The sequence below is a fragment of the Pygocentrus nattereri genome, chromosome 19, assembly GCF_015220715.1.
Source record: "Pygocentrus nattereri isolate fPygNat1 chromosome 19, fPygNat1.pri, whole genome shotgun sequence".
NCBI lineage: Eukaryota > Metazoa > Chordata > Actinopteri > Characiformes > Serrasalmidae > Pygocentrus > Pygocentrus nattereri.
This window is the reverse complement of record NC_051229.1, coordinates 38953099-39065598: the sequence shown is the minus strand read 5'-3', so window position 1 is coordinate 39065598 and position 112500 is coordinate 38953099. Positions and strand designations below refer to the sequence as shown.

The 112500-nt window shown below is 40.7% G+C and overlaps 7 protein-coding genes across 24 annotated transcripts in view; 4 read left to right on the top strand and 3 right to left on the bottom strand.

The window, feature by feature from the left end:
- brwd1 (bromodomain and WD repeat domain containing 1) overlaps positions 1-486 on the bottom strand; it is a 46944-nt gene extending 46458 nt beyond the window's left edge. Inside the window, exons 1-3 of the mRNA XM_017681571.2 lie at positions 299-486; positions 137-195; positions 2-31 (exon numbers count right to left, since the gene is read on the bottom strand). Of these exons, the coding sequence (XP_017537060.1) occupies positions 2-31; positions 137-195; positions 299-335 (126 nt within the window). The 5' untranslated portion in view covers positions 336-486. The remainder of the gene's footprint in view (position 1; positions 32-136; positions 196-298) is intronic.
- A 6514-nt stretch (positions 487-7000) lies between these two features.
- si:ch73-281n10.2 (uncharacterized protein LOC561719 homolog) lies at positions 7001-9851 on the bottom strand. The gene is made up of 6 exons (XM_017681591.2): positions 9719-9851; positions 8549-8575; positions 8402-8431; positions 8280-8315; positions 8043-8162; positions 7001-7583 (listed from the first exon to the last, which is right to left on the bottom strand). The coding sequence occupies exons 1-6, from the start codon at positions 9734-9736 to the stop codon at positions 7533-7535; spliced, it is 282 nt and encodes a 93-aa protein (XP_017537080.1). The 5' UTR covers positions 9737-9851; the 3' UTR covers positions 7001-7532.
- Positions 9852-16265: 6414 nt separating this feature from the next.
- get1 (guided entry of tail-anchored proteins factor 1) lies at positions 16266-22759 on the top strand. The gene is made up of 5 exons (XM_017681567.2): positions 16266-16422; positions 18305-18470; positions 19416-19483; positions 20722-20836; positions 22397-22759. The coding sequence occupies exons 1-5, from the start codon at positions 16333-16335 to the stop codon at positions 22468-22470; spliced, it is 513 nt and encodes a 170-aa protein (XP_017537056.1). The 5' UTR covers positions 16266-16332; the 3' UTR covers positions 22471-22759.
- A 997-nt stretch (positions 22760-23756) lies between these two features.
- On the bottom strand, positions 23757-36093 carry LOC108410481 (lebercilin-like protein). Of its 4 annotated transcripts, none has more exons than XM_017681569.2 (8): positions 35718-36093; positions 33869-34226; positions 33044-33555; positions 32122-32259; positions 28932-28998; positions 27470-27609; positions 25730-25892; positions 23757-24951 (listed from the first exon to the last, which is right to left on the bottom strand). In XM_017681569.2, the coding sequence occupies exons 2-8, from the start codon at positions 34158-34160 to the stop codon at positions 24521-24523; spliced, it is 1743 nt and encodes a 580-aa protein (XP_017537058.1). In that variant the 5' UTR covers positions 34161-34226; positions 35718-36093; the 3' UTR covers positions 23757-24520. The 4 variants fall into 4 exon arrangements, with proteins under 4 accessions (XP_017537058.1, XP_037386998.1, XP_017537059.1 ...); XM_037531101.1 differs by having other exon boundaries at positions 33869-34181; XM_017681570.2 differs by having other exon boundaries at positions 33869-34175.
- Positions 36094-37039: 946 nt separating this feature from the next.
- On the top strand, positions 37040-70950 carry sh3bgr (SH3 domain binding glutamate-rich protein). Of its 15 annotated transcripts, XM_017681575.2 has the most exons (14): positions 37041-37212; positions 40320-40505; positions 41979-42059; positions 43725-43796; positions 46576-46707; positions 47502-47531; positions 50926-50955; positions 51326-51352; positions 58508-58531; positions 58893-58919; positions 63554-63583; positions 63802-63828; positions 65077-65140; positions 70834-70950. In XM_017681575.2, exons 1-13 carry the CDS (start codon positions 37168-37170, stop codon positions 65107-65109), a joined length of 744 nt encoding a protein of 247 aa, XP_017537064.1. In that variant the 5' UTR covers positions 37041-37167; the 3' UTR covers positions 65110-65140; positions 70834-70950. The 15 variants fall into 15 exon arrangements, with proteins under 15 accessions (XP_017537067.1, XP_017537064.1, XP_017537069.1 ...); XM_017681580.2 differs by lacking the exon at positions 43725-43796 and having other exon boundaries at positions 37042-37212; XM_017681577.2 differs by lacking the exon at positions 51326-51352 and having other exon boundaries at positions 37043-37212.
- Positions 70951-72521: 1571 nt separating this feature from the next.
- igsf5b (immunoglobulin superfamily, member 5b) lies at positions 72522-96643 on the top strand. The gene is made up of 9 exons (XM_017681568.2): positions 72522-72645; positions 74632-74717; positions 77442-77762; positions 81931-82224; positions 84914-85024; positions 89307-89334; positions 90439-90521; positions 91266-91318; positions 95006-96643. The coding sequence occupies exons 2-9, from the start codon at positions 74666-74668 to the stop codon at positions 95120-95122; spliced, it is 1059 nt and encodes a 352-aa protein (XP_017537057.1). The 5' UTR covers positions 72522-72645; positions 74632-74665; the 3' UTR covers positions 95123-96643.
- Positions 96644-106802: 10159 nt separating this feature from the next.
- Positions 106803-112500, top strand: part of pcp4b (Purkinje cell protein 4b) — a 46367-nt gene continuing 40669 nt past the window's right edge. The window contains exon 1 of the mRNA XM_037547752.1: positions 106803-106946. Within this exon, the coding sequence (XP_037403649.1) occupies positions 106938-106946 (9 nt within the window). The 5' untranslated portion in view covers positions 106803-106937. The remainder of the gene's footprint in view (positions 106947-112500) is intronic.

Below are 112500 nucleotides of genomic sequence, written 5' to 3'. Positions count from 1 at the left end.
CCTGATGTTCCTCCAGTTCACCCACAAGAACCTGCAATGCAAAACAATAATAATAATAATAATAATAATTTATATCCAGTTTAATTTTGGAAGGGAAAGAACATTTTCCACAGTAAACACAAACAGCAGGTCTCACCTCCGCCGCTCTCCGACAGGGACCGGTGGTCAGAAAGCGAGAAATTAGGAAATAAAGCTCTGCAAGAAAAAGAAAATAAGAATAAAGAGTTTTTTTTTCTGAAACACATTAAAGCGCAAACAGGCACTAAAACCAGCTCTGAGCGCTTTAACCGAGCGTTACCGGATTCGAGGGGAGAAACAGTCCCGCTTCTGTCCATCGCGGCTCCGTCACTCTTATAATTCACAAACTAACTCCGAGCCCGATTTTACCCGCGGAGATATTTATTTAATGTCGATTTAATTCGGCTTTTCTGTTCGGACAGTTTTCTCTCGCCATTGGAAATCAGAGGCCTCGGCTTTACAGAGCAACTTCCGCTCGGGGAGCGGAAGCCGAAGGGGGGGGGGGCGTAGAAAAAAAAGTCTTTCAAACAAAGGAACAAATTTTATAAATATATATAAAATAATCCGCTTACAGAGAAATATAAAAACCCAGCTCTCGCTCTAACGAGGCGATGGGATAGAATAGTCGGCTAGGAGTGAATAAAATGAAAAATTACAAAATAAGTAATAAATAAATAAATAAAATAGCCCCTGTTTTTCACACAAGGTCGACGAGTTGGCCTGTGACGTCACCGGTCGAAACTGAAAAAGAAAAATAACGAAAATATAAACAAAACAAAAAAAAATACATTGTGTTGTTTCATTATGTTTATTTTTTTAATTATGTTTAATATGTGTGGTGTGAATTGTCTATACATATATATATATATATATATATATATATATATATATATATATATATATATACATGTAAATACCTACTTTAAAAAATCAACGATCGCTCTCGATGCTTAGCTCAGAGTAAATAAAAAAAAAACTGAATTAAACAAAATAAAGAACTTATGCTGGAGGTGTGACTAATAAATATTGCTTATTATGTTAAATATACGTGTTGACTTACTACATACCAAATACTACTTACTACATACTAAAATATTATATACTAATACTAAAACCTGCAACAACAAAAAAATTGTACATTTGTCTGTAAAGTTGTGGGGTTGTGTGTCAAATTCCATCCTGTGGAATGATTTTCTGAACTGAAAATAAGTTAACACACTTTGACACATTTTAATGCACAATTACTATTTGGTTGTGTTTCTTTAAGTTTACTTGGGGAAAAATTGAGTATTAAAGGGCGCAGAAGTTTGTTTTCTGTAGAGGATGTGTAACTTATTTACATTCAGAAGATACATTTGACCAGGAGCGTTCAAACTTTTGCACACAATATATAATATACAGCAAAAGTATGTAGACACCCCTCCTAGTTAGTGAGTTCAGGTGTTTCAGACACATCCATTGCTAACAGGTGTGTAAAATCAAGCACATAGCCATGCAATTTCCATAGATCATCACTGGCAGTGGAATGGTTTACACTGAAGAACTCACTGACTTTAAAAATAACTGTCTGTGTTTACATGCAAAGATTTTTGTGATTACAGATTCAGACTGAGATGTTTATGCTCACTCTACTGAACAATCTGATGAAAAATCTTCATTTACATGCTCAGTACAAGTAATCAGATCCAAAATGACGCACATGCATGGAGAACCGCTTAGAGTAAACGTTACCATGACAACCAGCATCCCGTGAGTCCAGTCAGAGTGAGATGAGCAGCAGTGAGCAGTGATTGTGTTTTTAACTGCTTTAAAATGACGTCAGACTCAGGAAAACGTCCTTCACACGTCCTTATTAAAGAAGGCCGAGAGGAAGACGTCGTGCTCTGAGACGCATAAGCTGGACGTCCGTCCCACCGCCGTCTTTTAAAGATCAGAGCATGAACTTCGTCTCCTCTGCAGACCAGTTTCTGCTCCGCCGTGTTGAACGGTATAAACTTTCCGATAGGGAATGTAATCGGATACAGGCATTTACATGGATATTATTCTTCTATTTAACAGATTATTTACAGGATTACCCACCTCGTTCAATTGGATATTAATTGTGTTCTGAATGGCTTCAATCTGACTAGACTATTCCGATTGAGGTGATTACTTGGACGTATTCTATTCCGATTGAGCTATTAGTCAGATTATTAACAGATTATCAGGCTGGTTAGGGTTAGGGTTAGGGTTGGGCTGGTTCAGCTCATCAGCTAATTAGCAAGACATTCACGCACTGAATTCAGGGGATTAGATGAGGTTAAACGTTAATCTATGCAGCACTTTGGCCTGGAAGGCCCCCAGTTTGACATAACTGCTACAGGCCAATATACAACATAGCTATAATAACAGATTATGAGGGTAGTTAACATATTTTGGTTAAAAAATACAAACCCAATTTGTTTGGAGCACTCGTAATATTAATTAATTCATTCTGAGCCGCTCCCAGGCCAACTTGGTGATATAATCCCTCCAGCAGGTCGTAGAATGACTCCAGGGTCTTGTCCCTGTAAGCCATGCCTGGTAAACCTCCAACAGGGGGCTGCCAGGGGCATCCTAATCAGATGCCCGAAGCACCTCAACTGGCTCCTCTGAATGTGGATGAGTAGCAGCTCTACTTAGAGCTCCTCCTGGATGACTGAGCTCCTCGCTCAAGAGAGGTGTAGCCTGCCACCTTACAAAGAAAGCTAATTTCTGCCGCTTGTATCCATCATCTCACTCTTTTAGTCATTACCCAAAGCTCATGACCATAGGTTGGGATGTAGACCGACTGGTAAACAGAGAGCTTTGCCTCTCAAGTTTAGGAGCTCCTCAAAGTGCTCCTTAAACCAACAGACAATTGATGTCAGAGTTTCTCCACCCCTGCCGCTCCAGCCACTCCTAAGTCACCAGACAGTTGTCCTGAACCTCCTTGAAGCCAACCGAAAGTCCTTGTCCATGGCCTCTTCAAACTTCTTGCTTTTGCCACACCTGCTGCTTTTCAGAATTCAGCGGGTTCATTAGGCTGTATTACGTCTGGTTAGCTCTCTGAATATCTGCTTTCCTGTTAGCTATGGTTTGTTAGAGACTTTTATAAAGTATTTTCAGTGTAAGCTCTGACTGTAACAAACAAAAAGAAGCACATGAAATAGAATTGATGCAACCAGTTGATTATCTCATGACATCAGAAAAGACTGCTTAGACACAGGGAACATATAGTTTTTTAAAATGCTCTTTTATTAAATTTAGCAGCAGCCATGACCTACCACTCAACACTCCCAAACGACTGGGATAGCAAGCAGGCCATCATTAGCCATATAACTTACCTTGACGGTAGGCACTAACACTGCTCTCCTACCACTACAACCCAGCACAGAATACCACAGACAACACATGTGCACATCCTCAACTCAGCAACACCAACTTATTTACATGTTTTAAGTCTCTCTTGCTGCAAATCCGGTACTTTCCAGGGTGCTCCATGCTTGGCCACACATCCTGTTCATCCACGCGTAGTAGCAGGTGATTACATGGCTCACCCATTCAAGGGAGCCATCCCAGTAACCCCCACAAAGTCTAGGCAAAGTCTAAGTAGAGTTGCTGGGATGGGTGGGGACATGCAGACTGGCAGTCTCTCCAAGCAGGTGGTATAAAAAGTCCTCTGTTCCAGTAATCACACCATGGACACGGGGCTCTTGGCCATGTGTGCCACCAATCACTCCCTGGGGTGGCGTCCTCTTATCCAGACAAGCTTGTGTAGGTGTGATGGTCAAGTGTCCACATGTTTGTGAGCAAATAGTGGAAATTCTCATCACTGTACCAAAGCTTTGGAATAGTTTGGCATGTAAGTAAGTGCTGTGTAAAAGTATTTGCTACTCACCCAATTTCCTCTATTTCTGCTCATTTTTAGATTAAATCATCTATTTAATTAATTAGTAACTAATATTTGAAAAAGACAAGTAGCTGCACCACAAAATGCAGCTTATACATGATTATTCACTTTATAAGATTTGAAAAAGTAATTGCTCCCTAAACCTAATAACTGACTGTTCCACCCTCGACAGCTGCAGTCAAACGTTTGCGACAAGTTGTGGTGAGTCTTTTACATCAGTGTGGAGGAATTCTCAGGACTTTAACTGGGCCACTACAAAACCTTAATTTGGTTTCTTTTGAGCTATTCAGAGATGGACCTGCTCATGTGCTTCAGATCATCTGCTGCTTAACCCAACTGCCCTTGAGTGTTAGGTTATGAACTTACAGGCGGACTTCAGGATTTTCAGATAGAGAACAGAATTCATGGGTCCATCATTTAGGACAAGTTGTCCAGGTCCTGCAGAAGCACAGCAGCCCCAGACCATCGCACTACCACCACCATCGTTCACTGTTGGTACGATATTATGGTGGAGTGTTGGCTTTACGCCAGATGTAACCGGATCGGTGTCTTCCAAAAAGTTATACCTTTAACTCATCAGTCCACAGAATATTATGCCCAAAAGTTTTGGGATCATCTAGATGTTTTTTTTTTACAAAGATGAGATGAACCTTTGTGTTCTTTTTGGTTTAGCAGTGGTTTGCACCTTGCAACTCTACCATGGATGCCATTTTCCCCCGTGTCTTTCTTATTGTGGAATCGTGTACTTTGACCTTAACTGAGGCGAATTGAGGCCTGCAGCTCTTTAAATGTTCGTCTGGGTCCTTTAGTGACCTCTTGTATGACTTGTCTATGCGGTCATGGTGAAATTTTGGTGGGCTGTCCACTGCTGGGAAGGTTCCAGGTCCAGGCCCATTCCAGGTTTTCTCCATTTGTGGATAAAGGCTCTCACTGTGGTTCTCCAGAATCTGAGCCTTCAATGACTTTCACATGTCTCTGAATCTCTTTAGATCTTGGCAGCATCTGCTGCTTTTTGAGACCTTCTAGCTGCTTTGCATTGCCAGACAGGTTCTATTTACATATTCAGATCCAGCAGGTCTGGCAGATACCATGCCTGGTTGTGGACAGTGAAACTGAACCTGATAGTCAAGTGAATCTGGTTAATTGGTTGATTTAGTAGCTCTGGGGTCATTTACTTTTCACACAGGACCAGAAACATTCTACCATCCACATGCTTAGCTGTAATGGGCAGGTCCTGTTCTGACCGGTCCTCTAGCACACACAGCAAGTTAGTACAGAAAGGCGTTGCAATGCTTCACTTGTGTTGAGTATGTTTTGTGCAAATTTGAGGTAATCTGGATATTAATTTTACTATGAATTAATTATAGATAGTAGCGTTAGTCGTTATGGAGTCACATCACCACATCAAACGTTTTGCAGCTTCCTTCAAACTAAACGCTACAAGGGTGGCATCATATTAGGACCATTTTCATGTGTATCTACAACAAAATTATTGTAAACTTTTCAGTAGCGCATGACAAAAAAAACCTGCAAAACTGAAAATCGCAGGAAATTTCACTGAAATTATTTTACTCTGTAGATTTCATGGGAAATGGCTACTATGACAGGGCCTTATGCTCTGGAGGGTCTTTCATCCTCCGGTTCTGAGACCTCCAGTACCAACGTTCTTGATTGCATGCTCAGAGTTGGAATCGAGCAAAGTTCACACCATCTGACGGGAAAAAATTCCTTAGTGAATTTTTGTGAAACACGGAGTTTAAAAGCATTGCAGACAGACCACAAAACAAAAACAACCAAACTGTTATTACAATTTTATTGATAACACCAATTACACAAAAAACAGCTACTGAAAAGAAATTCAAAACAAACAAGAGAAAAAAAGCAAATGTACATTTGTATTTAAAAGCTAAAACCCCTTAAGAACAATATCACTACTGCTGGTGTTAACAGTAAAGAAAAGTCATTGCTTATTGAAACCGGTGTTTAACACTGTAATGCAGTTTTAATCAACAGTTCCACTTAAACGTCCTTCCTATAAAGTCCAGTCACATACTGCATATAAAAATTACGAAAAACTTTATTCCACAGCAGCTTTTTGGAAAAAAAAGTGAAATCATCATCATCAAACAGCTATAAAACCCAGCGATGAAGCCCCAAGACCACGAGTGTTCTAGTGTTCAGGTGTGTGTTTGATTCTGAAGTGCACGAATCACAAAGTACAGCTAAATCGAAGAGCTGATCGACGCACCGCTCGGAAACAAACTCACACAGCACAGGCTGCGGAAACGTGAACTCTAAGGAATGTTTGAGTTTTATGTTAAACGTATTCCTATTTTAGAAGTTTGGTAGTCAGCCACGACTTCACCATGTGACAAGGAAGAGGAGCAACTGTGACGGCTCTCCAAACCAAAGTTTGGAGAGAAAGTTCTTGACGAAGGCAGCATCAGTGAGCCAACTAGCCAGCTTGGAAAACGTAACGGAAACCGATGTCCAAACGTACCAAACCTAGTAAACGATGTCTGGTTTAAGCCTCCTAACGTCACCTCGGGTAAACCAGTTCATGACTTCGCTTAAAGACTTGAGGCTTATCGAAGACTTAACAGTTGGCTGCTACGAGAAACCTTCATGTCTTCTCCTGTTGGAGCAAAACCGCTGGTTTTGGTCAGGCAAACATCTCATGTTGGGCATGACCTGATTTAAACAATCAGGTTTAGAATGAGGCTTGGCCACCCCAGTTCCATGGCTGGTAGCAAAATCAGTGGCAGTCACATATTTTTAGACATAAAGCAAGGTTTGATAGACCATAGTGAACCGTTAGTCTTAAAATAGGTCATTTATTTTCCAGATTACAGTCTAAATAATTTTGGGTTGGTTTTGCTCCACTAAAGCCGACTCGACTCACCTCACCACCAAACTAATACAGTAAGTGAACGATGGGAAGTAACGATGCCAAGTCAACGAGCAAACATCAAAAACATTTATTTCAACCAGGCTTGAGTTTAACCACATCTCACAAACCTGGTTCCTCAAAAAGGCCAAGGTGTTCTTATAAACCTGACTCACAGACAAAACTTAGGAATTTATCGGGCTGTTTATTTCATGTCCAATCAGAGCAGGGCAACACATTCTGAACACAAGAACATCTCCGAGAACCGTCGGTGCTCGTCAGTAGGATGTGAGTATTTGTAAAGCGTTGCACATTTTGATGCAAGAGCAGCTTTGATCTGAAGGTGATGTGTTACCATAGTAACTCATGCTGTAGTACCGTGATCTTTATGAACAGTCAGGTTTGTACCGGTTGAAGTTCTTCAGCCCGGCTCGAGGAACGAGGCCCTGCTTCATCCCTTCTTTCAAAAGTTTTTAAAAGCTTTTAAAAAAAAAAAAAAAAGTTTAAAAGTTGTTCCATAACTGCAGTTCCTCTTTAAGAGATATAAAAAGAAATACAGGACAGATTTTCTCCCCTAAGGCCTTTTTGAACCATTTTCTATACAATGTGTTTATAGAAGTTGACTACAAAACCAATTTTTTTCTCCCCCGACCGTTTTTTTTTTTTTTTTTATAAAATAGCTGATAAAAATATTCCTCTGGTTCGGTGAAAAAGGTCTTATTCAGCAGCTTTCTCATCCTTCTCATCTTCTGTCTCCTGAGTGGCTTCCTGAAAGGCAAAATAAAAGTTCCTTGCTTGATTCTAAACTAGTTAACATCCTTAACAGGGAACAAAATCAGACATGCAAGTTTGCTGCAACATACTAGATAAAAATAAACAATTATATTAGAATATTTACTGGCCACTTTTACTCCGTGAGTTAAATTCAGTAAATGTGCAGAATGTTCAATGTTGGCAACCCACGCCAGAAGGTTATGTAATATTTATCATATAAATTAATATTTATTCATGAATAGTTAATAATATTTTTATTAAGTAAAAGCTGCAGTGGACTGGGTGTATCGTTTGCTGTATTGTGGTCCGTTTAACCGGAACGTGCTGCTAAATGTTGCGTGTTTAAATGGTCCTCCAGATTGATAGAGAATGTACTGTATATGGTTATACAGTCATAAAGGGCGCTGCTATTCAAGCTTGTCTCAGTGCATTATATGACCCTATAATGCTGACCTCTTCAGCCTGGTCCTCTCCGTTTTCTGCTGCGTTCTGCTCAGCCTCAGCCTCCTTCGCCTTCTTCTCAGGCTTGGCTTTCTTATCTTCCTTCACCTTCCTGGGCTTTGCAGGTGCCTTCTGTTCAAATCATAAATAAAGCAATGTAAAGCTTTCAGGTGATGGTTAATCCACCATAATACAACGACAGAGCCAAAATATCTTTATATACACGTGTGTGTGTGTATATAGCGTTACCTTTGGTTTCGGTGCGGGCGGCTGCGTCTGTGGCTTCTGTAGAACAGAATCATGAATCAAGTCAGAAACAGCAATGGGCTACTTCGTTATTAATAATTACACAATCAGACAGTCAAACTTACAGCTTGAAGCCGCTCGGATCTCCTTTTTGGCTGTATGAGCAGCGGAAATAAGAAGCACAATAAGCACAAGTGGGTCTAAAACGTTTATTTTTTATCATAAATCAACACATGTTTTATTTATTTATTGCTGAAATGCTGAATACTGACCTCAGATGCTTCGGTTCCATTGTTTGCCTGTTTAAGATAAAAACACAACAAGTTAGAATCTATTAGCATTATGTTATTAAACTAAGTGCAGAATAATTAAAAAAATAAGAGCACATAACGATATCAGAATCAGCACTGGCAGGCAATTGACTTAAGTAATTTAATAGGCAATATCGATAACTATTGTTATTTTGCAGCGTTACCTAACTGAGGGCATTTTCACTATACATATGAAAAAGAATCATGTGTTTTGTGCACAGGAAAACAGTAAGAGAAGCTATTTTGGTCCTGATTTAAGCACAATAGCAATAAATATATATGCATCCTGATTAATATTGCAATAATCATTAGTAATCCTAATTTCTGCGTTTTTTTTTGCATGTTTATTATTATAAATACCGTCAGAAAATAATTGCATATCGGCACAGAAATCCCATATCGGCGCACCTCTGCGGAAAACGGGTGGGTTTTGCTGCCGTTCTTTCCACTTTTATTGGTACTTATATAAAACCCCAGATCACATGTGGGGGATGGGGGGAAATCGGGATGTTGTTTATAAAGACTAACACCAAGCAATGTATGGCTATTAAGGAACATATGGCTCTGTTTGTAAAACGTGAGGTTAAAGTTGTTCGAATTTTACGTTCCACCTTAACTTAAATAGCGCTGCAGAAAGTAACTGCTGATCAATTTAAGGTGGGACGGAAAATTCGAACAACCTGAGCCTTATAAGGTGACCGAGAACAATAACCACGTAATTCTACACGGTTCTCTCGGTGTTCTAGAGCAGCTGCATCAAATAAAACGTACATTAGCGTAAAACACGTAGGTTAGGATTCTCAGCTATTGTGAAGTGCTACCGGGCTGCACTTTAAACGGAGCCCTGTGCGGGGCAAGAAAAGGTTTAAAAACAGCACAGAAATCGTCAGAAACTGGGTAAAAATATTCCGATTTCAGTGCATTATTCACATCTCTTTACATCCTCACAGAAAGAGTTATAACCGCCGGTTAATACAAAACGTTTCGTAACGTCTCGCCGCGCTGAACGCTGCTAAGAAAAAAGGCGCCAGAAGCTCGAACTTAGCTAGCACTATCACTTACTGCCCTACTTTCACATTTTTAAATATTTACAGCCTCCTGGTCAAAATGAATAGATAAAAATCGACTTACTTTGCCTCTTTTCGGCATTGTGGCTCCTGGGGTAATTGACTTTCCAGGAAAGAAATGTTAAAATAGTGAAAAAACGGGAGCTGCGTCTCGTTACGTCCGTTCAACTCAACTCGCCTTCCAGTCTGCTGCTGTTCTAAGCTTGAACGCTATGTAGGTGCCGAGGCGAGCTGGAATCAGATTGGATCCCGCCTCTGTGTACGCTGGTCGACCAGCCAATCAGCTTCTCTCAGTTGCTCTCTGCACCACCTCTCACGACGGATTGGCTGACACGGCCTAGCAACAGAAATTTAAACCATAACAGACGTCCTAAGTGGATAAAGCGTGGTGTCAATCAAAGCTCCAGCGGCACTGTGTGAGGACGGATTTTAAACACAGACTACGAACTTAAACCGAGTTTTCTGTATTTAAAGCTCAACTTTTCCATGTTTATGTCTTTAACTGTGCTGTTAATGGAAATGCAACAGTTTTTTTTTTCAAATTCTCTGCATTAAATATGCATATTAAATATTTATGATATAAACGAGTCTGTTCAGAGTGTCTTATTTTCCGTTCCACCTTAAATGGTGCACAGCAGTAACCGCTGCGGGGTTTAAGGTGGAACGGGAGAGCTAATTTAAGTTACCCGCTATATTGCTCAGTTACCTGTTATATTACTCAGTTACCTGTAATACTAATCAATTATATAGTATAAAATTGAATCGTCCTTTGTCCTAATCAATTATCTGCTGTCCTAATCAGTTACGTATTACACTAACAAAACCTTATTTACTGAGTACAAATGGTTAGATTACTGGACATTAAAATGTATTTAAAAATGTATGCATAAAAAATAAATGTCTTTCTTGTTTACCTTCAGAAGAGCGAGCTTCTACAAGGACATAAACACAGAAACATCTCTGAAATAAATGTAGGATCATTCAGAAACCGTGTTTATTTGGTTTCGGAGGTGACGAGCATCTACATTTTTAAAATAGATGGTGCTTTAACGAATCATTAGTAAAGACAGTCAATTTATATAGACCTATGAATGCTCAGAAAGTTCTTCAGATTGATGGCGAATGTGCTCTATACGGTTCTATTCAGCACAAAGCGTTTCTCCATTGTTATGATGTCAAGCTTTAAAGCAATAATAGCACAACAAGTTTTGGTGCTGTTTATTGTATAGAAATAAACTTGCCTTTCCTTAAACATATTTTTAAAATCCATCCATAGTGGAGGGATACATGCAGGCAAAATAGTCCCCAAGGAAAATGTATTATTTCAGATTTTCCACTATTTTCCATCATCAACATTCCATATCAACTCAGAAGACTCGTGTAGGTTCTCTGGTGGTTCTGGATGGTAAATAAAATGTCTATATGTGTGTTGCAGTCAAGACGACACCTGGTTCCTATCACCTCCACTGTAAAGGCATCTGAACCATTTCACACCAAACCCCTCTGAATGACTCTGTTTACATCTCACACACTGGATTATGGAGAAATTTTGGTGGAGTTTCCCTTTAAGCAGCTTTTCTGGGGCACAACCTTCCTTTTCAAGCATACCACTTTCACATGCGGCCTACATCTTGCAATGTTAGGTGCAGTGGGCCGACTCAGGACATCAGATACATTCTCACAGCTAGCTGATGAAAAGGATCGGTAGGCACAGCTTGACATGTGACATCAGTTTTGATTAGTTTTGGTTTTGATTAGATCTGAGGACCCTGGGTGAGTGATCAGAGTTCACTCAACAGCACAGATAAAAAGAAGGAAACAAACTCAATCACTACAAGTTCAGCAGTTTTCATTTAATTTGACAAATATTAACACTTATTTGGTCAGGTGTTGGTTAACAGGCCATCTTGGCTAAAACAGAAGAATAAACTTTTATATTAAAAGGGAAATTCCACTCAGTGTGTGAGGTGTAATCAGAGGTTCAGAGTGGGTTTGGTGTGAAATGGTTCAGACGTCTTTACAGTGGTGGTGATGGGAACCAGACGTCGCCATTAATACAACACAGATATAGACACTTTATTTACTATCCAGAACCACCAGAGAACCTACACAAGTCGTCTGAGTTTATATGGAATGTTGATCATGGAAAATAGTGGAAAATCAGTTTTCTTTGGGGACTATTTTGCCGCACAGCACCCTACATGTATCCCTCCACCATGAATGGAGTTTAAGTTCTCTAAACTCTCAAAAAACAGCATCTCGGTTGCAGTTAACCAGTTTAATTAATCAGTGAATTAACTCAGAAGTTGCTCGTGCAGGGTCTGCCTGGTGACAAACGCTGGTATGACCAGAGGCCATTCACAGTTCCTCAGATAAAGGAAACATGATGATGATGACGAAGATTACAGTGATGATGAAGGTGGTAGCACTTCATCTAAAGAGACTCTCCATACAGATACATAATACTGTCTTTAATGGTTCCTCATTGCACACATATGCACTTCACTTTCCACACACATATACTTTTATTTTATTATATCCTCCTATTTTCAGTTTCAGATTTATTTACAACTTAGTTCCAAGTTTAAGTTGAATAAAAACTGGCTTTAAACTCAGGATCACAGATGAGCTCCTTTACTATGTTGATCTGTAGGCGTCTGTTCATAAACATAAACCAGCCCAAACTCATTTACTATAAAATGAACTGGTGTTTGTAGAAATTCAGAAAAAAGCCGCGTCAGTCTCGACTGCATATGTGGACATATTTCTATATTGAGCTCTATTTACACAAAGTTAGGTTAGTTCATCATTTATGTTGAACAGACTCTCCCAAAGTTTTACGCTGCTGCGCTGACGTTGAACCGCGTGCTGCACTGGGTCGGCATGACCAACAGGTCAAAACCAGCTCTAAACAAAGTGACCGCTGGGCCCTGATTGGTGCTCTGGCTTTGCGCTTCTTTCGTTTTGACATGTGACGTTTTTATACACACAGAAACCAAAAGGAACCACAGATTTCTCAAAATGTAGGAGGAAAAAGTCGATATTAGACTCTGAAATGTAGTGGAGTGAAAGGAGAAAGTCGCCCAGAAACAGAGAAACTTCAGTACAGATACACCAAAAATACTAAAGTACAGAAACTCATTACATTTACTCAGTTACTGTCCACCACTGGTGTTAGGTTCATAAAGAATGGACCAAAAGAACCGGCCCAAAATGACTTGGAAAAAAGTCTGGTTCCATTGACCTCCATTAAAAGTGAAGTATGTTTTTTTTCCTTCTCCTGTAAATTTACCGTTTTCAAGGTTTTGTTCCAACAGCAGGGATAAGCATTTCACTGGTGTGACCATTAAAGCTTGATTTGATTCAATTAACTCAATTAAATTGAATGATTGATGGTTGTGTGGCGTTGGTCTGCCCGGCTGGTACAGGAGCCCCTCGTCCTGGTCAGATCACCCAAAGCGCATGTTAATGGCAGGTGTGAAGAGGGTCTGTGTGTCGTCCTGCTGTTACCATTCCCTGCTGGGAAGGTGAGGAATTCAGGTGTGAATGGGATCTATTGTCTTGGAGATGAGCGGTGGTCTGACCACTCAGGCAGCTTTCAAAGGGACACAGGACCTGTGGTGTGAACAGGCAAGGATTCCAACACATATTGAAAATCGAATGTGGATTAGTGGATGTAAAGGTAAAGCTGAAACCACAGTCAACGAATAGCCTATCAGTGTAAAGCGGGTGGGGTTTATGCTACACATGCACCAGCACTACAATGACTGCACTGCAAAATATATCAAGCATAACATAACAACATGTCTGTATGTCTAATATTTGATGTTTATTACTTGTTTTAAGTCATTTTATTAAGTAAAATCTCACTATATTTGCAGATAATTTTGCTGGTTCCAATCTGGTTTCATAACCACTGCCCCACCTGTTTTTCCCTCTTTGTACTATAATATTTTATAGTAATTATGCTTGCTGTCCGCTGTCGACCAGAGGAAGATGGGTTCCCCTTGGTCTTGGTTCCTCTCAAGGTTTCTTCCTCCTGCTCTTAGGGAGTTTTCTTAAAGCTAAATTATCTACCTGTATAATGAGATCAATTTACTCAATAAAATGACTTTAAACAAGTACAAATGTCTTGAAACAAGTTAAATAATAAGTTAACAATGATCTCAGCATGAAATACATTAGATATTTGGACTACATTTTAGAGAGCAGGGCGGCAGAAACTGAAAGAGTTGATATTGAGATTTCCTATTTATCTTAATTCAACACCCTACTGCTACACATCCAACTGAATCTGGAAGCTAAAACTCATATCAGACCTCAAAGTGCATCGTCACCCCATGGTGCAAGCATTATAGGGGAATTCCACAGGTTTCTGCGATTCAGTGGTTCTGATGCCTGGTTCCTTTTCCCATCATTGTGAGCAATTCTGACTCTAGAACAAAGTATTTTACGCCAAACCTCTCTGAATGACTCTGCGTACACCTTAACTGTTTAATCAGGCAGGAAATTTGGAAAAATCAGTGGATTTACGCTGTAACATATTAACATCAACATATAAGCACAAGGCATATTTTATACCCGTTATATTTTATACCACTGAATCATATTAAATCATATTTTGAATCATTACAGCTGCTGTGAATCCTAAAGTGTCCCGAACATCATGAAATTAGATCACAAGCAAAAAGTCAGATCTTCACATCAGGCACAGCCTGCCACAAAACATGTAATCTATAAAATGCCTATATGTCACTGTATTATCACTCTCATCTTCATCCTCATCATCATGTTTCCCTTATCTGCGGAACTGTGAATGTTACCGCACTAGCGTTTGTCACCGGGCAGACCCTGCATGGGCAACTTCTGAGTTTATTCACTGATTAATTAAACTGGTTAATCGCAAAACTTTTGTCACCACTGAGATGTTAAGTTTTCCGTTGAACAAAGTCCTTTATCTCTATTTTTGTTATGAATTTACTGCCTGATGACTGAGACGCTGTTTTATGACAGTTTTGAGAAGATTGTGGCCTTAAACTCTCTATTCATGGGGGAGGGGTACATAATATGCAGGGCGCTGTGCGGCAAAATAGTCCCCAAAGAAAACTTATTATTCCAGATTTTCCACTATGTTCCATCATCAACATTCCATATAAGCTCAGAAGACTCGTGTAGGTTCTCTGGTGGTTCTGGATGGTAAATAAAGTGTCTATATCTGTTTTGTAGTCATGGCGACGCCTGGTTCCCATCACTACCACTGTAAAGACATTTGAACCATTTCACACCAAACCCTCTGAATCAGTCTGTTTACACCTCACACACTTAGTTATGGGGGGGAGGGGTGTGGATTTCCCCTTTGAAGAGTCATATGTCTTCATTTCACTGTTATAAAGTAGCTTTTATATATATATATATATATATATATATATATATATATATATATATATATATATATATATATGCTTATATATACATGTGTGTGTGTGTGTGTGTGTGTGTGTGTGTGTGTGTGTGTGTGTGTGTGTGTGTGAGACATGTGATATGTATTGTACCTGAGTGTATTTGTCCAGACAGCAATAATAACCATAATATATTTCTTTTTATACAAATTTCTGACTTATTCTAGGCAAATCAGCCTTGTTTTGTCTTCTTTAGGCTTTGCTGTGAGTTTAAATTGTCTGGATTTATAATGCATCATGGGAAGCAGGGTTGCCAGATTTATCATTTGACCACCTAGTTGGGCTAGTTTAAATGGCAAATGTGACAAATAATAAACAACAAGTAAACATTAACGTTTCAGGCTACTTTAAGTATTAAAGGTTTAAGACTTGGGCCACAATGGAAATCAGTTGCCTTTAAAATTCTTCATTGATTTATTTTTTTCACTAATTGGCAACCCAACAGGGAAACCTGTAGGCAGGTACAATGTTATTATTTTAAGGAGAAATACTTGTCTGGTTAATTTTAATCTAGATCTGGACACAGTGGACATTACATCAGAAGATGTTATTACTGGTTTGACTTGCTTCACTTCTGTAAACCTGATTGTGAATATGAAGTTTGACTGAAATGTGTTTTGCTATTTTGTTGCTGAATACTAATTTTTCTGATTAATCTTTAATAGACGTGTAATTCTGGTTTTGTATATCTGGCAAACGTGCAAAGCAATTCATGGAAAGAATTTTTTTTGAAGATTTGTAGTACATGTGTACTGCATGTTGACAGAGCACTTATTCTAATCGATATTCTAATTATCATGAACTGCGTATTTTGACTGCCAGTTTTCTTCGAAAAAAAAACACATTTTAGGCAGAATTTTTTAACAGACGGGGATTTGTTTTTCCTAACCTGGCAACTTCTCTGTCGTGCCTACACAAAGCGCCCTGTGAGTTGTTCAGCTATGCTCTGTATTAGAATTATTAAAGGGTATTAAACGTATTTTAAACCACTTTAATAAGGATCCACGACCTGTATAGATTCAGTTTTGCCCACATAAACACATGAGCTGCTCGATTACTAAACGATTATGAAAGATGAATTTGGCTTCTCATTCTAGTTTCCCGTTCCACCTTAAATGTGGCAGTAGTTCCATTCTGCCGCCTGTGGCGCTGCAACGGAACTGCGGCAACATTTAAGGTGGAACGGGAAAATCAAGTAAGGCGTTCATAAACAGAGAAAATGGCGGCCGGCTACAACTGGCTGCTGGTATTGAGCTCGGTGTTTCTCTGTAACCTTGTCAAGACATTCTTACCCTCCATCTCCTCGTTTGTAAGTACAATAATTTACTAAAAAACCACGAAATGTTGGCTTAAATGAGACAACTAGCACTGTGAGCGCTGCGCTGGGCGGAGCCAACAGCCTTTATCATTCACAGCTATAATCTTCATCATTCACACACACACACACACACACACACACACACACACATATATATATATATATATATATATATATATATATACACGGTTAATGAGCCTCAGTGCTGCTTAAAATGATGGCTGTGCGAGGGAGCTTTAGTAAAGGCAGGGTCCTAGTTAGAACCATGAGTTTATATAGAACCATTTCATACTTAAGTGGTTCTCTGCGTGGTGAAATGGTTCTGCCGATTGATGGAGAATGTGTTGTATGTGGTCTGTATAGCACCAGAAACAACAACAACACACACGTGTATATATATTATATATAAATAATGTGTGTTTGCATGTATTATATACACTGCTCAAAACAATAAAGGGAACACTCCAATAACTCATCCTAGATCTGAATGAGTGAAATATTCTCATTGAAGACTTTGTTCTGTACAAAGTTGAATGTGCTGACAACAAAATCACAAAAATCATGAATGGAAATCAAACTTATTAACCAATGGAGGCCTGGATTTGGATTCACACACAATTAAAGTGGAAAAACACACGACAGGCTGATCAACTTTGATGTGATGTCCTTAAAACAGGTCAAAATGAGGCTCAGTGTTGTGTCCGGCCTCCACGTGCCTGTATGACCTCCCTACAACGCCTGGGCAGCTCCTGATGAGGTGGCGGATGGTCTCCTGAGGGATCTCCTCCCAGACCTGGACTAAAGCATCCGCCAACTCCTGGACAGTCTGTGGTGCAATGTGGCGTTTGTGGATGGAGCGAGACATGATGTCCCAGATGTGCTCAGTCGGGTTCAGGTCTGGGGAACGGGCGGGCCGGTCCATAGCTTCAATGCCTTCATCTTGCAGGAACTGCTGACACACTCCAGCCACATGAGGTCTAGCATTGTCCTGCATTAGGAGGAACCCAGGGCCAACCACACCAGCATATGTTCTCACAAGGGTTCTGAGGATCTCATCTCGGTACCTAATGGCAGTCAGGCTACCTCTGGCGAGCGCATGGAGGGCTGTGCGGCCCTCCAAAGAAATGCCAACCCACACCATTACTGACCCACTGCCAAACCGGTCATGCTGGAGGTCATTTTGCAGGGCTCTGGCAGCTCCTCCTGTTCCTCCTTGCACAAAGGTGGAGGTAGCGGTCCTGCTGCTGGGTTGTTGCCCTCCTACGGCCTCCTCCACGTCTCCTGGTGTACTGGCCTGTCTCCTGGTAGCGCCTCCAGCCTCTGGACACTACGCTGACAGACACAGCAAACCTTCTTGCCACAGCTCACATTGATGTGCCATCCTGGATGAGCTGCACTACCTGAGCCACTTGTGTGGGTTGTAGAGTCCGTCTCCTGCCACCACGAGTGTGAAAGACCACCAACATTCAAAAGTGACCAAAACATCAGACAGAAAGCAGAAAGGTACTGAGAAGTGGTCTGTGGTCCCACCTGCAGAACCACTCCTTTATTGAGTGTGTCTTGGTAACAATAATTTCCACCTGTTGTCTGTTCCATTTGCACAACAGCTGTGAAACTGATGGTCAGTGTTGCTTCCTAAGTGGACAGTTTGATTTCACAGAAGTTTGATTTACTTGGAGTTACATTGTCTTGTTTAAGTGTTCCCTTTATTTTTTTGAGCAGTGTGTGTGTGTGTGTATATATATATATATATATGTATGTATGTATGTATGTGCGTGCGTGCGTACGTGTGTGTGTGTGTGTGTGTGTGTGTGTGTATAAAATGTATGAGTCTTAAAGGCATAGTAACTCTGCTATTTGTTTGCTGTCAAAGCTGTCGAAGGTCCTCCAAAAAGATGCAGAGCAGGAAATGGAGATGCGAACGGAAATCCAGAACATGAGGCTGGAGCTTTCCACCATAAGCATGATGGATGAGTTTGCCAGGTACGCCAGGCTGGAGCGCAAGATCAACAAAATGACAGACAAATTAAAGACTCATGGTAAGAGACATCTTATTATTAGGAAGAATTCCACAAATTCCAGAATCTTTTTGAATTCCCCCAAAACTCAGTGTGTGAGATATAAACAGTGATTCTGAGCGGTTTGGTGTGAAATGGTTCAGACGTCTTTATAGTGGTGGTGATGGGAACCAGGCGTCGCCATGACTACAACACAGATATAGACATTTTATTTACCATCCAGAACCACCAGAGAACCTACACGAGTCTTCTGAGTTTATATGGAATGTTGGTGATGGAAAATAGGGGAAAACCTGGAGTTGTAATTTTTCTTTGGGGACTGTTTTGTGTATCCTTCCACCATGAATGGATTTAAGGCAAAATCTTCATAAAACAGCATCTCAGTCATCAGGCAGTGAATTCATAACCATTCCATGTAGGAACTTTCTGAGAGGGAGCTTTTAGAAGTGGACGTCTGGTTCCTGCCACCACCACCGTGAACAGTTCTGACTCGGTAAGTTTCTCTACAGCTGAGCGTTTCACACCAGACCGCTCTGAACGCCTCTGTATAATTATGCCAAAATGTGTGGGTCTTACGTTTTAATCATGAATATGCTAAGTAGGAGAGAGACCATGGAAACTAGTATTATAAGTACTAGTTTAAAAGAGTGAGATTTTTGCAAAATCATAAAGTGAGTGGAGTGGTTAGTACAAGGTTGGCATCATCATAGAACCTTTAGGTGCATCAATCTGAAGAGCTGTTATACCGTGCATAGAACAATTTAAGCATGCACATGGCTCTTTGAGCATGCCTGGGTCTATACAGAACCACTGTCTTTTGAACCCTTGAAGAGAACCATCTTTTTCAAGAGTGTAGCTCAGTGTTGTTCAGCGCAGTTCACCATCTGCCGGCTTCAGTGGAAGCTGTAAAGTAAGCTATGACTGATGTTTCCAGGTGAGAACCCTCAAATGTCTTTTTCCTTACAGTAAAGTCGAGAACCGCTCAGCAGGCCAAAATGAAATGGATTGTCAACATAGTTTTCTACATTCTTCAGGTAAGTTCTGCGTCATGTTTTACTGTTTGTTTTTTCTTCTGAACTTCAAAGATACTTGTTGTTTTCATTAGTGGTGCGTTCAGTGCTGAGTGTCCTTATTTATAAGGTTGGAGAACTCAGATAAACCCAGTTTCCTCCACACCAAACCTCTCCAGATCTTCCTGGTTTGTGGATTTATAGGTACATTATAGATCATAGGCCTCTTTTTCCATAGTAGAACAGATACAATCACAGACAGGGTTATTATACACACACCAACCTTCTAAGCCGCTACTCCTTCTGGCGGTGCTGGAGCCTATCCCAGCTGAAAGGCAGGATATACCTCGGACAGGTCGCCAGTCCATCGCAGTTGCAGACAGACACATTCACTCACTCCTAGGGGCAGTTTACCATGTCCAAACGGCCTGTCTGCACGTCTTTAGACTGTGAGGGGAGCCGGAGAACCTGGAGGAAACCCATGAAGACTCCACACAGAAAGGACCTCTGGTCGCCAGGCCCTTCTTGTTGTGAGGCGACAGCGCTACCCACTGTGCTGCCCTGGATTATTATAGTTCATTTTTTTAATTTACACTTTTTATTTTCTCAGAAGTCTTAGTAAAAGTAATTGGGGGGTTATGCTTTTTATTTAGTTTAGTTTCAGATATTAATATTATAATGAGCACTATGATGGCAGGTGTTCGATAAGAGTAGAATAAAATGAACACAGCAGTGGACGGAGCTCAGCTCCAGACCCCAAGCACAAGAACATGCGTCTAAACTCTCATTCACACACTGTAAAAAATGAAAGTTTATTATTACTAATTGTATTTAGTTTGAGTTATTTTTTGAGTAGATGGTCTAGTTTTGATTTGTCATGTTAAAAAAAAAGATTTTCATTTTTGTTACAGTTAATGAGTATATTTTTAAATGTTAGTTTTAGTTGTAGTGATAGTTTTAGTGAACTGTACTAACCCTGATCACAGAGAGCTCAGACGTACAGTGCACATTAGAACAAAATTACGGTTCATTGGCTCAGAGTAGATCAGGGAGAAAAGGAAAAAAAAAGTAATACTGTGAAGTGCAAAGTGTAGTGCATATGTAAACATATATATATCAACATATATATCTGGACGCAGTTTCCTTGCTGCAGAATCGTTCTGGTGGTTTTAGTAGAGGTGGGCGATATAGACGAATGTAATATTGCGATACTTTTCAGTCAGTAGAACCTGCCTGAGCTTCTCTGTTTTTTCTGTTACCAGGCTGCTCTTATGATCTCACTCATATGGAAGTATTATGCTGACCCGGTCACTGTGGTGCCCAGTAAGTGGATCTCTCCGCTGGAGAGGCTCGTAGCGTTTCCCTCCGGAGTTGCAGGTACGATACTGGAGAAGTAAACTTGAGTGTTATATTAAACTTCCAGCAGAGCTGGAATGAAAAATATGAGATATGATAAGACACGGCATGAAAACTACCGATCAGTCCTATCTGAGAGCTATGTGGGCGTGGCTAACGAGCAGCTTGATTGACAGCTCTCTGTCCAACACTCCTAGCCATCTCTGCCCATCATACAGAACTAAATACATTAACTAGCCTTAATCAAATCAAATCATGTTTGTCACATCATATTTACACAGGTGGAAAGTGAGTGACAAACTTAGGTGCATAGCCCTAAGTGTGTGTGTGTATGTGTGTGTATATATATATATATATATATATATATATATATATATATATTGTGTATATATATGTATATATGTGTATGTATATATGTGTATATATATATTTATATATATATTATATATATATATTATATATATATATATATATATATTAAAACACACACAATATACACTAGTTTGCACTATTCTGATGTACAGTAATAAGTTCTGGAATAAATGTGCTGCTGTTCACATTCCGTATGTGCAGTCAGTCTGAGGGAGATAATAAATGAGATGCAGGTTCTCAGGGATAGAACGCTGGTAAAGAATCTTCCAGATTGTACAGGATATGGATAGAAGATTTACAAGATGTCAATCTATATGTGTAAGTACCGATTTGCTGGATTAAAGGTGCAGTAAGATCACAGTGAGTCTGTTGGTGTGGAGATCATCATGATGATGACTCAGAGGTGCAGTGAAGGCCTATAGACTGATACCCCAGCACTACTGGCTGTTCAGCAGCCTGACGGCCCGAGGAAAGAAGCTCCGAACCGGCTGGTTCTGGACTTTATGCTTCTGTGCCTCCTCGCGCTCGGCAGCTGTGAGAACAGACTTTATGTGATGCTAAGTGGAAGTTACAGACAAACTGATTGACACGCAGATGGATGAAGCAAACGGATGAACAGACAACGATCATGTTGGATAAATGAATGAACAGGCAGCTACAGACAGGTGGGCTAACTTGCAAGCTTGTGGTTCCTCTGGGTTCACTTTAGCCTAACTCTGAAACTGTTCTGTGTGGGCGGAGCTTAGAGATGCAGCCCTGTGATTGGTCAGGGGAATGCTTACTCAGGATTAGGACCCTGTTTACATTGAGAGGAGAGAAATATGGTGAAATGTGTTATTTTTGGTCAGTAGAACATTATTCAGAGGGTGAACTCCATACATGTTTACTGTTTACCTGCAAGAACAAGATTAACGTGATTAGAAAGAAAACAAAGATTTGATTCCCTGTTTTTTTAATTAATTAATTTATTTTCCAGCCCATCAGTGAAATAGTTTAACTGAATAAATGTGCTGTTTGGACACCTGTGTTATGTGTAAGAACATAAGAGTGGATTTAAGGCTTAGACTTTATCAATACTAATAAACCTAATCAATGCTGTTGCGATATGTTTACTGATACAGCGGTATTAACAATATATCACCCAGCACTGACGCATCATATTCTTTAATGTGAGGTTCTCCTGTTTGTGTTCTTCTCTGTTCGTTGTAGGTGGTGTTGGAATAACGTGCTGGTTGGTGGTCTGCAACAAAGTGGTGGCCATTGGACTTCATGCTGTTAGTTAATTCATATTTAATCCAGTATATTTCATTTAGTCACCAACAGGGTGTCAGGAAATGTGTACCTCTAATGTATTGTTATTGAACAGTTCTTAATTTATTTGTAATTTAAAAAAAAAAAGTTAAATTCAGCTCGGAACTTTTACAGAACTCACTGCAGCTGTGGCGCTGTGCTGATGTGTGATGTTTACCTGTGCGTGCCCTAATGAGGTCATTCCTGATCAAAACCACATTCATGAGAATAGTTGTGATTGTATTTTATTGCTTTTTAATTAAAACCCAACCTTAAAATCTGCTGCAGTTTTTTTTTTTACTCAGGTGCACAAATATTTGAAATAACATCATCAGTTCACGTTTCCCATAATTTAATCTTATGTCAAACAAAGGTTTGTTTAGATATTTGAGTTCTGACTGAACATGTTCATGTTTTAGAAGATATTTTTATTTTAATGCTGATACTTAAATGCTTAACAAATATAAATGAAGTTGATGACCTTTTTCAACCCTACTGGCAAAAAAGTTGGGATCCTGTGCAAAATGTAAATACAAACAGAATGCAGTGTTTTTTTTTTTTTCTTCTTCACTGCATCCACAAATTCAAGTTAAAACTCTAAAACACAAAGAAGAAACCAAATATAAACAGGATCCAAGAAATGCTGCCACCTTCTCTGGGCCCGAGCTCATTTAAAATGGACTGAGAGGAAGTGGAAAAGTGTCATGTGGTCCAACGAATCAACATTTGAAATAATTTTTGAAAATCATGGACACTGAGTCTAAAGACCACTCAGCTTGTTATCAGAGCACAGTTCACAAGCCAGTACTCATGATGGTTTAGGGGGCATTAGTGCTCATGGCCTGGGTGACGTGCTCATCTGTGAAGGTGCCATTAAAGCTGAATGATATAAACATGTTTTATCAACATCTGCTGCCGTCCAGACGACGTCTTTTTCAGGGAAGGCCTTGATTATTTCAGCGAGACGATGTCAAACCACATTCTGCATGTATTACAGCAGCACTGCTCCACATTAAAAGAGTCTGTGTGCTAAACTGACCTGCCTGCAGTCCAGACCGGTCACCACTGATAAAATTTCCTGCATAATGAAACAAAAAATATGTCAAAGGAGACCCTGTTGAGAACTGTTGAGCAGTTGAAATCTTATGATTTCAACTAAGAATGAGAAACATAATGGCCATTATTTATATATATATATATATATATATATATATATATATATATATATATATATATATATATATATATATATATAATTTACTTTATTTGATTTGTATATTGTTGCATTTTAATTTATTTACATTTTGCAGCATCCCAACTTTTAAGGAAATGGGGTTGTTCATTTTTGCTGATGCGGATACATAAACATTTATGAAACGGAACTAAATCTATGCGCATTAACATTACAGAGAACTCTTCAAATGCAGCGTCACCTGTATTCATTACTGTTACATTTACTGATTTTTACATTCATTTACATTCACAGGCACTGAAGGACCTACAGTAGAACCTCTTTTTGGTCTCTGTTTAATTCCCTGTATGTTATTTCATAGTTTGATGCCTTCATTCTACTTTGTAGACCTAGTCTGTAGCGCGTGGTCAATTAGCACAGAATACTCTTCATGTGTTGCCTACATTTACTAAAAAACAGCAAAGTCACCGACTTGAAACTCATAGCAGAAGCTCTGCATACATTCATTTACATCTATTACAGCATCACTGCTGCTTTCTGACTGTTTAAAACAGCAAAAAATGGAAAGAAAACTCTTCAAGCAGGTTTCCAAACCTTTTATCTACTGCTAGTGTAGATGTCTCTGTGGAATTCCCCTTTAGGTTGCCACATGAAAATATCTGAGTAGTTTAACATTGGAAGTGGCTCAAACATGATGTTTATAAAGCAGTTATAGTTTATTATGTATATTTTGTATAATTCATCGCAAAGAGGGGTCAGTTTGTGCACTGCTAAAAGAACTGGTCAGTATAAATGGAAAGCATTTCTTCTGAGGGATGTCTTAGCTTGCTTTGGAGATGATGAAAGGCTGTTCAGTTCTGCTCTGAGCTTTTTGGACCAATGTCTCCATTAACATCGGGCTTCTCCTCCACCACGTGGACCTCAAACAGCTCCTTCTCCAGGCTGGTGTTGTTTGGTGCTGGTGGAGTGAATGAAGGCTCATAAGCGCCGGTGTCCAGAAGAGCATATGAGCTCTTAGCTTTGTGGTGTCTGTGTTCATAAGCTGGTTTGCCGCAGTGCAGATTCAGGGTGGTCTCTTTAAATACGTAGTGGCGTCTGATTTTCTTGGGGGACTTGTTTGTTGAAGGTGATGGCGTAACAACTGACCTCTGGATGCTCTGATCTGCTGAGCCGAGCTGCTCCGAAGGCGAAGGTGAGCTCTGAGAGGGTGTAGCGGTCACCTCCTCCTGCTCTGTGTTAATCTCCAGCTTGGGTCCATCAGTTCCACCATCGCTTCCATCCTCTAAGAAGAAACAACACTCAGAATCAATACATCTTATTACTGAAAATCCAGTTCAAGTGCTGAATTGGCCACTTTATTGGAAACACTTGCCTTCTAGCTGCACTGTGTAGGTTTTCAGCCCCTCTACTCCATTCATCAATATAAAGAGACCATCACTTACACTAACATGATGCCACAAGAGCATTTATATGACTTGCAGTGTTAAAAAAAACAATTATAATCACTTATGGCTGTATTCAATCAAATTCAGGCTACTTCTAAATAAAATAAAAGAAAAATTGTTTGTGGTTGTTTTTAGTGTCTATATTCCATTAAATTAAAAATTTGAAGTCTTGGTCAGTGAAATCACAAACTAAGTCAAAATATGTAATATTCCTCATTATAAGATTGCTGTAAGAATATAAGATTATTAAACTTGTTTCTAGACTATTTTAATCACATTTTAACTAATTTTATCTAGTGGAAACTGAAATTATTCCATTGGAAACTAATTTTACTTTTTTTGATAAATAAAGTGTTAACTAGATAAAACATAAAACAAGTAAATAGTAAAAATTATTAATAATTCATCTTAGAACATTCTTACAACTCATAATGAGAATTGTGAGATATATTTTGAAGATTTAAGATGATTTCACTTGCTAATATATCCCATTTTTGCGGTGTCCTTTGGCCAGTCACATCAGTGCATTCAGTGCATTTCTAAAAGTAAAATAATATCCAAAACATTCTAATCAAATTGTGGTGAAATGTGAGATTTCATGATGCGCTGACTCACTGTGAGATTTACCATGACCATCACAGTCTGAGTGGTCAGAGCTGTGCTGTCTGCAGTCTGTCTGCAGTGTGTCTGTCCCAGTTGTTTCCTCTCCTTCATTCTCCATCTCTTCTTCTTTTTCTTCTCTCCTAAAACTGTCTGCACACTCACCAGCATAGAATTCCTACAGAAACAACTACAGTAAACAAACACTCACCCTCCCCCATTATACCCACTCCATTATACACCCCCCTGTTATACACCCCCGATTAAACATCCCCCATTATACCCACTCCATTATACACCCCCCTGTTATACACCCCCCATTAAACATCCCCCATTATACCCACTCCATTATACACCCCCCTGTTATACACCCCCCATTAAACATTCCCCATTATACCCACTCCATTATACACCCCCCTGTTATACACCCCCCATTTAAACATCCCCCATTATACCCACTCCATTATACACCCCCCTGTTATACACCCCCATTTAAACATCCCCCATTATACCCACTCCATTATACACCCCCCTGTTATACACCCCCCATTTAAACATCCCCCATTATACCCACTCCATTATACACCCCCCTGTTATACACCCCCCATTAAACATTCCCCATTATACCCACTCCATTATACACCCCCCTGTTATACACCCCCCATTAAACATCCCCCATTATACCCACTCCATTATACACCGCCCTGTTATACACCCCCCATTAAACATCCCCCATTATACCCACTTTGTTATACACCCCCCAGTTATACACCCCCCATTAAACATCCCCCATTATACCCACTCCATTATACACCCCCCTGTTATACACCCCCCATTAAACATCCCCCATTATACCCACTCCATTATACACCCCCCTGTTATACACCCCCCATTAAACATCCCCCATTATACCCACTCCATTATACACCCCCGTTATACACCCCCTATTAAACATCCCCCATTATACCCACTTTGTTATACACCCCCCTGTTATACACCCCCCATTAAACATCCCCCATTATACCCACTTTGTTATACACCCCCCAGTTATACACCCCCCATTAAACATCCCCCATTATACCCACTCCATTATACACCCCCCTGTTATACACCCCCCATTAAACATTCCCCATTATACCCACTCCATTATACACCCCCCTGTTATACACCCCCCATTAAACATTCCCCATTATACCCACTCCATTATACACCCCCCTGTTATACACCCCCCATTAAACATCCCCCATTATACCCACTCCATTATACACCCCCCTGTTATACACCCCCCATTAAACATCCCCCATTATACCCACTTTGTTATACACCCCCCAGTTATACACCCCCCATTAAACATCCCCCATTACACATTCCCTGATCATACCCCACCATTATACACACTCCTGCCATTATACAACTCCCTGTTACACACACCCCTCTTATACACCCCCTGCTATACACCACTCCATTTTACACCCCCATTACACAACTCACTATTATACACACACCCATTACACATCCCTCCATTTTATCCTCCCCATCGTACCCTATACACACCTCAATAATACCCCTCACTGCACCCCACTGACATTATACAATCCCTCATTGTACACTCTCCCATTAAACCCCCCCTCCAAAATATATACTCCCTTATCATACCCCATATTATACAACCCTCCATTATACACATCCCCATTATACCTCTCTCATAACACCCCCCACTGTCCATGACTACGTGCTGCGTAACATAAACTTCACCCAATAGTTCCTCAGCTGGTTCTGAGGTTCTGCTGGTGAATGCTCTTCAGGCAGGTACTCTATCTGCAGTGGACGAGTGGGAGCTTCAGCAGGTGAAGGAGATACAGAGAATGTTTGAACTGATTTGCTTTCTTTTGTTCCTAAAAAGCACATGAAAAAAATTAGGCTATTACTTAGTGCACATATTCTATTTATTTACATGAAAAAAAATATAAAACATAAAAAATACTGTTAAATTCAATAAACAATCTGTATCTCACATTCTGTTGTTTTCATTTTTATTTGATGTTCAACAAACTAATTCAAGTTAACTCAAAATACGCAGGGTAGTAAGTTGTAATACGTTGCCGAGCTTACTTCAAATTTTTTAATTAATCAGTAGAACCCGAGAGGGAGCGTGTTTTCACAAAATAACATCACAGCTGTGATCTGGTGGCCGTAGATCATCACAGCCGTGATGTTTTTGGCAACAACACACTCCTCAAGTGTTCTACTGCGCGGCGTTTAATATGTTTTAATGTTCAGCTCCTTCCTCCTAATTAAAGCTCCTTAACGAGCAGCTCGTTGCTACGTCAGAGTAACGAGCTCCGCCCACTCGCTGCTCAGCCGGCAGTTCGTTCTCCAGCTCCTTACACTAAATTCCCAAACTGTCGTCTCCACTGAGCAGCTTTTCAGTCGGCAGCTGAGACAGAAGATCAGCTGAACAACCTGGAATCAGCCAGAAATGAACCCAACACCATTCGCCAGACGTGTCTGATCTTCAGAGTCGGACCAAATCAGACTGAGCCATAAAACTGACCCCATATCAAGTTCAGCTGGTCAGTTTTTGCCAGATCAGTATTAATGTTGTTTTGTTCCAGCCGGTCTGTGAAGCTTCTTACAGCCAGTTTAGTTTGGCGAATGGTGTTGGGTTCATTTCTGGCTGATTTCAGGTTGTTCAGCTGTTCTTCTGTCACAGCTGCCGATGGAAAAGCTGCTCAGTGGCGACGACAGTTTGGGAATTTAGTGTCGTCTCATCTTCAGAGTCTGACCAGATCGGCTGTCGGTCAAATGTGATCTCAAAAGTGTCCGTTTTCTGTTTGTGGCAAAGTAAGAAGTAAAAACGTTCAAATGGCTTGAGCGTCTCCTACAGCTGTCAGAGTCGTTGCTTAGCAACAGCGTCTCAGTGGAGTGATGCAGCATTTGTGAAAAATGAAATGACATCACGGTGAGAACACTTCTCAGCCAATCGGCTTGTCGTATACATCAGCTGACTGTTGTATAGAGTGCAGGATCGTGCTGTAGAGGATGTGTTTGACCTTTTGTGTTTTTCCACCTACACAGTCAACACAACCTGCCATTTGACCAGGGGTGCACAAACTTTCACACAGGACTGTGTAATTTGCATTGCAGGGTCAGTGTGATTGTCCCGCTCTCTGCTTCTCGTTACTAAATGTCTAATGTTGGGAAAGAACATATTTACCTCCCTTTCGGCCTTTCAGGAATCTGAGCGAGTAGATATTGCGAATCTCCAGTTCTTTCTCTCGTCCCTGTATTGAATAATAAATACAGTCTTATTAATCAACAATAGATATAATAAAGTTCTGAAGGGCCTTAAAATAATGACTGTATATCCAAAAGCTGCGTTTGGTTACAGGAATGAGTCTGCAGCGCTACAGTCGATTAGCACAGACAGAGAACCTGTAAACTCAAAGCACGTTTATAGGGGGACTCAGTGGGCAGCTGCTGACCGTTTCTTCTATTGTAAGTGTATTTAGAGTCTACAGGTAATCTGTTCTTATACTACGTTCAGTATATTTTAAAATTATTGTCTGTGATAATCAGTCATATTCCACAGATGCAGATGCAACAGACAGAGATCAGGTGTAGAAACCTGGAGTATTCCTTTAAAGTGACACTCCAGCCAAAATAAAAATTTCATCATTCCTGCTTCTGTTATAAACATGCCAACTCTCCTTGTACAGCCTATTACCCCACTTACCTGCCATATTACCCCTCTTATCTGCCATATTACCCCTCTTATCTGCCATATTACCCCACTTACCTGCCATATTACTCCACATACCTGCCATATTACCCCACTTACCTGCCATATTACCCCTCTTATCTGCCATATTACCCCTCTTATCTGCCATATTACCCCACTTACCTGCCTTATTACCCCACTTATCTGCCTTATTACCCCACTTACCTGCCTTATTACCCCACTTACCTGCCTTATTACCCCACTTACCTGCCTGATTACCCCACTTACCTGCCATATTACCCCACATACCTGCCATATTACCCCACTTACCTGCCATATTACTCCACATACCTGCCTTATTACCCCACTTACCTGCCTTATTACCCCACTTACCTGCCATATTACTCTACATACTTGCCATATTACCCCACTTACCTGCCATATTACCCCACTTACCTGCCTTATTACCCCACTTACCTGCCATATTACCCCACATACCTGCCATATTACCCCACTTACCTGCCATATTACCCCATGTACCTGCCATATTACCCCACTTACCTGCCATATAACCTGACGTACGTCTGTCTGATACTGTGCTCTGTGAGCTCCTGTAACCAAAACCAAATTCCTTGTACAGTGGGGCAAAAAGAAAGATCCAAGGAAATCACATTGTAGGATTTTTAAAGAATTTATTTGTAAATTATGGAGGGAAAATAATTATTTGGTCAGTAACAAAAGTTCAACTCAATACTTTGTAACATAACCTTTGTTGGCAATGACAGAGGTCAAACGTTTGTCTTCACCAGGTTTGTACACTGTAGCTGGTATTTTGGCCCGTTCCTCCTGCAGATCTCCTCTAGAGCAGTGATGTTTTGGGGCTGTTGCTGGGCAACACGGACCTTCAACTCCCTCCACAAATTTTCTATGGGGTTGAGGTCTGGAGACTGGATAGGCCACTCCAGGACCTTGAAATGCTTTTACGGAGCCACTCCTTCATTGCCCGAGGGGTGTGTTTGGCATCATTGTCATGCTGGAAGACCCAGCCACGTCCATCTTCAATGTTCTCACTGATGGAAGAAGGTTTTGGCTTAAAATCTCACAATAAATGGTCCCGTTCATTCTTCCCTCAACACCGATCAGTCGTCCTGTCCCCTTTGCAGAAAAACAGCTCCAAAACCTGATGTTTCCACCCCCATGCTTCACAGCAGGTTTGGTGTTCTTGGGATGCAACTCATCATTCTTCTTCCTCCAAATACAATGAGTTGAGTTTTTACCAAAAAGTTCTATTTTGGTTTCATCTGACCACATGATATTCTCCCGATCCTCTTCTGGATCATCCGTATGCTCTCTGGCAAACTTCAGACGGGCCTGGACGTGTACTGGCTTAAGCAGGGGACACGCCTGGCACTGCAGGATTTGAGTCCCTCTTGGCGTCGTGTGTTACTGAGGGTAGCCTTTGTTACTTTGGTCCCAGCTCTCTGCAGGTCATTCATCAGGTCCCTCCGTGTAGTTCTGGGATTTCTGCTCACTGTTCTCATGATCATTTTGACCCCACGGGCTGAGATCTTGCATGGGCCCCTAGATTGAGGGAGATCAATGGTCTTATAAGTTTTCCATTTTCTTACAATTGCTCCCACAGTTGATTTATTCACACCAACCTGTTTGCCTATTGTAGATTGACTCTTCTCAGCCTGGTGCAGGGCTACAATTTTCTTCTTGGTGTCCTTCGACAGCTCTTTGGTCTTGGCCATGGTTGAGTCTGACTGTTTGAGGCTGTGGACAGGTGTCTTTTATACAGATAACGAGGTCAAACAGGTGCCATTAATACAGGTAACGAGTGGAGGACAGAAGAGCTTCTTAAAGAAGAAGTTACAGGTCTGTGAGAGCCAGAAATCTTGCTTGTTTGTGGGTGACCAAATAATTATTTTCCACCATAATTTACAAATAAATTCTTTAAAAATCCTACAATGTGATTTCCTGGATTTTTTTTCTCATTTTGTCTCTCATAGTTGACGTGTACCTATGATGAAAATTACAGACCTCTCTCATCTTTCTAAGTAGGAGAACTTGCACATGTCACGATTGGCCCCTCCCAGTCCTGTAGGTGTTTGTGTTTTGGTATAGGCCACGTGCTTCTTTGTTTTGGTATCCAGAGTCCTGCCCCTTGTTTTGTAACTCCGCCCCTGATTGTCTCCACCTGTTTTCCACCTGTCTCTCATTTTCCATGTGTATTTAAGCCCTGCGTTTGTCCCTCGTGTTTGCTGGTCGTTGTTTGATTGTATTGATCTCTATTGTTTGCTCGTCGTGTTTGTACCATTGCATCCTGTTTAGTGTTTATCTCGTCATGTCTGTCCCCCTTTTTTGCCCCACTGTATGTGTAAGCAAACCTGGCCAATAAAGCCTGATTCTGATTTTAATTTCATAGATAAAACATTGGATATTTCAATGATATATAGACTGCTGAATTGGAAGTGTCCCTAGAAATCGAGTCATCTTACTAAATGACGTGTCTGAGCAGTGATGCATGCTGGGAATTGTAGTGAGAGGACAGCGATAAATGAAAATGAAATTGTGGATTCTGTAAAACTGATGAGATTGAGGGATACAAACCTGCACAAGCTCTAGTTTTAGGCTGCTTTAAATCCTGACATCAAGCTGAGTAAATACTCAACAAAACTTGTACCTTGAGTTTTTGTGTTAGCCTTTTTATCTCCTCCTCCAGATGTCTGGCCAGCTCTCGAGCTTCCGCAGTCTTCCGCCTTTCAGCACTCAGCTGACGATTAAACGATGCATTACTCAGCGTGAGGTACTTTTCCAAATCCTGACATCAAGAAAAGACCAATTAGTACAACAGTGTGCTTTAATGCATAAAGGATGAGGAGGGCATGAGGAAGGTGCATTACTAAATAACAACTGTCTTAAGAAATAAAACCATCTTAAATGTGAGTTTCCTCTTAACTTTAGACTTAAACCGTCATTCTTCACAGTTTTTTTCTTAAAAATGATTCTAAAAGAGAGCTATTCTTAAAGACGTCTAGAACTTAAGCTCTTAGATATTAATCTTATTATGTCTCCACATGTGAAAGGTGCACAAGTGAACCTTTAAAATTGGTAGTGTCTAATAATTAATGGGAAAGTTCACCAATTTTCCAAAATAAGCCCAAAGTCGTTCAGAGTGGTTTGGTGTGAAACGCTCGGTTCTAGAGAAACTTACCGAGTCAGAATTGTTCACAGTGGTGGTGATAGGAACCAGACATCCACCTCTAAAAGCTCCTTCACAGAAAGTTCCTACATGAAATGGTTATGAATTCACTGCCTGATGACTGAGACACTGTTTTATGATAGTTTTGAGTTTTGGCCTTTAAATCCATTCATGGTGGAGGGTTACATAATATGCAGGGCACTGTGAGGCAAAATAGTCCCCAAAGAAAACTTATTATTCCAGATTTTCCACTATGTTCCATCATCAACATTCCATATAAGCTCAGAAGACTCGTGTAGGTTCACTGGTGGTTCTGGATGGTAAGTAAAATGTCTATATTTGTGTTGTAGTCATGGCGACGCCTGGTTCCCATCACCACTACCGTAAAGTCATCTATTCTGACCTGTATCCTGTGGTTTTGTATCTGCAGGCTGGTGGAGAGGGTGCTAAGACGCTGTGTCAGTGTCTCTCGTTCCTCCAGGCTCTGGTCCTGGCTGAGCTGCTGCAGCCTCCGTAGAGCATCACAGGTGTTCAGGAGCTCCGCCTCTGTGCCTCTCAGCCTGTGGGACAGGGTGCTGTTCCGGGTCCTGGCGCTACGCAGGAGCTCCTGCAGGGCACGCACTTCTCCGCTGTGCTGGAGAAGCATCTGAGGCAGGCTGGCCTGCATGTCCTGAACGCGCTGCAGTGCCACTGTGTGGCGGCTGTGCAAGTGACGCAGCAGCCGGTTCTCCTGTGAGGCGGTGCTCAACTGCTGCTGCAGATCCCTCACCTGGCTGCTCAGCTGCTTGATGTGCTGCTGCTGCGCTGATGCGATGCACTGCCGGGGGAAGTCCAGAGGGTGCAGCCTGATAGGGGGCAGGCGTGGGACCCTGCGAGTTCTGTTCCACTGATAGAAATGACCAGATCTATTGTGACCTACAAAGCAAAAAATTAACGATTAATTAAAGATTAATGTGAATATGTGAAAAATAAATGGACAAATATGGATGAAATGCTACTATTGTGATTATATTGCTACATTTACTGCATATATTTGCAATATGTAAAATTGGTTTGATATGATTTAGATTCTAATTAGAAATTGTTATTTTATGTCATGAAAAAATGTTCCTGGTTCTAATTCTGTTCTACTCAGGTCAGTTTGGCCCAGATAAATAAACACTTTCCCGTAAAACTGTTTCAGCCCCCAAAATATACCACAAACATTCATTCCAAAAGTTTGAAATACCTTTGGGCCTTTTCTGAATCAGCTTCTTGCAGGTGGCTGATGGGCTCGACAGCCGCAGCGCAGCACTAGACTTGTCCTTCTCTTTAGATGATGGTGAAGAACAGGATCTGTCAGAGCTTTTCTTTCTCCTCGTACTGGAGCTGTACCTGAGCCCTGTTCTGGAAGAGCTCGATTCATCTGAAGGACTGTGGAGCGTAAGCTCTTCATCCTGACCACAGTGTTCCTGTTCTTCATCTTCACTACTGCAAGCACTGTGTGGCTCCTCTTTCCGGATACCATGTCTCACAGGCATTTCCCAGATCACCCGCTGCAACTCTCAGAGACAAAGACGAAACTACCTGCGTTATTTCTGTAAAATCTGTGAATGGAGTAAGACACTTTTTACAGATACAGTTATTTAAAACAAGTAAAACAGTATAAAATCTGGCTAAACCATATTATAATATTCTTACATCAACCTCTTAATGAGAAATATTAGATATTAACTACATTCAAAATGTTTTCATTCACTAAGAGCTGATAGAAGATCCTCTGTAGTGGAGCAATGGTACATTACACTGAAGCACACCTGAATAAATGACACTGGACTGCAGTTGAGTAAATTACACTGGACTACAGTTGAGTAAATGACACTGGACTGCAGTTGAGTAAATGACACTGGACTGCAGTTGAGTAAATGACACTGGACTACAGTTGAGTAAATGACACTGAAGCACACCTGAATAAATGACACTGGACTACAGTTGAGTAAATTACACTGGACTGCAGTTGAGTAAATGACACTGGACTACAGTTGAGTAAATGACACTGGACTGCAGTTGAGTAAATGACACTGGACTGCAGTTGAGTAAATGACACTGGACTGCAGTTGAGTAAATGACACTGGACTGCAGTTGAGTAAATGACACTGGACTGCAGTTGAGTAAATGACACTGGACTACAGTTGAGTAAATGACACTGGACTGCAGTTGAGTAAATGACACTGGACTGCAGTTGAGTAAATGACACTGGACTGCAGTTGAGTAAATGACACTGGACTACAGTTGAGTAAATTACACTGAAGCACACCTGAATAAATGACACTGGACTACAGTTGAGTAAATTACACTGAAGCACACCTGAATAAATGACACTGGACTGCAGTTGAGTAAATGACACTGGACTGCAGTTGAGTAAATGACACTGGACTGCAGTTGAGTAAATGACACTGGACTACAGTTGAGTAAATTACACTGAAGCACACCTGAATAAATGACACTGGACTACAGTTGAGTAAATGACACTGGACTACAGTTGAGTAAATTACACTGAACTACAGTTGAGTAAATTACACTGAAGCACACCTGAATAAATGACACTGGACTGCAGTTGAGTAAATGACACTGGACTGCAGTTGAGTAAATGACACTGGACTACAGTTGAGTAAATGACACTGGACTACAGTTGAGTAAATGACACTGGACTGCAGTTGAGTAAATGACACTGGACTGCAGTTGAGTAAATGACACTGGACTACAGTTGAGTAAATTACACTGGACTGCAGTTGAGTAAATGACACTGGACTACACCTCAGGAAACTACACTGAACCACACCTGGGTAAATTACTATTGTTAGGCCTGTTTATATTATTATATGGGCAGCAACCAGAATCTGTAGTAACAAATGATCTACTGGTTCAACTACAAGCAGTACGTAATATTTTAGTAGAAGATATATATTCCATTAATTTAAAAAATATATTAAAATATACTATTTAAGGCAGCTATTAACCAGCACAGACATCTTCCAGCCCCTGACTGGAAGATTGCGTTGATTGTTAAATTATTTAGAAAAGATTAAGAATATCACTTTTCTAAAGCGTATGCGATGAACTGTAGTCCAGCGGTGTGTCCTGCCTTCCGCCCGAAGACTGCTGGGATAGGCTCCAGCACCCCCCCGCGACCCTGACGGAGAAGCGGCTTAGAAAATGGATGGATGGATTTTTCTAAAGCATTTCCTTCTACTGTGCTGCTCACGCGGTTCCAGTTGAAACTATCGTCGAGGTGGCGGCAGATTTTTAACAAAATCTTAGCTTGACTTAGCCTAGCTTAAGGCTCCTTGGTCTCCATGGGAACGAGAACCCCCTGCTGTTTGCGTTCAAAACGCAGGCTAACATTGAGCTGGAGTTTATGCAGATTATTCAAAATTTCGCACCATCTCGCCCCCATTATCAGCTTTATTTGAAACTCTGACACTTTTATAAATGTACATTTGACAGCAAAAAAGAAGAAATAGAGCTTTTTACGAGTGCTGGCGCATACGGACTACAAAATCTGCACGTCCCTTATAGCGGCGCAGGCACCAAGCACTGGGATTTGTAGTTTTATTTGTTGTTCGTATATTAACGCTTACAGTTACATTGCTCAACGAAATATTCAACAGTTTAATTGTTGTAGCTGCCGCTGTGTTTGTGTGGTCACAAAAAAATTTTCCAGCTTTAAATGATTTTTAAAAATCTGTTTTTAAAATTTCCTTATGGAGGAATTCCTTCAAAACCGCACAAATGTAAAAAATAGTCTGCTTCTGTGGCGACCTACATCAACCTTATATAGATGCTTTGCTAATTTTAGAAAAGACCGACGCTTTAATAATATAAATAAACAACTGAATGTCATAAAGAGATTCTTAAGTAATGTGTTTTATGTAGTATTTAGCCCCTAGTATTGTCTCTTTAAAATAAAAGGGTCCTCAAGGGTTCTTTAGTAAAGGCAAATGTTCTATATAAAGCCATGAACACTCAAAGAACCTTTTGCATGTTGACAGAAACAAACAAAAATGAAGAACTGGATTGTAAGCAGTCTAGACATGGCCAGCAGAGGGCGTTAGTTCTGCACATTTGCGCCGCACCAGAACAATTAAGTGAAGTGTTCAAATGCAAAAAGTAATACATAAATAGAGTTTAATAGATTGTACATATGATTAAGTGGATTGTGAGACATGATTCGAGGGAATGTGACCATAAAGACATGCCTGGCCTACAAATACACCGCAAAATACTGTTTTTTTCCAGCCTGGGTGGTGGCAGGCCTCTATTTCTGTCCCTAACCAAACAACTACTGCAGTTTAACTTAGTGCACTCAGAAACAGACAGCTGAAGTTGCCAATCACTCAGCCAAGGGACCCTCACAGCAAGACCCCCGCCTAAAGCTCCCTGTGACCGAGCTGTGGACAAAAATAGCCCTAGCTTCCACACAGCCAGTGCCCTCTGTGTGCTCCAGTCTCTGTACAGCCTTCACCTACTTCCATTTCCACATTAACCATGGTCATCAAAGTTTTTCTGGCATCTTCTTCGGGGTCCACAGCGGTAAGCACACGAGTGTTTTGTGTGTAAGCTCTTTTTTGCAGTCTCAAAATAGGCTAAATTGAATTTTCCCTGTTCCACCTTAAATGGTGCAGCAGTTACATGCTGCACCATTTAAGGTGGAATGGTACAAGTCGCACAAGAAGCCACCTTTAGCTTTGTCTAACATTTTAACTCTGCCTAGTTATGTAAAATTAGGATGCAAAGTGCAGTTGGGAACTTTTCCAGGCTCTTTAAGCAGAGACTGATCACCGTATATCAACATAATCTTTATTTTTGAACTACTTTAAGCAGCGAAGCTCTCAGGCCTCCCCCAGTTTCCTTATATATCTCTGCAGATCACATTCCAATCCTGCACCAGCACAGCAATCAGCCTGGACAACCGTCTCACTCTGAACGTTCTGGAAAGTGCATGAAGTTCTGTTTAACTGAAATTAAATCTAAAAAAGTCTCTTTATTGTTATGTAAAAGTGCAGGCCTGACTAAGAAGAGCTGTAGCAGTTTAACTTTCATAGTCCCGTATAATAATATGCCTATAATAAAATCTGCACCTCTCTGTAATGAAAATACAGTGTGATACTGTCTTAGTTGCATATATATGAGTACATGTGTAGTAAACTACAGCAAATGGCTGTATTTAGTGTAGTATTCTGATAGGAGTGATGTAGAAACTCCTGTATTACTGACATTTACATAAGGCACATTTATAGATTTGAAGTTTATTATTATTCTGGATTGAATATGATTGTTATTTACAGGCGTAGCAAAATATTCTACTGGTATATCACAGCTGTGGTGCTTGTGTGGTCAAAAAAAATCACAAACAGTCACAGCTTTAAATCATTTTAAGTGATTTAATTTAACAACAACAGGAAGAAATAGGCTAAAAATGTTTACCACACAGCAAAAAGTGGAAGAAATCTGATAACCATGCTAAATTCACAATTTAGATACTAGCAAATGTGCACTGAAAATGAATGTTCTTTCATTTTTAATCTTTAAAATGTTTTATTTCCACTTATGCACTGGTCTATACAGGCTGGTGGTCATGCATGAAATTTTGTCATATATCTGTTGATGGAAATACGTAAACATTTCCCTGAACCTGGAACAGGATCGCAAAGAATTCAGGCGCTTATTTTTTGTGTGGCTACAAATGAATAAAAGTGCAGTGACTGAAATGCAGATATAAAATACTTGATTTTTCAGAATATAATGCAAACGTCATCACATATCACTCGATTAAAGAGGCAGTTTTTTTTAATACTGTGTCTTAAAGACGGTCTGTGTGAGTGGGCAGGGCTAAACTGCTGTAGGCTAAATGGGCGGATGTAAGTAAATGCGTTTGTTTTTGTGACATCACAAAACCATGGAAGTCCGGAGAGGCTATGAGCTATTGCTGCAATTTTTTCGGGATTGTTATTTTGAGATAATGCATTAATTATCCTGTGATCTCAGGATAGCAAAGTTGTTATCTTGAGATCACAATATAGTTATCTCATATCTCAAGAAAACAACATTGTTGTCTTGAGATCACAAGATAGTTAACTCGTTATCTCAAGAGAACAATCCAGAAAATGACATCTTCCCCAAGGCCGTTCCGGACTTCCTCACAGACCCAATACTTTGAAAATGAGCCTATTTTCTATGTATGAACTGTAAATACTGAAGAGTAAATGGTTCATTTCGAAACTTATTTATATATTTACATCTAAATCTTTAATTATAAAAAAGTGAAAGTTATTAATATTATTGGGCGTTTAAGCAATTATCTGCATCCCGATTTTCAACAAACTTCAATGCTGTGAGAATATCGCTGTAGTTGGAACAACACATTGCATTTTTCAGTTTGTGGCATAATTTGAAAATACCTGTTGGGCTTTACACGGTGTGCAAATTTCATAATGAATGAACCAAGACACCAAGAACCTTGAGCAAGACACCTAACCACCAATTGGTCTCCAGGCGCTGTGGATAGGGCTGACCACCGCTCCGGGCAAGTGTGCTCACTGCCCCCTAGTGTGTGTGTGTGTGTGTGTCACTGCACGGATGGGTTAAATGCGGAGGTGAAATTTCACCTAATCTAATATAATTGACCTTTACTGTTAACATGAATTTAAAATAGAAGTGCGTTCAAACTGATTCCTGCATACCGAACTGGAAATTCGTGCTCAGTTTCAGTTTTGCATAAACATTGTACTTCTAATATGATGAGATATGGTAATATTTACTGTTATGGTGGTATATCACACCACAATGTGTCATAATAAGCTTTTTGATCTCAAAAAATTCAGTATTTAAAAAAAAAACACTTTCCAACTCAAATAGAGGGTTCTAGTAGTGAAGAAAATGGTTCTGCATAGAACTCTACATAGTTCTATATAGTTCTCAAAGAAGCCTTTGCATGTTTAAAGAGTTCTTTGTGTCATGAAAGGGTTCTTCACCTTTTATGGAAAATGTTCATGAATGTGCTATAGATAGTTCTGTATAGAACCTTTTTGAAAAGGGTTCTATATAGCACACAAAAGGGTTCTGCTATTCTTATAGGCTTGGCACTGTAACAATAGAAGAACCCTGTTGGGTGCTGTATAGATCCTTTTTCAAAAAGGCTCTAACGTTTAACCGTGCAAAGTATTCTTTGAGTGTTCGTAGTCATTTTGGGGAACCGTTTTCCTTACTAAAGAACCCTCGAAGAACCATCTTTTTTTAAGAGTGTGGATGCAACACTGCATATATTTATTTGCATCGTCTACAGTTTCAAGAAGTATCGTGATATGACAGTTTTGCCGTATCACCCAGCCCTGATCAAAGACGTATGAATGAATCAATAAGGACATGATTAAAGATTGACACGTTTTATTTCTGATCAGAATAATTGACGTGGATGTCCGATTCATCAGAACACCCTCAGAAACTCACCTGGAGCTGTGATTGGTCAGGATACTCACAGCACCCAGCATGCAGACTCTGTGATTGGTTAGGGTGCTCAGTTGCATGTTGTAGCCTTCTGCTAAGGGCAGAGGCCTATATTGCTGATACACTGCGCAGAGATATCAATGGGCAGCTATGATCCTGACTGAGTAACTGAAATGTTTAATTCATTCACACAGATAAAAAAGAAGCAGCAGGATGTGCTCGGATTCCTGGAAGCACTGAAGATCGAGTATGCGCAGCTGGACATCGCCTCAAATGAAGAGAACCGTATGTGGATGAGGGAGAACGTACCTGGAGACATGAAGCCCTCCAACGGAATCCCGCTCCCTCCTCAGATCTTCAACGAGGAGAACTACTGTGGGGTCAGTGGCTCGGACAGTGCAGGCTGTAAGGCTATAGATTTACACTGATCAGCCTTTACATTAAACCACCTCCTTATATCTACACTCATGGTCCATCTTATCAGCTCCACTGACCATATAGTTTCACTCTGTAGTTCTACAGTTACAGACTGTAGTCCATCTGTTTCTCTGATACTCTGTTACCCTGTTCTTCAGTGGTCAGGACCCCCATGGACCCTCACAGAGCAGGTACTGTTTGGGTGGTGAGTCACTCTCAGCACTGCAGTAACACTGATGGGGTGGTGGTGTGTTAGTGTGTGTTGTGCTAGTCTGAGTGGATCAGACACAGCAGTGCTGCTGGGGTTTTTAAACACTGTGTCCACTCACTGTCCACTCTATTAGACACTCCTACCTTGTCGGTCCACCTTGTAGATGTAAAGTCAGAGACGACAGCTCATCTGCTGCTGCACAGTTTGTGTTGGTCATCCTCTAGTCCTTCATCAGTGGTCACTGGATGCTGTTGGCTGGATGTTTTTGGTTGGTGGACTGTTCTCAGTCCAGCAGCAACACTGAGGTGTTTAAAAACTCCAGCAGCACTGCTGTGTCTAATCCACTCAGACCAGCACAACACACACTAACACACCACCAACACGTCAGTGTTACTGCAGTGCTGAGAATGACCCACCACCCAAACAGTACCTGCTCTGTGAGGGTCCATGGGGGTCCTGACCACTGAAGAACAGGGTAACAGAGTATCAGAGAAACAGATGGACTACAGTCTGTAACTGTAGAACTACAGAGAGCAGCTATACGGTCAGTGGAGCTGGTAAGAGATGGTTTTAATGTAAAGGCTAACCAGTGTAAACATTATATCTGTCACTAAAGGAACAGTTCACTGAAAAATCATATTCTCTCAGCTCCCCTCAGCCCTAAATGTAGCCGATCAGCCAGGATGTGTTTGGTGTCTGAAGTTTGCTTCTTTTTACTTTTATCTCTGGAGCTACGAGGCTAATGTAGCTAACAAGTAATAGAAGATGTATGGAAGTCGATGTCAGTGTATGAGCCCTCACTGCAGGGCTGTCAGATCAGTCAGAGCTGCAGTTTTAAATGTAGAGTATTTTATCAATTTAAGATGGAAGTGTGGAAATTATAACATGGAGCTGGCAAATTACCTGTAAATGAGACCAATCAGATGCAACCAAACACCTGTGACATCACAACCACAACTTACTGGCAGTCTGGCACAATAATTCAGTGTTCAACCCAGGAGATGTGGATATTCTAGTCTTTCTGGTGAAAAACAGACACCGGCATCTTAATTTATAGGGAAAGATGATGATGATGATGATGATGATGATGATGATGATGAGGATCAGGTGTGATGAGCTTGTATCTGCAGATCTGCAGGACAGCAGTTCAGAACCACAGCTGAGGAGAGAAGAACTGCATATTTATTGCAGGATTTTTATGAAAAACTTATTTCTGGTGTTTCAGGATTATGAAACGTTCTTCAACGCTAAGGAGGAAAACTCCGTGTATGAGTTCCTCGGCCTGACCCCCCCACCTGGGTTCAAGGTCAGTGTGTGCTTTACATTTACTTTAATTATCTAATCAGATCCACTCAGATTATACATTTATCTGTCTACCTGTCTGTCTGTCTGTTTGTCTGCCTGTCTGATGTGTTTATTTATCTGTCTGTCTGTCTGTCTGATGTGTTTATTTATCTGTCTGTCTGTCTGTCTGTCTGTCTGTCTGTCTGTCTGTCTGATGTGTTTATCTGTCTGTCTGTCTATCTGTCTGCCTGTCTGTCTGTCTGATGTGTTTATTTATCTGTCTCTCTGTCTGTCTATCTGTCTGCCTGTCTGTCTACCTGTCTGTCTGTCTGCCTGCCTGTCTGTCTGCCTGCCTGTCTGTCTGTCTGTCTGATATGTTTATTTATGTGTCTGCCTGCCTGCCTGTCTGTCTGTCTGCCTGCTTGTCTGTCTGTCTGATGTGTTTATTTATCTGTCTGTCTCTCTGCCTGTCTGTCTGTCTGCCTGCCTGCCTGTCTGTCTGCCTGCCTGTCTGTCTATCTGTCTGATGTGTTTATTTATCTGTCTGTCTCTCTATCTGTGTGCCTGCCTGTCTGTCTGTCTGTCTGTCAGATGTGTTTATTTATCTGTCTGTCTGTCTGATGTGTTTATTTATCTGTCTGTCTCTCTGCCTGTCTGTCTGTCTGCCTGCCTGTCTGTCTATCTGTCTGATGTGTTTATTTATCTGTCTGTCTCTCTATCTGTGTGCCTGCCTGTCTGTCTGTCTGTCTGTCTGTCAGATGTGTTTATTTATCTGTCTGTCTGTCTGTCTGTCTGTCAGATGTGTTTATTTATCTGTCTGTCTCTCTGCCTGTCTGTCTGTCTGCCTGCCTGTCTGTCTATCTGTCTGATGTGTTTATTTATCTGTCTGTCTGTCTGTCTGTCTGTCTGATGTGTTTATTTATCTGTCTGTCTCTCTGCCTGTCTGTCTGTCTGCCTGCCTGTCTGTCTATCTGTCTGATGTGTTTATTTATCTGTCTGTCTCTCTATCTGTGTGCCTGCCTGTCTGTCTGTCTGTGTGTCAGATGTGTTTATTTATCTGTCTGTCTGTCTGTCTGTCTGTCAGATGTGTTTATTTATCTGTCTGTCTGTCTGTCTGTCTGTCAGATGTGTTTATTTATCTGTCTGTCTGTCTGTCTGTCTGTCTGTCTGTCTGTCTGTCAGATGTGTTTATTTATCTGTCTGTCTGTCTGTCTGTCTGTCTGTCAGATGTGTTTATTTATCTGTCTGTCTGTCTGATGTGTTTATTTATCTGTCTGTCTCTCTGCCTGTCTGTCTGTCTGCCTGCCTGTCTGTCTATCTGTCTGATGTGTTTATTTATCTGTCTGTCTCTCTATCTGTGTGCCTGCCTGTCTGTCTGTCTGTCTGTCAGATGTGTTTATTTATCTGTCTGTCTGTCTGTCTGTCTGTCAGATGTGTTTATTTATCTGTCTGTCTGTCTGTCTGTCTGTCAGATGTGTTTATTTATCTGTGTAAAGTGATGCTGTGCTGTGTGGAGATGATGGTGATGTGCAGTGTCTGTTCTGCTCTTCCTGCACACAGACAGAGTTCACAGTTATTTCTGTAAATCACAGATGATTCTGGTTCAGTTTCTGTGTATAAACTCAGTGATCAGTCAACTGTCTGTTCTGCTTCTCCACCTCATAATGAAAATGATTTTTCGATGCAGGAAGCAAAGCAGTGCGGTCTGTGGCAGACGGTTGAGGATGGAGCTGAGGAGCGGCGTGATGATGACACCTCAGTAATTCTCCTCTGACCTTCCTTAGTTTTTCTCCTTGCACTGTTTAACAGATTCCATCAGTCAGACGGTTTATACACAGAAATCACAGCGTGATTCTTTCCTGCCCTTCCTCTTTAGGCTCTCCTCATCACTAACATTCCTGTGAAGGCATGAGTCTCTTTCACATTCACTGCACCCGTCTGTCTCTCCGTCCCTGCTGATCTGCTGTTTACATATACAAGAACCTTTTCTGTGTTTTTGATTACATGTGCATGTTTGTGTTAGGGAGTGTTGGAGAATTCGTTTAAAGCATGGTCATTGCTTTCTTTCTCTAGTCTGATTCATCGAACCTTGTTAAATTTTTCCTCTCTTCACTGACTGGTGGGCACTCGCATCGTAATGTCCTTTTTCCTTTCCCTTAAAACCTTCATTTCAAGGACAGTTTTAAGGGGAAATTCCACTAGTTTTACAAAATTCTACATAATGAAATGCCAACTAATATAATTAAATGCAATCAGAGCAGTTCAGAGTGGTTTGGTGTGAAACGCTCTGTTCTAGATAAACTTACAGAATCAGAACTGTTCACAGTGGTGGTGATAGGAACCAGACGTCCACCTCTAAATGCTCCCTCACAGAAAGTTCCTACATGAAGTGGGTTTGAATCCACTGCGTGATGACTGAGATGCTGCTTTATGATCGTTTTGAGAAGATTTTGGCCTCAAAATTAATTCATGGTGGGCAAAATAGTCCCCAAAGAAAACAAATTATTCCAGATTTTTCACTATTTTCCATCATCAACATTCCATATTAACTCAGAAGACTCGTGTAGGTTCACTGGTGGTTCTGGATGGTAAATGAAATGTCTACATGTGTGTTGTAGTCATAGCGACCCCTGGTTCCTATCACCACAACTGTAAAGACATCTGAACCATTTCACACCAAACCGCTCTGAATCTCTCTGTTTACATCTCACACACTTTGAGTTATGGTAAAAAACAATCAAACAAACAAACAAACAAACACAAAAACAGTGGAATCCCCCTCTAATGCAGAAAAGGAATTAATGAAGGTTTTAAACTTGGTAAAAATGTAAATATTTGGGGTTTAGGGGGAGGGATCTACTGCATCATATCTACAGTAATGATGTGGGTTATTCTCCTTCATTCAGCCAGAACTGTCATGATTGCTTTAGTCAGTGGTGCAGTGTAGTATTAACAAAAATTGAATATAGTAACAAAACCATGTTTTCATTAGTTTCATTAGTATAATCAGCAGTAACTATGATCAGCCGTTTTTCCCATTAGCTTAGAATGAGTCCTTTGTATTTATATAGAGAGCAGCTCCTCTTCAAACAGAGGCCGGAATGTTGCGCTACCGTGTTTTTACAGTAGCTCTGAATTTGGTGGTGCTATGGTGCCAGCTAGAAGACTTAGAAAGAAGAATCATGAGTTCTGTTTAGAATCATTTCATGCTTAAATGGGTCTCTGCATGGGGAAATGGTGATTATATATGTGTTATATACAGTGGTGGATGAAGTACACAAACAATGTACTTGAAGTTAAAATCATGAGTTAAAGTCGAGACCCCCAAAGTAAAATATTCCTCCAGTAAAGTAGAAGTTCCTCCCTTTAGACCTCCACTTGAGTAAAAGTACTAAAGTATTTCCCTTCAAATGTACTTAAGTATAAAGTAAAAGTACTAAAAGAGGAATTCTGCCTCTGATGTCCTGTTATCATTTTTATAACCAGACTGGCTTCATGAACTCATTTCAGGTGAAAGTCCTCCAGCGTCTCTCTTGGTAAACCAGTCTTTTAATAGAAGGTCATTAATTAGTGACGCTGACGTCTATTAAAATGATCAGAAGCACAAAACACTGAAGGTAAACAGTTTCCATCAGGGAGAACCGAGTGGCTCTGAAATCACTTTTTACACACAAGCAAAGTTTCAGTTTCAGATTTATTTACAACTTAGTTCCAAGTTTAAGTTGAATAAAAACTGGCTTTAAACTCAGGATCACAGATGAGCTCCTTTACTATGTTGATCTGTAGGCGTCTGTTCATAAACATAAACCAGCCCAAACTCATTTACTATAAAATGAAATGGTGTTTGTAGAAATTCAGAAAAAAGCCGCGTCAGTCTCGACTGCATATGTGGACATATTTCTATATTGAGCTCTATTTACACAAAGTTAGGTTAGTTCATCATTTATGTTGAACAGACTCTCCCAAAGTTTTACGCTGCTGCGCTGACGTTGAACCGCGTGCTGCACTGGGTCGGTATGACCAACAGGTCAAAACCAGCTCTAAACAAAGTGACCGCTGGGCCCTGATTGGTGCTCTGGCTTTGCGCTTCTTTCGTTTTGACATGTTACGTTTTTATACACACAGAAACCAAAAGGAACGACAGATTTCTCAAAATGTAGGAGGAAAAAGTCGGATATTAGACTCTGAAATGTAGTGGAGTGAAAGGAAAAAGACGCCCAGAACGGAGAAACTTCAGTACAGATACACCAAAAATACTAAAGTACAGAAACTAAGTACATTTACTGAGTTACTGTCCACCTCTAGTTATACATGGCCCCATATAGCACCAAAAGGCTGATCCAGCTTTGGCAGAAAATCCAGATTTCAAACCAAGCTGAAAGTTTGGTGGAGTAGCTGGAATTCCTGTTGTTTTTCCCAGAACATTCCTCACAGTGATGGTACTTCATCATCATCAGTTGCAGCCCTACATTCATACACACACACAGGTTTAACACTTCTCCTCTGTTTTGGGGACACATTGATCTCCTTATCTGTAGAGAGAGGCGATACCGATGGAGGAACAGAATGGAAACGCACACACAGAGGAGGAGAAGACGTCTGGAGAAGAAGCTGTAGAAGAAGAGACGAAGGAGGGAGAGGAACAAGAGGAGCCGTCAGAAGAAGAAAGTGTAAATTCGCTCTCAGTTCTTCAGAGGAGCTCTCAGAACCTCATTCATCCTCCCTTTGCTTCTCACCTGTTCCCCTATTAATACTTTCTCCTCCTTGAACTCCTAAGGTTTGACTTCTCCAGACTCCTCCTCCCCTAACCTCTGACCTGTAGCGTTTGTTGTCCTCCTAAGGTTTGACTTCTCCAGACTCCTCCTCCCCTAACCTCTGACCTGTAGCGTTTGTTGTCCTTTAGGTCTGTTGAATTTGTAACTATCTCACTCTTGTGCTGTTTTCCATTCTTCTAGTCCACTTGATCCCTTCCACAGCTCTCACATCATTCAAATGGAAACGCTGCTGTTGGTGTTAAAATAACTCCCCCCATTCTGTTGAATTAAAGGGGAATTCCACCCATCTCTGAAAAATTCCACATGAATTAAATGGTTAAGAACAGTCATTCAGAGGGGTTTGGTGTTAAATGCACTTTTCTAGAGATAGAGTTGTTCACAGTGGTGATAGAAACCAGAAGAAGACGTACGTGCAATGTGTTGTGAGGCAAAATAATCCCCAAAGAAAATTTATTATTTCAGATTTTTAAATAACAAATAATAATAATTTGTGTTGTAGTCGTGGTGACCCCTGGTTCCCATCACCACCACTGTAAAATCTGAAAAATCTGTGGAATTCTCCTTTAACTGCATGGATTTTCTAAGAGAGCACAATAGAAGGATTTCTAGGTTCACTCTGGTGGTTCTGAATGAGAACTGCATGAATGTTTGGTCTAAATTTAACTTTGTGATTTTCTCTTTTCCAATAGAAAGCACCACCTACGGAGGAGGAAGTCCAGGTAAAACTCTCATTAACACCTTATAATTTCAGATTTATTAAATACTATGGCTTATTATTCAGTAATTATAGAGGCTTTAATGCACATTTGCTGAGCTGTTCTTAGATTATAGAAGTGTGTAATAAAACTTTGGCCACATAAGGGGTTAAAAGAATGGACAACAGCAGACAACCAGCTCTTAACACACTGAAGGCAAAGGCAGTTGCTGAAAGCTGTAAATCTGTACAGTCGGTTCAGTCAGTAGAAGGTGCTGGTTTTCCAAAGGGAATAATCTATGGCGATGTGTGGGCGGAGTTTTCACAAGCCCCACCCTGATTTCCATGGACACCTGAAATTACATGTTGGTGATAGACATCAGTGTCACACCACATATTCCTTTGGTGGGATAAAGTGGAGGTTGATATTTTGGGAGCCATGGGCGGCGAACGTCTCAAAGTCCAGGTGCATCCTTCTTCACTTTTTCCACTTTTAATGAACAATATTCTACCATAAATAAGCAAAACACAATTAAAGCTCTGCACTGATAATAATATTTTCCTTCATCCTTGCACATCATTATACCTCCTTCACCGTCACCCTGTTACTCATCCTCATCACCCCTGCTGATACATCCAACTATTGCCAAGTCGTCAGAAAACCTCTGAAGGTGGCAAGTCTCTGTGCAGTAGCTGAAGTCCGTGGTGTAGAGGGTGAAGAGGAAGGGAGAGAGGACAATTCCTTGTGGAACTCCAGTGTTGCTGACCACTCTGTCCGACACACAGTGCTGCAGGTGTATATACTGTGGTCTGCCAGTCAGGTAGTCAACAATCCAGGACACGAGGGGGGCATCTACCTGCATCACTGTGAGCTTATCACCCAGAAGAGCTGACCAGACGGTGTTAAATGCGCTGGAGAAGTCAAAAAACATGTCCCTCACAGAGCTGGCTGGCTTATCCAGGTGAGCGTATACACGGTTGAGCAGGTAGATGATGGTGTCTTCAACTCCCAGGCGGGGCTGGTAGGCAAACTGGAGGAGGTTTAGAAAAGGCTGGACTACGGGTCGGAGCTGATCCAAGACGAGCCTCTCCATGGTCTTCATGACATGAGACGTCAGTGCCACTGGCCTATAGTCCTTGGCGTCATTGGGTCGTGGCGTCTTTGGAAGAGGAACAATGCAGGACGTCTTCCACATCATTGGGACCCTCTGGAGACTCAGGCTCATGTTGAAGACATGTTGCAGTCCTCCACAGGAGCCCCATCAGGGCCTGCAGCCTTGTTTGTGTGGAGTCTCTTCAGTTGTGTTCTCACCTGGTCAGCAGTGAGACTCATTGTAGAGGTGACGGGTGGGGAGGGATGGAGGTGTGAGATGGGCTGTCACAAGAGGAGTACAGGCTATCAGGAGAGGGGAGGTGGGGTGAGTGGAATGGGCTGCTGAGGACCGGCAGCAGAGGAGTCAGGATGGGGGAGGACAGAGCCTGCAGTGTCAAATCTGTTAAAGAACAGATTTAGCTTGTTGGCCCCGTCCACACTGACCTCTACTCCTCTGTTGTTACTGGACCTGAAGCTGGTGATGGTCCTCATTCCATTCCAGACCTCCCTCATGTTGTTCTGCAGGAGTTTCCACTCCAGCTTCCTCCTATATTTGTTCATTGCCTCCTTGATAGCTGTCCTCTGTTCCCTCTGGATCGTTCTCACCTCCACCCTGTCTCCCGCTCTGAAGGCCCTCTTCTTCTTGTTGAGTAGAGCCTTAATGTCCTTTGTTACCCACGGCTTGTTGTTTGGGTAACATTTAACAGTCCTGGTTGGGACAGTGGAGTCCACACAGAAGTTAATGTAGTCCGTGATACACTCTGTGAGCCTGGTGATGTCCTCTCCGTGCGGCTCACAGAGTGCCGGCCAATCAGTAGCCTCAAAGCAATCCTGCAGTGCCTCGTAAGCCTCCCCAGACCATCTACTCACTAAACAAACTCACTTTAAACTCACTTTAAACAAAAGTGCTTTTCTAGCAGGTAAAAAACAGCTAATCGGAAACTTTCTCCCACCGTCCCATGACAGATCTGTGAAATGCTCCACTGTATGGTGAGTGTTTGTTGTGTTCTGACCATAAAGGATAGTTTAAAACAAAAATCAGCCTTCAAACTTGAAAGAAATTACGATTTGACATTTATCTCGATATGTAAAGATTTGGACTGATATGAAATTTGGTTATCATTATAACATTCTTGGCCATATTTCCCAGGAAATCTGTGTTCAGCGCAAAATGTTTGACTTGTATTTCAATGAACTAACTGACAGTTAAATTCAATTAACTGATACAATAATTAATAAAATTAATTCATTAAATAAAATTAGAGTTTTTATTCAGTTTTCTTAGATTTTTCATGGCGTATTTCAGTGTATTTTTCTGTGTGGTTCATGCGGCGCGCAGAAAAAATCAGCTCGTGGTCTGTTCCCTAAATATTGTGCTGCTTCAGTGCAACGTCTGGGACAGTCTGCCGCTTCTCTCGCGCAGCTCGTGTGAAAGTGCTGACCCGTTAACAGGAGCAAATGAAAATCAGGACATTCTGCATCGTTCACGCCAAACAGACGTATTATGTGTGAATCAGGCCTTGAACAAACAGGAACTGCATCACTTTCTCCCCACGGACTTAGGATAGTTTACATCATACCCCATCTCCGTTTGGAGGTCTGAATTAGATGTCCTCATGTGCTGGTTTTGGAGAGATGACTTCTGAGGGTTCCTCCTCTGAGATGTGAAGGCGAGATAGACGTTGGGTAGCTGATGCACTCAGAATGTGGCTTTGTTCATAGACGAAGACTCGAGCCTGTGTTCCTCATGGAGGCTGTGCTGGTGAGGATCAGCTGCTGTGATTATATGACATGATTACATCGTAATGAGCTTTTCTTTTTTTTGGGTTTTAAAAGAAGCTCACACGTGGTGCAGCTGTCTATGGCTTTGCCTTACTGACAGGAGATTTAAGTTGCAGGTTCTGATGGTGCTCCAACATCAATTAAAGTTCTAGATAAGAGGTATCAAACTGGGACTCCAGCTCTGCAGAGATTAGTTGAATTCAGAGCATTAGAAGAGCGATATTGCTAATCTCTACAGAGCTTCAGCCCGCAAGGAACCCAGTGTGACGCACCTGTTCCAGATGGAAGTTTAATAAATCATTGATTTATATGATCAAGTTTAGCAAAAATAATTTTGGTCGAAAGAAGTGTTTACAGCCATGTCACACTTAGAGTTCCAGTGTATTGTAATGTATATATTATATCTGCAATATGTGTTTCAAAATGTACTGCATGCATATTTTTGTTTTGTTTTATAAAGACGCTTATTGTTAATGACATTTTGTTGTTATTGTATCTCCCTCCTGTGGCCACGACTTCAGCTTTATCTTTTGTTTATTGACAGGATGGTGAAGAAGAAGGCGATTACGACAGGGTAAGAGACACTCTTCTGTTTTTAAACACGAAAGAAATTACATATATCACTCTCTGGAGTCATATTCATAACGAGTCACATCACTACTGGTTCCAAAACTGTAATGTTTTAATGCACATCGCTGTTTATGCCATGGTAGCGTGTTAAGGTGTGTTCAGTGTATGATGGACTAGAATGGTGTATACGGTTTATATAGGCTTCTCATTCAGTATCAGTAGGTTTGTGATCAATTTCTGATTCCAAGACTTTCTCAAAATCACAAAATCAAGTTTACAGATAAAGTGATGGAGCTGGAGAGAAACTTACTTCATAAGACTGAACATGTCAAGGAAGAATAATTATAACCATAATTGTCGACTGACTGTTTTAGGAAGAAGATGATGCGCCCGTTTCAGAGGTAGATTGACGTTTGAAGTGTTTCATGCATTCCAGTTTATGTTTACGTCATATAGTCTGTGTGTTTTACCTTTTTTCCAGCTCCTTGGTGTGTTTATGTCGTCATGGTGATGGCTAACTCTCCCTGATCTCTCTCGTAGCCGCTCATCTGCTTGACAAACTCTTTCACTGGACTGCTGTGTCTTATTCTTCCTTCCTGTATCTCTGCAGGCTTACATGGATAACTACAGTTTATGTCTTCTTTAAAGGGCGCTGCTTACTGCAGTTTAGCCCCTCCTATTCAGGCTACAGCACTTTATCCCCTCCTATTCAGCCTACAGCAGTTTAGCCCCTCCCATTCAGCCTACAACAGTTTAGCCCCTCCCAGTCAGCCTACAACAGTTTAGCCCCTCCCAGTCACCCTACAACAGTTTAGCCCCTCCTATTCAGGCTACAGCACTTTATCCCCTCCTATTCAGCCTACAGCAGTTTAGCCCCTCCCATTCAGCCTACAGCACTTTATCCCCTCCCATTCAGCCTACAGCAATTTGGCCCCTCCCATTCAGCCTACAACAGTACAATTTATTGTTACATTATACAATATATGCAATATTTAAAATATGCAAAATATGGGCCCTTTAAATCTCCTAAGGGTGTCAAGTTTTAATATTTACCAGTAAACATTTTATTTAAACATTATAATGTGACCTATGCATGCATCTTACATCATTCATATCATTTTAACAGTAAAGAGCAGTTTAATATGAAAGTGCACAGTCTGTTCACAGTGTTCTGTATATATGCTATACTCTCGACATGTGGACTGTAACCTCTAGTTGACTGTTAGATATGTGGCAGCCGACCGGGCCGCAGGAACGTGTTTGAAGTTGGGGCTGAAATTTTATTTGTAACACGAATGATGACATCATCAGAATGATTTTGATATTTTAACAAAACTTGTCATCAAAAAACTGACTCATCAATGCACAGCGCATATCTTCTCACTGCTCCCTCATTCTAGACAAACTATGCAAATGAACTGAGCGTTGAACAATCAGATTGTTGATATGTGGCGCTGTAACTGATTGGGTCAGATCCACAGTCACACGGGGAGTTTTAACACTGAGTGGGTTGATAAAACTTATGATTATTATTAAAGTTAATATTAAGTTGGATGATTTTTTAAAGTTCCAAAATAATATTAGGCTGCTTTGGTGTTCAGAATTGGTTTTCAGCAATGACCCCAAGTGGCCAACAGTTGATGAGGGAAGCAACGTGGCTCACTGTAATGAAAATATAGTGTTAAACGATACACGACTACTGCAAGATTAAATAACATAAAAAATGCAACCTCCACTGTAAAATAAGCACACAAGTCTTATTATAGAGAATTATTATAAAGTTTAGAACTTTTTACTATTATTATTATATTTAGCTGTTTCAGTCCTGAAATATGTGCCCTACTTCCCACGTCCCGGGCAGCCTAGAGTACACTCTTAAAAAAGATGGTACTTCAAAGGCTCTTTAGTAAAGCAAATGATTCTATATAAACCCATGAGGACACTCAAAGAACCCTTTGCATGCGTAAATAGTTATTTGCATGGTGAAGTGTTGTTCAGATTGATGGAGTATTTGTTATATATACACTATATTACCACAAGTTTTCACTCAACGATCCAAATCACTGAATCCAGGTGTTCCAGTCTCTTCCACGGCCACAGGTGTGTAAAGCCGAGCCCCTAGGCCTGCAGACTGCTTCTACAGACATTAGTGAAAGAATGGGTCGCTCTCAGGAGCTCAGAGAATTCCAGCGTGGTACCGTGATCGGACGCCACCTGTGCAGCAAGTCCAGTCGTGAAATTTCCTCACCACTAAATATTCCACAGTCCACTGTCAGTGGGATTATAACGATTGGAAGCGATTGGGAACGACAGCAACTCATAGTGTGCAGAGGTCACCAACTTTCTGCAGAGTCCAAACTTCATGTGGCCTTCAGATCAGCTCAAGAACAGCGTTGAGAGCTTCATGGAATGGGTTTCCATGGCCGAGCAGCTGCATCCAAGCCTTACATCACCAAGCGCAGTGCAAAGCGTGGAATGCAGTGGAGTAAAGCGCCGACACTGGACTCTAGAGTGACCAATCATGCTTCTCCATCTGGCAATCCAATGGATGAGTCTGGGTTTGGTGGTTGCCAGGAGACGGTACTTGTCTGACTGCATTGTGCCGAGTGTAAAGTTTGGTGGAGGGGGGATCATGGTGTGGGGGTGTTTTTCAGGAGTTGGGCTCGGCCCCTTAGTTCCAGTGAAAGGAACTCTTAAATCTTCAGCACCAAGAGATTTTGGACAATTTCACGCTCCCAACTTTGTGGGAACAGTTTGGGGACGGCCCCTTCCTGCTCCAACATGACTGCACACCAGTGCACAAAGCAGGTCCATAAAGACGTGGATGAGCCAGTTTGGTGTGGAAAAACTTGACTGGCCTGCACAGAGTCCTGACCTCAACCCCATAGAACACCTTTGGGATGAATTAGAGTGGAGACTGTGAGCCAGGCCTTCTCGTCCAACATCAGTGTCTGACCTCACAAATGCGCTTCTGGAAGAACGGTCAGAAATTCCCATAAACACTCCTAACCCTTGTGGAAAGCCTTCCCAGAAGAGCTGAAGCTGTTATAGCTCCAAAGGGGGGGGGTCTACATCATATTAAACCCTATGGATTAAGAATGGGATGTCACTCAAGTTCATATGTGTGTGAAGCCAGGTGAGTGAATACTTCGGGAAATATAGTGTAGCACCCAAAAGGGTTCTGCTATTGTTACAATGTCAAGCTTTTTGGTGCTATACGGAACCATTTTCTAAAAGATGCTATATAAAAACATATACCACACATTCTCCATCAGTCTGAAGAACCATTTCACCATGCAGAGAACCCTTTAAACGTGAAATGATTATTTGAATGTTTCGTGGTTGTATGTAGAACTATTCTCTTCACCAAAGAACTCCTGAAGAGCCGTTCTTTTTAAGTGTGTAAAGCTGTAGAGCAGGAGTTTCTAATAAAGTGGCCACTGAGTATACTTTCAGTCAAGCTCCTCAAACTTCTTGCATAACAGTCCATCCTCTAGTTTCTTCCTATCTGTGTGGAATTGGGATGATTGAGTGTTTCAGTCCGTCTGTCTCTCTTCAACAGGTCTGCTTGGTGCATGTGTAGATGTTCTCCATTGTGATTAGTCTTTCTGTTCCTCTTCAGATGTTCTAGCATGGTGTGGTCAGTCCTAACACTGGAACAAACTATGCAGCCCTTCAGAATGCTAATGTTGCTGTTACAGGAACTCCCTGGATTGCTTGTCTTCACTGTTCACAGCACATTATTGCCTTAAATGTTCACAGTTTTGCAGTTCTCCACACATTTGGACCAGGAACCACGACCCATTTACACCTCAGTTTATGTGTTTTGAGAATGAGGGGCCGTATTACAGAAACATCTTCGCTCTGAAATCTGACCTGTTAAGTCACCCCGGTGGCTTCAATACAGACTGAATTTTGGACAGTAGCTATTCCAGAATAACAGTTCCTAACTTCATAATCACACCATTAACTCTAGATTAGAAAACAGCATCACATTAACATCCTAACTAAACCCTGTCCTAACTTTAAGATGAACCTCAACAGGGTCCTAACTTCTGTTTAAGGCCTGTTTCTATGGTTTTTAGGTGGCCAAGTCAGGCAGCATTGTTCCCTACCAGCATAATGAGCTCAATTTATTTACTTTATTATATACTGTTATATATTATTATATACTTAATTATATACTGTAAAACGTGGCTTTTATTGGCAGATGTTTTTCTTTTCTAGCTCTGTGTTTTAAAAATCTCAGACGCTGCCGACTCGAACTCCACCGGCCCTCTGATTACCTTCCTGTGTTGATGTTGATGATGAAATATTACAGTGATGGTGGTGAAGAAACGGAGCCGAATGTGTGTCTGTTTATTAGGAGGAGTAACGTTAGCGCACTCAGCTAAAGCGTTTGGGAAATGGAGACTGAAACTGGGGAGCGGCAATGCTCTGATAAACAGCAGGGGGCGCTCTGATAAAAAGCAGGGGGAGCTCTCACACTATTCACAACTCACAGTTTATCACACCAGTTCTGTTTGTGCTTTTTTACCTCAGTTACAGCAGCTGTAGCTCACATTTTGTAACATTATTCTGATGACATGTTTATACTCCACTGTGTGTGGCATGTCAGTTGATTGTCAACTTTGATCGAGCTGAGATTTCCTAGCTAGAGATAAGATGCTGTATGACAAGATAAGATTCCTTAATTAAGGTCAGGTTTGCTTTGTAATACAAATTAGTGAAGAAACTTATCTTGACCTGTCAGATCTTAAGAAGAAAGGAGGAGGTTTCTGTAATACGACCCCGGCATTCGATCTGCATAGAGATTATCCACATCAAAACATTGATGTGAACGCATCCTTCTTAAACCGATTTAAATGTGATCACTCAAACTGTTTCAGGTGATACACCTGTAATTAAACAAGTGTAAACAAATACGTCTCTACAACAATCAAAATGGTGACTCACCAGAGACTTAGTTACCAAATGTAAACGTGTGCAGTTAAAATCTGATCAGGTTTCAATCCAGATACAAGTTACATGAAACAGCCAGGTGTCAGTGGTACCTGAGGGTCAGTGGTACCTGTTTATCTTACGAGTAGCTGTTTTATTAGTGAACAGTATGATAATATTTATTGTTACGTGATTAAACTTCATCACATTCATCACACAAACTTCATAGCACATTCACAACGTTTGCTGGTGACATGAACTCTCTGACCAATCACAGTTGTCTCTGCCGTTGGCATGGCAACAACAAAGATGGCAGATTGGCTGTGTTCTAGCAACAGAATCGGAATCAAAACAGGGTCAGAATCTCATGCAGCAGCACAGACCACAAACAGCTGCCTGTTTCATTACTGAGAGATCATAATTAGTGGAAATTTGTCATTTGTTGGTTAATTGGCATCATGATATCAGCATTTGCAACACTGAAACCACTATATGCAGGCAAGCCTCTGGCCAGTCACTGAATAGTTTATTGTGCGCTGTGACTAATAGCAGTTGTTTTTGGGTGTTAGGTTGAATCGGGGCTCAACAAAATCATTTTGGCTGAAAATCATGCAGGTGGAACTTTGAGCACATCACATTAAAGGTGCAGTATACACTTCTGAAGAGTGATTGCTGATGTTTGAACAGCAAAACAGCAAAATAAATACTTCCTTCCCTTCAGGGGAACTGTAGCTAACGTTAGCTAGGTTGTGGGTTAGCAAACTGTCACTGCAATTGCTGCTATGAAGCTAACCAGTTGCTAACACAAACATTAGCAAGCGGGACAAAACAGTACAGACCTATTGATGATTCAAACAGCAAACATAAGTTGATGTGTTCCACTTGTCAGGCAGAAACAGAGCAGCCCCCTCATCCTTTTTTATGCCTTTTAACTCTCCATGAGGCTGAACTCTGCTTCCTGTTCAAAATTTCCTGTTCCACCTTAAATTTTGCAGCAGAAACATTCAGGCACCTCAGATTCTTGTTTGAATTTTCCTATTCCACCTTAAATAGTGCAGCAGTCACATTCAGGTGTCTCACCTTTTCCTGTTCTACCTTAAATTTTGCAGCTGAAACATGCAGGTGCCTCAGCTTCTTGTTTGAATTTTCCCACCTTAAGTGCCAGAATGGAACTGCTGCACAATTTAAGGTGGAACTGGAAAATTCGAACAAGAAGCTGAAGCGTCCCTTTCGCCAGCTCTCAGAGGTCTTTACCGCTGAAATGCCGTCACCTGGTCTAAGAACTTCTTTCTCAGTCTTTGTTCTTCAGATGTTCTCCTCTTTGGCTGTTTTTCTGTCTATTCTTCTTCATGACGTCAGCATTTAGCCCCTCATCTTCTGCCTGTCCTGTGCACAAGCATGAGCACCCCCCTGTTGCTGATTGCCTGGAATAGTGTTCTGTCATTCGGTCTGAGCCACTTTGTGTGTTTTCCCGTTTACAGATTCAGGGCTGTGCAGCAAGGAGACCTTCACCGAATTTGTGTATTGGACTGAAATCATATACTGCACCTTTAAGTGTTTATTGTATTTGTGTGTAGATGTGTAACAGCAGTGTAGTGTTTTATCCAGACCCTGCAGCCCCTGTGCAGCTTGGAGTTTGTCCTGAGAGAAACTCTAATAAGCAGTAGCTCAGCACCACGGAGCTCCTGAAGACCACCTAAAGCAACATCTGTCTGATTGCTTTACCTGAAAGTCTTTGGGGAAAACCCCCACTTAGTCTCGACGAGTCCCCACTGTAGATCTACACTCTTAAAACAGATGTTTCCTCAAGGGTTCTTTAGTAGAAATTGTTCTGTATAGAACCATGAACACGCAAAGATTCTGCGTGATTAAAGGGTTCTTCACATCATGCCAGGCTTCTTCAGACTGACAGTGAGTGTGCTGTTGATGGTTCTATATAGAACCTTTTTGAAAATGGCTCTATACAGAAGGGTTCTGCTATTGTTACCGTGTCAAGCTTGTAACAACAGAAGAACCCTTGGATGCTATATAGAACTATTTTCAGTAAGGTTCTACATAGAACCACTTATAGCACATTCATGCGCATTTTCCATTAATCTGAGGAACCCTTTCATGATGCAGAGGACCTTTGAATGAATCTTGGAGAGTTCATGGTTCTAGATAGAACCACTTTCTTTACTAAATAACCCCTTGAAGCATCATATTTCATGAGACTGTAATTCAGGTATTATTATTTTTATTGATATTCACTTAAATGCACAAATTGTTTTACAAAAGTTTTTGAACTTTTGAATTTTTAAAGGCCTTTCATGGTGGGGGGATACATTCAGCCCCTTTAAGCCCCTTTAAGTGTAATGGTGAGAGTAACTGTTTAATGATCTTTTCACTGGTGTAATTAGCTCTAATTAGTGTTGCTACTAAATTGTTACTATTGAATAGTTTAGGTATCATTTACTGGAATATGTATTGGTGTTTTTGCAACGTTGTATATAGTCGTATATCAGTGAACCGCAGAGAGTAACTGCATAAACACAGATTACACCTGTTATCCCCCATGTCTTCGTCTGTAAACCGTTTTCTGCCCCTCTTCCTTCTCTCCTCCTGCTTCCTTCCAGGGTGAAGAGGACTTGGTGTCTGAGGTAACTTGGTTTTCACGGACAGACCCCCCTTATTTTCTCTCGTTAGCCCCCCAGGCTGTGTGGGTTTGTTTGGTGGTGTTTGTTGTGGTAGTGTTTTGAAACCCATCTAACACTCTGTGCTCTCACCTCCTGTTTCTCTCTAGTCCTCCTGCAGCCTGACTCTCTCTACACTCAGATTAAAGCAGCTCCCTCTCTCTCTCTCTCTCTCTCTCTCTCTCTTTCTCTCTCTCTCTCTCTCTCTCTCCAGTTGCATGCCTGTTTTATGTTCTCTCTCTCTCTCTCTTTCTCTCTCTCTCTTTCTCTCTCTCCCCCTCCTTCTCTGTTCCTGTCCACACGCTCATCCACTCTTTTACCTTTTCAGGAAGAGGAGGAGCTTCGACAGCTTGAGGTAGATTGAGACGATTTGTTTCTCTCTTTCTCTTTCAGTTTCCTCCCTTAATTTCTCTTGATGTTTCCTTTTCCTTTCTTATTTTGGTTGTTTTGGACCAAACTTGACACAAAGACATAACATGACCAGTTTAAAAAGCTAAATCGGTGAAAATGTACATGTAGTGAACTGTCGCTGTCGTAGTAAAACCTTGGAACTTTACACAAGGAGCAAAAGAAAGTTCTTGATTTTCAGATTGGAACCATATGGACATAAAATGCATTAAAATTTGCTGTGTTATTAAACAGAAATAATAGCCCTGTAAGCCAAGACCAACATTTACTTTTGTGCAAAGTCCAGAATGAAGACTGAGAGCTACTTACATCACAGCTGTGCACTGTATCGGCCTTTGCACAGCGAGCGTGAATAATTCGTGCAAATAAATTTTTGCCTGCGACATGAACTCTCTGACCAATCACGGCATTGGTTGGCATGACAAAGTGACTAAGGCTACATTCACACAGCAGGTAAAAGAGGCCCAAATCTGATTTTCTCACTAAATCAGATTTTTTTTGTTTGGTTTTGATGAGACGTCAGTCTGAACAGATCAGCTCCTAAACTGACATGGATGCAAAAAAGATCAATGCTTCATGCGGCTCAAACAGTCATAAGAGCCAGTGAACACCAGTCGCTCCTGGAGGATCAGCTTCATCTTCACCAGCATCATAGGAGCCATGATGAAGCTTCACTGACTGACAGCTCGTCGCCCAGAATGTGTTCAAGCTCACCGTAAAAAGGGCACGTTATTCTGCCACAGTCACTTCTTTGGTTCACGTCTTCGGATTCTTTAAACGTTTAGACTATTAACTGTTCTTTGACGCTGCAGCCTCGTTCTCCTACAGCCATGTCCGGCCATTTCTTTCAAAATTTCTTCAAACACAGAGCGGCTGTGATGAGTCTCTTCTAATTTTGTACAGAAATATCATGGCTAAATGAATCTCTGCAGCGTGAAATTATAAAGCATGTTGAGTTGCATTGCTAAGATCTGACATGGATCGGATTTCAGTACCACATATGAAAGCGTCTCCAATCAGAATTGACACGCAGACACACAGCTGTGTGTGATTGGATTGGATTGGATTTGGGCCACTTTTACCTGCTGAGTAAATGTAGCCTAAGATGCTGGATCAGCTGCATCTCTAGCCACAGAATCAGAACAGGATCACAATCTCCAAAAGAAACTCAGATGGGTCAAACTGAACCTCAAACTTCTGATTTATCTGCAGAAGCACTCAGAGTTTCAGTTTCTGAATGACAAAGCTCTGAATGCACATCCACTCTTCCAAAATGGAAAGAAGCCCAGTGTGACCACTTGTCTGTTCTGTGAGGCGTGAAGGAGATATTATAAACACCTGAAGACCTTGTGTGTTTTGTGCTTTGTCTAATGTGGAGCTGCATCTCCAAAAGCAACCCAGACTGAGATCCCAGCTGTGAGTGAAAGAGCTCTTACAGGATCAGCTCCTGAATGAGGAGAAGCTCTCTGTTCTCCTCTCGCTAAGAGACTTCTCCTCCTCTCATGGAGAACATTCTGCCCTCTGTCAGTTTGCCTGGTACATGAAAAACAAAGATACCTATTTGTCATTGGTATTTAGCACAAAAACAGCAGTGAAATAAAAAAAAATAATAAAATAAAAAATATTTCTGAATATTTCACATTTTGCATGTTGTTCATTCATGTCATATTAGAAAAACACTCAGCATTCCCTCAGCTGCATTTTATAGGCCTATAAAAATAAATGAACATATCACTGCTGCTGGAAGAACCTTGTATCTCCATTTTTGATGTTTTTCAGTTTTTGTCATAATTTGAAAATGCCTGTTGCTCTTTACATTCTTTGTAAATTTCATGAATGGACCAAAAGAAATTAGCCAAAATTGGAAAAAAGTAGTTTCATTTACTTACAATAAAAGTAAAGTAGGTTTTTTTCCTTCCCCTGTTATCATTTGGGTTTCCTTCTGACAACAGTGATATACTTTCATTCAAAAGCTGCTTATGGTGATGCACGTTTGTTGTGACAGCAGCTTTTACTATCACACATTTTACACACAATAGGCACCACGTTTCAATCATGTCCATTTATCATCATCATATATTTAACCAGCAGGCCCAAAGCTTTGTTACACACTTCTATAACCTGAGAACAGCTGAGCCAGTTTGCACTGAAGTGCCTGTAGTAATTCAACTTTAAAAGCTTTAGTATGTAATAAGCCTGAGATTTCTGTATGAAAAGGCATGTTATGTTTTTATATGATGTTCTTTCAGTGTAATAACATCTCTGGAGCTCTGCATGATAGGTAATTTGATCAGACCTGTTATCGCACCTCTTTAATATTTTTTTATCATTAGAAATGGGATTAATCATGCAACCCTGTTTTTAAAGCAAATTAATATAACAAGATTTTATTTGATTTCAGGCCAATTCTTTTGGTGTAATCATCGTTATATGTTCACATTATGTCAAAGCTGGAGTGTAGAAAACAAAAGTTACAAGGTTTTGATATGACAGCGATGGTCAGGAATGCATCCTATATCTCGAATGAAGGTGTTGGCCACAGCTTCAGCAGAGTCCTGCATGCTCCATCTGACCTCCAGAAAGTCAGAGTATCTGAAGTGATGAAACGAGAGCGAGTCACCAGCCTCTTTTCTCTGGACAAAGACAGCTTGGACATTCTTACTGGCTTTAATTTGTGACAGTTTAGTCATGGATCCTGCTGCTGTTCAGAAACAGAGTTGGTAACTTCTCTCTCTCTCTGACTTGGTTGTCATTTAGAGAACCAAGATCTCTGTGTGCTACTTTTCTCACTTTCTCTTCTTTATCTTTTTCTCTTCATTGAACCATCTGTCCATCCACCCACCCACCTCCTCATTCTTTCTCTGTTTTTTTTTTTTCATTCTTTTTCTTGTCCCCACCATCCACCACATTCACTCATATCACAGGAACAAGAAGAGCCAGTCAGTGAGGTAGATCTCAATGGCTTTGGTCTCTGGTGCAGACCCGATATCACACTTACTATAAAGAGATAAAAATGTGTTTATCACATAATCGTATTGCTTAAAATCATTTACTCTCGGGCGATTTTCAGTGCCTTTCCACTGCGGCATTAGCTCAGTTTGCTAAACGACACTCTGTAGCAGTGAGTCTGTGTAACTGTATCAGCAGAACCTGCGCAGGAATCAATGCAATCTGATCAACTTCCTTTCTAGATCTGAAACCAAGGGGGGTTCATTGTTGTGGCAGTAGCCCGACCCAAAATGCACCACCTTCGTCCCCTCTCTCATAGCCGTTGGTGCCCATGTGTCAGGTGACTGCTACAACTGTGTATCTTTATGGGCCACAATAATGTTTTGGAATCTTTATATTTAAGAACCCCTGAACCTGAACCTGAACCTTAAACCCTCTGAAGTCTATTCTGCCTACAGACAAATAAAATGTTCCATTTAGGAAAACAGCACCATGACTGACAGGGCCTGTTTTCTTTCTCTGTGCTATGACGGAGAGAATAATATTAAAATTAAAAGGGCTTCTTAGGGTTTGGTTATTACTTCGCTGCTGAAATCTGAGCAGGAGGTTACACATAGCAGAATGCTACTATAGAGTTTACTGCCTCTACACAGACGAGTTGTTTTCAAGGTGAAAGACACAAGCTGAAAAAGGCTAGGCTAGTAAGTTTAGCTGAGGTACCTTACCTTTAGCATTTTACCTAAAAGACTGGCTGCCAGAGTCGTGAGAATGGCCATCTTGGTCAAATTGGTTATAGCTAGATGGACATCTTGGTCAAGATGGTTAGAGTTGGATGACCATCTTGGTCAAGATGGTTAGAGCTGGATGACCATCTTGGTCAAGATGGTTAGAGTTGGATGACCATCTTGGTCAAATTGATTAGAGCTGGATGACCATCTTGGTCAAGATGGTTAGAGCTAGATGGACATCTTGGTCAAGATGGTTAGAGTTGGATGACCATCTTAGTCAAGCTGCTTAGAGCTAGATGGACATCTTGGTCAAGATGGCTAGAGCTGGATTACCATCTTGATCAAACTGCTTAGAGCTGCATTACCATCTTGGTCAAATTAGTTAGAGCTGGATGACCATCTTGGTCAAGATGGTTAGAGCTAAATGGACATCTTGGTCAAGATGGTTAGAGTTGAATGACCATCTTAGTCAAGCTGCTTAGAGCTAGATGGACATCTTGGTCAAGATGGCTAGAGCTGGATTACCATCTTGGTCAAGTTGGTTAGATCTGGATGACCATCTTGGTCAAGCTGGTTATAACAGGATGACCATGTTGGTCATCTTAGTCAGGTCATGTTGAACCAGCTGTTAAGAGCTGGTGGACCAGACCGGCTCAGATGGCTAGAGCTGTTTCCGACTCCGAATCAGGATCAGAATCAGAGAATCCTTTACTGATCCCAGAGGGAAATTGCAGTGAGGTGCAGTCAGAGTGGGCCTGTCAAAAACAGATGGAAATACGGGCAGCTTTTCTTCTCAGCTCACAGTCTTTCTCTTCTCTCTCTGCTCACTCCATCCTCCCTCCATCACTCCTCTCTCTCTCCATTCTTTTTACCCCACCTCCCATTCCATCCACTCACATCACAGGAAGAGCCTCAAGAAGAGCCAGTCAATGAGGTAGATCTCCAGGGCTTTGGTCTCTGGTGTTCCCACATATACATGATCCCACATTATGATCTTCTTCTTTCTGTCTTTTCTGCTCGAGCGTTACTGCCGTGCAGCGAGGCGTCTCTGTTCAGATGATGTAGTTTAGCGTGTGTGAGCTGTGTGGTCTAAAACATGGGGCATGTTCTGCTCTTCTCGTGTTTTAATGTGCGGCGGTTTCTGTGACTCAGGAGGATGAAGAGGCTCAGGTGTCGCAGGTACGCTGCTGCTTTTGTGCAGAAAAAGAGCATTTTGACTGTTAAAGAACCCATAATTCAGATAAAACCTTGCAGTCTTGGACATGTTTATTTACCACAGAAGGAGAAACTTTGGAAAATTAATTTCCCCCCATAGAGGCAAAGCGCACCAGAGCTCATTTGGAGACTTAATGGTTTAGAGCAGGAACGTCAAACGTCCTTTTCCTTCTGGGCCAAAGTGCTGAGGAGGTCAGCATTTACCCTCATCTTACACTCTGAATTCAGTTCACGAAGGCCTTACTAATTAGCTGATGAGCTGAATCAGGTGTGTCTAATGAGGCAGTGTGTTGAGCTCTGCAGTGTTTTGGCCTGATTGCTCCCTGTTCATCCCATTACACCAGAAATATGATTAGAAAACACTAGAGGGAGTCATAGAGAGTCCACAGTGAATACAGGCTAATGGATCTAAATGAGCGAAAGCTTCATTGAAAAGGCTTCTAGCCTTTTACACAGGAATTTCCTTTATTGTTGGAAAGCAGAAGAAAGTATTAGGATCTCTCTGACTGTCAGACAGCACTATTATTATTAGGTGTAGATTGGTTGTTAAACATATTGTAGCGTGTTTGTTTTTTCTCTTATTTTTGGGGTAATAGGACTTTTCACAAGACATTGAAGTGCATAAACGCTGGGTAAAACAAGTTCGTTCTTTATCTTTGTCATACTCACCAAGATTGAAATTCAGGGATGTGTCCAGAACTGTTGGAGAACCGAACACCCAACAGCGAGTGCATTTACAGGCAGTAAATCATCCAAAAACGGCAGAAAATCTGATTTTGTCGGTAATCCAATCAATGCCTTTACATGCATGTGAGTAATCAGATAATGGGGAAACTTCAGGTCTACATGAGTCAGACAGTAATCAGATTTCTGCTTTTCAACCAGCCAATAAACTCCCAGAAGATGATGTGACGTGAACATAACATGAAACTCAAACTTAAAAAAAAAACAGCACAGCAATTTATCGGAAAATACAAACATACATCATCCACAAGAATATATAAATCCTTCATTTCGTCTAGCATGTGGTTGGTTTCAGTAAAGGTTTTTTGCCGTGAAGCCGTTGTCTATGCATTCCTCAAACTGTGTGATAACTAAAGGAGATGAATTCACTCTACTTTAAATATGGTCTAATTCACTGCAAGTATCGGCTCAGACTGCTTAGAGACCGTTTGTGTGTAAACGCTAACTCTGTTGTGTGTTTATCCACAGGAGGGAGAAGAAGCAGAAGAGGCCGAGGACTAATCCACCAACTCAAAGCAGTAGAACAGTGCAGGTACGGCAGCGCACATCTTCACCAGCAGGTGGAGCTGCACAGTAATGTGAATGAGGCTCTTAGTGAAGTTTAAGTTGAAATTTAATGCATGGTTTTTAGTCGCTCTGTAATTGTGGGCAAGTTTCATGTGCGGTTTGCACCTTTGATGTATTTTTATTACCATAAATTCTTTTGTTAAAGTATTACTTAATTAAATTTGACCAAATAATATAATAATTTATAGTATTTATAATGCCTTTCGCCCAAAGACTGCTGGGATAGGCTCCAGCATCCCCCCGCGACCCTGACGGAGAAGCGGCTTAGAAAATGGATGGATGGATGGATAATAAAATCTCAGACTGATGGACACAGCTTATACAGCTTTTTTAGCTGTCCAGTTTTGTAAAGCTTTGCCTTCCAGTTTGCCAAAAATTACCTTAAATGTATGCATTTATTTATTCAGAACCATTAGCCTTCTGTGGAATTACACAGAGGAATTAGACCTCCGCATTTAACCCATCTGTGCAGTGGAACCCCCACATACATACACACTAGTGAACACACGCTAGGAGGCGGTGAGAACACTTGCCTGGGTTGTTGGGCAGCCCTGTCCACGGCGCCCGGGGAGCAGTTGGGGGTTAGGTGTCTTGCTGAAGGGCACTCCAGTCATGTATTGTTGGCTCAGGGGATCGTCACAAGGCTGGTTCCCTAACCTCCAGCCCACGACTGTACTTATTGGAAATATAGTACGAACTTTAAAGGGCAGCAGTGACATGAATTTATTTCTTAGCTAATGTAAATAATGTTTCCCTGCTGGAAAACAAACATTAGAACCATTTGGGGTAAAACGTGATGGTTCGGCTTTCCTGTAGGACACCTTTAGATCCCATTAAACCATCAACTGTATCTGGAATCTGATTGGAGTCCTTTACACTGTGATGTCAACCCATCAGGACACAGAACACCATTAGAGACTATTGGACACCAGCAGGAACCAGCAGAACCGTTTAATGTTTGCTTGCATTATGAGTGTTTTTGCTCATAAAAGAATGAAAAATGTGGCTTTGGTCGACTCTAAATGTGAATCAGTGTAGCTGCAGACACTTTTCTGAGCTTGTGCGCAGTATATCGATTTATATCAGTATAACCGTGAATTATCTACTGATAAATAAAGCAGGGAAGCAGGATAGCTGAGTAGCCAGTCCACTTTAGGCTTTTTGCATAAAACAAACAAGTAAATAATTGTCAATTGCAAGTGTTTATAAGCTAAAGTGTCATGATGGTGACAGGACTGCACAGGACACTAATGTTAACGTTCTGATCTGCCTAGTTTTGATGAGACTCAGTTACACAGTCCAGCTCAGCAGCATAGCTTAAACCTCAGACTCAACAAATAAACAGTCATAATCTAGTTTGAATAATTCAGGTTCCTGCGGAAAAAAAATCACAGTCCAGTATGAAATTATGCTGGTTTAGCTGGTCACCCAGCATGGTCATACTGGTTGACCAACATAACAGTATACGAATTACATGTAATGGTCTCCACTGCTTTCTCTAACAAGGGTTATGACTTCACAACCGTAGAGCACATTTGTTAATATCTTCACTTTATCTTAGCGCTGTTTTAATATATGAGCTTTATTTTAGCTCTGTTTTAATATTTCATCCATCCATCCATCCATCCATCATCTTCCGCTTCTCCGGGGTTCGGGTCGCGGGGGCAGCATCCTGAGCAATGAAGCCCAGACCTCCCTTTCCCCAGCCACTTCCACTAGCTCCCTGGGAGGGATTCCGAGGCGCTCCCAGGCCAGCTGGGCGATATAGTCACGCCAGCGTGTCCTGGGTCTTCCCCGGGGTCTCCTCCCCGGTGGACTTGCCTGTGACACCTCCCAAGGGAGGCGTCCAGGAGGCATCCTAACAAGATGCCCGAACCACCTCAACTGGCTCCTCTCGACGTGAAGAAGCAGCGGCTCTACTCCGAGTCCCTCTCGGATGACCGAACTTCTCACCCTATCTCTAAGGGAGAGTCCAGCCACCCTGCGGAGGAAACTCATTTCAGCCGCTTGTATTCGCGATCTCGTTCTTTCGGTCATTACCCAAAGCTCATGACCATAGGTGAGGGTGGGAACATAGATCGACCAGTAAATCGAGAGCCTTGCCTTATGGCTCAGCTCTTTCTTTACCACAACAGACCGGTAAAGAGCCCACATCACTGCTGACCCAGCACCAATCCGTCTGTCAATCTCCCGCTCCCTTGTACCATCACTCGTGAACAAGACCCCGAGATACTTAAACTCCTCCACTTGAGGCAAGAGCTCATCCCCGACCCAGAGAGGGCTCTCCACCCTTTCCCGCGTGAGATCCATGGCCTCGGATTTGGAGGTACTGATCCTCATCCCGGCCGCTTCACACTCGGCTGCAAACCGATCCAGTGAAAGCTGAAGTTCACGGCCTGATGTCCCCAATAGGACCACATCATCTGCGAACAGCAGCGATGTGACCCTGAGGTCACCAAACCGGACACCCTCCATCCCCTGACTGCGCCTAGAAATTCTATCCATAAAAATTATGAATAGAATCGGTGACAAAGGGCAGCCCTGACGGAGTCCAACTCTCACTGGGAAAAAGTCTGACTTACTGCCGGCCATGCGAACCAAGCTCCTGCTTTGTTTGTACAGGGCCTGAATGGCTCGTAGCAAAGAGCCATGTACCCCGTACTCCCGAAGCACCTCCCACAGAATACCCCGGGGAACACAGTCGAATGCCTTCTCCAAATCCACAAAGCACATGTGGACTGCTTGGGCAAACTCCCATGAACCCTCGAGAATCCTGGAGAGGGTAAAGAGTTGGTCCAGTGTTCCACGACCAGGGCGGAACCCGCACTGCTCCTCCTGGATCCGAGGTTCGACTATAAGCCGGACTCTCTTCTCCAGTACCCTTGCATAGACCTTACCAGGGAGGCTGAGGAGTGTGATTCCCCTGTAGTTGGAACACACCCTCCGGTCCCCCTTTTTAAAAAGAGGCACCACCACCCCAGTCTGCCAATCAAGTGGCACCACCCCCGATGTCCACGCAATGTTGAAAAGGCGTGTCAGCCAAGACAGCCCCACAACATCCAGAGCCTTGAGGAACTCGGGACGGATCTCATCCACCCCTGCAGCCCTGCCGCCAAGGAGCTTTTTAACTACCATAGCAACTTCGGCCTCAGTAATGGACAAGCCTATTCCCGTGTCCCCAGACTCTGCCTCCTCACTGGAGAACGTGTCGGTGGGATTGAGAAGGTCCTCAAAGTATTCCTTCCACCGCCCAATGACGTCTTCAGTCGAAGTCAGCAGCACACCATCTCCACTATATACAGTGCTAGTGGCACACTGCTTTCCCCTTCTGAGTCGCCTGACGGTTTGCCAGAATCTTTTCGGAGCTGACTTAAAGTCACTTTCCAAGGCCTCACCGAACTCTTCCCACACCCGGGTTTTTGCCTTGGCAACGACTGAAGCCGCAGATCGCTTGGCCTGTCGATACCTGCCAGCTGCCTCTGGTGTCCTACAGGCCAACCATGTCCGGTAGGACTCCTTCTTCAGCTTGACGGCATCTCTCACCTGGGGTGTCCACCACCGGGTTCGAGGATTACCGCCCCGACAGGCACCAACTACCTTGCGACCACAGCTACAGTCAGCCGCTTCAACAATGGAGGAGCGGAACATGGCCCATTCTGAGTCAATGTCCCCCACCTCCCCCGATATCTGGTCAAAGTTCTGACGGAGGTGTGAGTTGAAGATCAATCTGACAGGTTCTTCTGCCAGACGTTCCCAGCAAACCCTCACTATACGTTTGGGTTTGCCTGGTCTGACTGGCATCTTCCCCCACCACCTGATCCAACTCACCACCAGGTGGTGATCAGTTGACAGCTCAGCTCCTCTCTTTACCCGAGTGTCCAGTACACATGGCCGCAAGTCCGCTGACACGACTACAAAGTCAATCATTGAACTGCGGCCTAGGGTGTCCTGGTGCCATGTGCACTTATGGACATCCTTGTGTTCAAACATGGTGTTCATTATGGACAAACTGTGGTTTGCACAGAAGTCCAAAAACTGAACACCACTTGGGTTCAGATCAGAGAGGCCATTCCTCCCAATCACACCCCTCCAGGTCTTACTGTCATTGCCCACGTGAGCGTTGAAGTCCCCCAGTAGGACAATCGAGTCTCCAGGAGGAGCACTTTCAAGCACCCCTTCCAAGGACTCTATGAAGGCTGGGTATTCTGAACTGCTGTTCGGTGCATAAGCACAGACAACAGTCAGGACCCGTTCCCCAACCCGAAGGCGTAGGGAAGCTACCCTCTCGTCCACCGGGGAAAACCCCAACATACAGGCGCCGAGTCGAGGGGCTATGAGAAAGCCCACACCTGCCCGCCGCCTCTCACCATGGGCAACTCCAGAAAAGAAAAAAGTCCAGCCCCTCTCAAGGAGATTGGACCCAGAGCCCAAGCTGTGTGTTGAGGTGAGCCCGACTATATCTAGCCGGTATCTCTCGACCTCGCGCACCAATTCAGGCTCCTTCCCCGCCAGTGAGGTAACGTTCCAAGTTCCAAAAGCCAGTTTCAGCAACCGAGGATCAGAACGCCAAGGCCCACGCCTTCGGACACTGCCCGATCCACAATGCACCGCACCCCTACTACTGCCCCTCCCATCGGTGGTGGGTCGATGGGAGGGGGGACTCATGTAGCTCCTTCGGGCTGGGCCCGGCCGGGCACCATGAGTGAATGCCCGGCCACCAGACGCTCGCTGGCGAGCCCCTCCCCCAGGCCTGGCTCCAGGGTGGGGCCCCGGTAACCCTGATCCGGGCAGGGTACACGAGTCCTGCTTTGTTGTCCTCATAGGGGTGGTTATGGATCACACTTTGTCTGGCCTGTCACCTAGGACCAGTTTGCCATGGGAGACCCTACCAGGAGCTTTTGCTCCAGACAACATAGCTCCTAGGGTCCTTCAAGCACACAAACCTCTCCACCACGATAAGGTGGTGATCCATGGAGAGGTTTAATATTTCAGCTTTATCTTAGTGCTGTTTTAATATATGAGCTTTCTCTTAGTGCTGTTTTAATATATGAGCTTTATTTTAGCGCTGTTTTAATATTTCAGCTTTATCTTAGTGCTGTTTTAATTGATTTTTATCTATAATTTAATTTGCTATTTCATTATATGTTAATATTAGCTCCTAAATTGGAATTTTTGATATCGAAATATTCTCCTAGGCTTTATCAACTCTTTGGAGGTTTTTAAAAGTTTCCTAGCTTGAGTATCCCAAGGATCGATTATTCCTACAGCAATGACATCGTATCCCAAAAATGGCAACTTTAAAGGCAAAAGAAAAAAACTTCTTAACTTCTAATGGAAGCTACTGGATCCAGATTTTTCCCCCAAGAAATTTTAGACAATTTCATTTCATCGTGAAATTTCAACACAGTGCAACTACAACACGTTTGTAGTATTTAAACTACACAAAAAAGTAAAAAGTGACAGAAGTGACGACGTTGACAATGTTGAAAATGTATCACACAGACACAGAACACACCCACAGTTAGAGTGATGCTCATACAAATAAACATGTCGTCTAGTAAGATCTAATGTCTGTTCAGAGTGAATTAAAAGAATTAAAAAAACATTTTAGATCTTCATTTCACCCAAACGTGGTCATTCTTCTACCCTCCTTTTCAGCATGAAGTATCTCCATCCCACCCACTGTGGCAGTCTCTGCTGAAGACCACCTCGAAGACGTGCACCATCGTCCAAGAAATGTCCCACCACAACCCGGGAGAGATTGTTCAAATGACCGAATTCTGGAAACCCAATCTGTACATGAACCCCAGCATCCGCTCCTGCGCTCCTTTTAGGGAAATCTAGTTTTTATACTGTGAGGAAGTCGAGGAGGCAGATTTTGTAATATTTATGTCTTTGTTGTCTCGAGTTATAAAACAAACAAAACTCCGCAGAGTCTGCAGTGTAATCTCCTCCAATCTGTGTAGATCATCTGTGTTCACTGTTGTGTTCAGTAGACATTACTGAAGGTTTCTGAAGCTACTGATGTGATTTGTTGGTGTCTGTAGATCAGAGACTCGGTTTTCTACATGGATTAAAATTCAGATTAAGAAAAGGTTAAGATTAAGAACAGATTAAGAATAATCCTGGAGGAAAAATCTGTTTCAGTGGAGAAGTAGTCTTAATCTTTGTTTAGAAAACCGACTTAAAGAACACTTGCTTCTCATCTCTCCTTTTTATTTGATGCATTTTAATTAGGGCTGTCACTGTTGTTAACAGTAGTAATCAGGTTATTTTTCCATTATTCTGATAATAAATTAAGTGGCATTAAAAAAGCCAAACAAAAAAAGAGATGAACAGTAATCAACCAAACCATGTCTATCTATACATATCTATATCTATATATATATATATATATATATATATATATATATATATATATATATATATATATATACACACACACATTTTCAATTCTTCATTAAATTAAACCAGATAAAATCTGGAGCTAAACTTCATTCTTCAAACCAGCTCACAAAAACAAATACTTTTTTAAATTTTTTTTATAATATTTATGTTTCTTTGCATTCACTCATAGTGAAATCTGGTGATTTCACAAATAAAAATGCATTTACTGCCTGGACAGCCGCTCAGGGAGAACTATGGATAAATCAACAAGCAGCAAACTAACAAAAGCAGTCCACTGAAGATCCTCCGCTGAAACTAGAACCCACAAGCTGAACGAGAGTGATTAAGTGAACCACTGACTACATATATATGTATGTGTATGTATATATATATATATATATATATATATATATATATATATATATATATACATACATACATACATACACACACACACACACTCACACACACTCACACACGCACACACATTTTATATATATATGCGAAGAACTGCAGATTAAGGAAGGTACATTTGAATTAATAGAGTTGTTTAGTTGAGTAATGGTGACAGCCCTGATTCTAGTGTGTCGTCTCTGACTCTAAGCCTTTATGTATAGTTATAAGAACTGAAATGCACTTTTGTTTAATGTAGACAGAACTGAACAGTTTAAAAACCTGCCATTAAACCAGTGTGCAGTGAGATGGTCTGCCTGTTCGTTATTTGATGGTGTGTGTGTGGATCTGAGAGCGGGACGAGTGAATGACCAAACACAGCGTATATTTAAAGAACATCCTGTTAGAGAAGGTGTACATTTGCACAGCTCTCACACAATGCTGCGTTACCGTCCCTCCCGAGAGCCAGCTGGGGAAGTGAACATGTAGCTGTTTTTGGAGAGGAATTTCAGCTTCATTGTGTTCTGTGTCTGTGAGTCACAGGCTGTGTTTGCTCCTCTGGGGGTCAAGGCTAAAACACAGTTTCTCTGTGGGTAATATTTAACAGGCTGATTCAGACCTTCAGTCACACTCTGAGAGAGGCTGGAGTGGAGAATCTTCTGAAAACATATGTAGGAGGATATGATTGAGGTAAGATAAATCTAAATCTATCCAACACTTTTTTCCCCTATAATTCCTCCATAATTGAGGGTGTGTGATGTAGAGAGATTCTGAGGGGTTTGGTGTGAAATGGATCAGATGTCTTCACAGTGGTGGTGATGGGAACCAGGCATCGCCATGACTACAACACAGATATAGACATTTTATTTACCATCCAGAACCACCAGAGAACCTACACGAGTCTTCTGAGCTTATATGGAATGTTGATGATGGAAAACAGTGGAAAATCTGGAATAATGTTTTATTTGGGGACTATTTTGCCTCACAGCGCCCTGCATGTATCCCTCCACCATGAATGGAGTTTAAGTTCTCTAAACTAGCATAAAACTCAGTCATCAGCCACTGTATTCATGACTACTTAATGTAATGAGGGAGCTTTTAGAGGTGGACATCTGGTTCCTATCACCACCACTAAACAATTCTGAATCAGTAAGTTTCTGTAGAACAGAGAGTTTCACACCAAACCACTCTGAACAACTCTGTCTACATCTTTTATATGCTGCATATATATATATATATATATATATATATATATATATATATATATGAGCACCAGCTGGGCTAAATAATGAAGCTGATAATGAAAGTGAATTTGGGTGTTGAATACTTGGACTGAAATTTCTCATTAATCAGAATGAGCACTTTTAGGATGCTGGTTTGATTATATATGACCACTGAAGCCATCTTCACACTACAAAATACGCATGTATCACTCTGAGCGCAATCATTTTCAATTCAATGTTTGGAGAAAAGGAGAAAAAATCAACAGCTGTAAAAATAAAGTAATAGAATACTGAGCTAATATTCAGCTAATTAAAAAATACAAAAAATAATATCTCTGAGAATGAAAACAACTTAAATCTAGTATTATTAACCAACATTTCCCATTATGAGACTGCCATGAGTTGTTATATAATTAACTAGACTTGCTTTATTTTAGTGAAAGTGTCCTATTTGTTGGCGGAAGTTTAAAATGTGCAAAATCTTCTGACACTTTCTTGGGTTAAAATTGCTTAAACAAGTAGAAATGGCTAGAAATAAGTTAAATAAGATCACATTATTTATTCAGCGGTGTTATAATGACAAATATCAGTGATTAAGTGTGTATTTCAGATGATTTTACTCACCAGTATATCATCACAATGTTGTTATTGGGTGTTGGTGCTTACAGACTTTCTGTAATTGATCTAAATATGTCTTTATTGTAGTCAGTACAGGTGTTCAGTGTCAGTATCATGGACTATTGTGCCATATTTATTCATGATAATATCATCATATCGCTCAGCACTATCCAGCTTATTTTTCACATCACCACTACGTTTGGAGATTATGGGTGAAATATGCATTTGTGGAATGAAGGTGTTGCTCATTATCTTTTTAGTGAGGTCAAGTAATGCATATTTTCTTTTTAAGTTACTGTTTGGTCCCATTAAATGTTTTTTGAGGCGTTTCAAGGATAGGATGAAGTTTGCGGCTGTCAGTACAGCTGAGTGAGGATGAAATCACGGCAAGAAGAGCGATGCCACAAGCCCAAATGACACAGAGCTTCAGCAGAGACGAGTCTTCATAGCGACTCACTGAAAAAGTCCAGCCATTAAAAGTTCAAATCTAACCCAGTAAAATGCAACCAGATGATGAACTGCCAATTAAAAATAACAAAATAGAAAAAAATCACTTTCATTTTTTATATGTTGTATTCTCTTTATGATTGGATTCTGCCTCCACTAGTAAGCTGAGCAGATCAGCAGAGACTTAATAGAATATAATATTGACTAATAGAATAGAATAGACTAATAGAATATTGCTACTGCTAATCTAGAACGAGATAGAATGTAATGACAAATGCAGCGATTAGTTTAGGACATTGCTGGAAGGGTAATCTTTATAACCTTTGAAATCAGTACGTTGTTAATATAAATAAAACGTGTCAGTATTTTCTCTCTCATGTCCTTGCAGAGCAGAACAATGCTGTGACTTGTTCAGTGGAATCATGCGGGGTGTCCTCCTCCTAAAGCTGGTTCTCCTGGCATGTGTGATGCACGGTAAGTGCTATGAAGTAAATTTAATGGAATGCTCTGGTGATTTTCAAACTAACTTCTATCTACAGTCTATCTACAGAGTACATCAGTAACTGATGCCTGTAGCACGTTCCAAAAGAGTTGGGACAGGAACAATTTAAGACTGGGAACTTTGTGAAATAACAGAAACAAGTGATTCAAGGCTAAAAGGAGCATCCAGAAAAGGCCTTTATGAACAGGATTTGTTGAGCGTTAGCAAGGATTTTAGGTGTTTGACCTTCTACAGAGCATTATATCAAGCAAGCAAGGAAAGTTTATTTATACAGTGCTTTTTACAGCAGGTGTTGTCTTAAAGCAGCTTTACAGAACAATCAGCATTACAGAAAGAAAATCCGGGTCTGAGCCCCCGTGAGCGCCGCCAGTGACGACGGTGGCAAGGAAAAATCCCTAAGAGCAGGAGGAAGAAACCTTGAGAGGAACCAAGACTCAGAAGGGGAACGCATCCTCCTCTGGTCGACACTGGACAGCAAACATTGTTAGTATAAAGTATTATAGTACAAAGCAGGAAAAACAGGTGGGGCAGTGGTTAATTTGATTCGTTTATGATTAGCAGCGGCAGCAGGAGCATCTAAGGTGAGGACTGCACAGCCCTGTACAGCAAGTCCAGAAGTCCAGCAAGCATTGACACCCAATCAAGGCAGAGAAGGCAACAGCATCAGACGCACAGGATGAGCAACTGTTCAACTCGGCAAAGAAAGGAATAAACGCACAGAGTTAGTTCTGTAATGAGCGACAGATCACAGATTACAGTATTAACAAATATCATTTAAATCTCTGTGCATAAGGTAAAAGGCCAAAAAGTACAACTGAATGCCTGTGACCTTTGACCCCTCAGATGACCACTGCGTTAAAAAACGACATGTTTCTCTGATGGAGATCACACATGGGCTTGGGAATACTTTGAATAACTATTGTCAATAAACAGCGTCCATCACTACATCCAAACATGCAGGTTAATACTTTGCTCTGCACAGTGGAAGTCACATAACAACAATGTCCAGAAATGCCATCGACCTCTCTGGGTTTGAAATCATGGAAATGGGCCGATGCTCAGTGGAAACCTGTATTGTGATTTGATGCTTTGCTTTCAGATTGTTTATGGAAATAATGGATGTCATGTTGTCCAGGCTAAAGAAGCAAAGCACCATCCAGATTGTTACCAGCATAGAGTTCTAAATCCAGCATCTGTCATGGTGTGTGGGGGACTTCCGGTTGAGTGAACGCTGGCGTGTCTGGCTGCCGCTGCTCACCGGTTGCCATTTGCTGTGACTTTCTAAGTTTGTGTAGTCTTTGTACTGTTGACGTCGGCGGGATTACGATGTGGATCCACAGAGTGTGTGTCTGGTTGGTGCTCACCTGGGCTGTTTTATCCGTTGTTTATCACCCGGTGATGGCCCTCCTTCAGTACACTGCTGCAGAGCTTCTTCGACTCCGCTTCCACCCGGCTGGCCCTCCACCTGTGGCGCTTCACCTCCATCCGGACATCGCTTTCAATCCCCGTCGCAAATACATTCACCGTGGGTCACGGCTAAACTTCACTACCAGTGACAGTGACTCTATACAATCCTTCTGGTCTAGAACTCGTCGTCCTCCCCGCAATACGGACTGGGGTGTCAACCGCGATGTATTAGCCCACCTGGCAAGGTCGGGCTAACTCAACACCCCGGTTCTGCAACAGCCCCACTGGTTACCCATTGAAGCTAGAATTAATTTTAAAATTTTAACTCTCACATTCAAATCCATTCATAACCTTGCTCCTCCTTACCTGTCTGAACTGTTACACATCTCCACTCCGTCCCGTTCCCTCAGATCCTCATCCTCCACTCATCTTTTTGTTCCTTCTGCCCGCCTTGTTACTATGGGCAACAGAGCCTTTAGTCGCTGTGCCCCTCAGCTATGGAATTCCCTCCCCCCAGTTATTAGGAATGCAGACTCTCTTCTCTCTTTTAAATCTCTATTGAAAACACACCTGTTTAAGCAAGCATATTCTCTTTAAACTGGTTTGTTGTTTTAGTGTTGTTTTATTTTGACGTATTCAAATGATTGTTGATTCACATTTATTACTATTGTTGCTTTTTCCTGTTTTGTAAGGTGACCTTGGGTTTTTGAAAGGCGCCATGAAATAAAATGTATTATTATTATTATTATTATTATTATTATTATTATTATTATTATTATTAGTGGGTAAACTGCACATCTGTGAATGCGCCATTAACACTGAACCAATTTTGGAACAGCATATGCTGCCTTTTTTTCAGGGACGTCCATGTTCATTTCAACATGACACACCAAAAATCATTCTGGACATGTTACAACATCTATCAAGTCCCTTCTGGTCAAGCTGCTTAACCAAGCTGATCATGCAATGTAGACCAGCTAAGTCATCCAACTCAAACACCCCTATGCCACACATGGTTAGCCCAACTTAGCTAGTTGACCAGCATAGAGAATGTTTTCACATAGTCCAGCTGAATATCCAGCTTGTTGACCACCTAGACAATCAAAGAGCAGCTTAGACCGCCTGTCGCTGGCCAGTAAAAGTTGGTCTTATTTGGGTTTGTCTGTCATAATTAACCATACAGTACAGACACAGCAGATACAAATGAGGTTAAAAACACTGGAATGTTCCTTTAATTATGTCAGTAGTTTCTCAGTATTTGAGGTGTGTTTTGTATCTTCCTCTTCCAGGGGTGCTCAGTGTGATGCAGCTGGAGCCGAGGAACGCCACAGTCCTGCAGGGCGCCGAGGTGCGCTTTAACTGCAGCACTGACGAACTGTGGGATGTGATGGTATGGCAGCTAAATGGCCGATCAATACTGACCATATCTGCACTGCATGGCCCTCTGGGATATCACGAAAGCGTCTGGGCAGTGAACCGATCAGCCTCAGCTGTCTCTATATGGGAGTTTGTCCTTAAGAGTCCAGAATTCAGTCCCACAGTTCAAGAGGTCACCTGTGAGCTGCTGCCAGGTATTGTTCACAGAGAGACTGCAGCTTTATCAGTGCAAGGTGAGCTGTTTACTTAAAGCATTTCATTAGCTTCCCACACCATTCACTTTATATAAGGTTGTGAATTAATTGTCTTTGTGATGCCATCAAGCTGTCAAGTGAATGTTTCAGCAGAGGTGTTAGAATACGGTACAGCCAATCAAACTAGAGCTCATTTACATATATCAATATTAACAGCACAGTAACAAGATCAGCCTGCTTAACTGTAAAGGATGAAGAGAGGTTGGAAAATGTCAATGAAGAAATTAATTCTGACTGTTTTTGTTACCTAAAACCATAAAAACCTTATGAGTAGAAAATAAAATACGAGCAAATTGTAGGATGTGGGTTCAAAATTTGCCATGCTGATCAAGCTGTGAAAGAAAAGCAATTCTAGGCTTCAGAATTTACAGCTTTTGACCGAACGGCCTGTGAATCTGATGCACCATCAACCAGGAAAATGCTCACAATGGAGCAGCACTCAGCCCAAAACACTCTGAAGTCATAAATAGAAACATCTCAAAAAAACCACAATAAAGCCAGACCACCAGCATGGGTATTGAGGAGTGGTCCATGTTTGTCTTTGTATTGGGGTGGGTGTGCCCCTCCTCCTCCTGTGCCCTTTTCACAATAATACTAAATCTTTCACTCCATAGACAAAGCTAAACCTACCTCCAAGTATAGCCTCATGTGGCAATGTTAGGGGCCCAAGCACTGAGAGGCCGAACCCATTTTGCCACCTTGGCACATCATTTAAAACTGTTCATCTGGGATGTATGTGTGCTTTTTCTTGGAAAACACAAAATAAACACAAATACATAACTATAAATACATAAACAATGCTATTGGAAAGGTATGTCCATCTGGCTAATTAGGTGTGAAGATCGTGTGTCCGTAGACTGTGGCCATACTATGTCTATTGTATTTTGTTTTTTACTGACACTTTTATTATGACAGCTTTATATTTATATTTTCAATACATTGTTTTGTATTATAATGCTTGGCTATTTTGCATAGGAGGGCCATCTTTACTCTAACCCAAGTTTAAATAAAGGGCTCATATAAAATCTTATTAAATATGTAAAAAATTGACACAAAAAATTGAGTCTGACACGAAGCATCAACTTTGACTAACTTAGTATTTTGTTATGTTCTGTAGTTTCTTTAGATGATGGATGTTTAGCAGAGAGTGAGGAGCAGTATTACAGTGTCGTACTGGAGCCACTACACATTTAATAATTACAAAAAAGCTAAAACTAATGCAGTAATTAGTGGCTTAATGGGCTGTAATATCAGTATGAGATTAAATATGATAAGCACTGGGTGATTCTTGTACAAGTGGTCTCTGAGTGTTAGCAGGAGGGTCTCTTGGATTTGAACCCTAGGACTCAGAGTGAAGTTGTCAGTTTTGTGATTTAGGTGTGAGCATGGATTGAAACATTTTTCACTGAGGGAGTTTATCTGCTGGCTGGGTGAAGAGCGCTGCTCCAGAGCTTCTAATGGACTGTATGAGGGGGGCTGCTGGGATGGGAATCGATTGAGCAGTGTTATAGATACCCATGCAGGAGAGGTTCTGTTGGACAGCAGGCAGAGACACAGAGCAGAACTCCACTACAGATTTACAGTCCATCTAATCTGCACTGCTGTACTTCGCCTTTCCTGTGTAATTCTCTGCCCCTTAATTTAGCCACAGATTCTCAAACATAGCAGCGGAAAGTGATCCTCTGTTGTTCAGCATTGGGGAAATGTGCCACGCCCACCTCGGCCAATCAAATCAGACCTTGTAAGTTGTAAACTGTTCATATCACATTGCAATGAGCTGTTCTGTTCAGTGTTATGAGGAGGGAGAGCTTCTTCCCTGCCTTCAGATTAAACTGTACAGCTCCAGTTAACAGTCAGCAGATCTGGATGATTTGTGGAGCCACAGGCCAGATATAGAGAACCACAGAGAGGAGCTTTCTCATTCAAACAGTGTGTACATGCAGTGAAAGTGAGCAGCTAATACAGTGTTTCTCATCTTGACGCTCATGCCTGTTTAGATACACATGCACATGTATCTCTATTAACATACACTGAAAGAATGCTGCACTGTATTTGTTTAAATGTGTGCCTTGGTTCCATATATATATATATATATATATATATATATATATATGGAAATATATATTAAATCTATACATATCTTTCATAACTGTCATTTTATTAGCTTCATTTTACCATTTTATTAGCTATTAGACATTAATTCTCATAACGGGAAATATTTCATATAGTGTCTGTCTTATATTTAAATATTACATTCAAAAACACCTTTACCTGCAAATATTACAGCCCTAACCCTAACGATGATGATTATAACCCAAATAACAACCCTAATCATCCGAATAATACTTAATAATGACCCATATGAATGAATCATAATAATGACCCCAATACATGCGTTAATAATAAGTCTAACAATAACCTTTACAATAACTCTAATAATAAAAATAACCTAATGTAAATAACCCTAATAACAACCTCAAAAATAACCCCAACAAAAACTCTAATGATAATGATCCGGAATTACTAGACTCAACTGTCCTTATCTTAACTTTTATTGCAACTCAGTAATGTTTTTACCTCCTCCTGTAACGTTTCTATTTTGGAGATACAAGGTTTTGTACAAGCAGCAATGGTATACAGTAGAATACCACATATCTGTACATAACAACAATTAAAAAAACCATGTGAAGAAGAAAGTAAACCCCAAGAACTATTTTTCTTTTTTGATAAATAGACATATCAGTTTGTTCTTCAAATAAATTTCCCTGAAAAAAAAAAAAACTGAAACTGAAACTGAAAACGTCTGAAGATCGCTAAGGGTTTTATGCTATGATGAGGTATAAAAGTAAAAATATGGCTAAAGCCAAAATGTGAAAAAGAGATGGGAAAATTTTTTCCATAAATAACGACATATCAAGCTGTAAATCAGTGATTCCTTAAGCCTGATGGTGGCGCAGAGCATTTCGAAGGTTGTTTTTGGGCTTTCTGAAATGTCTGATGAAAAGAAGCTGGTTTGAAAAACGTCGTGGCACATTCAGCTCCCAGAACTGTCTGGTGTTTCCAGAAGCGAGGTGCATGTCGATGGGGTGACCAAAACCTGAACACAACATTTGTGAAACATTCAAATGGAAACCCGGCCTATTCAATTCAATTCGTTATTTGTATAGCACTTTTTACAACGATGCTGTCACAAAGCAGCTTTACAGAAGTTTGAAAACATACAGTTACAGCATATATACCCCAGTGAGCAAGCCAGTAAATCTCCCTGTATAAACATGCATAATATGCTCTGTATGCACTGACGTAAATGTACAGTTACTCTGTATTGTATAAAAGTAAAACTTTTTGTTTAAAAAGTGTTTCTAATTCAGTTTTTTTTAAACAGGTTGTTCTTTGTCTGCCTTACTCCTTTGTAAAATATATATAGATATATATTTTTTTTTTTGTGGGAATGCTTGAATCGTTGTATACTGTTTATAATTAATTGTATTAATGTTTATAATTGTTTCTCATATAATTGAGTCTCGTCGCTTTAGTCAGGTGATCATGTTCACCACCTACACAAATTAGTCACACTAATAAAGTCATTTCCTTTAAACTGTTTAATTGTGTTTGCACTGGGAGTTAAATACAGAGAACATACACAGCAGAGTCTAATGTATGTAGCTGCTTTTAAAGCTTGAGCATTGATTATGCCCCTTGTATGCTCACCATGGCAGCTAGCTATGATAGGTTCAAACTGCAGTAATTAATAATAATATCTTAAGCCTAATCCTAAACCTGATGTAATCTAGTTTTAAAAATTAAATGATGAAGAAAATAACTTCGTCAGGAGTAATTTGTTTGTCCTGTTTACAGTAAGAAGAAGTTGATTTGACATGTTTTAGAGGTTTTAACTGATGTAAATGATCATCTAAACAAATTTGATTGTGCTGTTTTCTTATGGATGTGAGTTGAATAAACCCAGTTAAACTGTTTCTTCACATTGAACTGACTAACCATTTTACACAGGAGGCTAATCCTGTTTTTCTCTGATTTTACAAAATCTCACATTCTTTACAGTTAAAATTTGACCTCAGCTCATTATGAAGATGCAGAGCATGTTAGGAATTCCTGTCTAACTCCGATCTGCTTGTTTCATCTGCAGTAGAAGGACGAGTGCTGATATCGGGTGGAAACATGTCTGTTCAGGTGGGAGCACCTGTGGTCCTGCAGTGTCAGGCTGTGGGCTGGTACCCCACCCCTGCTGTAGAGTGGAGCATTAATGGAGCCACAGTGGACAGCAGTCAGTTCAACAGCAGTAGCGTCCAGGACCAAACCGGGCTCTTCAACATCACCAGCATCCTGCAGCTGAATGTGGAGAACATCTCCAAAGTGGAGTGTTTCGTGTCTATACCTGCTCTACCTGTACCGCACACCTTCACTGTCTTCATTTCTGCAGGTGAGAGAGGTTGTAGTTAGAGAGAACACTCACCTCAATGAGCAGGCACTAGACGGCGCTCATGAGAGAGTTCAAAATTAATGGGTTCCTATTGAGAAAAATTTTCAATTTATGCACACACATGCAGACATTAACACAGAATGGCAGAGAAACGCTGCTGTCAGGTATTTTAATGTTTAAAGGCATTATATTTAAACTAACACCCTGGGGTCCAGGATCACCCCTGCCTGTCACAGTCAATGTCTCTATATCTGTTTCTGTATCGTTCTGATGAGTTCAAACACTTCTTGAATCTGTAGAGCTGCCCTTTCCATTCCATCTTATCACGAGATCCTTTGTGACTCACATCTGGAGTTATGAGCCTGTGAAGAGGGGCTGAGATACACGTCATCTGCCTCTCACCATGTGGAGCTGGTAGATTCGTGTGTCCGTCTACATTCTGTGTGAAACTGACCAATAGACACTCAGGAAATCACTAAGGATTGACTATCATGCCGGAAATCCTTCATCCTTCATTCAGTCCAATGAGAGTGAACGGAGACTCGTGTGTAGAACAGACTGTTTATATCACAATACCTACATTTAGAGCCGGTTATTCATACAGTCTAATGAGAAACTGTAGAACGGACTCGGTTTATATCACAATACCTACATTTAGAGTCAGTTATTCATTCAGTCTAATGAGAAACTGTAGAACGGACTCGGTTTATATCACAATACCTACATTTAGAGCCGGTTATTCATTCAGTCTAATGAGAAACTGTAGAACGGACTCGGTTTATATCACAATACCTATATTTAGAGTCGGTTATTCATTCAGTCTAATGAGAAACTGTAGAACGGACTCGGTTTATATCACAATACCTACATTTAGAGCCGGTTATTCATTCAGTCTAATGAGAAACTGTAGAACGGACTCGGTTTATATCACAATACCTACATTTAGAGTCGGTTATTCATTCAGTCTAATGAGAAACTGTAGAACGGACTCGGTTTATATCACAATACCTACATTTAGAGTCGGTTATTCATTCAGTCTAATGAGAAACTGTAGAACGGACTCGGTTTATATCACAATACCTACATTTAGAGTCGGTTATTCATTCAGTCTAATGAGAAACTGTAGAACGGACTCGGTTTATATCACAATACCTACATTTAGAGCCGGTTATTCATTCAGTCTAATGAGAAACTGTAGAACGGACTCGGTTTATATCACAATACCTACATTTAGAGTCAGTTGTTCATTCAGTCTAATGAGAAACTGTAGAACGGACTCGGTTTATATCACAATACCTACATTTAGAGCCGGTTATTCATTCAGCCTAATGAGAAACTGTAGAACAGACTCGGTTTATATCACAATACCTACATTTAGAGTCGGTTATTCATTCAGTCTAATGAGAAACTGTAGAACGGACTCGGTTTATATCACAATACCTACATTTAGAGCCGGTTATTCATTCAGTCTAATGAGAAACTGTAGAACGGACTCGGTTTATATCACAATACCTACATTTAGAGTCGGTTATTCATTCAGTCTAATGAGAAACTGTAGAACAGACTCGGTTTATATCACAATACCTACATTTAGAGTCGGTTATTCATTCAGTCTAATGAGAAACTGTAGAACGGACTCGGTTTATATCACAATACCTACATTTAGAGCCGGTTATTCATTCAGTCTAATGAGAAACTGTAGAACGGACTCGGTTTATATCACAATACCTACATTTAGAGTCGGTTATTCATTCAGCCTAATGAGAAACTGTAGAACGGACTCGGTTTATATCACAATACCTACATTTAGAGCCGGTTATTCATTCAGTCTAATGAGAAACTGTAGAACGGACTCGGTTTATATCACAATACCTACATTTAGAGCCGGTTATTCATTCAGTCTAATGAGAAACTGTAGAACGGACTCGGTTTATATCACAATACCTACATTTAGAGCCGGTTATTCATTCAGTCTAATGAGAAACTGTAGAACGGACTCGGTTTATATCACAATACCTACATTTAGAGCCGGTTATTCATTCAGTCTAATGAGAAACTGTAGAACAGACTCGGTTTATATCACAATACCTACATTTAGAGTCAGTTATTCATACAGTCTAATGAGAAACTGTAGAACAGACTCGGTTTATATCACAATACCTACATTTAGAGTCGGTTATTCATTCAGTCTAATGAGAAACTGTAGAACAGACTCGGTTTATATCACAATACCTACATTTAGAGTCGGTTATTCATTCAGCCTAATGAGAAACTGTAGAACAGACTGGGTTTATATCACAATACCTACATTTAGAGCCGGTTATTCATTCAGTCTAATGAGAAACTGTAGAATTGACTCAGTTTATATCATAATACCTACATTAAAAGTCAGTTATTAATTTCTAATGATATTTATTGTGTATCTGCGTGAAAGGTCACACTTTAGGATAGATCATGTGAAGTTTAAATTAAATAAATTAAATAAAGATTAAATAAATGAAGGGGTTCTGAGTTTAGCACAGTACTGCACTCTGCTTAGTCCTGTTTCAAGGAACTTAATTAAATAACTAAATCTCATTAATGGGCCGACGCAATCAAGACGTTCTTCGGTTAAGAAATTTCAGTGAACGTGCATTGTCATAATGTTTTGATATTGAATTTGTAAGTACATTTTTGTTCTGTGCTGCAGAGCCTCTAGAAAGTAACAGCGTGGTGGTGATTGCTGTTACAGTGACGGTGTGCATCATTGCTCTGCTGGCGCTCCTCACTCTGATGTTCTTCTGCAGACAGAAAATGATAAGTAAGCAAGATTTCTCCAAATTATAATCTGAGAATTATCCCTAGCAGAAAAGTCAGAAATGTAGATTCTATCCTTTCCATTTGAAATGGAAGTGTAATTATAATTGATTGTGTAATTAAAATGTAAATACTTATTAACAGTGCTTCATGAACTGTAATTACATTCTTTGTTGTGTTTAGTTCATTCCTGCACTGCTACTGTAGATTAACTATATGTATGATAGCACAACAGCACATAAGGCACACGCTGGTTATATGACTGAAAAAGTGCTTTTGTTGACAGTGCATAAATCAAAATCAAATAAAACACACACACATGTCTTTTACTAATTTAAGTAGGTTTAGATGAAGTACAATACTTCTGTATTCGAGTATTGGTACAAAAGTGCTTATCTGATGTCATTTAATCAGCGATGCCTCACTAAGCAATTACCATGTCCTGCTAAGCACATCACTTTTCTACATGCTTCTACAGTAGGACATGGCAAAACAACATTCAAAATGCTATTAAACATCACTCACGCCACCTCTGCTTATATGATCCCATTTCCAAAAACGTTGGCTGTGCAGAATCTAAATAAAAATGGGATGCAATGATGTGCAAATCATGTAAACCATATTTTTCAGATTTTTAAAATCATATTAAATACTACAAAGACAACAAATCAAGTGTTGAAACTGAGAAATTTTATTGTTTTTTTAAAAATATATGGCCATTTTGAATCTGAGGCCAACAACATGTTCCAAAAAGTTGGGACGGGGGCCTGTTCACCACTGTTTTCATCACCTCTTCTTTTGTCAACACTATAAATGTTTAGGAACTGAGGAGACGCTGCTGTAATTCTGAAAGAGAAATGTTTTCTGTTCTTCTTTGATACAGGATTTCAGCTACTCATCAGTTCAGGGTCTCCTTTGTCATATTTTTCATTTCATAATGCGCCAAATGTTATCAGTAGTGACAGGTCTGGACTAAAGGTAGGTCAATTTAGCACTGGGACTCTTTTAATATAGAGCAATGCTGTTGCAGAATGTGGTTTGACATCATCTTGCTGAAATAAGCAGGACCTTCTCTGAAAAAGACGTCATCTGGACGGCAGCATATGTTGCCAAAACATGCATATATCATTCAGCATTAGTGATATTTAATTAGTAAACCATCATGAATACTGGCTTCTGAACTGTGCATTGATAACACGCTGAGTGGTCTTTAGCCCAGAGGACACAGTGTCCATGATTTCCAAAAAATTTGATTTGTTTTTCAAGTTTTGATGTGAATTTCAAATTTTGATTTGTTGGAGCACAGGACACTTTTCCACTTCCCCTCAGTCATTTTAAATGAGTCCAGGCCCAGAGAAGGTGGCAGCATTTCAGGATCCTGTTTATATGTGATTTCACCTTTGTGTTTTAGAGTTTTAACTTGCATTTGTGGATGCAGTGATGAACTGTTTTCACAGACAGTGGTTTTCAGAAGTGTTTCTGAGCCCATGCAGTGATTTCCACTACAGAATCATGTCTGTCTTTAATGCAGTGCTACCTGAGAGACCATAGAGAGCCCATACATACAGAGATTTCTCCAGATTCTCTGAGTCTTTAATGATATTATGTACTGTAGACGATGAAAAGCAGAAGCTCTTTGCTATTTTATGTTGAGAAACGTTATTTTTGAGTTGTTGCTCTATTTGATGGTCCAGTCTTTCACAGAGTGGTGACCCCTCCTCATCTTTGCTTCTGAAAGACTCCGCCTCTCTGAGATGCTCTTTATACCCAATCATGTTACTGACTTGTTGCCAATCAACCACCACCCTTTTGTTCCCCCGTCCCAACTTTTTTGGAATGTGTTCTTGTCATCAAACAAAATATTTTTCAAAAAACAATTAAATTTCTCAACATTTGATTTGTTGTCTTTGTACTATTTTCAATTAAATATAGGGTTTAAATTATTTGCACATCATTGGATTTTGTTTTTATTTGCAGTCCCAAATTTTTTGGAAATGGGGTAATTACTTATTGAAATATATTCTATTTCACTCATGCTGTGTTTAATTCTGTATCTTTCTTTGTGGGTATCAGCTCTGACTCTTGTTTCTGGCAGTGTTTGAGCTGAAAGGTACTCTAACCTGTTTGTTCTAGCTAGGATACCTTTTCTGGTCTGAACACAGCACTTTTGTCACTCTGGATAAGAGCATCTACTAAATACTGAAAATGTAAATGTAAATTATAAAAGGCTACACTGATCAAGACAGGAGGGTTTTAATACATCACTTTGTATTGGCTGTGTTTCTTGTTATGCACTTTCTGTTAAACCTCTTCTAAATAAAACACGGTACATCAGCTTTCACGCAACTGTACATCGTCTACCCAAGCACAGATGTACTGTATTAGTAATGCACACACCGCTACACTTCTGCATGATTATATTTGATTAGTCCTGCAAAATGGAAATAACTTAGTTTCTAAAAACATCTCTCCCAGAATCCTCCAGCTCCTCCTAAAGTAGCAAGTGAGTTTACAGGTGATGAACCGTGCCTCATTTCATCAACGCCACTCACTCATACATCAGCAAGAGTACACTTCAGTAAAGCCTGAGCGGTCAGCAGAACAGGGCTGTTGTAAAAGTGCTAGCCTTGCAGGACCTTCTGCTTTTCACTGAAAACATTTCAGCAACACTAAGCTTTACAGTGTCAAGGAGAAATTCTTCATGTGCCTGCTGGCAGGGATGGCAGGTTCATGTCTCTGTCTTTCTCTCTCCTTTTGTTTAGGCTTCCTAATATATAGCTAGGTTAGATGGCTATGGATTGGCTCTTGGTCATCTTAAAGATTTATAGATTACACTAAAAAGCTGACAGTACACTGATAAAAAATGACTTGCTGTTTTAACGTAGTAAGTAAGCTGCCTGAAAGTATTAATATAAATGCTAATAGTTCTAATAGGACTCAATGGTACAACTCCATGTCCAGGACGCTGTGAAAAATTTACATAAAAACAAAGTAACAACAAAAACCAGTATTAACTGGCCATGGTCTTTGGGTTGTTAGATAGCACTGCATTAAAAACAGACCTGATTCTGTAGTGGAAATTACTCTAAACTCTAAAACACAAAGAAGAAACCAAATATAAATAGGATGCAGAAACACTGCCACCTTCTCTGGGCCTGAGCTCATTTTAAAATAGGTTGAGGGGAAGTGGAAAAGTGTCCTGTGATCCAATGAATCAATATTTGAATTTCTCTTTGGAAATTATGGACCCTGTGTCCTCCAGGCTAAAGACCACTCAGCTTGTTATCAGTGCACAGTTCAAAAGCCAGAATTCATGATGGTTTAGGGGGCATTAGTGCACATGGCCTGGGTGATGTGACCATCTGTGAAGGCACCATTAATGTTGAATGATATAAACATGTTTTGGCAACATCTGCTGCCGTCCAGACAACGTCTTTTTCAGGGAAGGCCTTGATTATTTCAGCAAGACAATGTAAAACCACATTCTGCATGTATTACAATAGATTGGCTATGTATTTAAAGAGTCTGGGTGCTAAACTTACCTGCCTGCAATCCAGTCCTGTCACTATTGATAATATTTGGCACAATATAAAATGGAAAATCCGACAAATGAGCCCCCTGAACTTATGAGCAGCTGAAATACTGTATCAAACAAGAACAGGAAAACATTTCTCTTTCAGAACTACAGCAGCATCTCCTCAGTTCCCAAACTGAGAGTGCTGAGAAAAGCAGAGGTGATGAAACACAGTGGTAAACAGGCCCCTGCCCCAACTTTTTTGGAACATGTTGTTGGCATCAAATTCAAAATGAGCATTTATTTTGCAAAAAATAATACAATTTCTCAGTTTCAGCATTTGATTTGTTGTCTTTGTGCTACTGACAATGAAATATACATTTTATATGATTTGCACATCATTGAATTTTGTTTTTATTTACATTTTGCACAGTGTCCCAACTTTTTTGGAAATGTGGTTTGGAAATGGGGAAAAAGCATTTAGACTTAGACTTGTCTTGGTCTCAGTAGTATTTGTACTTAGACCTGTTTAAGATTTGATAGTATTCATACTTGAACCTGCTTGAAACTTCATAATAATTGTACTTAGACCTGTTTAAGACTTGGTAGCATTTGCACTCAGTCTTGTTTAGGACTTTATATTATCTGTACACCCTTCACTATAAAACATCAAACAGGAGTCAACCTTGGAGTTTCAAAGTTGCCTCAGTAATTTTCCCAGCTTGTGTCATGCCTCATATTTAAGCCCTTATATTTAATTATCTTCTTACAGGGTCCAAACCATTCCAGGATCAGTTAAGGTAAGATTGATTCTTTAATACAACATGCCTCATTGCTGTGGAGGTATGAGCTTCCTTACTTCCTCTTACTGTCCTTACTTGTTTTCTCACATGCAGTCGACAAAGCCTTAGAAAAGGCACGATATGTTTATAGGCATCACTTCATTTTCTATAGCTTAACATATCTGTAGCACATTCAGTATGAAATTCACACTGTTATTCATAGACAAAGCGTGTATCACTGCAAATTTACAGCATCATGCCAAAGTAAGAAATAATACACATATTGTAGTACATCATTTACTTTCCAACGAGGACACATTTAACACTGAAATATAATTATGAAATGCTATTTACTGCGATGAATTTCACTTTGTGGCCATAGGATAGCACACTAAGCGCCATTAAAGACAATACTAAACACATGCCTTCTGTAAAACACTGTAAATTTGGCAATGCAGTTTAACCCTAAATTTGGCAAGAAAGAAGAATGATCTCAGATCTACATGAACATCTGATCCGCTATCAATTATGGCCTCATCAAGATTGAAAAACATGAACTGTCTCTGTGACCAAATAATCATAATTCTGTTTTGTCTGTTTGCAAGAGGAAATTATTTAACATCAAGTTCTTAATTCGCATCACATAATCCACAGCCTTACACAGCTGATTTAGCTCAGGTGGCTCATCAGATACATGCAGCTGTGACAAGAACATAACAATGAAACATAACATCAACAATTATGTATAGTTACATCCAGCAGCAGCAGGTACAGGAGAAATAATAGTTGTCTTAGAGCAGAGCCCTGAGGGACAGCACAGTTAAGATTTTAGGTTAAAAGAAAAATAGCAAGAAGAAGAAAAATAATAAATTTGTAGCTTGTGAGGGGATTCTGTGATGAGGATGGTTAAATCTGGCACACAACTAGCTAAAGCACTAATATGTCTGTCCATGTGCAAGAATAACAAAAATAGATGACAAATGTAATGACAAAATGAATAATTATTGACTAATCTTTGGATCATGATGATAATGACGATGATGATGATGACGATGATGATGATGATGATGATGATGACGATGATGATGATGATGATTATTATTATTATTATTATTATTATAGCTTTGGTCAGCAGAACACTGAGAACAACTATGACGAAAGACAAGGGAAAGTTAACTTCGCGTACCACCCTGAAGGTCCTACAGGTGAGTCACCTGAAGTATTGCTATTCAAAATCATTTGTTCATTGGAATTCATGAAAATGTCTAGAAATAGTGATTGTTTGGATCACAAATCATAGAAGCATCAGTTTTGATGAAAATACCTTTCCGTGGATGGTTCCTTAAATAACCACATTTGTAAATAGAGCTTATAGAACCTTTTTTGAGCTTAAAGAACTTCCACTTAATATAAACATTGATACCAAGTCAAAGATTTTCTTAGACCTCTATGCTCAAGAGTGTAATGGACAAAAAAGAGCTTTGGCACCTTGTTTGCTGGTTTATATTAATAGACATGAAGTCAGAGAAGCAAACATAATGGCAAATAAAGACGATTCTGAGCATCATACAATATTTGAGGATCATATATTGTATATGTCATATACACAACCTGCAGCCAGGATTACTGTTGTTTTATGGATGACTGCAGATGAAGATACATCATGATTCAAAGGTCACCCATTACTACATGAGCCTAAGGTCAGCATGTCCAATGCCTAGCATTGTTCTCTGGAGTGATATATATATATATATATATATATATATATATATATATATATATCATAATATGTCTTATTGCTATTTTAGGCCAATTTTCTTATTTGAGGTGTTATTTTTATTTTCTTTATACTTTGTAAATGAGGGTCACCGTCAGTGCACTTCTGAGTCAACATAAAGATCGACTGATTAATTGATTAATTAAGATCCACCTGTTTTTTCACTCTACAGGCTTCAATAATCCACAGAAGGCTGACACTGAGATGACTGCAGCCACTCAGAAGGTAAGAAAAGGCCTGTGCATTATTCAGGCTGCTCCTCTGCGCCTCTGAGACTGACCAGTACAGGGGACACGTCACTGTGGGAAGGGAAAATGTGCAAATTCAAATTATGATGTACCTGTTGGTAAAGTGGTAAAATGGCACTGCTTATGATGAATAAAGTGCTGCATCATATTTGCATGATTCAAAAGAGAACATCATCTCCATCACTCTTCTGTCTCTCGGTTTGGTGGCTTCATGCAGTAATCTGTACTGTCTGCTGTGTCTACTACAGAGGGTTTCACTTGGGACTTTTATTCTATTGTTCCTGTGATAATGAGTTCTTTATTTTTTGTTTTATTTTGTTTTCATGAGAACTTATTTGTGCCATTATCACAACATAAATGTTTCCATCCCCACCTCCTCCCCAAATCAGCTGCAAACACCGTCCTAATTTCAAAACAATGACTTATTTATACGTTTAAATGTTTAAATATCATTTTTTCTTCTTAGTATCTCGAGAGCTTTAGGCCCTGCCCACACGTGCGGTTTGGTTTCATGTTCACACAAATGCATTTCTGAAACAAGGTTATCAGAGTTTTCTTGTGGAGGAGTTGATATAACACCTTTATGGTGCGCATGCTTTTAACCGTTTGAATTGAAGCTAAACTACTATCGCCCCCTCCAGGGCTGGAATGCTCGCGCGAGTGTTCTCGTGTGGATGCAAAGAAAACTGAGAAAAAATATGTTTTAAATATCCAGGTTTGTGTGGACGAGGCCTCAGAGTAATGATATTAACGATATTTATATTAAAGTGGGGTTTTTTGCGATTTAATACAAAATCTTTATTTACAAATGATACTATCAGCAAACAATCTTTGTCATTTTAACATGAATTTTAGAATTTCTCAGTATTTGGTGGTGTGTCCCTCTTCTGCTTTAAGGACAGTGTGCACTCAAGCTGCACAAGTCAGATCAGATCCACCTGAGAGTCGTCTGGACTCAAGCTTCACTGGAAGAGATCAGACTAAAAACCTTGTAGTGCAAAGACCTCAACAAGATTAACTTCACATCATTTTAATTCAATATATGCATATATATATATATATATATATATATATATATATATATATACATTCACTCACTGAATTAGGAAAACAAGCTTTAAGCTATAATTTAAAAACATTTATCAGACATGTAAAACTTGCTAGTGTTTCAATTGATTAATTATGGGCTGATGATTTGTGGGAACATTGCGTTGCGAGTTGCTGCCTCTCCTGAAAAAAGAGATGTTTAATCTCAGAAAGCTCCTGTCCTGGATGAATAAAATTAATAATAATAGCACTTAGGTTACCTCATAGTCAGGTAGTCAGACCCTCTGGAGACCCCCAGGACCTCTGACACAATTTAAACTCTGTCACGTTTAAAAATAATCAAACAAAAATCAAACCAAAGTTTACAGAATGCGTAGTTTTACAGCAAACATGGGGCTACTTAGAATTAAGTCATTATCCATCCATCCATCCATCCACTATCTAAGCCGCTTCTCCGTCAGGGTCGCGGGGGGGTGCTGGAGCCTATCCCAGCGGTCATCGCGCGGAAGGCAGGATACACCCTGGACAGGTCGCCAGTCCATCGCAGGGCAGACAGACAGTCACTCACACCTAGGGGCAATCTAGCATGTCCAATTGGCCTGACTGCATGTCTTTGGACTGTGGGAGGAAACCGGAGAACCCGGAGGAACCCCACGCAGACACGGGGAGAACATGCAGACTCCACACAGAGAGGACCCTGGTCACCCGGCCGGGGAATCGAACCCAGGCCCTCCTCGCTGTGAGGCAACAGTGCTACCCACCACGCCACCGTGCCGCCCATAATTAAGTCATTATCTTCAAAAAAAATAACTTTCTGAGATTTCGAAAGTGTTTATTAGCGTTTATCTTGAGAAAACAATTTATCAGAAGAGAGAATAAAAGATGTGAATGCTGATGTTTCAGGACTTCTGGGCTGTGCAGTTTATAAACAGATGTGTTCTTTCTCTTATTAAAGGCTGCAGTTTGAGGATAATCCAGATTTTACTGCGTCTTATTACTCCTTTACTGCTGTAGTCCTGCGTCTCCATTCTGTGCACAGAATGGAATATGGGGATTTTCCTCGCTGGAGCTTCCACGGAAATAACAGCATAAACACTTCATATCCATGCACAGCAGATTGTCTTATAAATAGTCAGTTATTGATCTTCATATGATCTTCTAGTATTATTCTGTCTCTATAAACATCCGTGCATCTACATCTGGACCATTCATCAGCAGGTCATGTGTCTCCAGGGTGCATTTTTTAAAATAAAACAATATTTCAATGTTTTTATAAGTTTGCTCTGCAGGCTGCATGATTCATAGGAAACAGCACACACTGCTGAACACACGTCACATAGTTGTGAGATTGTGAGAAATCAGTGACTGTAACAATATCCTGTGTTTATTAGTCATATTGGATAATAATAGTGTTTTAATTCCCAACACTATTGTTTTCAGACAGCATGCAATTCTACTTTTAGGAGAATTTGTCATCTGCTAACAGTTTCTGAGATATGACACTGTTGCAATCCTGGAATGTTCAGTCTGATCGGGAATGGTGTGCTTGTTTACAGCTTTTTGATCTGATGTACGTTTTCGTACAATCTTTGTTAATTTATGATTTTTTTCCCCCATAGGAATGAATGGGGTGCAAAAGTTGCACAACCATCTACTGTATTTCCGCTCAACTGAAAGACTACTATCTCAGGGCTGCCCCAGCACGAATTCAGTGTTGCTCTGACCCTCACTCATCTGTTTGTCATTTTTTGTCCCTCGTTTCTCCAACAGACTCCCATTCATTTTCCCCCACATGCAAACTGTATAACTTCTTTGCCTGACAGCCACTAAACCACATGTCCATGCTCAGGGCAGGTCCTCAAACTCGAATACACAGTCTTACTGACCTGCACTCCTCTATGTGTTGTTTTTCATCTCTTGTATCTCCCATAGACTCCCATTCATTTTCAACAACACCTAACAACAACTTGGCGACCCCCTAACAACCACTCAGTACACACCCTGTGCATCATGGGAACCTCCTAAAAACACCTTAGCAACCACTGGGATACCATACACACTTACAAAAGATGTTTTTTTAGGGTTTAAAATAGTTCAACATAGAACCACGAAGACTCAAAGAACCATTTGCAATGGTTGAAAGGTTCTTTGCATGGTGAAAGTGTTCTTCAAATTGATGGAGAATGTGTTGTATGTGGTTCTACTGTATATAGCACCAAAAAGGGTCCTACTATTTTTACAAGCTTGACATCCTCACAACAACAAAACCCTTTTTTGATGCTGTATAGAACCATATTTAAAAAGGTTCCGTATTAAACGATTTACAACACATTCTCCATCAATCTAAAGAATGCTTTCATGATACAAAGAAACTTTTATTCATGCAGATGGTTCTTTGAGTGTTCCTAGATCAATATAGAACCACTTTTTTAAGACTGTAGCAACCACCTGGGACACCACAGCAACCGCCTAGCAACATAAAGCTTAAGTTGCACAGTCACTGTGTTTTCTTCAGGAAACGCACTTTTCCAGTTTGGTCAGTGTTTCTGTGGAGACTGAGAGCCATAGACATCAGATCTGTATGAGGATTTTTACAGTAACTGTCTTGTGTTTTCAGGTCCCTGATATCATCTACATCATGTCACGAGAGCCCAGACAGGAGAGTGTGAGTGATTACATCAACGTCCAGAGAAGAGATGGCCCGAAGAAAACTCGTCAGAGCACCACCGTCTGACCACCACAGGCTGGAACAAATCTGACCTACTGACCACAAACAAAGTCTTTCAGGTTCTGAATCACTCCAGTAGGAACTTTTCACAAATCTAGAACCAGTTTCCTTCATTTTGTCACTCTAGAGGCCTTATAACTCTGTTTTACAGCTGCTTGAAAATTCCAGCTGCTGTTTTTATCATGTGAACGTTTCAGAAATGCTCTGAAATGACCGCTCACTGTTGTAATGTACATTAAAGTGAAGAATGTTTTAAATCTTCCAGTTTAGAGAGATTTGGATGGAGTTTCCCACCAGTTAGAACAAACATTACCTGTTTTTATTTATTTATTTATTTTTTAATTTCTTTTTTTTTTCTCTGTTTCTCACAGCAGTACAATTATTAGGTCATTGTTATTACTTATGGTCTCCAAATCTTGACTTAAGATCTCAAAATAATATGTTTTGAGTGATTAAATTATAATTCTGTATCCAAATGTTTATCTATTGTACATATTAATGACAACTTAGCCATTATTTCAGGATTAAAGTCATTATTTAAATGATTTTGTTTCTGCTGACTGTAACAAAGATATGATTTTTTTTCTCCTTTATCTGATTTGAATGGACTTCTATTCACTCTATACACAAAATATGGTTCTTCAAGGGTTCTTTATTAATGACAATTTGTTCTACACAGAACCATTTCATGCTTAAATGCTTCTTTGTATTATGAAATGGTTCTTCAGTTTGAGGAGAATTAGTTCGGTATGGTTCTGTATAGCTCCAGAAAGGTTCTTATGTTGGTATAAGCTTGGCATTGGAGCAATAACAGAACCCTTTTTGGTGCTACACAGAACCATTTTCTTACCTGGTACTATATTGAACCATATGCAACACATTCTCCACCGATCTGAAGAAGCTTTTCACCATTGCAAAGAACCATATAAACATGGCATGGTTCCATATAGAACTAATGGTTCTAAACAGAACAATTTCTTTTACTGAAGAACCCTTCTTTGGTGCTATATAGAACCATATACAACACATTCTCAAACAATCTGAAGAACCTTTTCACCATGCAAATGATCATTTGAGCATGGAATGGTTTTGAAAGGAATTTATGGTTCTAAAAGAACCCTTCCCCCCTACTAAAGAACCCTTGCAGAACCATCTTTGTGAAGAGTGTAGTGCTGGTGAACAGTGATGATGTGTTCAAAGAGCATAAAGATCTGGATTGAAAGGTTACGTGTCAGTTCCTCTGAAGATGCATGATGGTTTGTTCTGCAGGCCCTCAGATCTTCTGTAGAGGCTTGAAAGCCGAGTGTTAGTTTTGTTTATAGATTGAAATCTAGATTTTAATTTTATTGTCCGTGTTAATTTCTATTACAGTTGTAATTCCAGAGCACCACTGCCTATAAACAGCACGTCATTCAGTTCCACAAACTGTCTGCCACAGATATTAATGCACGGACTCCACTGTGTGGGAATGAAGGTTTAAGTGAGGGTGTTTTATGATTATCATTAAACGTCATTGACTCTAATTGATTCAAGTAGAATTGTGATATTTATAGTATTAACAGCAAAAACAAACACACTTTGTTTGAGATACATCATTACACACACATAAGACCACCAGTCATGAAGCCTGAGGCAGGTGGTGCTGTCCGAGGCCCCATCTGTTTTGGGCTGTTCTTTGTAGAGCAGTTCTGATGGAAAGTGTCACATTATTATCAGTTTTATTGAACACATTTCAACATCACTCCGTTCGGTCACTCTCTGACACCACTTTCAGGACCAGGATCAACCTTTTATTTTAAAACACTGACAGCTATAGCTAAAAATGATAATCATCTATATTTAGTTAAAAATCACCATTTTAATTTGGGATTAAAGCAAACTTCCACCAATTTTACATCTTTTTTGATTTGACAAGAAACAAAAAAAAACTGCCAACAGACAGAGGCAAACAAGTAAAGCGAGACAAGCAAAACAAAAAGAGATATAATAATACTAATAATGACAGACAGACAGTATACCAGGTAAATAAAGTGGTAAATGTATGTATACACTTATACACATACACCCATTAAACATCTTTGTACTGTGCAAGGGCCCCCCACCAACCATCTTCTGTCCCCTTCATGCTCTTAGTCTTTTCTGATATTAATTGAATGGAAAAAATCATCAGTGTGTGAGATGTAAACAGAGATTTTGAGCGTCTTGGTGTGAAATGGTTTAGATGTCTTTACAGTGGTGATGATAAGAACCAGGGATGACTAGTCGCCATGACTACAACACAGATATAGACATTTTATTTACCATCCAGAACCACCAGAGAACCTACACGAGTCTTCTGAGCTTATATGGAATGTTGATGATGGAAAATAGTGGGAAATGTGGAATAATGAGTTTTCTTTGGGGACTATTTTGCCGCACAGCGCCCTGCATATTATGTCTCCCTCCACCATGAATGGAGTTGAAGTTCTCTAAACTCTCATAAAACAGCGTCTCAGTCATCAGGCAGTGAATTCAGAACCAGCTCATGTAGGAACTTTCTGTAGGAGCTTTTAGAGGGACATCTGGTTCCCATCACCACCACTGTGAGGAGCTTTTAGAGGTGGACGTCTGGTTCCTATCACCACCACTGTGAACAGTTCAGACTGTGAATGGATTTGTTTACATCTTAACCGTTTATAGTGTTGGTGAAGAACAGATATGAGCAGTTGCAGTGGGCTTTTCTGTGATTGTTCTCTGCCCTTTGTCTCTTTAATGATCACTTTTCCACTTCATCTTCCAACAAACCCTGGAGCTGATGAATAAGTTAGGTGCACCTCCGACAGGTCACACAAAGCAGCCGTGATAAGAGGGCTATTACATGACTCCGCTGTTTAGGCTGGCTGCTCCAGCCCAGTGTAAGCTTTCCTTTGACGTTACTTTGCTGCATAGGTTTTGAGTTGCCATTCACAAGTGATGTACTGATTCCAGTGACGGCCCACATTCCCCCAGTGCTTTTACAAGAGTGCTCTAAATCCACACTGCAGTGAAAGCATTGCTACTCTAGTGAAATAATGACCACAGTAAAAGTGAAAGCATATAAAACAGCAGAGTTACGATAAACAATAAAATAATTACAATATAATTAAGTTATATTTCAGGGGTTGCTATGGTGTGTCTAGATGTTTTCTAGGGTGCTGCTAAGTTATTTAAATGGTATCCCAATTAGTTGCTAGGGTTTTGCTATGTGGCTAAGATGTTTTTTGATCTATATGCTATTCAAGAGGTTTGCTAGGGTGTTCCTATGTTGCAAAGCAATTTTTATGATATTCCAAGTAGTTGCTAGGGTGTTGCCATGTGGTTGCTAGAGTGTTGCTAAGTGATGTAGATGTTATCCAAGTGATTTGCTAGGGTGTTGCAACGGTGCTGCTAGGTGACTTATATAATATTCCAGGTAGTTGCTAGGGTGTTGCTTTGTGGATGTTAAGGTGTTGCTAGGTGATTTATGTGATATTCCAGGTAGTTGCTAGGATGTTGCTAGGTGATGTATACATCATGTTTCTAGATGGTTGCTAAGGTGTTGCTAAGTGATTTGTATAATGTCCCAGTTAGTTGTTAGGGTGTACTTGTGTCATGATGAGATGAGTGTACAAACTTTTGCAACTTTTGATTAACAGGATGGTTGAATACTGAATTAAAGAATTAGCAATTAAATGTGATTGACTAAAATTGAACTGAGGAAAAAGTAGATTATTTTATTCACTAATGTACTAAAGCATTATTATCTGAACAGTATTGACTGAAGTACATGGGAACTGAGTAAACTGAGTTATCTTCTGTGCACCTGTGGTCAGTCTGTGCTCTGATGACAATAGCAGTGCATTATTTTTTAAATGCATGCTCCCTGTATGGGATATACTGTATATCCTTGTTTGCAATTGGTTTGCTTGCTCATTGTTTTAATTGCGTAAGAGGAAAGCACTGATAGTTCTCTGGGGTTCTGTTCTGGACGTCTCTAGTGGCTAGTTTTGCTGTTCTTTCAGGAGAAACGGCATCAGCAGAAGAAAGAAATGAACCAGCAGTTAAAACAAAGTGTAGTGGACACAAAAACACTGACAGACATTCTGTGGCATATTTTTCTGCATTCTGCAATATACAGTAAATACAGTGCAGTGCAAAAGGCTTAGGAACTCAAGAGCTACTAACATGGCAACAAAACACTTTATAAAAATACACAAAAATAATCTGTATAACATTAGAATAAACATAGTAAAACACTATATAACATTAGAAAAAGAAAACATAAATACAGTAGTCAGCTACGTTTTGGTTAGAACCAAAAGGATTTAAAAATTGACAGAAATTTGCCCAATCAGGATTGTTCTCTCTGTGGTATCTAGCTAGTATCTACCACATTCTAGATATGACACTCACTGTGAATACGAGCTGTACTCTAAGCAGTGTTCCAGGTCGTTGTTAGGAATGTTAAACAGCAGTGGCAGCTCTGTGCAGGACTCTTTACCGAAAAACTCGCTGTAACACTGATACAGATATATAACAATGCCTGTTACTGGCTTCAGACAAATCTTTTTGATTGCCAGATGTTAATGTCAATTGCCATTAGCTTTGCGCTAGCATATTATTAGAAACAGGGGCACTAGCAGAAATGATCATAATTGTTAAGGTGAGTTTTTTTCTTGTTTTTTGGCATTTTGGTCCAAACTTAAGGCCCAGCTTTGTAGTCGTTGTTCTCCGTAGATAATTATAAATGCTGGACTTCCTCAAGGTAAGCTTTGCAGATGGTTAAGATCAAGCACACATATCAAATCCCATTTTTGTTTATTCCTATTTATTTTACTGTTTTTTGCACAAATAAATACCTTAGATTTTCTCAGTCGGGCCTGACGGCTACACAGCACTGTATGTAAACATAGAACACATGAATAAATCAGTGAAGAGCTGATATAAAATATATAAAAGGTTATATTTTATATATATATATATATATATATATATATATATATATATATATATATATAAATATATATATATATATATATATATATATATATATATATATATATATATACATACATACATACATATATATATATATATATATTTCTCACATTATTTGGCTGTTTGAGTTTGATGAGCTAATAAGTTACAATGGGATCTTTAAGTTGAATCATGTGTTGAAAGTCTAGTTGCCATAAGTTGGTTTAGTCTGTTGCCATAAGCAACAGGAGACACATTTTATTGGCTCCTAGCTACATGTATTTGCATACTGGGTGTGTCTTTCTTCTTGTTTTACTCACCATGTCTATGTCATCTCGTTCCTCAGACAAGTTTATGGCCTTTGACAGTGGTCTAATGGTGTGTAAATCAAGGTAAATTTCAGGTAAGTAATGTTTTAATAACAGCAAGTTTGAGACAAACAGTTGTTAAGATGTGCTGCTGTTATGCTTGTGATGCCAAGCCTCTATATAAAAGACATACATAAAGGGTGATTGAAAAAGATGTTCCAATTTCCAAATAATGTATTTCTCTAAAAAGTACTGTAAATGGTTTAAATGGACATGAGGTTTATTGCGTAATTTAGTGCTCAGTATGAACCTCCTCCAGCTGTATGGACGACATCAACTCCATAGCATTATTACTACTAGTAATTCTTACTACTACTAATACTGCTGCTATTAATATTAGTAGTGTAATAACTCTGTAGGTAGTCTGACCAGAGCAGGACGGGTCCCCCCTGGTGAGCCTCGGTTCCTCCCAAAGTTTCTCCCTCAGCTCTGAGGGAGGTTCTCCTTGCCACCGTCGCCCCCTGGCTTGCTCACCTGGGGGTTTTACATTCATGTTAAAACTTTGTCTTTACTGGAATTCTGTAAAGCTGCTTTGTGACAACATCAATTGTAAAAAGCGCTACAAATAAATTTGATTTGATTCGATTAGTCAAACTCATCCCATCCTGGATTGAGCATGTCGGGTGTCGCTGCATTCACAGCTCTTTCAGTGCGATTTCGAGATCATCCAGTGCTGTGGAACCAACGACGAATGCTCTGGGTCTCATCTCCTCTCAGACTGAAGGGAGCCGTCTTCCCCTGACAGTCAGAAACTCTATGACTCCCTCTTTCAATCGGATTGTGATTGGTTCCTAGGCGCCTCATGGTTGGAAAAATATGGCGCTCTGAAATCAGATGAATCTTTAGATTAGATGTATATTTCACATGTGAAATGCTCAAAAATTACACAGTTTTCCAACTGTAATAACACATTTTTAACACATTACATTTAAGTGGGTTTTTTATAAAGGGAAACCTGAAACTGAGTCATTATCTGCATTAGTATGAATTCATGCTGATTAAGACGTGGACACCAGATGATTATTGTACATTACAAGCCTTTATTTAGCACTTATTCTGGCAGAGCATAACAGCTGCACTTCTGGTGGTGACCCTGCTGAATAACTTAGTGCATCTCGTTTGCAGTTGAAACCCAATACTCCAGAGCGGGTGCAGCTTCAAGTGCCTCTACAGCTAGCACTGTATTGAGTGTCTGCCCATTTAAAGCAATCGGAGATAAGACTCCTCAACATGCACGATTAAGGCCGGAGTAATTAAGCCTGATTAGCGTTATTTAGAGGTAAACTGGTCAAGAAACATGTTTTCTGATGGTTGTGTTTGTGCTGTAGCTGCAAGTCCTGGTGGCTGATTAGCTGAGGCCAAGAAGGAACGTCCGGCTCTAGACACTCTATGAGATAAAGCATAGGTCTCTGTTCATACATAGACTAGCTGAAACTAATTTACTATAGAATGAAAGTGTTTATATCAATTCAGAAAAAAAGACACGAGTCACGACTGCATATGTGTACATATTTATATATTGTGGTCTATTTACACAAAGTTAGGTTAATTCCATCATTTAGGGACGTCTGTGCTCCCAAAGTTTTACGCTGCTGCACTGATGCTGAACCATGTGCTTGCGTTGGGTTCGTATGACCAACAGGTCAAAACAGGCTCAGAACAAAGTGACCACTGTGCCCTGATTGGTGCTCTTGCTTTGCATGTTTTCCTGTTTTGACATGTTTTGTTTTTATACACACAAAAACCAAAAGGAACGACAGATTTCTCAAAATGTAGGAGGAAAAAGTCGGATATTTGACTTTGAAACGTAGTGGAGTGAAAGTAAAAAGTCACCCAAAACAGAAAAACTTAAGTACAGATACATGAAAAAACTACTTAAGTACAGAAACAAATTACATTTACTCAGTTACTGTCCACCACTGATTATTGTACATTTTGGCCCAAACTGAAGGCCCAGGTCTATAGTCATGGTACTTGGTGGATAACTGTAAGTAAAGTTAGTAAGTAAAGTTTTTTTTTGTTTTGATTTTTTTATGTATTTATACTAGTTTGAGGTTTTTTTTAATAAATAGCTGTAATTTTCTCAGATAGCCTAAATGGTTACAAAGTACTATACTGATTTCTGAAGAATGAACTATTTATTCAAAATAACCATAAAAGTCATGAAAAAGTTCATTTTTAGAGTTGGCTGAACACACGAGAGCGAGTTCATCTCAGAGCATTCCCTTCTAGCTCACTGTGCTTCCAGTCAACCAGACGTCTTCGGGCCTGAGGGAGGCCTGAGTGAGGCCTTCAGACAAAATCTGAGCTCAAGGACACAAATCAAGTGCATTCGCTTCCTGATATTCAGGAATTTGGGGGAAATGTTCACCTTGCAAATAAATATTAAAAAATAGCCTCAAGGCATCAATATTGACTTCAAAAGTTCACCTTAACAAATGGAATCTTGATAAATAAAGTCCATATATATGGAATATTTTTCAGATTATTGCACTAATATTATAAAATTCTTTGTCAAATGTCTTGGAGTTTTTTACTTAATTATTGCTTTATTTTGTTTGGTGGTTTCAATCATATCTCTTAGAACAAGCATAATTAACTGTAAGTGTAGTGAAATAAATTAACTTATTAAACAGAATTTCACTTGCCATGATACTGATTTTTGAAGCAGCACCATGTTTTAGGTGTTGTCCTACAGACTGAGCCTGTTTGCCATCCATGCTGCAGACAGTCTGGACCATATTATAAGCATAATGAAGGTCTAGCAATTAAAGAAATATGCCAGTGTTTTTAAACCAAGTCTCGATCTGCTGTGTCTGTAATGCACAGCCAGTTATCAGAGACAATAACTTCACTGAACTGAGAAGTGGACAGAAAATCTGTTGCAGATACACTTACAGAAGTGAGTGCACCCCCACCCCTCACATTTCTTTCTTTTCATGGGACGACACTGTAGAAATGAAACTCTGATAGAAGTTAAAGTGGTCAGTGTGCAGCTTGTATAGCAGAGCAGATTCACTGTCCTCTGAAAAGAACAACACACAGACATTAATGTCTAAATAGCTGGCAGCACAAGTGAGTCCACCTCACAGTGGACGTGTCCAGATTGTGCTTGAAATGTCGATATTTAGCGTGACCACCATTATTATCTAGCACTGCCGGAACCCTCTTGGGCCTGGAATTCACCAGAGCTGCACAGGCTGCTGCTGGAATCCTCTACCACTTCTCCATGATGACATCACGGAGCTGGTGGATGTTAGACACCTTGCGCTCCTCCTCCTTCTGCTTGAGGATTCCCCACAGGTGCTCAATTGGGTTTAGGTCGGGAGACGTACTTGGCCAGTCCATCACCTTTACCTTCAGCCAGGCAGTGGTCATCTTGGAGGTGTGTTTGGGGTTGTTACTGTCTTGGAAAACTGCCATGCGGCGCAGTTTCTGAAGGAAGGGGATCGTGCTCTGCTTCAGAATGTTTCAGTACATGTTGGAATTCGTTTTTCCCTCAGTGAACCTCAGCTCCACAGTGCCGGCAGCACTCATGCAGTTCCAGACCATTATGCTACTACCATTTTCTGCTTTTTCACCATCACCAACTTTTTGGAAAATTGGTGGAATTCCCCTTCGAGGGAGCGAGGGACAGAAATGTGAATGCTAAGCAGGACCACATAATGTTTGGGACATTATTAGAGCAGAATTCTAATGAAGCCATGCAGAATGTATAGGCAGCAGGTTCAGCACTGCTGTGTCTCAGACCAGCACGTTTTATCACCACTCACAGCTGCTGTGAAGTTAAAGTGCACCATTAAAGCTGAATATACGCACGGCTGAGTCCCGAACATGTGCAGACGTCCTGATAGTGGAACTGCTGCTGGATATTTAAAATGAATTTTTATAGTGGAAGTATTTTCTACAGAGATCAGATAACAGAAGCGCTGATGGCCAGTCATCATTTACCTGTTTGTCTGCTATAATCACGTAATTATTGCATTAACTTATACATTGCATACATACTTAGGAACACATAAAAGCAGGCTGTGCGGGTGGGGCTAAACTGCTGTAAGCTGAATGGGTGGAGCTAAACTGCTGTAGCTGAATGGGTGGGGCTAAACTGCTGTAGGCTGAATGGGAGGAGTTAAACTGCTGTAGCTGAATGAGTGGAGCTAAACTGCTGTAGCTGAATGGGTGGGGCTAAACTGCTGTAGCTGAATGGGTGGAGCTAAACTGCTGTAGGCTGAATGGTGGAGCTAAACTGCTGTAGCTGAATGGGTGGAGCTAAACTGCTGTAGGCTGAATCGGTGGGGCTAAACTGCTAAAGGCTGAATGGGTGGAGTTAAACTGCTGTAGCTGAATCGGTGGGGCTAAACTGCTAAAGGCTGAATGGGTGGAGTTAAACTGCTGTAGCTGAATGGTGGAGCTAAACTGCTGTAGCTGAATGAGTGGAGCTAAACTGCTGTAGCTGAATGAGTGGAGCTAAACTGCTGTAGCTGAATGGGTGGGGCTAAACTGCTGTAGCTGAATGGGTGGAGCTAAACTGCTGTAGGCTGAATAGTGGAGCTAAACTGCTGTAGCTGAATGGGTGGAGCTAAACTGCTGTAGGCTGAATCGGTGGAGCTAAACTGCTGTAGCTGAATGGGTGGAGCTAAACTGCTGTAGGCTGAATGGGTGGAGTTAAACTGCTGTAAGCTGAATGGGTGGAGCTAAACTGCTGTAGCTGAATGGGTGGAGCTAAACTGCTGTAGCTGAATGGGTGGAGCTAAACTGCTGTAGGCTGAATGGATGGAGCTAAACTGCTGTAAGCTGAATGGGTGGAGCTAAACTGCTGTAGCTGAATGGGTGGAGCTAAACTGCTGTAGGCTGAATGGGTGGAGTTAAACTGCTGTAGCTGAATGGGTGGAGCTAAACTGCTGTAGGCTGAATGGGTGGAGTTAAACTGCTGTAAGCTGAATGGGTGGAGCTAAATTGCTGTAGCTGAATGGGTGGAGTTAAACTGCTGTAGCTGAATGGGTGGAGCTAAACTGCTGTAGCTGAATGGGTGGAGCTAAACTGCTGTAGGCTGAATGGGTGGAGTTAAACTGCTGTAAGCTGAATGGGTGGAGCTAAACTGCTGTAGCTGAATGGGTGGAGCTAAACTGCTGTAGCTGAATGGGTGGAGCTAAACTGCTGTAGGCTGAATGGATGGAGCTAAACTGCTGTAAGCTGAATGGGTGGAGCTAAACTGCTGTAGCTGAATGGGTGGAGCTAAACTGCTGTAGCTGAATGGGTGGAGCTAAACTGCTGTAGCTGAATGGGTGGAGCTAAACTGCTGTAGCTGAATGGGTGGAGCTAAACTGCTGTAGCTGAATGAGTGGAGCTAAACTGCTGTAGCTGAATGAGTGGAGCTAAACTGCTGTAAGCTGAATGGGTGGAGCTAAACTGCTGTAAGATGAATGGGTGGAGCTAAACTGCTGTAAGCTGAATGGGTGGAGCTAAACTGCTGTAGACTGAATGGGTGGAGCTGAACTGCTGTAGACTGAATGGGTGGAGCTGAACTGCTGTAGACTGAATGGGTGGAGCTGAACTGCTGTAGACTGAACACAGTGCTCCAGTAAATGCACATCTCTCTGCTCACAGCCATTAGAAGTTCAAGTGAAAACTCTTAAAAGGGTCACAGACTTCAATGAGTGTCCTTAACTGCAGTGCAGTCCGAGGTCCGGTGTTTCTTCAGACGTCGCACAGCTGGACCAGTCAGCCTGTTCTGATGGTCGAACTACCATTGTTGATGCTCTATTATTGATTATTGCAGAACTGGACGGCAAATCAAGGACAAACAGAACAGCAGCCGGTTCTGCTTTGAAGACTTTTCTCAGTGGAGAAGCTGTTTTTGCTCCTCTTCCAGCTGAATTTGGCAAGAACTTGAGTGACCAGGTGGTTCTGCAGTCAATCAGCCAGACAGTTATTTTATTTATGTATGTAGATGCTTATTCACTATGTTGAATTCAGTACATACCAATTAGAAATTAATTATTCATTATAATCACTCATAAATTAAAGCATTTTGTTTAAATGTGATGAGAAATGTTGTTGCTCTCACAGGCGCCCTCTACCGGTAGAGGAATGCAGCGCACAATATGAATTCAGCAGGAATCCCGGCTGCAGCCTATTATCAATATTCCCGCCCCCCTCGCGCTGATCAGCGCGTGATAAACAGAGGATCAGAGGGCAGAGGGGGCTGCAGAGCGAGTTCTGAGGGCAGAGGGGGCTGCAGAGTGAGTTCAGGTCAGTGTTATTCAGCTCTCACACTGACACACTCTGACCACTTTCAGGCAGAATATTAATGAGTAGGCGTGGTCTGGAATGAGCCTCTCTCCTATTGGCTTAGAGGGAGGATGATGCTCTGGAGGAGAGGGCTTTAATACCATATAACGCTGGTTCGCTGCTGGGCACGTAGTCTGGAGAACCCGGCTGATCTGACTGCTGTCTCTGTGTTTAGAGTACTCCACACCATGAGTGAGGTAAGTGCTAGATAACAGCACACGCTATTTAAAGAACATTAGACCATATTAGGCTCTGTTGTGGTAGCTCAGGATCTCTGACCAACAGAAACACTGAAGGTGGTTTCTATGTTGTTTTTCAGCTGCAGGAGTTCCTATAATAACATTACAGTAATTTGTAGTTTACTGAGTGTTCTAGATCTCTAACTGCACTGCAGGGATGTTAAACAGAAGCGGTGAGGATGTGTTTGGAATTTTTCTTCCTCTTTTAATCACATTATTTCCACAGACACAGTGCTGACTTTAATTAAACTGCTCTTAAAGGAGAATTCCACCAAAATTCCTTCACAGTCAAGTCCTTGAGATGCAAACTGAGTGATTCAGAGCGGTTTAGTGTGATGTGGTTCAGACGTCTTTACAGTGGTGGGGATATGAACCAGGCATCGCCAAGACTACAACACAGATATAGACACTTTATTTACTATCCAGAACCACCAGTGACCCTACAATAGTGGAAAAATCAAAGTTAAAAAGGGCGCTGTGCGGCAAAATAGTCTCAAAGAAAACTTATTATTCAAGATTTTCCACTATTTTCCCATCATCAACATTCCATATAAGCTCAAAAGACTCGTGTAGGTTCTCTGGTGGGTCTAGATGGTAAATAAAATGTCTGTATCTGTGTTGTAGTCATGGTGACCCCTGGTTCCCATCACCACCACTGTAAAGACATCTGAATCATTTCACTCCAAACCGCTCTGAATCCCTCTGATTACATCACACACACTGGATTATGGAGAAGTATTGGTGCATAAGTCCTTCAGGGATCAATACACAACATTCTTTCACAGCTTTAGAGATTATATGGACTGATAACTGTAGTCTGAATCAGCCTGTAGTAGTGCGGAATGTGTTTCGCAGTATCTGGTTGGCGTTTTGTGTTTGTAGAGTTTGACACTTTGGCACAAAGGAACACTACTAAGAATAAGACAGATTATCTTGTGAGACGTACCTCCGCTTATGATGAAGAAAGTGGCTCTTCTGTTTGTTTATTTGTGTGTGTATTGAGTATCGGGGTGAATGAAAGGTCATAGCAGAGTTTCCCCACTTTCCATGTCACAGTATTGAAGCAGAAATGTGAGGTCTGAGTTGCGCACAGACAGAATGAGACGAACAGCAGGTGCAGTTTCTGTGCCGTGCCTTTAGTAGGTGCTCTGCAGACCGTCCTGTGCGCTGTTCGTCTGTTGGCAACTGCGTTGTAGAGCAGAGCAGCCTGTGGAGGACAGCGCTGTGAACATGAGCACTGGAGAAACATGACTTGTTGGGTCAGTCAGAGTAATGGACAGGGCAGCTCAGGGCAGTTAGAGTTTCTAGGCTATGAAGGTCCAACTACTTGAACCAGTCTACTACATCACCACCCTGAGGCACAGCAGAGCTGCAGCTCTAGGTAGTTAAGACCACCAGAGACAGAAGCTGATCGTGGGGGAAACAGATAAACAACGACCTTCACTGAGTCTGGATTTGAGTGTCTGTTTTTCCAGAATGGACAGCATAAACTCATAATCAATTTATTTTGAAAGAGCCCCTAGGATTTTGATTTTGAGACATTCCCCTGAATTAGGGGGTCCCGGATTCACCAGGACCCTGTATTTCATACGTTGGTAACAGCCCATTCTGCTAAAATGTTTGACACACAGGGGCTAAACTGCTATAAGCTGAATGGGTGGGGCTAAACTGCTGTACGCTGAATGGGTGGGGCTAAACTGCTCTAGGCGGGAATAGGTGGATATATGTAAATGTGTTTGTTTTTGTGACATCACAAAGACAAATTCCTCATTACATCCCCTTTATCTGTGAGTTCAATAGGTTATTCTGTAATGCTAATGCTAATGTTGGTTTACAACACTTTGATGAAATTAAGCTCTTCAGATCCTCAGTCTCATCACCTCAGAACATTCCAGATTCATTGTAGAATAATTCAGTATTTACTGTATAATAACCCTTAAAATGAATAACCTACTTATAAGTGTGGAGTTTAAGAGGTTAATGGTAGTGGGCAATGATCAGAACTTTCATGATTACTTAATTAAACTTTGATCTTTTTAATGAATCAGCAATAATTAGTGGGCAAATATTTAAACTTCTCCTGTTATTGCAAGAATTGCACCCAAATTTATTGCCTCACTGTATCTTTTACATTCTTTAAAGGCTTCCTAGTTCATTTTCATGAGAAGTGTGTTAGAGTCTCTGAAAGGCTCAGCATGGTTTGTTATTGTTCACTTATGTCCATTTTGTACCGCTTGGCCTAAATCAAACTGCTCAATTAATCACCTAAATAATCAGTATTTTACTTGACTGCTAATATAGTTGATAGCAGCGACTCTTCCTCAGCTCAAATCACCACCCCTGAAGCTTGATGAGAAAACAGTTGACAAAAGTTTGCAGAGACAGTATTAATTAGCGGGCGAGCAACTTCAGGCTGAAGGGCTTTTCTCAAAGTTTCTGTTCTGACCCTGCAGTGCTTTTGAACAAGTGAAGCCAGATGTAGCGATGCAGCGCGCAGAGGACCCTTAATTCTGAGAGTGGAAATCAGCATAAACTCAGCCCTGATTTCTGCGCGAGGGTCATTACTGCGCATCCTCTTTCCTTTGGAGTGCTGGAGTGTTTAATATCTAAAGAAAGTCATCAATTACTGTGAGCACTGTGATGAAACACCATATGCTCCAGAAACCCCCCCCCACCAAACACAAACCTCATATATGCATATCAGCATTTTTAGGAGGAGTTTTCTCAAAACTCAACCCACTCAGATGGAAAACACTGTAATGAGTTCAGTCTGTTATGCAACTTGTTGAAGATTAAACTGAGAGTAAGTGAACGTTAAAGCTGAATCTTGCTCTGAGCTGCTGTAACTGCAGTGTGACTAAACAGAGTCGGATCTAGAACCAACGCCTCGTTCACCAGTGGTGGACAGTAACTCAGTAAATGTAATTAGTTTCTGTACTTTAGTATTTTTGGTGTATCTGTACTGAAGTTTCTCCGTTCTGGGCGTCTTTTTCCTTTCACTCCACTACATTTCAGAGTCTAATATCCGACTTTTCCCTCCTACATTTTGAGAAATCTGTCGTTCCTTTTGGTTTCTGTGTGTATAAAAACGTCACATGTCAAAACGAAAGAAGCGCAAAGCCAGAGCACCAATCAGGGCCCAGCGGTCACTTTGTTTAGAGCTGGTTTTGACCTGTTGGTCATACCGACCCAGTGCAGCACGCGGTTCAACGTCAGCGCAGCAGCGTAAAACTTTGGGAGAGTCTGTTCAACATAAATGATGAACTAACCTAACTTTGTGTAAATAGAGCTCAATATAGAAATATGTCCACATATGCAGTCGAGACTGACGCGGCTTTTTTCTGAATTTCTACAAACACCATTTCATTTTATAGTAAATGAGTTTGGGCTGGTTTATGTTTATGAACAGACGCCTACAGATCAACATAGTAAAGGAGCTCATCTGTGATCCTGAGTTTAAAGCCAGTTTTTATTCAACTTAAACTTGGAACTAAGTTGTAAATAAATCTGAAACTGAAACTTTGCTTGTGTGTAAAAAGTGATTTCAGAGCCACTCGGTTCTCCCTGATGGAAACTGTTTACCTTCAGTGTCATTCACCTTCTAAACACATCCATGCAGCTGGATGTACGTATACATACATAAATAAAATACAGTGTGTATGCAACTTTAGTAATGATAATCATGATATTAACCATTGAAACGGAATCTATTCCTTAAGTAAACGTACTGAAGACACAGCCTTCTTTTAGTAAATATGCAAATTCACCAGTCAAAGTGTTTATTGACTCTGGTTTTTTCCAACATAACCAAAAACTTAAAAAAACAGAAAGCAGTGATTAGAAAATTCAGTTTGACTTGTATGAAATCGAAAACATTACAAAACACAATAACTGTTTATCTTATGAACTGTATTATTTTTGTAATCATACATTCCAAATTTGATGCCTGCAACACGTTCCAAGGAGCATGTTTACACTGTTACATCATATTTCCTTTAATAGCCTTCAACCCTCTGTGTTTTGAGGTCATTCTGTCTCTATTTGTTCATCTTTTCTTCAACTCTCCTTTAAAGGCTCTTCATAGAACATGATGCTCATATGTTTCATATCAAAACGCTCCGTTATCTTCATCACTACTTTCTAAACCCGCTGCAGCAGCTTCAGCAGCTGGAAACTCTCTGACGCCGTTTCTCTCGAGTCTCGGATGTGGACTGAATGAAGAATGAAGGGTTTCCAGCGTGATGGTCAGTCCTTAGTGATTTCCTGAGGACTAATTATCATTTGAGGACTAAAGTCTTAACTTATTTCATTTTTAAAGCAGAATAGTTTGATGTTCTTCTGCTATATAAGCAGCTGTGCAACCTATCAGAGCCTTCGCTGTCATATTTTGCACGTTTTAAATACATATGAGACGGTTCTGGACTGCAGGCAGGTCAGTCCAGCAACCCACTCTCTGATTATGCAGTCGTGCTGCTGGAACACGTGCAGAATGTTTCTTGGCGTGTCGTGTTGAAATGATCATGGACGTCTCTGAAAAGGAGGACACCTGAAACTCAGCGTATGTTGCTCCAAAATGAGTTCAGCGTTAATGATACAATGCAATGATTCAATACCCCCCAGACCATGACAGATGCTGGATTTAGAACTTTATGCTGGCAACAATCTGGATGGCACTTTTCTTCTTTGGCCCAGAGAACACAACATTCATTATTTCCATAAACAAACTGAAGATTGATTCGTCATACCACAAAACCCAATTACACTGAGCACCACTCCATTTTAGATGAACTTCAGCCCAAAGAAGTCGGCAGTGTTTCTGGATGTTGTTGATATGTGAGTTTCACTGTGCATAGGACAGTCTTAACCTGCATTTGTGGATGTAGTGACAATGTTTATTGACAACAGTTTGTCAAAGTATTGCAGAGCCCAAGCCATTGTCGTGTTTTATTGCACAGCGGTCTGAGGGGCCGAAGGTCATGGGCATTCAGTTGTGATTTTTGGCCTTTTACCTTTATGCACTGAGACTTTTTCAAGTTCCATGAACCTTTAGATGACCTAATGCATCATTGAGGTTGAAATACCTAAAATCCTTGCAAATGCTCATTGTCGAACTTTGGGCCTCCCCTGTCAATCATTCTTCAAAAGTAATTTCCTCTTTAAACCCACTTATGCAACTTTCACAAAGACTCTGACATTCACCAACATATTTTATGTGGGATTTGTTCTGAGGATGTTTCTCAAGAGCACATTTATGAAAGCACTTAGGAAGATGTTGGTGAACATCTTTTAAGAACCCAGTGTTCTTAAAATGTTGAATTTTTTTTGGTTGGATTTTTGTTTCTTTCATATGGAAAACCTATTTGGGGATTTAGTATATGTATCAATTTCAGGATAAGCTTACAAACACTGACAAAATAAATGCTAACCTGGTCAGATAGAACACTGAACATCTTGCCTTTGCACTACTAATGTTTAAATGGAGTGATGGAATAACTGAAGATTAGGGGTAGAA

Coding starts and splice junctions, on each gene's coding strand:
- get1 (XM_017681567.2), top strand. CDS start 16,333: ATGGCGGCCGGCTACAACTGGCTGCTGGTATTGAGCTCGGTGTTTCTC. Junction 18,471..19,415: donor AGACAAATTAAAGACTCATG/GTAAGAGACATC, acceptor TTTTCCTTACAG/TAAAGTCGAGAACCGCTCAG. Junction 19,484..20,721: donor TAGTTTTCTACATTCTTCAG/GTAAGTTCTGCG, acceptor TTCTGTTACCAG/GCTGCTCTTATGATCTCACT.
- sh3bgr (XM_017681575.2), top strand. CDS start 37,168: ATGGTCATCAAAGTTTTTCTGGCATCTTCTTCGGGGTCCACAGCG. Junction 40,506..41,978: donor ACGAGGAGAACTACTGTGGG/GTCAGTGGCTCG, acceptor CTGGTGTTTCAG/GATTATGAAACGTTCTTCAA. Junction 46,708..47,501: donor AGCCGTCAGAAGAAGAAAGT/GTAAATTCGCTC, acceptor CTTTTCCAATAG/AAAGCACCACCTACGGAGGA.
- LOC108410481 (XM_017681569.2), bottom strand. CDS start 34,160: ATGCCTGTGAGACATGGTATCCGGAAAGAGGAGCCACACAGTGCTTGC. Junction 33,556..33,868: donor GATTCAGAAAAGGCCCAAAG/GTATTTCAAACT, acceptor TTTGCTTTGTAG/GTCACAATAGATCTGGTCAT. Junction 24,952..25,729: donor TGGTCATGGTAAATCTCACA/GTGAGTCAGCGC, acceptor GTTTCTTCTTAG/AGGATGGAAGCGATGGTGGA.
- igsf5b (XM_017681568.2), top strand. CDS start 74,666: ATGCGGGGTGTCCTCCTCCTAAAGCTGGTTCTCCTGGCATGTGTGATG. Junction 74,718..77,441: donor CCTGGCATGTGTGATGCACG/GTAAGTGCTATG, acceptor TTCCTCTTCCAG/GGGTGCTCAGTGTGATGCAG. Junction 85,025..89,306: donor CTGCAGACAGAAAATGATAA/GTAAGCAAGATT, acceptor ATCTTCTTACAG/GGTCCAAACCATTCCAGGAT.
- si:ch73-281n10.2 (XM_017681591.2), bottom strand. Junction 8,316..8,401: donor GATCCGAGCGGCTTCAAGCT/GTAAGTTTGACT, acceptor TCTGTTCTACAG/AAGCCACAGACGCAGCCGCC. Junction 8,163..8,279: donor CGCCCGCACCGAAACCAAAG/GTAACGCTATAT, acceptor TGATTTGAACAG/AAGGCACCTGCAAAGCCCAG.